At 48.1% G+C, this 121,896-nt stretch overlaps 1 protein-coding gene across 2 annotated transcripts; it reads left to right on the top strand.

Moving 5' to 3' along the window:
• Nucleotides 1–810: 810 nt before the first annotated feature.
• Nucleotides 811–76,175, top strand: SMARCE1 (SWI/SNF related BAF chromatin remodeling complex subunit E1). 2 transcript variants are annotated; one of them, XM_075350160.1, is made up of 11 exons: nt 811–912; nt 9,152–9,193; nt 10,843–10,886; nt 14,742–14,840; nt 25,553–25,633; nt 25,799–25,930; nt 57,051–57,222; nt 72,142–72,314; nt 74,495–74,596; nt 74,803–75,043; nt 75,434–76,175. In XM_075350160.1, exons 2-11 carry the CDS (start codon nt 9,187–9,189, stop codon nt 75,658–75,660), a joined length of 1,278 nt encoding a protein of 425 aa, XP_075206275.1. In that variant the 5' UTR covers nt 811–912; nt 9,152–9,186; the 3' UTR covers nt 75,661–76,175. The 2 variants fall into 2 exon arrangements, with proteins under 2 accessions (XP_075206275.1, XP_075206276.1); XM_075350161.1 differs by lacking the exon at nt 14,742–14,840.
• The last annotated feature ends 45,721 nt before the right edge of the window (nt 76,176–121,896 follow it).

Here is a 121,896-nt window from a genome sequence, read left to right as displayed (position 1 = left end):
AACATTTTGGGTGAAGTAGCTGTGGATTCAAAATGCTTAATATACTCCTGAATAAAATCCTTGATGGGTGCAGATTCCAAAATGGGGTCACTTGTGGGGGTTTTCTGACGTATAGGTACCTAAGGGGCTTGGTGCGCGAAGTTTATTTCAACTTTTCCAAAATTCAAATGGTGCTCCTTCCATTCCAAGCCCTCCCATTTATCCAAACAGAATGTGGAGAAGGAAATGACATCACAGGTTTTTTTTTCCAAAGGTCTGTGTTCAACCAACTTTATTATCACTGACAAGTCTTAAAAAACGCACCTAAAAAAACGCATGAAAAACGCATGAAAAACGCATGCGTTTTCGATGCGTTGTTTCTCAAAAAGCATTGTTTACAATTCTCCCCTCTGCCAGAGGGTGCGTTTTTTTCCGCGCGGGAAAAAAAAGCAACGTGTGCACATACCCTAAGACTCTGCACGTGCCACATTACACCCAGACCTCAAACACTCAAGAACTGTGTGAAAAATACCAAAAATGGTGCTCAAATGCTTCTGCTGCATCCATTCCTGACATGTCTGCGACAAGTTTATTGTAAATATTCTCCATTTTAGCAAATATGAAATGAAAAATTAAGCAAAGAAACGTTCGTGTCAGCAGATTCTTTACAGTCGAAAAGAAAGAAAAAAAAATCTCTAATTTTCAGCTTTAACTTTCAATAAAATATGAATGAATTGGTTAATACAAGTTCCCAAGTTCGTTCTGTGTGCACTGTGCAGGCTGTACACTCACATTGACACTGCAGCATCGCGACTGTGGTGAATGTGTGCCGTAATCCGAGATGCTGTGTGGAAAGTGCGACAGCGGAAGCGAAGACTGGCTCTTCCTGAGAGAGGGACAATAGACGGGAGCGGATAGAGCTGAGGCGGCGAGGTGAGTGCGGGGCTTCTGTGCTCCTGGGCACCGGGAGCGGAGGGCTACGGAGCTCAGGAAGATGGAGGACGGCCGGGGCTATGGGCATAGAACCGGGGAGCGAGCGGCGAGAAGCCGTGGCTGTGCGGCCTAGTGGGTGCTGGAAGGGGTGACACAAAGGAAAGTGTACACACGTGTACTGGAGGGGGTGACACAAGGAGAGTGTGTGTGTATATATATATATGTGTATATAATGTACTGGAGGGGGTGACACAAGGAGAGTGTGTATGTATGTATGTGTATGTATATATATATATATATATATATATATATATATATATATATATACACTGGAGGGGGTGACAAAGGAAAGTGTATACACATGTACTGGAGGGGGTGACACAAGGAGAGTGTGTATGTATGTATGTATATATATATATATATATATATATATATATATACTGGAGGGGGTGACAAAGGAAAGTGTATACACATGTACTGGAGGGGGTGACACAAGGAGAGTGTGTATGTATATATATATGTATATATATACTAGAAGGTGGCCCGATTCTACGCATCGGGTATTCTAGAATTTACGTATTGTGTAGTTCATGTATGATTTTTGTTATATATATATATATATATATATATATATATATATATATATATATATATATATATATATATATATATATATATATATATGAGATGTTGTTGTGTGTAGTTACCAAGTGTTTGTGTAGGCGCTGTACATGTTCTGGGTGTTGTCTGGGTGTGACGGGGGGTGAGAGCGGTGTTGTATGTGTGTTGCGTTGTTTGTGGAGCGCTGTGTGTCTGTAGCGTTGTGTGTGTGTGTTGCGCGGTTTGTGTGTGTGTGGTGTGTTTTGGGGGGAGGTATGTTTTGTGCAATGTGTGTGTTGTGCGGTATGTGCGTATATTTGTGTGTGCCGCGGTGTTTGTGTGTTGCGTGTTGTGTGTGTGCAGCGTTGTCTGTGTGTGTGGGTGTCTGTGTAGGGCAGTTGTTTGTGGTTCCCAGTGTGTGGTGTGTTGTGCAGTGCGCGCGCGCGTGTGTGTGTGTGCATCAGCCTCTCTTCTCTCAGCCTACCTCTCCCAGCCTCCCTCCTCCCAGCCTCCCTCAGCATCAGCCTCCCTCTCCCAGCCTCCCCAAGCATCAGCCTCCACCAGCATCAGCCTCTCTCCTTCCAGCCTCCCCCAGCATCAGCCTCCGACAGCATCAGCCTCCCTCTCCCAGCCTTCCCCAGGATCAGCCTCTCTCCTCCCAGCCTCCGTCCTCCCAGCCTTCCCCAGCATCAGCTTTCCCCTCCCAGCCTCCCTCAGCATCAGCCTTCCCCAGCCTCAGCCTCTCTCCTTCCAGCCTCCCCCAGCATCAGCCTCTCTCCTTCCAGCTTCCCTCAGCATCAGCCTCCCCTTCCCAGCCTTCCCCAGGATCAGCCTCTCTCCTCCCAGCCTCCTTCCTCCCAGCCTCCCCCTCCCAGCCTCCACCAGCATCAGCCTTCCGCTCCCAGTTTCCCCCAGCATCAGCCTCCCCATGCATCAGCCTCCACCAGCATCAGCCTCTCTCCTTCCAGCCTCCCCCAGCATCAGCCTCCCCTTCCCAGCCTTCCCCAGGATCAGCCTCTCTCCTCCCAGCCTCCTTCCTCCCAGCCTCCCTCAGCATCAGCCTTCCGCTCCCAGTCTCCCCAAGCATCAGCCTCCACCAGCATCAGCCTCTCTCCTTCCAGCCTCCCCCAGCATCAGCCTCTCTCCTTCCAGCCTCCCTCAGCATCAGCCTCCCGTTCCCAGCCTTCCCCAGGATCAGCCTCTCTCCTCCCAGCCTCCTTCCTCCCAGCCTCCCTCAGCATCAGCCTTCCCCTCCCAGTCTCCCCCAGCATCAGCCTCCCCAAGCATCAGCCTCCACCAGCATTAGCCTCTCTCCTTCCAGCCTCCCCCAGCATCAGCCTCCCCAAGCATCAGCCTCCACCAGCATCAGCCTCCCTCGTCCCAGCCTCCCCCTCCCAGCCTCCCCCAGCATCAGCCTCTCTCCTCCCAGCCTTCCCCATGATCAGCCTCTCTGCTCCCAGCCTCCTCCAGCACGCCGTGCTCCTCTGCCGACACTCACACACCCGATCGCATCCACTCACACACACCCGATCGCATCCACTCACACACACCCGATCGCATCCACTCACACACACCCGATCGCATCCACTCACACACACCCGATCGCATCCACTCACACACACAGACACTGACGATATCGCACATACGCGCTTATACTCACAACATCCGGGGATATCACATGCTTCTGGCCATGTGATCCTCCCGCAGGTCCTGGAAGCTCACAACAGCACAGTACCGCCGCCGAGAAGCAAGCGATATCCCAGGATGTTGTGAGTATGTGGATGCGATGTGATGTGTGAGGTGTGTGTGATCTGATTTGTGTGTGTGTGTATGTGTGTGTGCTGTTATGTGTCTGTATTTTCCGCCGCTGCAGGACCTTGATGTGTGGATGCGATGTGATGTGTGTGTGAGGTGTGTATGAGAGTGAGTGTGAGCCGGTGTACACTGGTAACTATGATACACATCGGGTAACTAAGGGACCTTAGTTACCCGATGTGTATAATGGTTACCAGCTTTCACGGCCTCCGTCAAGATGCCAGCATCGCAAGGTCATGTGTGGCGCTGCTGGGATCGTGACGGAGCCGGTGTAGAAGCAAGCGATATCCCAGCATGTTGTGAGTGTGTGGATGTGATGTGTAAGAGTGAGTGTGAGAGTGAGTGTGAGAGTGAGTGTGATCTGATGTGTGTGTGTGTGTACTCACCTGGGAGTCGCGGCTCCTTGTCAGTTGGGCCAGAGCGAGCGTGCATTGCGTGAGGGGGGCGGGGCCTGCAGAGAGCCGGGGCGAGAGGCCAATCCGTGTGGGGGGGCGGGGCCATGGCGAGCCCAGCGGCCAATCAGCTTTGTGTCACCGTAAGGACACCATTTCGGAGCATGACAGACAGACAGATAGACAGACAGACAGAATAAGGCAATTATATATATAGACTAGAAGGTGGCCCGATTCTACGCATCGGGTATTCTAGAATTTACGTATTGTGTAGTTCATGTATGATTTTTGTTATATATATATATATATATATGTTGTGTGTAGTTACCAAGTGTTTGTGTAGGCGCTGTACATGTTCTGGGTGTTGTCTGGGTGTGACGGGGGTGAGAGCGGTGTTGTATGTGTGTTGCGTTGTTTGTGGAGCGCTGTGTCTGTAGCGTTGTGTGTTGCGCGGTTTGTGTGTGTGTGGTGTGTTTTGGGGGGAGGTATGTTTTGTGCAATGTGTGTGTTGTGCGGTATGTGCGTATATTTGTGTGTGCCGCGGTGTTTGTGTGTTGGGTGTTGTGTGTGTGCAGCGTTGTCTGTGTGTGTGTGCAGCGTTGTCTGTGTGTGTGTAGGTGTCTGTGTAGGGCAGTTGTTTGTGGTTCCCAGTGTGTGTGTGTGTGTGTGTGTGTGGTGTGTTGTGCACTTCCCATTGTGCTCCATCCCCCATGCAGCGCACTCCCCATCGTGCTCCATCCCCCATGCAGCGCACTCCCAAACGTGCACCATCCGCCATGCTGCGCACTCCCAAACGTGCACCATCCGCCATGCTGCGCACTCCCAAACGTGCACCATCCGCCATGCTGCGCACTCCCAAACGTGCACCATCCGCCATGCTGCGCACTCCCAAACGTGCACCATCCGCCATGCTGCGCACTCCCAAACGTGCACCATCCGCCATGCTGCGCACTCCCAAACGTGCACCATCCGCCATGCTGCGCACTCCCAAACGTGCACCATCCGCCATGCTGCGCACTCCCAAACGTGCTCCATCCGCCATGCTGCGCACTCCCAAACGTGCTCCATCCGCCATGCTGCGCACTCCCAAACGTGCTCCATCCGCCATGCTGCGCACTCCCAAACGTGCTCCATCCGCCATGCTGCGCACTCCCAAACGTGCTCCATCCGCCATGCTGCGCACTCCCAAACGTGCTCCATCCGCCATGCTGCGCACTCCCAAACGTGCTCCATCCGCCATGCTGCGCACTCCCAAACGTGCTCCATCCGCCATGCTGCGCACTCCCAAACGTGCTCCATCCGCCATGCTGCGCACTCCCAAACGTGCTCCATCCGCCAAGCTGCGCACTCCCAAACGTGCTCCATCCGCCAAGCTGCGCACTCCCAAACGTGCTCCATCCGCCATGCTGCGCACTCCCAAACGTGCTCCATCCGCCATGCTGCGCACTCCCAAACGTGCTCCATCCGCCATGCTGCGCACTCCCAAACGTGCTCCATCCGCCATGCTGCGCACTCCCAAACGTGCTCCATCCGCCATGCTGCGCACTCCCAAACGTGCTCCATCCGCCATGCTGCGCACTCCCAAACGTGCTCCATCCGCCATGCTGCGCACTCCCAAACGTGCTCCATCCGCCATGCTGCGCACTCCCAAACGTGCTCCATCCGCCATGCTGCGCACTCCCAAACGTGCTCCATCCGCCATGCTGCGCACTCCCAAACGTGCTCCATCCGCCATGCTGCGCACTCCCAAACGTGCTCCATCCGCCATGCTGCGCACTCCCAAACGTGCTCCATCCGCCATGCTGCGCACTCCCAAACGTGCTCCATCCGCCATGCTGCGCACTCCCAAACGTGCTCCATCCGCCATGCTGCGCACTCCCAAACGTGCTCCATCCGCCATGCTGCGCACTCCCAAACGTGCTCCATCCGCCATGCTGCGCACTCCCAAACGTGCTCCATCCGCCATGCTGCGCACTCCCAAACGTGCTCCATCCGCCATGCTGCGCACTCCCAAACGTGCTCCATCCGCCATGCTGCGCACTCCCAAACGTGCTCCATCCGCCATGCTGCGCACTCCCAAACGTGCTCCATCCGCCATGCTGCGCACTCCCAAACGTGCTCCATCCGCCATGCTGCGCACTCCCAAACGTGCTCCATCCGCCATGCTGCGCACTCCCAAACGTGCTCCATCCGCCATGCTGCGCACTCCCAAACGTGCTCCATCCGCCATGCTGCGCACTCCCAAACGTGCTCCATCCGCCATGCTGCGCACTCCCAAACGTGCTCCATCCGCCATGCTGCGCACTCCCAAACGTGCTCCATCCGCCATGCTGCGCACTCCCAAACGTGCTCCATCCGCCATGCTGCGCACTCCCAAACGTGCTCCATCCGCCATGCTGCGCACTCCCAAACGTGCTCCATCCGCCATGCTGCGCACTCCCAAACGTGCTCCATCCGCCATGCTGCGCACTCCCAAACGTGCTCCATCCGCCATGCTGCGCACTCCCAAACGTGCTCCATCCGCCATGCTGCGCACTCCCAAACGTGCTCCATCCGCCATGCTGCGCACTCCCAAACGTGCTCCATCCGCCATGCTGCGCACTCCCAAACGTGCTCCATCCGCCATGCTGCGCACTCCCAAACGTGCTCCATCCGCCATGCTGCGCACTCCCAAACGTGCTCCATCCGCCATGCTGCGCACTCCCAAACGTGCTCCATCCGCCATGCTGCGCACTCCCAAACGTGCTCCATCCGCCATGCTGCGCACTCCCAAACGTGCTCCATCCGCCATGCTGCGCACTCCCAAACGTGCTCCATCCGCCATGCTGCGCACTCCCAAACGTGCTCCATTCCCCATGCTGCGCACTCCCAAACGTGCTCCATCCCCCATGCTGCGCACCCCCCATTGTAATCCATCCCCCATGCTGCACCAGCATCAGCCTCTCTACCCGCAGCATCAGCCTCTCTACCCGCAGCATCAGCCCCTCTCTGTCCCCAGCCTCAGCCCCTCTCTGTCCCCAGCCTCAGCCCCTCTCTGTCCCCAGCCTCAGCCCCTCTCTGTCCCCAGCCTCAGCCCCTCTCTGTCCCCAGCCTCAGCCCCTCTCTGTCCCCAGCCTCAGCCCCTCTCTGTCCCCAGCCTCAGCCCCTCTCTGTCCCCAGCCTCAGCCCCTCTCTGTCCCCAGCCTCAGCCCCTCTCTGTCCCCAGCCTCAGCCCCTCTCTGTCCCCAGCCTCAGCCCCTCTCTGTCCCCAGCCTCAGCCCCTCTCTGTCCCCAGCCTCAGCCCCTCTCTGTCCCCAGCCTCAGCCCCTCTCTGTCCCCAGCCTCAGCCCCTCTCTGTCCCCAGCCTCAGCCCCTCTCTGTCCCCAGCCTCAGCCCCTCTCTGTCCCCAGCCTCAGCCCCTCTCTGTCCCCAGCCTCAGCCCCTCTCTGTCCCCAGCCTCAGCCCCTCTCTGTCCCCAGCCTCAGCCCCTCTCTGTCCCCAGCCTCAGCCCCTCTCTGTCCCCAGCCTCAGCCCCTCTCTGTCCCCAGCCTCAGCCCCTCTCTGTCCCCAGCCTCAGCCCCTCTCTGTCCCCAGCCTCAGCCCCTCTCTGTCCCCAGCCTCAGCCCCTCTCTGTCCCCAGCCTCAGCCCCTCTCTGTCCCCAGCCTCAGCCCCTCTCTGTCCCCAGCCTCAGCCCCTCTCTGTCCCCAGCCTCAGCCCCTCTCTGTCCCCAGCCTCAGCCCCTCTCTGTCCCCAGCCTCAGCCCCTCTCTGTCCCCAGCCTCAGCCCCTCTCTGTCCCCAGCCTCAGCCCCTCTCTGTCCCCAGCCTCAGCCCCTCTCTGTCCCCAGCCTCAGCCCCTCTCTGTCCCCAGCCTCAGCCCCTCTCTGTCCCCAGCCTCAGCCCCTCTCTGTCCCCAGCCTCAGCCCCTCTCTGTCCCCAGCCTCAGCCCCTCTCTGTCCCCAGCCTCAGCCCCTCTCTGTCCCCAGCCTCAGCCCCTCTCTGTCCCCAGCCTCAGCCCCTCTCTGTCCCCAGCCCCTCTCTGTCCCCAGCCCCTCTCTGTCCCCAGCCCCTCTCTGTCCCCAGCCCCTCTCTGTCCCCAGCCCCTCTCTGTCCCCAGCCCCAGCCCCTCCACTCACACACACCCGATCGCATCCACTCACACACACCCGATCGCATCCACTCACACACACCCGATCGCATCCACTCACACACACCCGATCGCATCCACTCACACACACCCGATCGCATCCACTCACACACACTGACGATATCGCACATACGCGCTGATACTCACAACATCCGGACATACCACATGCCTCTGGCCATGTGATCCTCCGTCAGGTCCTGGAAGATCACAACAGCACAGTATCGAGGCCGAGAAGCAAGCGATATCGCCGGATGCTGTGAGTGTGTGGATGCGATGTGTGTGTGAGGTGTGTGTGAGGTATGTGTGAGAGTGAGTGCGATCTGATGTGTGTGTGTATGCGTGTGTGTGTGCTGTTATGTTTGTGCGTGTGGAAGTCCCTCCGCTGCAGGACCTTGATTTACTGGTAACTATGCAAGCATGGTTACCAGCGCAACACGTCCCCCGCTCGCACGGGAGCCCACACCAGCATACGGCGGCGGCGTACGCTGATGTGGGCTCCCGTTGGGGATGGGGGAAAGGGGGGGGGAGTACAGTACTCACCTGGGATTCGTGGCTCCGTGACCGTGTCAGTTCGGGCAATGCGGGGTGGGGGGCGAGAGCTAACGTCTATTGCGTGAGGGGGGCGTGGCGTGGGCGAGTTGCCAATGCCTGCAGGGTGCCGGGGCGAGAGGCCAATCTGTGGGGGGGGGCAGAGCCTGGGCGAGCGGCTGGCCAATCCGTGTGGGGGGGCGGGGCCATGGCGAACCCAGCGGCCAATCAGCTTTGTGTCACCGTAAGGACATGTCACCGTGACACTGTCACCGTGACACAATTTTGGAGCATGACAGACAGACAGACAGACAGAATAAGGCAATTATATATATAGATACTGGAGGGGGTGACAAAGGAAAGTGTATACACATGTACTGGAGGGGGTGACACAAGGAGAGTGTGTGTATACACGTGTACTGGAGGGGGTGACACAAGGAGAGCGTGTGTATACACGTGTACTGGAGGGGGTGACACAAGGAGAGCGTGTGTATACACGTGTACTGGAGGGGGTGACACAAGGAGAGCGTGTGTATACACGTGTACTGGAGGGGGTGACACAAGGAGAGCGTGTGTATACACGTGTACTGGAGGGGGTGACACAAGGAGAGCGCGTGTGTGTGTGTGTGTGTGTGTGTGTGTGTGTGTGTGTGTATTGTGCTTTACTGATGTAGTCTCCAGCTCTGGAAAACGGGGAGGGGGCTATCCTCTCGTCAATGTAAAGTGCTTGTACAGCAAATTTACTGACCTCTTCTATTTTTTTTCTCTTCCCTTCCCAGGATCAATGTTGGGATCGGAGAAGTAATCAGCAAACATGTCAAGTAAGTGATTATAAAGTGTACCTATTTTTTGGCAAAATCTGTGTTTTTTGTTATTGGCTAGTGATAAGCCATGCCCGGGTGCTTGGCACCAGGGATGAGCGAGCACTACCATGCCCGGGTGCTTGGCACTAAGGATGAGCGAGCACTACCATGCCCGGGTGCTTGGCACTAGGGATGAGCGAGCACTACCATGCCCGGGTGCTTGGCACTAAGGATGAGCGAGCACTACCATGCCCGGGTGCTTGGCACTAGGGATGAGCGAGCACTACCATGCCCGGGTGCTTGGCACTAGGGATGAGCGAGCACTACCATGCCCGGGTGCTTGGCACTAGGGATGAGCGAGCACTACCATGCTCGGGTGCTTGGCACTAGGGATGAGCGAGCACTACCGTGCTTGGCGCTAGGGATGAGCGAGCACTACCGTGCTTGGCGCTAGGGATGAGCGAGCACTACCATGCTCGGGTGCTTGGCGCTAGGGATGAGCGAGCACTACCGTGCTTGGCGCTAGGGATGAGCGAGCACAGAGCACCCGAGCATGGTAGTGATCGCTCATCACTATTAGTGGCTTTTTTTATTTCAGGTGTTATTGCCTGTATATATGTTATAGATTAGTGGGAGAGGCCAGGTCCTGATAATGCCACTGATTGCCCAAGACTGTAGAAATGCCCAGGTCCTGCCTGCATATATGCATAGCGCTGTACAGGCCTGTCAAGACTGGTGTTGATGCGGTGGCCTGCTGGCATCCGAGAAGTGGTGCCCAGCTCCATCTGCGCCTCCTCACTAATGTTATTCCAGTCATGCACTGGAGTAAGATTTGTAGCGAACACAGCCTCTCGTCAAATTCTTGATGTTACTTCTCGGCCTATTTTGTTGGAGTTGGGCAAAAATGGCGTGAGGGGTCAGTAAATTTAGCACAGCTTCAAGTTGCACCAAAGTTTTGACTTTCAAAGCTTTTTACACTAAAATTCTGGTGTCAAAGCTTTAATGAATTGGGCCCGGAGTTCCTCTGCACAGTCTTTTGAACTATCGTTGTATGTCTCAGGACCCAGACCCTTACTGATCTACAACAATTATCAGGGCTATTACGGAAAAAATGAAGAGTAGAGCTATGCGTTAAAGGGTGTTTTTTTCCCCAAAATATTAGGTTACCCCCCCTAGCCTATAGATAGGGCATAACTTGCTGCTTGCTTGCAGCCTGCCCCTGTGGACCTGAGATTGGATCTCTGCAGTCCTGTGTTGAATGGAGCAGAGATTCTCTACCGCGCTCCATTCTTTGTCTATGAGCCGCCAGAGACTCCATAAAGCAGTGCTTTCTGACACTCATGGATAATGAATGAAGCAGAGGTAGAGCATGTGCATCTCTGCCTCATTCATCAGTTCCAGTCCCCCATTACCAGAATCTGTGGAGTCCCAAGTGGTCATATCCTCAGAGATCAGTATGTTATCCCCTATCTCGGTGGGTTTGCATGTGACGTGTACCAAATATATTCCAGCCCATCTTATATTCAACTAGTCTGAATTATCTTTTACAGCTGTAGACCGTTAGGGCACGTCTGTGCTGATAGTGGATGGATGGACTGTCACAGTGGCTAACTATTATGTACTTATTTTCACTTGCCTCCTATTTACTATCCTGCTCTTTCCTACAGAGCGGCCATCGTATGCTCCGCCGCCTGCCCCGGCGCCCGCAACAGTAAGTGCCGCTGCTTATTCCAGTACCGCACACATTGCAGATCAGCGCTGTACCGTAAGGCGGCCGCAGGTTTTCGCCTCTCCAGCCTGTAGGAAACCTGCGGCCGCCTCTATTGTGATGTGCTCACACCTCATATTACACTCCTGAGAAGCCATAGAACGAGCAAAGCTGTAAATTTATGGGAACTCAGAAAACCCAGAAAATGGATGTGCACTAATTTTAATCACATTTCTATGTGACTTAAAATTTGTTTTGTTATTTTTCTTTTTTTTTCTTTTTGATGGGCAAACCCATTCCCCTGACTGCTCAGCTCTGTGTATAAAGCGACCCCCATGCCTGCTTTACTCATGTATTTCCATGTTGTTCTGTCTGTCAGGTGCGTGGAGTCATCGTGTGTCTCTGGTACCCGTGCGCTTGCTGTTGTTTTGCTGTGTGATATACTGCATTGCCCATATGGAGAATATTCCCAGATCTCATAAAGCTGAAACTCTCATTCTTTGTCTACATTCATCTAAAAGCTGATATCTTTATCAATGTCATAACCAACAGATTTGGGGTCTTAACCCCTTTTTTGTTCTCATTATAAATGAGTGATAACGACCTGCATCCAGTCCGATTTATATCTGTGTCCGCACAGACGTCGTCACGCTCCACTTTTTTTAATCTCTATAATTCTCTCCGTGCCCAAACGTAAACATTTTGTAGCATCTATAAACCTTTGAAGCAATGGTTTCCACACACCCTGGGATTGCATTTGTGGCAAATCCTCTGGAATTTATGGCAAAATCTACAATTTAATTAGCCAATTAATTTGCTCTAGTCTAAGGCGTACTTTACACGCTGCGACATCGCTAGCATCGGCTAGCAATGCCGAGCACGATAGCACCCGCCCTCGTTGCATATTCCTGGTCGGCGACGTCGCTGTGACTGCCGAACAATCCCTCCTTCAAGGGGGAGGTGCTTTCGGCGTCACCGCAACGTCACTAAGCGGCCAGCCAATAGAAGCGGAGATGAGCGGGACATAACATCCCGCCCACCTTCTCCCTTCCACATTGCCGTCGGGACGCAGGTAAGGAGATGTTTGTCGCTCCTGCGGGTTCACACACAGCGATGTGTGGCGCTGCAGGAACGACAAACAACATCGTACCTGCGGTCGACCCGACATTATGGAAATGAACGACGCTACACAGATCAACGATTTTCGACGCTTTTGCGATCACTTATCGTCGCACCTAGGATTTACACGTTGCGATGTTGCTACCGGCGCCGGATGTGCGTCACTAACGACGTGACCCCGACGATATTTCGGAAGCGATGCCGCACCGTGTAAAGCCCCCCTAACACACAGTCTGCAGACACCGCCCGAAATCAAAGCTGGGGCAATAGAGCAGGAGGAAGGAAGGCCCTCGAATGTTGGCCATACTAGTTACATAGAAGTGGGTTGATGGTTGAGCAACCGATGAACTGTCCGTCTTTAAAATTGTCCATAAGTGTTCGACACTGATTAGTGAACGAAAGCGAAAAAAGCTTTGACTTTACTATGAAAATTACAAACACAGCCGACTTCTTTTTTTTAATCTTTATTTTTTTTTTTATAGCGCTAACATATTCTGCAGCGCTTCACATAGATCAGGAACGCTGTCTCCATTGTGGCTCACAATCTGAATTCCCTATTTGTATGTCTTTGGAGTGTGGGGGGAAACCGGAGTACTTGGAGGAAGCCCACGCAAACACAGGGAGAACATACAAACTCCTTGCAGATGGTGCCCTTGGTGGGATTTGAACCCAGGACCCCAGCGCTGCAAGACTGCAGTGCTAACCACTGAGCAACCGTTGACGATGATGGTCTGCAAGCTAAAACAATTGTCCAATGTTACATTCTACCATGCAAATCGCTGCGATTAAAATCATCATTTTTAAATAAACAGAAAAGGGGAGGAAGTGAGCTGCGCCCGTGGCTTCACCTCTACAGTGGTGTGTCGTCTCTCAATGTGGAAATGAGCGTCAGCGGAAAATCAGTTTACTATGTATAGGCACCATAAGACTTAACCCTATCATGGAAGGAAAAAACATACTATCCCCAACACCAGCTTTCTGGGGAAATCGTGATGGAGCGTCTTCTTTAACATGCCTGATTATTAGTTTACCTGGGAGATAAGTGGCGACAGATGTCTGGTTTCTGCTTGCCCTCTCCTCCCAGTGCAAATAGTGCCCACATTCAGATTTACCCAGACCTACTGTTGGGATTCCTGAAGGGACATTGAGGCTTAAGAAAATAATGAACCTTAGTGAAAGAATTTTTTTTTTTTTTTTTTAACCCTGAAGGGAACCTGTCATCTGAATCATGCTGCCCAAACCGCATGAATCAGAACCTGGCTACACAATAATGGAGATATATATATAATAATATAATTGCTTTCTTTCTTACTCTCTAAGGCTAAATTCACACTTGCGTTGTTTTGCATCAGTCACAATCCGTTGTGTGACTGATGTAACGGATGCATTGCAGATAGGGGCACAACTGATGTGACTGATGCTGCAAAAAAACAATCCGTTACTCTTTTACCGGCGGCCAGCTATTGGTAACAATCAGCTGATCGTTCACAGGAGCCGGGCAATCACTGATCGTTCACAGGAGCCGGGCAATCAGCTGATCGTTCCGGCCGCTGGAACTGAAACTGAATTTACAGTCCATCATGGATTGTTAGGCTATGTGTCCACGGGAGAATGTAGCTGCGGATTTTTCTGCATCAAAATCCGCAGCTATCCCGCAAAATCCGCGGATTTGCCACGGATTTGATGCGGATTCCCCCCCCCCCCCCCCAATTTTAAAGCCAAAATCCGGATGAAAATCCGCAACAATAATTGACATGTTGCAGATTTTTCCGAACCAAAATCCGCACGAAATCCGCTGCAGAAAAATCCGCAGCGTGGGCACAGCATTTCCAAAATGCCATAGAAATGGCTGGGAATTACCTGTGCTGCAGATATTTGGTAAATCCGCGGCTTTTCCGCGAAAAATCCACGCATTTTCCGCAGCGTGGGCACATAGCCTTAGTGTGCGCATGCTCACAGTAAAAAAAATGATCCACCGCACATAAAAAACGTTACATTCAGCGTTGCTCCCTCCTGATTGTTAGTCAGTGAATGACTGATCCGTCACACGGCAAATGCAATGCAAGGCCATCAGTCAAAATCTGTCGCTAATACAAGTCTAGGGGGAAAAAATGGATTCCTGAAAATATTTTGCAGGATACCGTAATTCCTCAAGGCGACGGATTGTGACTGATGCAAAACAACGCAAGTGTGAACTTAGCCTAAAACACAATTCTTAGAAGATTGGGCCAGGTACCATAGCCGGAGACTAGACCTGTCCGGTGTTGGCCCATCCGGTTCTTTCCAGCACTGCTGCCAGTAATTAATAGGTCTGTCCTGCACATGTAAATGGGGAGACCATTCAATCTCATGCAGCGGTGCTGGGAAGAATCTGGCTCCGGCTATGATCCTTGGCCTGTTCTTCTAAATATATTTTTTCTGAAGTGCCGAAGTGGTCCCGAGAAAAATATCCCTTGCTCTTTGGGGGACATGAATGAGATGACAAGTTCCCTTTAAAACTTTCAAAACTAACTTAACAAATTGGATCTGTTAATATTGGAGCGATGGGCTGCTGCCGTCCCACAAGCTTTTCTTGTGTTTCTGCCTATGATGGATATCTCACAGCTTCTTAAACACGCCATATGCAAATCATTTTCATTTTGTGACCTTTTTTCAGTTTCTATAATTTTTTTTTTTATTTTCTTTCCTTTGTTTGAACTCATTTCTCATTCGTGTTTTTGTCTCATTTGTTTCCATCAGCAAATGCCCAGCACACCAGGGTTTGTGGGATACAATCCATACAGTCATCTTGCCTACAACAACTACAGGCTGGGAGGGAACCCAGGCAGCAACAGCAGGGTAACGGTAGGAGATTGTAATTATGTGTGACCCGAGGCCTTGCAGCACAGTCGGAAGCTGGGTTTGTGTTTATGGAGGAGTCCGACCTCTCCCCTAAAGCGGGGTTAACCATGCAGTGTGATAAAGGTACTGACTGGTTAATTGGCGAATGCCGAGAGGCATTAACACTATGTAAGTGGGACTCCAGCTGCCGACCCCCAAAAAACACAGATCGTGTTACTAATCCTCTGCGGTAAGGCTTCTGCTTATAGTGACCCTATTTGCAGTCACATTTTGTAACCTATGGGATGTGTGTCATGAAATCCACAGATATGAAGAGGTTGTGTCTTACTATTTATAACGGGGCATAAGAAGATGTAATCACCCTATATGGGCCGGAACGCAATGCTGCCCACTCAAGGATTGAGAACCACTTGCTTAGAAGGGATGTTCAATGAACAAAGTACATTTTAATCAATACATTTTGAAATAATAAGTTCTGTAATAGGATATTTTTAAAAAAAAAAGTTCCTGTGCTGAGAGGTTTTGTGTCCCTGCTACTGTGTAATGGCTGTGTCTGACCATACAGGGACATGGCTTGATCATGGCCGTGTCTGACCATACAGGGACATGGCTTGATCATGGCCGTGTCTGACCATACAGGGACATGGCTTGATCATGGCCGTGTCTGACCATACAGGGACATGGCTTGATCATATCACATCTCCTGGCCTGGGGAGGAATCAAAAGAGAATATACAAACTGGATGGTATTGGATTGCAGGTATTGCTTTTTATGAGAGAAAACATTTCCCTCCCTGTTTAAAAACAAGCAGAGAAATATTTTACATCACAGAAAGAATCAGCTGCGAGCCCATGCTGCGCTGTATACTTACTCTTTTCTTGCATGTTCTTTTCCTGCCCAGGAGCTGTGGTATGATCAGACCATGCCTCTGTACGGTCAGACACGGCCATTACACAGTACATAGCAGGGGCACATATATAAGATTATTTCAGCACGGGAATATTTATTTTTAACACATCAAATTATGGAAATTGTTGTTATTCCAAGTACTGTTGATTTAAAATGTACTTTGTTCTGGGGGAAAACTCCCTTAATCTGACCTGTCACCGCGACATAAGTGTCCAGATTTTGCTCTTATTTTATTCCTATTTCTCACAAACATGCAGTTTTTTCTCTTTAATCCACCATATGGTTCCTGAGATATACAGTAGGCCTTTTTATTTAGTGATTTATTTTTTCCTGCTATTTACAAGGGTTCTTAGCTCACATGATTCTCAGGGGCGTTTCTTTGGGCTGCTTTGCATTATTACAATGGGAACCATGTCGCGCAGTATGCGTTACGTGTGCCTTTGTTGTGGGGCTTATGATGTGCGGTATATACAGAAGATGCATTCTTACATGGATTAGTGTAATTGGATGTACAACATTTTTGTGTAGTCATAATTTGTTCTTTATTTTCTGTAACTTTTATATGGTTCTCTAGTAGAGGATGTATTGTAGAGATTAGTGCTGATGTGTGTTAGGCTGGGGCCACACGGGGATTACTGCGATCCTCGCATGATACTCGTCTCATGCTGGCAGTACAGCAGAGCTGAGTGTCATGCGAGTGTCACTGCGACTGAGGTCCGATCGTGCAAGGCCCCCCTGCGGGGGGCGGGCCGGCACTGAGGAGGGAGGGGGGATTTATCTCCATCTCTCCTCTGTTGCTGGCTATAGCCATTTTTACACCGGTGTACCGCGAGTGCAGTGCGATTTTAAATTTTTTTTTTTTTTTTTTCTCTCTTGCCCCATAGACTTGAATGGGTGCGAGAGAATCTAGGATGACATTGCACCCACAGCATGCTGCGACTGTTTTCTCGATCCGATTAGGGCTGAGAAAATAATCGCTCATGGGTGCTGGCACATAGGCTAATATTGGTCCTAGTGGAATGCAATATTTTATCACATTACACTCACACCGATTTTCATGCCGTGTGTCTTAGGCCTTAGGGTAAGCATGTTTTCCTAATGTGAGCATCGTCATCAGTACTTGTCTGTGTTTCCTTGTTATTTTTGGACATATTATATTGTTGTTGGACCTCATAATGTGTCCATACTGTCCTACTGTGTTTTTGTTTTTTTTTTAATGGGTGTTTTTAATATTAAAAGGAAGCGGTCACACCAGGTTCTTCCCTTATGAGCTGCGGCCACCACCAGTGAGCCCTTATATACAGCATTCCAGAATACTGTATAGACTATGTTTACACACTGCATCTTTTCCTGTGTTTTTCGTGCGTTTTTGAGGTCACAAAGATGCACCTAAATGCATGCATGTCCTCCTCCCAGCAAAGTCTATGAAATTTCTATTTTGCTGTCCACACTGGGCATCTTTTGTTGGCTGCAGTTTTGAAGATGCAGCATGTCAATTCTTGTGTTTTTACCGTGTTTTTGAGTCCTTCCACTCAATAGATTTGACTTAAAAAACGCATTGGACAAAATGCGGTAAAAATGCAGTGCGTTTTTGGTGTATTTTAAGATGCACTCAAGATGCACTGACAAAAAAGATGCCGCATGTGAACATAGCCATATAAGAGCCCAGGCCACTTTGTATAACATAAAAAAACTGATAATGCTCACCTAGGGGGTGGTCCGATCTGATGGGTGTTGATGGTCTCAGTTTGGCACTTCCCCTCTTCTTGTGATCGCTGTCCTCCTGCCCAGCCCTGTGTGCATGATGCGTCCTGTTTCATTAACAGACTGGCCTCCATTGTGCTCCTGCGCATGTGCACTTTCATCTGCCTGGCTGAGGGCAGATCAAAATACTGTAGTGCGCAGGCGGTCTTCGACCTATTCTCGTGCCTGCACGTTACAGTATTTTGCTCTGCACTCAGCAGGGCAGATCAAAGTGCGCAGGAGCGCAATAGAGGCCTCTGTGTGAATGACGTACAATGTGTCATGCACACGGGGCTGAGCAGGAGGACTGCAATTGTACAAGATAGAGGAGGTGCTGAACCAAGACCAGCAACACCCATTGGACCGCCCCGCCCCCTAGGTGAGTATTATAAAGGTGTTTTCTTTATCGTTCCTATGGGAGACCCAGACATTGGGTGTATAGCTTCTGCCTCCGGAGGACACACAAAGTACTACACTCAAAAGTGTAGCTCCTCCCTCTGAGCTTATACACCCCCTGGAGAACCAGATCTAGCCAGTTTATCGCTTTGTGTTCAGGAGGCATACATCCACACATGCATTCTCATCTGATTTTTTTTCATTTTTGGAAAGAGTTTGAAGAAAAGCGGGTCCAAGCCTGGACCCCCGGCATGCCCCTTCTCACCCCACTGTGTCGGCGGTGCTGTTAAGGTTGATTCCAAGGCTGGAGCCTTACATGCCGTGCTCCTTCACCATCCCTCCTGGGCTCTGGCTTGAAGTGGGAGCCAGCACGGTTCTCCATGCTTGGCAGGAGACCGGTCTCCATCCGCAGCCCTTCAGGATCCTGCTGGACCGGAGCACTCATCCCCAGGGACTTGGAACCCTGCGTCTCAGCAAGCTCCTGAGATGTTTATATATTGGGGGTCCCTGTACTTTATTGTTGTGGGAGAGTGTGCTGAGTGAGTTTTATGACATTTCCGGCGGGTTCTCTGGCTGTCGCCTGAGAACCGCGCCGATGGTGCCTGCGCGCCGGCCGCACCGCTCAAATTTAGGCCCCGGCTTCACCGGAGGCCTACTTTCGGTTTCACTGCCCTCGCATGTCATTCATGCAGAGGGACAGCGCGGCTCCGCCCAGCGGCCGTTCTGCACAGGGGAGGGACACTCCTCACTGGGTACATGTCTCCTCCCCTGTAAGTCTCTTTGGCCCTCCAGATCCCGCTCCCAGAGTGAGTCCAACCCCCTCTCTTCGCTCCGGCGGCCATTTTCTCAGCGTTTTTCCCTGCGATTAGCACTGGTCTGCAGCATCCCTGCTGAGGTGCTTGGGGGTCCGGGCTTCGGGATCTGGAGGGCACACAACACCGCTCCAGCGGTCTGGTAAGCCACAACCTCTGGTTGTGGACCTCTGTATATACTCTCTGGGGGTCATTCTGGCAGAGCCCTTACTCCAGCAGCATGTCTCACACGAGGAGCAAGGCTCCAAAGCTGTATTCAGTATGCACTGCATGTAAGCTCCTACTGCCTGAACCGAGCACCTATCCACATTGTGATGCCTGCTCTAACCTGACGATGCCTCAGCCTAGAATCGCACCCCCAGTGGTCTCTCCGGCTGCTCCGGCTCCTGTGGCTGAACCCCCGGCTTGGGTAGAATCCTTATCTAGGTCTATCTCCCAGTCTTTTGCCGACTCCATGGGACAGCTGTCCAGGACTTTGCTGAACATGCATCAGCCCCCTTCACAGGGTGCCTCTGCTGCTAGGGCTCTCTCAGGACCGGATCTCACAGAGGATTCATCATCTGGTCCCAGACCCCGTCCTAAGAGGAGACGCAGGGCTCCCTCTCCTTTCTCGTCCCGCGGCTCTTTTTCAGAAGCTGACTCGCAGGACGAGGAGGATGCCTTTACAGGGGGCTCGGAGGCTAACTCCATGTGCCCCATTGATCTGTCCGAAAGTGACTCAGATGTTAGTGATTTGATTGCGTCCATTAATTCTGTACTGGATCTCAATCCGCCAGTATCAGAGGAGCAACCCTCTCTGGCAGAAAAGCACCAGTTTACCTCGCCTAAGAGGACAAAGAGTGTGTTCTTTAACCACTCCAGTTTTCAGGCCGCTGTGACCAAGCCTAGGGCCTGTCCTGACAAACGCTTCCCAAAGCGTGGTTCTGATGACCGTTTTCCCTTTCCACCTGAGATGGTCAAGGAGTGGGCTCATTCACCAAAGGTAGACCCCCCCGGTGTCTAGACTCTCAGCCCGGACTGTTGTATCAGTGGCTGATGGCACCTCTCTTAAGGATTCCACTGACCGCCAGGTTGACCTTCTGGCCAAATCTGTATATGAGGCGGCAGGGGCCTCGTTCTCCCCAACTTTTGCAGCAGTGTGGGCTCTCAAAGCCATCTCTGCTTCTCTAGAGGAGATGCATTCCCTCGCCAGGGAATCTATGCCCGAAATGGTTACCTTAACTTCCCAAGCTTCAGCTTTTTCATCCTATGCCATGTCTGCCATGCTGGAGGCTTCTCACCGCACTGCGGTGGCTTCGGCTAATTCCCTCGCTATCCGCAGGATCTTGTGGCTTCGTGAGTGGAAGGCAGATGCTTCTTCAAAGAAGTACCTTGCTGGACTCCCTTTTGCTGGGTCCCGGCTGTTCGGTGAACAGCTGGATGAAATTATTAAGGAAGCTACTGGCGGGAAGAGTACTTCCATGCCACAAACCAAAACCAGGAAACCTGTCCAGGGTAGGAATCAGTCGAGGTTTCGTTCCTTTCGTTCCTCCAACTGGTCGTCCTCTAAGCCCTCGGCCTCGTCCACTAACTCAGCCAAGGACCAAAAATCCAACTGGCGCACAAAAGCGCGTCCACAGAAGACCGCAGGAGCTGCTGCCACTAAGGCAGCCTCCTCTTGACTATCTGTCCGCGCCAGCAACGTCCTTAGTCGGTGGCAGGCTCTCCCACTTTGGCGACGCGTGGTTTCAACACGTCTCCTATCAGTGGGTGCGGGATATCATCTTCCATGGCTACAGGATAGAATTCTCTTCCAACCCGCCAGACAGATTTTTTCTGTCAACTCCCCCCTGCTCCAAGGTCGCCGCCTTCTCTCAGGCCGTGGCATCCTTGCAGGCCAACTGAGTAATTGTACCGGTTCCCGCCCAGGAACGGTCAGAGGTTTCTACTCAAATCTCTTCCTAGTCCCCAAAAAGGACGGTTCCTCCCGGCCCATCCTGGATCTCAAGCTTCTCAACAAGCATGTTCAGGTGCGGCATTTTCGCATGGAGTCTCTGCGGTCAGTCATTGCCTCAATGACCCAAGGGGATTTCCTGGCATCCATCGACATCAGAGATGCCTATCTCCATGTGCCAATTGCAGTTTCACACCAGCGTTGGCTACGTTTTGCAATCGGAGAGGAACATTTCCAATTCGTGGCTCTTCCCTTCGGGTTAGCCACGGCCCCTCGGGTATTCACCAAGGTCATGGCAGCAGTGGTTGCGGTTCTGCACCTCCAGGGGTTGGCAGTGATTCCTTACCTGGACGACCTTCTAGTCAAGGCTTCATCCAGCGCAGACTGTCAGCGGAGTGTCTCGCTCACTCTCGCCACTCTAGCCCAATTCGGGTGGCTTGTCAATCTGCCCAAATCCACTCTGACTCCGACTCAGAGGCTCACGTACCTAGGGATGCAGTTCGAGACTCTGCCGGCACTTGTGAAGTTGCCCTTAATCAAACAGCAGTCCCTCCAACTGGCGGTGCGCTCTCTGCTGAGGCCCCGCTGTTATTCCATCAGGCACCTGATGCAGTTGCTGGGTCAGATGGTGGCGTCAATCGAGGCTGTTCCCTTTGCCCAGTTCCATCTGCGTCCACTGCAGCTGGACATTCTCCGCTGTTGGGACAAGTGGCCTTCCTCCTTGCACAAGTTAGTGGCTCTGTCGCCACAGACCGGGAGCTCTCTTCAGTGGTGGCTTCGGCCCCTCTCTCTGTCTCAGGGACGCTCCTTCCTGGCCCCGTCCTGGGTGATCCTGACCACGGATGCCAGTCTATCCGGCTGGGGAGCGGTATGTCTCCACCGCCGAGCACAGGGCACTTGGACTCCGTCCGAGTCAGCCCTCTCGATCAATGTGCTGGAAACCAGAGCCGTGCTTCTGGCTCTCCTAGCTTTTCACCACCTATTGGTGGGCAAGCACATCCGAGTCCAGTCAGACAACGCGACAGCGGTTGCCTACATCAATCACCAAGGCGGGACACGCAGCCGCCTGGCAATGTTGGAGGTACAACGCATCCTTCAATGGACGGAGGACTCCAAGTCCACCATATCCGCAGTCCCCATCCCAGGCGTGGAAAACTGGGAGGCAGATTATCTCAGCCGTCAAACCGTGGACGGTGGCGAGTGGTCCCTGCACCCGGCAGTGTTTCAGTCAATCTGCCGCAAGTGGGGCACTCCGGAAGTGGACCTAATGGCATCCCGTCACAACAACAAGGTTCCGATTTACGTGGCTCGCTCCCACGATCCTCAGGCATTCGCCGCGGACGCTCTGGATCAAGACTGGTCCCAGTTTCGTCTGTCCTACAGGTTTCCCCCTCTAGCTCTCTTGCCCAGAGTACTGCGCAAGATCAGAATGGAGGGCCGTCGAGTCATCCTCATTGCTCCGGACTGGCCCAGGCGAGCTTGGTATCCAGACCTGCTCCATCTGTCCGTAGAGGTGCCGTGGCATCTTCCTGACCGTCCAGACCTTCTCTCACAAGGTCCGTTTTTCCGCCAGAATTCTGCGGCTCTCAGATTGACGGCGTGGCTCTTGAGTCCTGGATCTTGACGGCTTCTGGTATCCCCCCTGAAATCTCCACTATGACTCGGGCCCATAAGTCTTCCTCTGCCAAGATCTATCACAGGACTTGGAAAATTTTCCTGTCCTGGTGTCGCTCTTCCGGCCATCCTCCTTGGCCTTTTTCCTTGCCGACCCTTCTGTCTTTTCTACAGTCCGGTCTGCAGCTGGGACTGTCCCTCAACTCTCTCAAGGGACAAGTCTCGGCTCTGTCAGTGCTGTTCCAGTGGCGTATCGCCCGGCTGGCTCAGGTCCGCACCTTCATGCAAGGTGCGTCTCACATCATTCCACCTTACCGGCGGCCCTTGGATCCCTGGGACCTCAATTTGGTTCTCACGGTTTTGCAGAAACCCCCCCTTTGAGCCTCTTATGGAGGTTTCTTTGTTTCGTCTTTCACAGAAAGTGGTCTTTCTAGTGGCCATAACTTCCCTCAGGAGTGTCTCTGATTTGGCTGCGCTCTCTTCGGAGTCACCTTTTTTGGTTTTTCATCAAGACAAGGTGGTTTTCCGTCCGCCTCCGGACTTTCTCCCTAAGGTGGTTTCTCCTTTCCACCTTAACCAGGACATTACCCTACCTTCCTTTTGTCCGGCTCCTGTTCATCGCTTTGAAAAAGCGTTGCATACTCTAGATCTAGTGCGTGCTCTCCGGATCTATGTGTCTCGCACCGCTGCTCTTAGGCGGTGCACCTCTCTTTTTGTGCTAACCACAGGTCGGCGTAAGGGCCTCTCTGCTTCTAAGCCGACCTTAGCCCGTTGGATTAGGTCGACCATTTCGGATGCCTATCAGTGTTCTCAGGTGCCTCCCCTGCCGGGGATCAAGGCACACTCGACCAGAGCTGTCGGTGCCTCTTGGGCTTTCAGGCACCAGGCTACGGCTCAGCAAGTCTGTCAGGCTGCCACTTGGACTAGCCTGCATACCTTTTCAAAGCACTACCAAGTGCATGCTCATGCTTCGGCAGATGCGAGCTTGGGCAGACGCATCCTTCAGGCGGCTGTCACCCATTTGTGAAGTTAGGCTCCGCCTACTTCTCAGTTTTTCTGTTTATTCCCATCCATGGACTGCTTTGAGACGTCCCAATGTCTGGGTCTCCCATAGGAACGATAAAGAAAAAGAGAATTTTGTTTACTTACCGTAAATTCTTTTTCTTATAGTTCCGTATTGGGAGACCCACCACCCTCCCTGTTGCCTGTTGGCAGTTTCTTGTTCCGCGTGTTATTACCGGCTGTTGTCGTGGACAGAGTCCCTGGTTGTTCCGGTTCTTGCTCTGTTTTTATTTGTGGGTGGCTATTCTCCTTCAGCTTTTGCACTAAACTGGCTAGATCTGGTTCTCCAGGGGGTGTATAAGCTCAGAGGGAGGAGCTACACTTTTGAGTGTAGTACTTTGTGTGTCCTCCGGAGGCAGAAGCTATACACCCAATGTCTGGGTCTCCCAATACGGAACTATAAGAAAAAGAATTTACGGTAAGTAAACAAAATTCTCTTTTTTTACGTTATACAGAGAGGCTATGGGTCTTATATATAGTATTCTGGAACGCTGTATATATGGGCTTACTAATGGTGGCCATCGCTCATAAGGGAAAAACCTGGTGACAGAATCCGTTTAAATATTTTTTGCCATTTGTTTGTGTATAGTTGTTTTCATAAAGCTTCAAACTTTATTATACAATCATCTAATTATGATCAATGATGGTTCATTAAAATTATATGGCTAATGAGAACTTTGTAGGGTATTGTTCTGCCCTATTACCAGGTGAGCACTGGCCCCTTGTAAAGAGCGGGAAAAGTCCCATATCTCTAGAACCTGTATGGTGGAATTACAAGGAATACTCAGGAGAGAACAGGAATAAAATAAACCTGGCTGCTTTTAACCTGTTGCATTAATGAGACATTCACTCTTATGGCTTTTCCCAGATCAGTCTTCGCTCTAATCACATAGTCTACAAAGGCCAAATTCATGTAGGCATAGTGAGCATTGCTTTGATCGGCTAACGGTCTTACCAGTGCTGTAGACTAGAGGCCTACGTGGTCCATGCAAGAACAGTCTGCTAGGATGCAACCCTAATATTTCATATTATGGACTTACGTTTCATTTTTTCTTGCTAGTTAGTGTCCACCTAAAGATCTTTATAGAGTATTCCCAATTGATAAGACTATACAGTTTATTACAATAAGTTTATCACATCACAACCTCTTCTTCTGTGTTAATCACAGATACTTTAGGGGTTAGTAGAAAAGATTCTATGGCCTCCATCGATGTAAATTCTTCGCTGAAAGGGAGTCTGTCAGCAAGTTCTTGCTATGTAAGCTGAAGCTAGCATGCTGCAAAGGTTAAGGGGTGCTTCACACACAGCGAGCTCACTGCCGAGATCGCTGCTGAGTCACGCTTTTTGTGACGCAGCAGTGACCTCATTAGCGATCTCGCTGTGTGTGACACTGAGCAGCGATCTGGCCCCTGCTGCGAGATCGCTGCTCGTTACACATAGCCCTGGTTCGTTTTCTTCAAATGCGCTCTCCCGCTGTGACACACAGATCGCTGTGTGTGACAGCGAGAGAGCGACAAATGAAGCAGGGAGCAGGAGCTGGCGTCTGACAGCTGAGGTAAGCTGTAACCAAGATAAACATCGGGTAACCAAGGTGGTTACCCGATATTTACCTTAGTTACCAGCCTCTGCAGCTCTCACGCTGCCTGTGCTGCCTGCTCCGGCTCGCTGCACATGTAGCTGCTGTACACATCGGGTTAATTAACCCGATGTGTACAGCAGCTAGGAGAGCAAGGAGCCAGCGCTAAGCAGTGTGCGCGGCTCCCTGCTCTCTGCACATGTAGCTGCTGTACACATCGGGTTAATTAACCCGATGTGTACTGTAGCTAGGAGAGCAAGGAGCCAGCGCTCAGTGTGCGCGGCTCCCTGCTCCCTGCACACACAAGCGATGAATAAGGACCCTTATTACATGACTAGAAACACACACCCCCTGCTGTGCTTGACACTTTACCTTCAATGTACAATCTCTATACAGAGCCTAGTGTGGGCGGGACAGCTCCCTGAGCTCATCTACGTGACTAAACCTAAAAATTCAGATTGTGTGAAAATGACTGCAACAAGTAATCTAAGTGATACATCATTGGATTCAGAATCTCTTTGCCTACATCATTCTGTTTTCAGATGAGGTAGCACAAACCTGCTGACAGATTCCCTTTAGGTGTTTGTGGCACACATGCTATAGTGAGTGACAAGCTAAGCTCTACAAAGACTTTCGCTTGATTTAACATGATCTTCTCTTCCAGGCTTCATCTGGGATCACTATCCCAAAGCCGCCAAAGCCTCCAGATAAGCCGCTGATGCCGTACATGAGATACAGCAGGAAGGTGAGTGATGGATCTGCAGTCCTGGAGGCGCAGCCACTTGTCTCCATATCATTAGCTTCTCCAAAAGCCCAATTTGTTCCTGTAGAACACCAATAAAATCCTGTAGACATCCAGTAAAGTTATAAAAACAAATCTTCTCCGCCACCCTTTAATGTCTCTGAATAGGTCTGGGACCAAGTGAAGGCGTCCAACCCTGACCTTAAGTTGTGGGAGATTGGCAAGATCATTGGTGGGATGTGGCGCGACCTCACCGATGAGGAGAAGCAAGAGTACTTGAACGAATATGAAGCTGAAAAGGTACGAGGAATTAGTGCTTAGATAACTTCCAAATATGCCTCAAAAATCTCATTAAAGCCACTGAAGGCTTCTACTGTTTCCTCTGAGGTGTGAGGGTTGACTCTGCTGTTCACTGGGTCCCAGGCTGCATAATATTGGGTGGGATTAGCTGCTTTCAGAATACGTCCTATGCCAGGAGTAGTTAGTGTCACCCCCTAATATTTTCATTTCTGTGATGCACACATACTCTTCTCTAACCTTCAGCCCCAACCCCACCCCCCCTTTAAAAAAAACAAACAAGTAATGGAGTTTTTTTGGTAACCCAATGCTCTTTCCCAGCCTTCTGAACAGGACAGTAAGTTTTTAATTTAGGTATCGTTTGTAAAAATCCTGTCATGTCTACGATCATCGTACCGACTGAAATATCCATCAGATGCTTACTATGATTTGGGTTTGGTATTTTGTGGAAGTATCTGTGAGGACCACAGTTGGCTAAAAAAAATAGATATACATATAGATAAGAGAGGGTGATATATCTCAGGAACAAAGAAGCACATGAAGAAAAGCAATACCATATTTAGGAGAAGAGCTAAAGATATAGTATATGGGCCTTAATGTGAGGACTGACCGAGGGGGTCTCATACATGTCAGTAATAAGGCTGTAAGTTTAGCCTGGGAGACAGTATCTGCAGTGGGGAAAATAAGTGCCAATTTTGTAAGTTTTCCCATCAGCAAAGAATGGAGAGGTCTGTAATTTTATCATGGGTACACTTCAACTGTGACAGACAGAATTCCCCCCCAAAAATCCAGAAAATCACATTGTATGATTTTTAAATAATTAATTTTCATTTTATTGCATTAAATAATTATTAGATCACCTACCAACCACCAAGAATTCTGGCTGTCACAGACCTGTTATTTTTTCTTTAGGAAGCCCTCCTACTCTGCACTTATTACCTGTATTAATTGTACCTGTCTGAACTTGTTACCTGTCCACACAATCACACTTCAACCTCTCCACCATGACAAAGATCAAAGAGCTGTCTTCCAGCCTGGCCATGACCAAACAGTCAGGGCAACTAAGGAATGGCTCCCTAAGAAGCATTTCAAGGTCCTGTAGTGGTGTAAGCCAGTGTCCAGACCTAAACCCAATAGAAAATCTTTGGAGGCAGCTGAAACTCAATGTTGCCCAGTGACAGCCTCGAAACCTGAAAGATCTGGAGAAGATCTGTATGGAGGAGTGGGCCAAAATCCCTGCTGCAGTGTGTGCAACCTTGGTCAAAAGCTGCAGGAAATGTCTGACCTCTGTTACTATAAAGATTTCTGTACTAAATATTAAGTTTTGTAGTTTTGTTATCCTATTGCATTTTTTTTTATTCTGTCTGTCACAGTTGAAGTTACCTAATATAAAAATTATACACCTCTCTCTTCTTTGTAGGTGAGAAAACTTGCAAAATCATCAGTATATCATATACTTATTTTCCTCACTGTATGATTCACAGTGATGTGAAAGTTTGCCGCCTTCCTGATTTCTTATTCTCTTGCATGTTTATCACACTTAAATGTTTCGGATCACCAAACAAATTTTAAATATTAGACAAAAATAACATAAACACAAAATGCAGTTAATAAATGAAGATCTTATATTAAGGGAAAAAAAATCCAAACCGACAGGGCCCTGTATGAAAACGTTGGCCCTAAACCTAATAACTAGTTGGGCCTCCCTTAGCAGCAGCAGCAACAACAACTACAATCAAGTGTTTTCAATAACTGGCAATGAATCTTTTACAATGCTCTTGTTCAATTTTGGCCCACTCATCCTTGCAAAATTGTTGTAATTCGGCCACTTTGGAAGGTTTCCAAGCATGAACCACCTTTTTAAGGTCATGCCACAGCATCTTAATCGGATTAAGGTAAGAACTTTGACTAGGCCAATCCAAAGTCTTAATGTTGTTTTCTCTAGTCCCTTCCACGACAGCATAGGAGGTTGTCTCTCCACGCCCTAATTGGGACAGGAAGTTCAAGAGGTTTAAAAGGACCCTCCCACCTCCCACAGCCAGTGTCTTTCCTGTCCCCATGGGGCATGGAGAGGTTTTGTTTTTCTCCTATGCTGTGGTGGCCGGCGAACTACAGTATATAATTTTTTTTTTTTCTTTTTCCTTCTTCCCCTGTTACCTTAAGCCGGACAGCATCGGTCGGGCCTTCACCGCTCCTCCCTTGCTGTTCCCTCACGCTGTGGGGGACCGCTGCTCCAGCCTTCCGGATCCTCCTGAGGGGTGATGCAGGCTGTTGAGCTCCCCGGCCGGCGTCCTCCCTGAGCCGCCGGCCGCTTCCCGCATGCACGCTGCCGGAGCGATCCGGAAGTGTTCCCGGGGGCGGGACTTCCGGTCTTGCGGACTTCCGGTCGAGCGCTTCCGGTTTGCGGAGGCAGCGTGGAGGCACGCCGACGGTGACACGGCCTGCCCAGGACCGGATGCGGGAGGCGGGGAACGTGCACCGTCACTGGGGGGGCAGGCCCTTTTGCATAAGGGCTGCCACGAAGACATCAGATCATGGTAAGCAACCGTGCTCCCTGTCATGTCTTCCGCTGCAGCTGCATCTGCAGAACCCAGTGTGCCCCCTGCTACTGTGAGTATGGAGGGGAATGGTCCCTCGGACATAGGTCTCATCAGATGATTTATGGCTCTATGGTCTGTGTTTTCTAGGAGGACAAGGCCACCAAGAAAACTGACAGAAATGAAAAATCAGAGAAGCCTGAGAAGTCAGAAAAAACTGACAAGTCCGATAAGCCTGATAGAGTGGAAAAAATTAAAAAAAAATGTCCTATCTGTATAAAGAAGCTCCCTGCAGTATGGGATAAAAAGCTTTGCCAGCAATGTACGGACCAGATTATTAGGGCCGAACAACCATCTCTGATAGATGAGTTGCGGTCCATGATGAAACAGGAGATTAGGGCCTCTCTGGCCTCCCTTCCTGTTCCTGGCCCTGCTCCTGACCCTGCTCCTGGACCCTCTCCTCCAAAAAAGAGGAGACTCCAGTCGACCCCATCTGATCAGGAGGACGCTGATTCCACCTCTGAGGGTCCTGATGAAGGATTTCCATCTGGGGGGTCTGACCAGTCCTTTCTATTTCACTCAGAAGAGTTGGGGGATCTTATTGGGGCAGTTAGGAGCACTATGGGTTTGGAAGAAGTGCAGTCTCTTCCTTCAATCCAGGACGAAATCTTTACTGGCCTGAAGTCAGTCAAACAGTTGGGATTCCCAGTTCATGCCAATGTTTTGGATATTGTCTCTCAGGAATGGGAATGTCCTGAGAGGCGGGTACGGAGTGACCTTAGACGCCGGTTTCCTCTGGAACCTTCGGGACTGCATTGGGAGGTCCCAAGAGTAGACGTTCAGGTGGCTAGGGTAGCTAAGCAAACGGCTCTTCCCTTTGAGGATACTTCCCAACTGAAGGATCAGATGGATAGGAAGGTAGAGGGCCTGATGAAGCGGTCCTGGGAGGCATAGTCTTCCTCTATTCAAGCCAACATTGCCTCCACCTGCGTATCCAGGTCCCTAATTAGGTGGTTAGACCAGTTGGAGGCTCATATTTCCCAAGGGACCCCTAGGGAGGAATTACTGGAATCCCTTCCCTTGCTTAGGAAGGCTTCCTGTTTTCTGGCAGATACCTCGGTGGAATCTGTCCGCCTGGCAGCCAGGACCTCGGTGCTGTCTAACTCTGCCCGACGTGCCCTCTGGCTTAAGGCCTGGAGCGGAGACTCCACCTCCAAAATGAGGCTTTGTTCACTTCCGTTTAAAGGGGATTTAGTGTTTGGGCCTGCCCTGGATGATATCCTGGACAAGGCGACCGATCGTAAGGCCTTGCCCGATCCTAGACCTAACAGGAAGCTGTCCTTTCGTCCCTCGATGCCTCAGGCCTCCCAGCCCAGAGGGAAAGGGAAGGCTGGCAGGTGGAGCTATCCCAAAGGTAGAGGGAGAAACATCCTCATCCCTCCCAATCAGCAACGTCCTCAGCAGGACAAACAGTGACTCGGCTCGGGTGGGGGGGAAGACTCTCAGCGTTTCTTCCCCAGTGGCAGTCCATAACCACTTGCCAATGGGTTCTGAAGATCATCTCGGACGGTCTTCTCATAGAATTCCTTTCCCCCCCTCTTCCGGGTCTCCGAGTCACTGCGCTGGCGTCGCCGGGTTCACAGGCTCTGTTGTACACAAAGATTATAGAGCTAGTGCACTCGGGGGTCGTTTCCCCAGTCCCGAGTCAGGAAGAAGGGGTAGGACACTACTCCCGTCTCTTCCTGGTCAAGAAGCCATCCGGCGACGTCCGTATAATTATCAATTTAAATCGTCTAAACCGTCAGGTCAGGTACCGGCGGTTCAAGATGGAGTCGGTGAAATCAGCTATTCCCCTGATAGGTCTACACCATCAGATGGCCTCTATAGATCTGAAAGACGCCTACTTCCATGTACCCGTCCATCCGGGACACAGGCAATACCTCAGGTTTGCGGTGCTTCACGGGGAGGAAGTACTTCATTTTCAATTCAATGTACTTCCCTTCGGGATCTCCTCAGCTCCAAGGATCTTTTCCAAGATCATGGCAGAGGTGGTCGCCTTCATAAGATTGCAGGGTATCTGTCTGGTTCCATATTTGGACGACTTTCTTCTCATGGCTCCATCTGCTCCAACCCTCCGGAGCCATGTGGAAAGGTCTTTGGGAATCCTTCGGTCTCTGGGATGGATTCCCAATCTCAAAAAATCACAGTTAACCCCCTCCTCCACTCGGCAGTTTCTCGGAGTGCTGCTGGACTCCGACAGACAGGCATCTTTTCTCCCAGAGGGCCACAGGATAGCTCTGTTAGCCAAAATATCAAAGCTTCGCAGGCAGGCCCGCCCGACGCTTCGAGCGGCTATGTCAGCTCTGGGTTCCATGACATCCTGCATTCCTTCAGTCAGGTGGGCTCAGGCCCATTCTCGGTGTCTCCAGGATCATATCCTGACACATTGGGACAGACTCCCGTCATCCCTAAACAGAAGGTTTCGCCTCTCGGAGTCCGTCTCCTCATCCCTTCTCTGGTGGCTGAGTCCCGCCAACCTGCGGGTGGGGGTTGCCTGGACTCAGAAACCCCTGGTTACACTGACCACAGATGCCAGCCTTCGTGGATGGGGGGCAATGGTGGCAAATTCCCCATTCCAAGGGGTCTGGAGTCCTTAAGTCAGCTCCCAATCCTCCAACTACAGGGAGCTCAGGGCAGTCAGGGAAGCCCTCCTTGCGGCTCAGGACCTCGTCCGGGACTCTCACGTCCTGGTATATTCAGACAATGTCACGACAGTGGCACATCTCCGCCATCAGGGCAGTACATGCTCAGGCGCCCTGAAGTCAGTATCCTCCCGAATCTTTCAATGGGCAGAACAATCTCTGCTCTCCCTTTCTGCGGTTCATCTGAAGGGCTCCCTCAATCTTCAGGCGGATTTCCTGAGTCGTCGGGATGTTCATCCAGGGGAATGGAGCCTGGATCAGGCGGTGTTCTGCTCTCTAGTGGCAAGGTGGGGTGCACCAGAGGTGGACCTCTTTGCCTCGGCAGGGAATCGCAAGGTCGCAACATATTTCTCCCTGAACCCAAGGGACGAGGCGTTAGGGGTAGACGGTTTCTGCCACAGTTGGTCCTTTCGCCTCGCTTACGCGTTCCCCCCTCTTCCTCTTCTCGCACGGGCCCTGAGGAAGATCAGAGACGAGGGGGTCCCAACTATACTGGTAGCCCCTCTGTGGCCCCGGAGGAGTTGGTACAGCCTGGTCATGACGCTAGGAATCGACGGCCCAGTCCTCTTAGGTTCGGACCCCAGCTTACTGTCACAGGGTCCGATTTTCCATCCGGCTCCCCAGAAACTCAACTTGGCTGCCTGGCTTCTGAGGCCCGGGCACTGAAGGCCCAAGGACTTTCTGACAAAGTTGTGGCTACGCTACAGAAGAACCGTAAACCTGTGACTAATAGTATATACACAACAAAATCTGGAAGAGATTTTCCTCCTGGTGTGGTTCTCGGCCTCCTGACCCTCTTCGGCCTAATATTGCGCAGATTCTGGACTTTCTCCAGAGTGGTTTAGACTTAGGTCTTAGGCCTAGCACCCTGAAAGTTCAGGTGTCAGCACTCAGTGCAGTCTTTGACACGGCTCTGGCAGATCATCGTTGGATCCGTCGGTTCTTTGTGTCCGCTAGTAGACTCTGTCCACGTCAGAGGGTCCTGACGCCTCGCTGGGATCTCAATGTGGTCCTTACAGGACTATCTCTGTCTCCGTTTGAACCTCTGTGCTCTTGTAACATTCGTTCCCTTTCTCACAAGACTGCTTTTCTTGTGGCTATTACATCTGCTCGCAGAGTCGGCGAACTTCAGGCTTTGTCTGTTAGGGAACCTTACCTGACCATCAGAGATGACAGCATTGTTTTTCAGCTGGACCCTTCCTTCCTTCCCAAGGTGGTTTCGGATTTTCACCGTTCGCAGTCCATCGTCCTGCCTTCATTCTGTCAGAATCCTCGGACTCCGGGTGAGGAAGTGTTTCATTCTTTGGATGTCCGTCGGATAGTGTTGCACTACCTAGAGGTTACTGCTTCTTGGCGCCTTGATTCTAACCTGTTCATCCAGCCCTTTGGCCGCAATAAGGGCAAGAAGGTGGCTAAGAGTACCGTCGCCAACTGGATTGTGCGGGCAATTAGAGATGCATACCTCGCTCAGCATCTCTCTCCACCTACTGGATTCACGGCGCACTCCACCAGGGCTACCTCTGCTTCCTGGGCCGAACGGGCAGGGGCCTCCCCTGAGCAGATCTGCAAGGCGGCTACGTGGTCTTCGCTCCATACCTTCACGAAGCATTATCGTCTGGATCTGGATTCCAACAGGGATTTGGCCTTTGGCAGGAAAGTCCTGCAGGCTGTGGTCCCCCCCTAGGTATCAATTCTTTGGTATTCCTCCTATGCTGTCGTGGAAGGGACTAGAGAAATAAGAATTATTCTTACCGATAATTCGGTTTCTAGGACCTTCCACGACAGCAGGTAATTCCCTCCCCTATGTATTCATATATTCCTGAATGTGTAGTACTTCTCATATGCTATGGATTCTTTGTAAGACACTGGCTGTGGGAGGTGGGAGGGTCCTTTTAAACCTCTTGAACTTCCTGTCCCAATTAGGGCGTGGAGAGACAACCTCCTATGCTGTCGTGGAAGGTCCTAGAAACCGAATTATCGGTAAGAATAATTCTTATTTCCTTATGCCATTCAGAGGTGGACTTGCTGGGGTGTTTTGGATCAGTGTCCCACTGCATAACCCAAGTGTGCTTCAGCTTGAGGTCGTGAACAGATGACCGGCATTCTCCTTCAGGATTTTTTTTTTTCTAGACCGCAGAATTTATGGTTCCATTTACCACAGCAGGTCTTCCAGGTCCTGAAGTGCACACTACTACCATCATATATTACTGAAATGCTGTGTAACTTCTATGCCAGATGTAATGGGACAAACACCTTCCACAAAGTTCTATTTTTGTCTTGTCACTCCACATAGTATTCTCTCAGTCTTGGGGATCGTCAAGATGTTTTCTTGCAGAACTGAGACAAGCATTTGTTCTTTTTGCTCAGAAGTGGTTTTCGTCTTGGAAATCTGCCATCGAGGCCATTTTTGCCCAGTCTCTTTCTTAGGCTGGACTCACACGTATGGCATCCGATGCGATATGCTAATGATCCCTGGCTCAGGCTCTGCTGCGTGCGTGAGCCGAGTGTCATGCGACCGTGACCCTATCTTGCAATCAGGTCACAGCTGTGAAGCTGAGGACGGGCACTGCGAAGGAGAGGGAGGGGTTAATCTCGCTATCTCCTCCATTGTCAACCTGGGCGTATATCGCACTGCACTGGGATAATATCACGTGAATGGGTGCGAGTGATACGGCTCTCGTGGAAAATCTCAGCATGTTGTGACTTTTCTCGCATCCAGAATCTGGATGAGAAAAGCTGACCAATTCCTCTCCCTCATTCACTAACATTGGTCAGAGTGCAATGCGAGATTTTCTCACATTGCACTCGTCTGTTTTTCACGCTCGTGTGAGCGTGCCCTTATGGTGGGAGTCATGAACACTGACTTCACTTGAGGCAAGTGAGGCCTGCAGTTCTTTGAATGTTGTTGTGGGGTCTTTGTGATCTCTGAGTCGTTGCTGCGCTCTAGGGGTAATTTTGGTCAGCTGGCCACTCCTGGGAAGGTTCACCACTATTCGATGTTTTTGGCAATTGTAGATTATGGTTCTCACGGTGATTCGCTGGAGTCCCAAAGCTTTAGAAATGGCTTTATAACTTTTTTTTCCAGACTGATCGATCTCAGTTACTTTGTTTTTCATTTGTTCCTGAATTTCTTATGAATCATGGCAAGATGTCTGGCTACTGAGGATCTTTTGGTCTACTTCACTTTGTCAGGCAGGTCCTGTCTAAGTGATTTCTTGATTGAGAACAGGTGTGGCAGTAATCAGGCCTGGGTGTGGCTAGGGAAATTGAACTCCGCTTTCCAAAGATGTGATAAACCAGTTAATTTATATTTTTGGGTGGGGGTGTAATCACTTTTTCACACAGGGCTCTGTAGGTTTGGATCTCTTTTTCCCTCAATAATAAAGACTTTCATTTATAAACTGCATTTTGGGTTTACTTGTGTTATTTGTTTAATATTTAAATTAAAGTGTGACAAACATGCAAAAGAATAAGAAATGGGGAAGGGGCAAACACTTTAACGTGTGTGTACAAATGCAGCCACGCCTGCCCAGACCCTGACTTCCACCTTTCGCCCTTCCACTTGTCTCTTTATAATTTCACAAAACCAATACATTGCTTTTTTTTATTTTACAAATGTAACTTTTATTGACATTATCAATAACACAGGAAACACCGTATTGTACAGAATAATACACAATGTCAGAACACAAGCAGTGTATTGAGGAATTGTTAGCAGATCAAATCCTAAAATATGGGGAGATATTCCCCAAAACTCAAGACTGTATAAACAACGATGAGAACTGTAACCGACCTACTGTCGGAGGAGCAACATAATACTTTTTATACTATAACGAGGCCACCTTAGAGGAGTGAACAAAACCGGGGCCGCAACTCAAGTGAGTTGGCAGAATAGAAGATACTGAGTAAAACATGAACAAGAAAGAAAAAGAGAGAAAAGAAAGTCAGAGAAGAAAAAGGTGGGAGGGTTGGGGTCAAAAAGGGTAGGTGAATTTGTCAGGATGGAGGGGGAGGTGGGGGGGGAGGTTCCAGACACTGACAGTGCAAATTCAACCTGTCTCCAACAATGAAGTGTAATCATCAGATCCCTTAAACTCTGTCCAGTTATACCAAGTTCTAACAAACCGGTCTTGAGAGTTGTGAATTATGGAAGTGAGGTCTTCGAGCAACATCGTCTCGTTTATCCTGGCGAATCACATTGCCATCGTAGGAGGGTTATCTTTTTTCCACAAGCGAGGTATGCAAGCTCTAGCTGCCGTGATTAAGTGTCATAGTAAGGAATTCTTGTACTTTTTCGTTGAGATGTCACAATGATGTAAAAGGACAAGTGCCGGATCCAGAGCGGTGGTCAAGCTAGTAACTTTATGTATAACTGTTTGTACATTCTCCCAAAACGGGGCAAGGTGCCTACATGACCAGAAAATATGCATCAGACTGCCCTCCTCCTCATCACATCTCCAACAGAGTCTTGGGAATCTTCTGGGAAGATTGAGTGCAGTCTAGTAGGAACTCTGTACCATCTGGTGAGCGACTTAAAACTCTCTTCCTGATCCCGGGACGAGATAGAGGATCGATGGGTCAGAAAACAAATCTTTTCCCATTGGGCCTTAGAAAACTGGATTTGAAGATTGTCCTCCCATTGTGATTGAAATTTGGTTTTAGTGTTCCCAGTGGGTGTGTTAATAAGATTATATGCCATAGAAAGGGTATGTTTAATGGGACCCGTGCTTATACATTCCTTTTCAAAAGGTGTCGTAGAGTTAGAAAAATGGGATCTAGGAGGAAGGGATTTCAAGAAATGTGGCAATTGGTTGGCTCTCCATACATCAAGGGCACGGGTAGTTTGGGAGCTCATAAGTTGCTCCTTTGTTGGCCAGGCGTTTCCACTACCAAAGTGCAGCACTCTGTGATAGCCCTCTTTCATAATTGACCGGAAAATCCAGTCTTCCACCCCGGCGGAAAAAGCAGATTTCCCAGAACCGGAAACAATGAGGACGATTGGGGGAGTATGTGTGATCTAATGAATGAATTATCGCAACATGCCAAAGTAGCCCCGATTTGTGGGGTGATCTCTCAGATGTTTTACTCTGCTGGAACCCACCCAGCAGATCCCTGCATGTAAATAAACTGAAAACAACCACAGCAAATGACAAACTCAGATAAGAGTAAAAGAACCAAACAACAAATAAAGAGCAAGGCACTTATCTGGGGTAGATGTGGTGGGGAGCAGAATGAAGCAGGCTGGTGAACAAAGAACAACTGACATCCGGCATAGCCAGCTATCAGACCAGGATTTAAATAAGCAGAGAGTTAGCAAAGGAAACGCCCATTGCTCAACACACCTGGTCTATGTCGAAACCATTCCTGGCCACCAGAGGGAGCCTCCCAGCAGCCAAAGCATAACTGACATTCGCAACAGAGGACCTGTGTATGCAGTAACCGTGTTCTAAGCCACACTATACTGCAGTGTGTATACTGAACTCTATTAAATGACAGTCAGATAAGGAAATAATATTATACTAAATAAACAGAACTCTGTTAACTCAGTCTATATGGCGCATTACACTTCTGTTCCTTCACAGAAGGTAATATATATGTAGCATACACGGTATGTATAGGAGTGGACAAGCAGAACACTAGCCGTATCCTGCTAGCAGGGCTCAGGGTATATGCAGTGGTGAGTGTACAGGGTACTGCTCCTATATCTGCTTGCTATATGGTACAGCCGGTTAGCCACCAGTCCCAAAGCCGCCCAAGCCCGGAATGCCCGGTAAATATACATCTGTGAAGTCCTGTTCCACTACTACCCAGGCCTTCATCTCACTGTTCCTGCACCAGTCCAGAATTCTGGAAAGATGAGTAAGTAATATGATTTGAAATTAGGAAGTGCGGTCCCTCCAGCCGGCTTGGAGCGGTGCAGGATCTTTCTGCTAATTCGTGGTGGTTTGTCTCCCCAGATGAATTTAGTTTGGATTGATGTGAGGCTTTTAAAGAATGATGAAGGGACCATAATTGGGAGGGCTTGAAGTGTATATAATATCCTGGGAAGGATGTTCATTTTAAAAATTGCAATCCTCCCAAACCATGTGAAAGTGTTCTTCCTCCACCTCGAGCAATCATTTTGGACTTGCTGTAATATCTTAGGAAAATTTAGGGAGAAAGTCTGACGGGTGTCCCTTGGGAGCACAGTGCCTAGGTACTTGATCGAAGAGTTCGCCCAGTGAAATTTGTAAGACCTCTTCAATGGTGCCAAGGCAGTGTGAGCTGAAATAATGTTTAATGCCTCCGATTTCACTAGCTTAATTTTAAAATTGGATAGCTTCCCGTACAATTCAAATTCAGTCATGAGAGCTGGTAGAGTAGATAAGGGGTTGCTGATAAAAACAAAACAATAAATCATCTGCATAAGCTGCAATTTTGTATGGTGCACCTTTAATCATGGGGCCTTGTATGTTAGAACCATTCCTCCGGAAGATCAGGAATAACACTATCAATAGTATGAAAATCAAAGGGGAGAGTGGGCACCCCTGCCTTTTTCTGGTAAATATAGAAAAATCAGAGGAGAGGAATCCATTCACTTTCACCTTGGCCGACGGTTTTGAATATAAAGCTGAGATCCAGGCGAGCATGTTAGGTCTGAGGCCAATTCGACAGAGTGACTCGAACATAAATGTCCAATTCACCTTGTCAAACGCCTTTTCTGCGTCAGTAGCAAGCAGCATCAGGGGTAGAGATTTCAGCTTTGCTCTGTAAATAAGGTTTAGAGCCTTAAGGCCACGTCTCACTAAGCAACATCGCTAGCAACATCGCTGCTGAGGCACAACATTTGTGACGCAACAACGATGTTTCTTCAGCGCTCTATTGGGAGACCCAGACGATTGGGGTATAGCTACTGCCCTCCGGAGGCCACACAAAGCACTACACTAAAAAGTGCAAGGCCCCTCCCCCTCTGGCTATACCCCCCCGTGGTATCACGGGTTCTCCAGTTTTAGCTTTGTGTGCGAAGGAGGTCAGACATCCACGCATAGCTCCACAGATTTTAGTCAGCAGTAGCTGCTGACTATTTCGGATGGAAGAAAAGAGGACACATATAGTGTCCCCAGCATGCTCCCTTCTCACCCCTGGATGGTGTTGTAAGGTTGAGGTACCTATTGCTGGTACGGAGGCTGGAGCCCACATGCTGCTTTCCTTCCACATCCCCCTGAGGGGCTCTGAGGAAGTGGGATCCTGCCGGCCTCAAAGCTCTGACGCCGGGCTCCATCCACAGACCCATTTGAACCTGCTGGATACGGAGCTGGAGTACCGTTCAGGGACATGGCCCTGCACCATTACAGGTACTCTGTGTCCCCGTACACACAGGCACAGCACACTCCAGACTTGCTGGGTGTGCTAGTGCGCCGGGGACAGTAAAGGGTTACAGTCACTGCAGCTTTGCTGAGTGACTTTGTGTTTTGGGAACTACCGCGCCGGACGCTCCGGGAGCGGCGGCGCGGCTGGGACTTGTAGTTCGCCGGGGACTGGGCGCCGACCGCGCTTTTACGGCGGCGGCGCTTATAACTCCAGTCCCCGGCTTCTGCGGCCTAGTGCCGCTTCGTTCCCGCCCCCTCCCTGTCACTCAGGGAAGGGGACAGGCGCTGAGCAATCAGCAGCGCCGAGGGCTGGAGCCTTTTTACATGCTCCAGCCCTCTCACTGCACTCTGTCGGACGCCGGATTCCCGCTCTGCCTTGGGGGCACGCCCACGGCCCGCCCCTACTCACACGAGCTGGGGAAGAAGCCGGCAGCCATTACTGCAGAGCTCGGGGCACCAAGGCAGGACAGTGGCGATCATGCACCCGCTTATAGGCGGGCGGTAAGAGGCACACATAGTGCTGACCACGATATAACTGCAGTGTATACATGTGTTGTTTTTAACTACATAGGTCGCTATATGCCCGCTTGGGGAGCGACACATCAGCAGCAGGAAAGCAGGTGTGCCAAGGCACAGGCTTTCTAGGCTGCTTGTTTTGCACGACTGAGGTGTTCATTTGTGTTTATGCTGATATGCTATACATTGCACTGTACAGTCGCTAGTCTTAGCTATATTCTTCTGGAATGGCTAGACTACAGCAGCAGAAAACCAAGGGTGCTGGGGCACAGGTTTTTTTTTTTTTTCTATGCTGCTTGTATTGCATGGGCTGCAGTGTGCATTTGTACTTGTGCTTGTATGCTATACATTGCACTGTATGGTCACTCTTCTGGGCTATATTCCCCTAGATGACCAGTCTACAGCAGCAGAAGAGCAGAGGTGCCAGGGCACAGGCTTCTATGCTGCTTGGATTGCATGTGCTGCAGTGTTCATTTGTACTTGTGCTTGTATGCTATACATTGCACTGTAGGGTCACTCTTCTGGGCTATATTCCCCTAGATGACTAGTATACAGCAGCAGAAGAGCAGGGGTGCCAGGGCACAGGCTTCTATGCTGCTTGTATTGCTTATGCTGCAGTGGTCATTTGTACTTTATGCCTGTATGCTATACATTGCAATGTACGGTCACCAATCTTGGCTATATACTTCTAGATAGCTAGTCGGCAGCGGCAAAAAAGCAACACAGTTTTCAGTGCTGTTTTTACTACATGGGATGCTGTTCATGACACCGTCCCATTGTGTGCATGCTCCCCTGTAGCACTTCGTCTGCCGGGGCTCTACTAGTTGTGGCCAAAGAAACCTCCTGTCAACCCTGTCCATGGACAGGGACGGAGTAGTCATAATATAGAGACTTGCACCCATGGGCAATCTACTTGAACAAAAGGCAGCTCTTCAGGGCTTTGATACTGACATCGCTCTCAATCCGGATACACCGGGTGGTAACGCCATACGGAATGATCCTATACCGTCCACCAATGGAAGGTTGGATCTTTCTCCCTCAGCTCCCCCAGTGGAGATAGGAGACGAACAGGAGAAGTTCCTTTTCAGTGTCTCACGCAGATATTGAGTATTTTTCTGGCCACGCTGACTTCAGAGAAGCAGTCCAGGAACACCACGCTTACCAGATAAGCGTCTTCTCCAAACGTTTTTAGGATACACGTTATCCCTTTTTTCCCCTGACGTGGTCAGCGCTGGACCCAGGGTCCAAAGGTGGATTCTCCAATCTCCAGGCTTGCATATAGAGCCATAGTTGCACTGGAGATGGGGCTTCACTTCAAGATGCCATTCACAGACAGATGGACTCTGGTTGAAATCTGTCTAGGAGGCTATCGGCGTGTCGGTTGCTCCGGCATCCACAGCCGTATTGGCAACCTAACCTTTTCTGCTGTTCTTGCGCAGCTGACCTTGAGCAGGGACATCTGTACCGCAGAGGCGTCCGTAACCCCGCAATGTCTGCACTGCGACTTACCCTGTTAATGCGGTCCTAAAAGTACAGTCGAGGTTTCGGTCCTTCCCAAGCTCCGGCAGGTCCCAATTGTCCTCGTGCAAAAGGGCTACAAAACCTCAGACGGGCTCAGATTCCGGCCGGGCTCAATCTCGCCCAAGGAAGGCGGTCGGAGGAACCGCTACCAAGGCGGTCTCCTCAGGACTCTCAGCTCTCTCTCTCTCTCTCCGCATCCGCGGTTGATGGCAGACTCCCCCGCCTTTGGCGACATTTAGCTGCCACAGGTCACAGACCGGTGGGTGACGGACATTGTGCTCACGTGCACAGGACAGTGTTCTGTTCTCGTCCTCCGACTCCATTCTTCAGAACGGCCCCACCTCTCCACCGAGCAGATGCCCTGCTGCAGGCGGTGGACGCTCTAAGAGCAGAAGGAGTGGTGATCCCTGTCCCCCCTCAGGAACGAGGGCGAGGGTTTGTACTCCAATCTCTTTGTGGCTCCAAAAATGGACGGTTCCTTCCGTCCTGTTCTGGTTCTGAAACTGCTCAACGAGCATGCGAACGCCAGGCGGTTCCGGATGGGATCCCTCCGATCCGTCATTGCCTCAATGTCTCGAGGAGACTTCCTCCAACAGACATCAAAGATGCCTATCTCCACGTGCCAATTGCTACGGAGCACCAACGTTTTCTACGTTTTGTGATAGGAGACGAACATCTTCTGTTCGTAGCTCTGCCATTCAGTCTGGCGACAGCCCCACGGGTGGGCACCAAGGTCATGGCAGCAGTGGTAGCAGTCTTGCACTCTCACGGACACCCGGTGATTCCGTACTTGGACGATCTACTCGTCAAAGCAACCTCCCTCGAGGCATGCCAACGCAGCCTGAATGTTACGCTGGAGACTCTCCAGACTTTCGGGTGGATCATCAATTTGGCAAGGTCAAATCTGTCTCCGACTCAATCACTAACGTATCTCGGCATGGAGTTTCATACCCTATCAGCCATAGTGAAGCTTCCGCTGAACCAGCAGCGTTCACTGCGGACAGAGGTGCAGTCTCTCCTTCAAGGCCAGTCGCACCCCTTAAGGCGCCTCATGCACTTCCTAAGGAAGATGGTGGCAGCCATCGAGGCAGTTCTCTTTGCGCAGTTTCATCTGCGCCAACGGCAATGGGACATTCTCCGCCAATGGGATGGGCAGTCAACCTCCCTGGACGGGAAGTCTCCCTTTCCCTGACGGCCGAGGACTCTCTGCAATAGTGGCTTATTCCCACCTCATTGCCATAGCCCCCATCCTGGGCAGTGGTCACGACAGATACGAGTCTGTCAGGGTGGGGAGCAGTTTGTCTCCGCCACATGGCTCAGGGGACGTGGACTCAGCAGGAGTCCACCCTTCAGTTCGATGTGCTGGAAATCGGGGCAGGGTATCTTACCCTATTAGCTTTCCAAAAGTGGCTAGAAGGGAGCAGATCCGAATCCAGTCGGACATCTCCACAGCGGTGGCATACATCAACCACCAAGGAGGGACACGCAGTCAGCAGCCTTCCAGGAAGTCCGGCGAATCCTCATGTGGGTGGAGGACACAGCATCCACCATATCCGCAGTTCACATCCCGGGCGTAGAAAACTGGGAAGCAGGCTTCCTCAGTCGCCAGGGCATGGACGCGGGGGAATGGTCCCTTCACCCGGACGTGTTTCAGGAAATCTGTTGCCGCTGGGGGGGGGGCCGGACGTCGACCTAATGGCGTCTCGGCACACCAACAAGGTCCCGGCATTTATGGCACGATCGCGCGATCACAGAGCTCTGGCGGCAGACGCCTTAGTGCAAGATTGGTCGCAGTTCCGGCTCACATATGTGTTTCCACCTCTGGCACTCTTGCCCAGAGTACTGCGCAAAAATCAGATCCGATTGCAGCCGCGTCATACTCGTCGCACCAGACTGGCCGAGGAGATCGTGGTACCCGGATCTGTGGCATCTCACGGTCGGCCGACCGGGGTCACTACCAGACCGACCAGACTTACTGTCTCAAGGGCCGTTTTCTCCATCGGAATTCTGCGGCCCTGAACCTGACTGTGTGGCTTGTGTGTCCTGGATCCTAGCGTCTTCAGGATTATCCCAAGGGGTCGTTGCCACCATGAGACAGGCTAGGAAGCCCACGTCTGCTAAGATCTACCACAGAACGTGGAAGGTTTTCTTAATCTGGTGCTCTACTCAGGGAGTGTCTCCCTGGCCATTTGCATTGCCTATCTTTCTTTCCTTCCTACAATAGGAGTTAGAAAAGGGCTTGTCGCTAGACTCCCTCAAAGGGCAAGTCTCAGCACTATCCGTGTTTTTTCAGAAGCGTCTAGCACGTCTTTCTAAGGTGCGCACGTTCCCGCAGGGGGTTTGTCATATCGTACCCCCGTACAAGCGGCCGTTGGATCCATGGGATCTGAACAGGGTTCTAGTTGCTCTCCAGAAGCCGCCTTTCGAGCCTCTGAAGGAAGTTTCCTTTTCTCGCCTGTCACAGAAGGTGGCGTTTCTCGTTGCGATCACATCGCTTCGGCGAGTGTCTGAGCTGGCAGCTCTGTCATCCAAGGCTCCCTTCCTGGTGTTTCACCAGGACAAGGTAGTGCTGCGCATCATTCCGGAGTTTCTCCCTAAGGTAGTATCCTCGTTTCATCTTAATCAGGATATCTCCTTACCGTCCTTTTGCACTCATCCGGTTCACCGGTATGAGAATGATTTACGTTTGCTAGATCTGGTGAGAGCACTCAGAATCTACATTTCACGCACGGCGCCCGTACGCCGTTCCGATGCTCTTGTCGCTGGTACGCGCAAGAGGTTGCAGGCTTCTAAAGCCACCCTGGCTCGATGGATCAAAGAACCAATTCTGGAAGCCTACCGTTTTGCAGGGCTTCCGGTTCTTTCAGGGCTGAAAGCCCATTCAACCAGAGCCGTGAGTGCGTCCTGGGCGCTACGACACCAGGCTTCGGCTCAACAGGTGTGCCAGGCAGCTACCTGGTCGAGTCTGCACACTTTCACCAAACATTATCAGGTGCATACCTATGCTTCGGCGGAGGCCAGCTTAGGTAGAAGAGTCCTGCAGGCGGCAGTGACATCCCCGTAGGGGAGGGCTGTTTTGCAGCTCTAACATGAGGTATCTCTTTACCCACCCAGGGACAGCTTTTGGACGTCCCAATCGTCTGGGTCTCCCAATAGAGCGCTGAAGAAGGGAATTTTGTTACTTACCGTAAATTCCTTTTCTTCTAGCTCTTATTGGGAGACCCAGCACCCGCCCTGTTGTCCTTCGGGATTTCTTGGTTGTTTGCGGGTACACATGTTGTTCATGTTGAACGGTTTTTCAGTTCTCCGACGTTATTCGGAGTTAATTTGTTTAAACCAGTTATTGGCTTCCTCCTTCTTGCTTTGGCACTAAAACTGGAGAACCCGTGATACCACGGGGGGGTATAGCCAGAGGGGGAGGGGCCTTGCACTTTTTAGTGTAGTGCTTTGTGTGGCCTCCGGAGGGCAGTAGCTATACCCCAATCGTCTGGGTCTCCCAATAAGAGCTAGAAGAAAAGGAATTTACGGTAAGTAACAAAATTCCCTTCTTCTAGCGATGTCGCTGTGTGACATCCAGCAACAACCTGGCCCCTGCTGTGAGGTTGTTGGTTGTTGCTGAATGTCCTGGGCCATTTTTTAGTTGTTGCTCTCCCGCTGTGAAGCACACATCGCTGTGTGTGACAGCGAGAGAGCAACAACTGAATGTGCAGGAAGCCGGCTTCTGCGGACGCTGGTAACCACGGTAAACATCGGGTAACCAAGAAGCCCTTACCTTGGTTACCCGATATTTACCTTCGTTACCAGCGTCCGCTGCCAGTGCCGGCTCCCTGCACACGTAGCCGGACGACACATCGGGTAATTAACCCGATGTGTACTCTGGCTAGGAGTGCAGGGAGCCAGCGCTAAGCGGTGTGCGCTGGTAACCAAGGTAAATATCGGGTTGGTTACCCGATATTTACCTTAGTTACCAAGCGCAGCATCGCTTCCACACGTCGCTGCTGGCTGGGGTCTGGTCACTGGTTGCTGGTTGCTGGTGAGATCTGCCTGTTTGACGGCTCACCAGCAACCCGTGTAGCGACACTCCAGCGATCCCTGCCAGGTCAGGTTGCTGGTGGGATCGCTGGAGCGTCGCTGAGGGTATGTGCGCACGTTGCTTTTTACCTGCTTTTTACCTGCTTTTTTGCTGCTTTTTCTTCTGCGCTGTTTAATGCCAAAATGGATGTGTTCTTCTATTCAAGCAAAGTCTATGGGAATTTGGGTTTCTTGTTCACACTATGTTGTTCAAAATGCTACCTCCCAGCAATCAGCCTCTCTACCCCCAGCATCAGCTTCTCTCCCCCCATCATCAGCCTCCGCCTCCCAGCCTCCCCCAGCATCAGCCTCTCTCCTCCCAGCCTCCCCCAGCATCAGCCTCTCTCCTCCCAGCCTCCCCCAGCATCAGCCTCTCTCCTCCCAGCCTCCCCCAGCATCAGCCTCTCTCCTCCCAGCCTCCCCCACAATCAGCCTCTCTCCTCCCAGCCTCCTCCACAATCAGCCTCTCTCCTCCCAGCCTCCCCTAGCATCATCCTCCCCCAGCATCAGCCTCTCTCCTTCCAGCCTCCCCCAGCATCAGCCTCTCTCCTCCCAGCCTCCCACAGCATCAGCCTCCCCTAGCATCAGCCTACACCCTCCCAGCCTCCCCCAACATCCGCCTCCCCCAGCATCAGCCTCCCCCTCCCAGCCTTCCCCAGGATCAGCCTCTCTCCTCCCAGCCTCCTCCAGCACGCCGTGCTCCTCTGCCGACACTCACAGATCTGATCGCATACACACACACACACCCACCCGATCGCATACACACACACACACACACACACCCACCCGATCGCATATACACACACACACCCACCCGATCGCATACACACACACACACCCACCCGATCGCATACACACACACACACCCACCCGATCGCATACACACACACCCACCCGATCGCATACACACACACACACCCACCCGATCGCATACACACACACACCCACCCGATCGCATACACTCACACCCACCCGATCGCATACACTCACACCCACCCGATCGCATACACTCACACCCACCCGATCGCATACACTCACACCCACCCGATCGCATACACTCACACGCACACCCGATCGCATACACGCACACCCGATCGCATACACGCACACCCGATCGCATACACTCACGCACACACACATTGACGATATTGCACATACGCGCTCATACTCACAACATCCGGAGATACCACATGCTTCTGGCCATGTGATCCTCCGGCAGGTCCTGGAAGCTCACAGCACAGTATCGCGGCCGAGAAGCAAGCGATATCTCCGGATGCTGTGAGTGTGTGGATGCGATGTGAGGTGTGTGAGAGTGAGTGTGATCTGATGTGTGTGTGTGTGTGTGCGTGTGTGTATTTTCCGCTGCTGCAGGACCTTAGTACGCTGGTAACTATGCTACCATGGTTACCAGCGCATCACGTCCCCCACTCGCACGGGAGCCCACACCAGCATACGGCGGCAAACCCCAGCAATGCGAGGGTTTGTGTCGGCTAGGATTGCGGAGTATGCTGGTGTGGGCTCCCGGGGGTACAGTACTCACCTGGTAGTCGTGTCTCCGTGTCAGTTCGGGGGATGCGTGCGGGGGGCGGGGCCAGAGCGAGCGTGCATTGCGTGAGGGGGCGGGGCATGGCAGTTGCCAATACGTGCAGGGTGCCGGGGCGAGAGGCCAATCAGTGTGTGGGGGGGGAGCCAGGGCGAGCGACCAATCCGTGTGGGGGGGCGGGGCCATGGCGAGGCCAGTGGCCAATCCGCTTTGTGTCACCGTAAGGACACAATTTTGGAGCAAGACAGACAGACAGAATAAGGCAATTATATATATAGATTATGCCTGGAATAGTACTAGGTATTCTGCACGTATAATCCAAATCTGAACGTTTTTACCATTCACTCAGCACTAAATATTATATAATGCCTCATGTTCCAAATTGGTATGCAAATTGTAGCTAAAGGTCATAAATTTTTATATATACAGTGGAACCTTGGATTACGAGCATAATTGGTTCCGGGAGTGAGCTCTTAAATAAAGTTACTTTTATCTTAAAGCGAATTTTCCCATAGGAAATAATTTGAAATGCAGATAATTTGTTCCACAACCCAAAAATATTTACTGTATTTATACAAACTTATTACAGTAATCCAAAATTCATAAAATTATTACAGTACACTAATACAAAATACTGTACAGTAAAAAAAAATAAAACAAATTAAACTGCACATTTGCTTACAATAGAATCGTTGCAGTGCGAGAGATACAGTACCAGTACCTGCTGCACTGGTTATCGATAAGTACAATACTATATCCACAAATGCAAATTGATAGACATGGTATATAATATATACTGGTATACTGTATACAGTACATATGTACAGAAAGTTACCTCCAGAGCGGGTCAGAGCGTGGTGAAAGGACGGAACCGGAAGTGTGCACAGTGAGTATTTTCTCTTTTTGCAAATCATAAACCAAGTTACAGATTTGTAAAAAGCTTTGCTTGTCTTGCAAAGCGTTCTCAAACAAGTTACTCTTAATCCAAGGTTCCACTAATAAATATATATATTTTAGTACAGACCAAAAGTTTGGACACCGCTTCTCATTCAAAGAGTTTTCTTTATTTTCCTGACTGAAAATTGTAGATTCACATTGAAGGCATCAAAACTATGAATTGACACATGTGGAATGAAATACTTAACAAAAAAATGTGAAACAACTGAAAATATGTCTTTATATTCTAGGTTCTTCAAAGTAGCCACCTTTTGCTTTGATTACTGCTTTGCACACTCTTGGCATTCTCTTTATGAGCTTCAAGAGGTAGTCACTGGAAATGGTCTTCCAACAGTCTTGAAGGAATTCCCAGAGATACATAGCACTTGTTGGCCCTTCTGCCTTCACTCTGCAGTCCAGCTTACCCCAAACCATCTCGATTGGGTTCAGGTCTGGTGACTGTGGAGGCCAGGTCATCTGGCGTAGCACCCAATCACTCTCCTTCTTAGTCAAATAGCCCTTACACAGCCTGGAGATGAGTTTGGGGTCATTGTCCTGTTGCAAAATAAATGATGGTTCAACTAAATGCAAACCGGAGGGAATAGCATGCCTCTGCAAGATGCTGTGGTAGCCATGCTGGTTCAGTATGCCTTCAATTTTGAATAAATCCCCAACAGTGTCACCAACAAAGCACCCCCACACCATCACATCTCCTCCTCCATGCTTCACGGTGGGAACAAGGCATGTAGAGTCCATCCGTTCACCTTTTCTGTGTCGCACAAAGACACGGTGGTTGAATCCAAAGATCTCAAATTTGAACTCATCAGACCAAAGCACAGATTTCCACTGGTCTAATGTCCATTCCTTGTGTTCTTTAGCCCAAACAAGTCTCTTCTGCTTGTTGCCTGTCCTTAGTAGTGGTTTCTTAGCAGCTATTTTACCATGAAGGCCTGTTACACAAAGTGTCCTCTTAACAGTTGTTCTAGAGATGTGTCTGCTGCTAGAACTCTGTGTGGCATTGACCTGGTCTCTAATCAGAGCTGCTGTTAACCTGTGATTTCTGAGGCTGGTGACTTGGATAAACTTATCCTCCGCAGCAGAGGTGACTCTTGGTCTTCCTTTCCTGGGGTGGTCATCATGTGAGCCAGTTTCTTTGTAGCGTTTGGTTTTTGCCACTGCACTTGGGGACACTTTCAAAGTTTTCCCAATTTTTCAGACTGACTGACCTTAATTTCTTAAAGTAATGATGGCCACTCGTTTTTCTTTACTTAGCTGCTTTTTTTTTCTTGCCATAATACAAATTCTAACAGTCTATTCAGTAGGACTATCAGCTGTGTATCCACCAGACTTCTGCACAACACAACTGATGGTCCCAACCCCATTTATAAGGCAAGAAATCTCACTTATTGAACTTGACAGGGCACACCTGTGAAGTGAAAACCATTTCCGGTGACTACCTCTTGAAGCTCATCAAGAGAATGCCAAGAGTGTGCAAAGCAGTAATCAAAGCAAAAGGTGGCTACTTAGAAGAACCTAGAATATAAGACATAACAAAAAATTGTGAAACAACTGATAAGTATTTCATTCCACATGTGTTAATTCATAGTTTTGATTCCTTCAATGTGAATCTACAATTTTCAGAGTCATGAAAATAAAGAAGACTCTTTGAATGAGAAGGTGTGTCCAAACTTTTGGTCGGTACTATGTTGTTTCAGGGCTCTTCTTGTCACTGAAATCAATCTCAAATACATTTTAATAATTAGTTTGCCATGTGATGAAAATGAAAAATTACGGAAGAACAACAATCCACATTATTAAGCAGTCCCCAGGTTTCTTGCATTATGGTAAAGACAAAGGATCTCTTCTGCTGAAAAGTGTCAAATAGTGCAATGCCTTGTACAGGGTATAAAAACATAAGATATTTCTCAAAAATCTAAGCGTGCTCATCATACTGTAAATACATTTTTGGCTGATACACATCACAGACAGATTTGTGCAGATAAAGGTATAATGAGGAAGGTTTCTGCCAGACAAACTTGTTAGATTTATAAAGCAGCTTCTAAAATACCATTACAGGCAGCAAAAAGTATTTGAAGCTGCGGGTTCCTCTGGAGTCTCCCGAACCTAAAGATGTAGGATCCGCCAGAGACTTGCAGTTGTGCATAAACCTACTGTTGGCCACCCTTATACTGTGCTCAGAATCAGAAACTGGTGTAGTGGACATAGGCATACATGGAGACAAATTTTAAAACAGTCGTCTTTATTGATGAGGGACGTGCAATCCAGAATTGTCCAGATGGATGGATTGGTGGATGGCTACTATGTCCCAACAAGGGTGCATCGTCAGCAAGGAGGTGGCAGTCACGTTTTTTTGGGTTTTTTTGCGTGAAATGGTGGAGAGTCGGTACGCCCCTTAGGGTTCCTGACTGTGTGAAAATGACCTCAGAAAAGTATTTAGAGCTTCTAACTTAACAACATTTTTTTATCCATGATATAAAAATAACAACTGTGCTGTCTGTAGCAAAATAATCTTCAAGTATGACCATGCACCATCTTATTCTGCAAAAAATACATCTGAGTTAGGCTGTTTTCACACCTCTGGTTTTAGCAGAGCCGGCCAATCCGGCTCTAAAACCTATGCAACGGATGCGGCAACAAAACCGCATCCTTTGCATACGTTTTTTACATGCGGCCTGTCCATTTTTTGCCGCTTGCAGCAGGCTACTGAGCATGCGCAGTGGAAAAAAACGCATGCGGCGGCCGGATGCGTTTTTTGCCACAGGACGCTGCATGTGGCGTCCATATTCATGCATTGCAAATCGCGCCGGATGCGGCGCGATGTGGTTTTTTTTGCCGGACAAAAAAAAAACGTGCCAGGCAACGTTCCATCCGGCCGCCGCATCGACTAAATCTGCCGCATGCGGCAAAAACTGGATGGAACACAAGCCCATGCGACACAATACGGCACTAATGTAAGTCTATGCAAAAAAAACTGCAACCGGCGGCAAAAAAAAAAGGTTGCGTTTTTTCTGCAAAGCGCCGGGTTGTGCCGCACAGGAAAAACCGGATGTGTGAAAGCAGCCTTATTGGCTGCTATGGGCATAAAAGGAGGGCAGCTCATGGTGTGGCCATTAGCCTCCCTTGACCTCAACCGTATTGAGATCGTTTGGAGTATCATCACGCAAAGAATCTATGAGGATAAAAGACAGTTCACATCAAAATTGCAGGTCTGGGAGGCTATTCTGACATCCTGCAAAGAAACTATCCAGAAGCTAACAAGTTCAATGGATTCAAGAATTGTGAAGGCGATATCAAAGAAAGGTCCAGTGTTAACATGTAACTTGGCCTGCTAATCTGTTTTTGATTTGAAAAGCTTTTACTTTCAGTAAATGTGACCTTTTAATGCTACTTATTAAACAAATGACTATTTTCAGTTCTTTACAGCCTATATAATGTTTGTAAACTCTGCTGTGCATAATAATTTGGAGCTGTGCACTTTCAGATTTTTTTTTTTTTTTTTTTTTAAAGAAATACTTCTCATTGGGAGGTTTGTACAATATAATTTATACTCTGTTGATGATTTGAACATTGTACCCACTTCTTTGCATTGACTACTTAGGAAAATCAGAGAAAACTAGCATTTGCATAATAATTTGGAATGCTGCGTAATCTTCTGATTGAGAGACATGGAGAACATTAGTAGAACCAGCGACTCATGCAGAGATCATGTGCTAGCATTACCTCGCTTACAGGACTATGATACTCCCGTCCCGTTACATGGCATGTAAACTAGGCTGAAGAATTATTATTATTATAGCGCCATTTCTTTCATAGCGCCTTACATGTGAAAAGGGCTACTCATAGTAGGGACCAGTACAATAATCATAAACAAAACAAGGCTAATTCATACCAATTCAGTAGAAAATACAAGTCTGTGTCAGTAAACAGCAGTCTATTTGGGGAGATGCGCTCGTGTGCACTTATAAATGTGGTCAGTGGTGCTCTCGTGTGCATTTGTGGTCAATGACGCTCGTATATGCTTGTGACTGTGCTTAGTGACGCTCTCATATAAGTTTGTGAATGTGATCAGTGGTGCTCTTGTGTACTCCTGTGAATGTGCTCAGTGGTGCTCTTGTGTTCTCCTGTGAATGTGATCAGTGGTGCTCTTGGGTTCTCCTGTGAATGTGATCAGTGGTGCTCTTGGGTTCTCCTGTGAATGTGATCAGTGGTGCTCTTGGGTTCTCCTGTGAAAGTGCTTAGTAACACTCTCGTATATGCTTGTGAATGTGCTCTGTGGCTCTCTTGTGTACACTTATAATGTGCTCAGTGGTGTACTTTTGTGAATGTGCTCGGTGGCGCTCTGGTGTCTGCCTGTGAATGTGCTCGGCGGCGCTCTGGTGTCTGCCTGTGAATGTGCTCGGTAGCTGTCTGCCTGTGAATGTGCTCGGCGGCGCTCTGGTGTCTGCCTGTGAATGTGCTCGGTAGCTGTCTGCCTGTGAATGTGCTCGGTGGCTCTCTGGTGTCTGCCTGTGAATATGCTCGGCGGTGCACTGGTGTCTGCCTGTGAATATGCTCGGCGGCGCACTGGTGTCTGCCTGTGAATGTGCTCGGCGGCGCTCTGGTGTCTGCCTGTGAATGTGCTCGGTAGCTGTCTGCCTGTGAATGTGCTCGGTTGCTCTCTTGTGTCTGCCTTTGAATATGCTCGGCGGCGCTCTGGTGTCTGCCTGTGAATGTGCTCGGCGGCGCTCTGGTTTCTGCCTGTGAATGTGCTCGGCGGCGCTCTGGTGTCTGCCTGTGAATGTGCTCGGCGGCGCTCTGGTGTCTGCCTGTGAATGTGCTCGGCGGCGCTCTGGTTTCTGCCTGTGAATGTGCTCGGCGGCGCTCTGGTGTCTGCCTGTGAATGTGCTCGGCGGCGCTCTGGTGTCTGCCTGTGAATGTGCTCGGCGGCGCTCTGGTGTCTCCCTGTGAATGTGCTTGCCGGCGCTCTGGTGTACACTTGTTTCTAATTTATTCTGCCGCTGTACAGATGTGTTGTGCATTTTGCAGTTTTGTGCATGACACTTGTGCTGACGTGTGATGTGTTTTGCCATGTGCAGCTAATACATGCTCTAAAATTATGTGAACATAAATTGGAGTTTGGTGGGGTATACAAACTATGATAAAAGTGTTATTGGTTAATTATAGGGGCGGGATAGATTGCCCATTTCAGAATAACATTGCATATTCTAGTAATATGTCATGCATTAACATACTGCCGATCCTGAGAGGCTGCTGAGATCTCCTTTATTTAAATGTGTATTAAGACATTATGACTGGACGTTCTTTTTCTGCACCAATTTGTAAAGATTTAATTTCTTTGATTAGACCGAGACCTTGTGATACAGATGACAGTAGAATGTAGTTTGTAGATTTTAGGTTAAGAACTTGTACTTTTAGATCTATTTCTAGTCTGGAGGCTGCAGTGGGTATAGGACGCAGCCTCCCGAAACCTGCCATCTTTAAAGGGACTGCTGTGTTCTCCAGCCTTTATATGACAATGGTGTTAGGGTAAATTCACCCCTGCAAAAAAACTGCTTGACTACTGTGGACTAATTTTGTGTCCTGAATTTTCAGCACTACCACTTTTGTCTCCAGTTGTATGAAATTAGGAATGAGATAGGTGTAGAGTTTTCCCACAAAAAATCAAAACTTTTAATTAAAAAAAAAAAAAAAAAAAAAAAAAGGGTGGGGGGTTAGAGCGGGAAAGTTGTACTTACCGAGTTTCCACATGGCTGTCACACTGCTTCCGGGTACGATCATTAACTCTCACTCATATTCACTATTTCCCCCACCGACCCTATATGACAGTGTCTGTGATTGGTTGCAGTCAAACTGCCGGTGTCTGTTATTGGTTGGGAAGTGTACAAATAAATAATTGAAAAAATTTCGGGTTAATGGATTAGGCACGGTCTGGACATTGAATATTCGTTTGCAGACATTTCTGCACCAAATCTGCATCTCCTGTCTGAAAAAAACGCACCAAATAATGCTTTGTGGTTTTGATGCATTTTTCTGCCAAGAGATACAGATTTGTTACAGACATTTCTGCATCAAATCTGCATATCCTGGCAGGAAAATGCATCAAAACCGCATTATGAATTTGGTGCGGGGATTTTTTTGCCAGAAGATGCAGATTTGGTGCAGAAATGTCTGCAAGCGAATACTCAATATGTACACATTGTCTAATCTGGCATTGACTTCGTCTGAGGTGAGATGAATGAGTTCACCTGAGGTCACAGCTGGGGTACCATTGGAACCTCAGGTGTGACCTCAGGTGAATTCCATGCCGGATTACCAATGTGTGCATGTTGAGTATTTGAGTACAAGCATTTCTGCACCAAATTTGCATCTTAAGACAAAATGCACCAAAACTGCTTGGTTTCTTTTTTTCATGCAGTTTCTGTGCATTTTTCTGCCACGATATGCAGATTTGGTGTAGAAATGTCTGTAACCAAATGCTCAATGTGCGCGTATTGCCTAATTCGGCATTGAGTTTAATGACTCCACTTGCTGTCAGGTCACTGAGTACAGTGAGGTCAGGTCAGTTCACCTGATGTCACAGCTGGGGGTACTGTGGGAGCCACCATCTGTGATGTCAGGTGAACGTACTAACTTCTATGAACTCACAGCTGCGATTCAGTCAGTGTGTCACTGATACTGCAGTGAGAGGATACGTTTTCTAATGTGACCATGCACTGGAACCTCAGATGTAGCAGAGCCGGGATCGTCTTGAAACCTCGTGTGAACTACATCGTCCCTGCAGGGATGTTTTGTTGGCTAATAAATTAGAGAAAGGGTGTGGTTTTTTTTTGTTATTTTTAAATAAAAGGATTTGTCTCTGTGTTGTGTTTGTTTCCTTTTAGGCCCCACTCACACTTGCGCTATTTTGACGCAAACGGAATCCGTCACTACTGTATTACAGTTCATTTATTTACAGTGGAAGCGTGACATCGTGTGGACACATGCGGGTAGTGCATGAGTCATGCTGTCGCTCTTCCACTGTAAATAAATGAACTGTAAACATTAGTGACGGAGTCCGTTTGCGTTGAAACAACGCAGATGTGAAACCAGCCTTACTTACTAACCTCAGGCTTGATGATAGCTGTGGTTTTTTTTGTTTTTTTTTTTTATATAAATCACAGCTGTCTTAAACCCCTTATCTCAATTGCCAGGGCAAATGCAATATGCCAGGTAAAGCGCCAGAATTGGCACACCTAATGGATGCAGCAGATCCGTTCCAGCTGCGGGCAGCTATTGTTAGGCTGGGGAGAGGGAGCAATAACCATGGGCCTCCCCAGCCTTAGAATACCAGTCCCCAGCTGTCTGCTTAATCTTGGCTGGGTATCAAAATCGGGGATTGCACACCAATTTTTCTAATTACTTAAAAAAAAAACATAAACGCGGCACGGTGGCTCAGTGGTTAGCACTGCAGCCTTGCAGCGCTGGGGTCCTGGGTTCAAATCCCACCAAGGACACCATCTGCAAGGAGTTTGTATGTTCTCCCCGTGTTTGTGTGGGTTTCCTCCCACACTCCAAAGACATACAAATAGGGACTCCTAGATTGTGAGCCCCAATGGAGACAGTGTTGCCAATGTATGTAAAGCGCTGTGGAATTAATAGCGCTATATAAATGAATAAAATTATTATTATTATAAAATAAAATTCTCATTTTAACACACAACCAAGATAATGCACACAGCTGGGGGCTGCAGCCTGTAGCTATCTGCTTTATCTGTGCTGGGTATCAGAATGTGTAGGACCCTGCACCAATTTTTTTTATGATTTATTTTTACACTCCACAACCAGCGCTGTCACAGAGGTTCGCCAGGGGAAGCAGTGAATATGCATGAGAGCTAATGAGCAGGCCCAGTAGTAGTTTGACAGCCACACAGAGACTCTGTGAGGGCTCATGTCCACTTGCGTACCGCTTCCGATGCGAGAGCATTGGAAACGGTATGCTAATGACCCTCTGCTGCGGTGTCAGACGAGGGTCATGCGACTGTGATGTGATCTTGCTGCATCACAGATGCGGAGAAGATGGCGGGAGCACTTGCACCTCCGCTGTCTCTGTGTGCACCGCACTGCAGTCGCATAACATGCGAGTGCAGTGTGATGTTTCACACGCTCCCATAGGCTTGTATGGGGTGTGCGCGAGCAGAGACTCGCTGCCAAGCACAGCATGCTGCGATTGCACCGAGCGCACAATTCGTGGCGTAGAAAAATAAGCAAGAGGATACTGCCCCATAGATTAACACTGGTGCGAGTGCAATCCGTTTTTTTTTTTTTTTTTTATCGGATCGCACTCGCACATGAAAATTGCAAGTGGACATAAGCCCTAGGTAGAATTCTCCTGCTCTAATCCCCATTTTGCTTCCTGCTTCAGCCCCCTGCCATTACTAGCACCATTTTAGAGCACATAATTTCGATTTTATATACGGTTTGGCGTCAGGACTCATGCTCATTTCAAGTCTGGTCCTGAATTGGACTTTTTATTTTTTGCCTTTTTCTAAAGTCCGGTCGAATATCTGTGGGTTTGCCTATCTCTGTTTGTGTCTTTCTTTCGTCTGATCACTAGAGCTGAGGGCTACGGTGCGTCTTTGCGCCTCACTACTAGTCATGTAATCTTTGGATCTTAGAGTTAAGCTGGTGTCACACTAAACGACAGCGACAACGACGTCGCTGTTACGTCACCATTTTCGGTGACGTAACAGCGACCTTGTAAGTCGCTGTTATGATCGCTGCTTAGCTGTCAAACACAGCAGAAGCAGCGATCATAACGTCGCTGTGCTACATGTTCAGAGAGCAGGGAGCCGCGCTTAGCGCTGGCTCCTTGCTCTCCTGCAGCACACATCGGGTTAATTAACTCGATGTGTGCTGCAGCTACATGTCACAGTTCAGAGAGCAGGGAGCCGCGCTTAGCGCTGGCTCCTTGCTCTCCTGCAGCACACATCGGGTTAATTAACCCGATGTGTGCTGCAGCTACATGTCACAGTTCAGAGAGCAGGGAGCCGCGCGCACTGCTTAGCGCTGGCTCCTTGCTCTCCTTGCTACAGTATTCATCGGGTTAATTACCCGATGCATACTGCAGCCACATGTCACAGTGCAGGAGCCGGCACTGGCAGCAAGAGCGGAGGCTGGTAACCAGCGTAAACATCGGGTAACCAGGGAAAGGTCTTCCCTTGGTTACCCGATGTTTACGCTGGTTACAGCTTACCGCAGCTGCCAGTGCCGGCTCCTGCTCGCTTCATTTCGTCGCTCTCTCGCTGTCACACACAGCGATGTGTGTGTCACAGCGGGAGAGTGACGACCAAAAAATGAAGCTGGACATTCAGCAACGACCGGCGACCTCACAGCAGGGGCCAGGTCGTTGCTGGATGTCACACACAGCGACAGCGACGGGACGTCGCTGCAACGTCACAGAAAATGGTGACGTAGCAGCGACGTCGTTGTCGTCGTCGTTATGTGTGACACCAGCTTTAGGGTTGTCTCCGCTGTACACTTTGGATTAGATTGCATTTCTGATGAGCAGTCACACTAAAGGGGTAAAACTAAAATACCAGCACAGTCCATAGAGTAGAAAACAAAACTACATATTTTCTATCTAATTCCATAAAACCCATTAAAACGAGAGAGCTTTACGGCCAAACAATGGCTTGTGATTAGCGGAAATATTGTGACTGGTTTAAATATAGAAGACATGGCGGGCAAGACAACATAAAAAATGGACTGCTAATGTTTTTCCAATCTGTACAGAAGTCTTGTCCTAGAACGATCCAATTAAGTGTCCGAAGTTATAGAAGAGCGGAGTTGTACAGCGGAGGTCATTCTGAGTATTATTCTGTAGCATACCTAATGGCTGTATTGGTGCATGTGATTGTAATTGTGGTTTCTGCTGTGTTTTTCCTGCAGATTGAGTACAATGAATCCATGAAGACGTACCACAACTCGCCTGCTTATCTTGCGTACATCAATGCCAAAAGCAGAGCTGAAGCAGCCCTGGAAGAAGAAAGTCGTCAGCGCCAGTCTCGCATTGATAAGGGCGAGCCATACATGAGCATCCAGCCAGCAGAGGACCCTGACGGTAAGCTATACAACCCAGTGCATATGACCTACCCTACCTACAGTAGCATATGTCCACATGTGTCTGAATGGGGTTCATATAGATCAGTGCACAATGGCTGCATGACATTAGATGGAAAACATTTCCTTTTTCGAGCACGCCCCTCCGAACAGCACCACAGGAGGTAATCGCCCTTGACCTATACAGGGAAAGGATCACAAAGAGGTTAAAAGGCCCCTCCCCACCTCCACCTTTCAGTGGTTTTCCTGTCCCTACAGAGACAGTCTGAGAGGTGCTGCTAGAGTGCAGACATTTTATCCTTTAAATTTTATCATATGGACTCTGGGAAGAGTACGGGATCGGGGGCTTTACGTCTTCCTTTCTCCCTGGCAAGTGGACAGGTGCTGACACCTCATAAAGAGAGGCCTCTCAGCCATCCCTCGCCGTATCCGTATGGGATCAGGGGGATCTGGGGGTCTCTGCCTCTTATCCCTGTCAAGTGCCCTGGGGCCGAGACCTCTCAGAGAGTGGTTCATCAACCATCAGTGTACCATCTGCAAGGAAGCAGCATTTCAGTCTGTGGCGCCACTTCTCTCCGTGGAAGACTCTTGGCATCACCAGCTACCCCTGTTCCTGTAAAGTATTCAGAGGCAAAACTTGTGAGGAAGGAAGTGGTGAAGCTACGGCAAGGGGGAGGCTCCACAGGTAAGTGCACTGTGTGATTGTCACAATATGCTAGGCCTCTGGGCGGATACAAGCTGCTTGCCTTTGTGCAGAACCTGGGCCTCACGTTCTAAAGTTTGGCTTCAAGTTCGGAAGCTAGGCTTTACAACTTTTGAGATAAGATTAGGCCACATGGCCAAGTTTGTTGCCTCATGTGGTGTCTGGGGCCAGCAGGGACTCCTATTTGAGCTTCAGAGTTTAACCTTTGCTGTGACCTCATGTTGGTCTTCATTTTGTGGGTGAATAAGGTGATTTCAAACAGAACATACTTGCTGCGTTTTGTTTTGTTTTTTTACATTTTTTTTTTTTTTTTCCTTTTGGTTTTATGCATATCCATGCTAGCTGCTTTTACAGTCCCAGCAAAGCCTATGAGATTCCAGAAATCTCATGCGCGCGCACCCAGAAACACTTGTTTTTTTGGGTTTTTTTTCTCCTAATTGAAATGTTAACCTGCTTGTTTTTGCTGTGTTTTTGAAAGAAGCAGCATGTCCATTCTTAAAGTAGTTTCGCCATGATTTTTTTCACCCAAACAATGCAATAAGGAAGTGCATAAGCAGCACCAAAACCATTAGGTTATTTCCTGCCAAGAGACGAGTTTTTACTGCAGGAAAAAAAAAACAACAAATGCCCTGTGTGAACATAGCCTTACACTCAGATGTTTCCACTATTCTCTCACCACATCAGGTTCTGTCTTACTAATCCTTCTTTAGGAGGGTGTATAATGTGGATCTTGCACATTCTCGTACATAGAAAGGACCCTCCAGCTGAGCCTCAGAGTGAATTAATTGGTTCAGGTGGGACTAGTCTGACATTTGAGCTATACCACTCAAAAAGGTTTATCCTGAATCCACAAATGGATTACACTCAAGTGTAAGTCTGATTCTGGTCTCTTGCCTTGCGCCTCTGGACTTCTGGACTTGCGCCTCTTGTTTTGCACCACTGGCTTTGTGTGGGTTTGTGCCTTGAGCCTCTGGCCCCACGTGTTGTGCCTCTAGCTTTGTGCCTGTGAACTTCCGCCACTGACTTCCCGCCTCTGCCATTGCACCTTGCGCCTCTGGCTTTGTGCCTTACACCTCTGGTCTCAAGCCTTTTATGCCTCTGTTCTTGCACCTTTGGCTTTGAGCTGCTGGCCTTGCACCGCTGGACTCGCAGCTTCTCAGCTTTGAAGTTCCCAGCTCACACCTTGGCTCTCTGCCTCATGGATCTGTGCCGCTTGGCCTGTGACCTCTGGGTTAATGCATTGTGCCTCCAGGCTTGTGTTTCATGCCTCTGGCTTCACGACTTGCGCCCCGGCTCTCTGCATCATGGGCCTATGCTCTTTGAGTTAGTGCCTCCGGGCTAATGCCTCTGGCTTGTGTCTTACATCTTGTGTCACTAGCCTCAACTCCGGTTAGAGGGGCCTTGTACCTCTGGACCTGGAGTTAGCTTAGCCTAATAAGCAGCCATACTCAGATTGATCTAGTAATTTTTCTCACTAATGCTTCAAAACCAGAGTCTAAATTCAGTTACGGTCCATGTTCTGTCTAGTCGGGATCTTTCAACCTCTGTGCTTATTTTCTTATGTCCGGTCTCTAGTTTATAACGTGATATTCTATCAATCTAGAGAGGGGACCAATAATGAAATGAAATGGATAATATTAATTGTTGCTATTAGGGGGAAGGGTTCCTTTTTTACTCCACATATGGTAATAAAACTAGTTCACTGAACCAATGCCCCATTAACGTATTAAAGTAGTAATGTATAGATAACCTGTAGAGTTTTGTCATAAATCAAATACTGCAACATCTTGTGGCAGAGAGCTCTGTAATCTTACTCATAGGCTCACTGCTATCACAGTAAAAAACATTCATGTCTCACTGCTCTCAAGTGAAGAATCGCTCTCTAAGATTGGAAGAGACCCTCTTTCCTCTACAGGATGTCCCCTTGTCACCACCATTGCAGACTGGGTGGTATGTCTGCATTAGTGCCATGTATAGAAGCAATTTCACACTATTGCCTTGGGCAGTTTAATCCATTCCTAGTTATGCAGTCTGTCCCCAGTGGTAAGTGGATCTTTCCATCAGCTCTGGCTTGGTTTAGGTCCTGTATTAGAAGACTCGGATATAACAAGTCAGTTCTTTCTTCCTGTATCTATAATGTATGGCCACCTGTGTTTATCCAGGACACTTTATCAAATCCAGAGTCCAAAACCCCTCTGATGATGAACTCTGCTTAGTAATGCCAGGAGACCTACTGGTAATTCTGGTTCCAGTAGCCCCTCAGGACAGCACCCTTATTTCCCTCCCCTTAGTATAGACTATATTGTATAGACCATTTGCACCAATCCTTCTGTGGTACTTTAAAAACACTACAGGGACCTTTTTAACCTCTCCTTGATACTGTCCCTATATATAAGTCAAGATGATTACCTCTCTGTGATGCTGTCCTGAGGAACTACTGGAAAGCGAATTACCATTAGGTCTAATTCCTATTTTCTGTACTGTGGACTGTGCTGGTTTTAGTTTTACCCCTTTTAGTGTGACTGCTTATCAGCACTACGGTCTAATCTGTAACATACAGAAACCTCATTCAGAGGTGGTGATTTGTAGTCCCAGAAATGTGTGGTATTGATCTCTCCTTTTTCTTTAAAAAAAAATTATTATACATGCAAAATATTATTGTGAAGTAGAAAGTCTGAATGTTTGGTGTTCTTCAGACTCTGCACTGCTAATTCAAGAATTTCTATAATCACAGCTGGAGGCCATATTGAGAAATGTCCTTAATAATAAGGCACAAACCCTAAAATACTACAACGGTTCCCAGGGATTCTGAGGTGTTTTTTTTTTCTTGACACATTGTACTTTATGTTGGTTCTTTATTTAGATAGTTTTTGCATTTATTTGTGAAAAATATCGATTTAATATTTTCAGACTTACAATTCTTATAGTCATGGCCGACATTTGTTCCAAGCACGTGATGCTCTTTCAAACTCTTGTGTGGCAAGTAACAGGTGTGGGCAATATGAAAATCTGACTTGAAATTGGATAAAAAGGGGGAAATGTTGACTCAATTTTTGCATTGTGTATCTAAGAGAACTGTCTGAGGACTTGAGAACCAAAATTGATGAAAAATATCACCAATTTCAAGGTTACAAGTCAATCTCCAGAGATCATCATGTTCCTTAGTTTGCGGTGTGCAACATATCAAGAACTTTACAACCCATGCCACTGTAGCTAATCTCCCTGAGCATGGATGGCATAGAAAAATTGATGGAAGGTTGCATCACAGGATAGTCTAGATCAGGGGTCTCAAACTCTGCTGAGTATAAGGGTATAGGGAAAAAAAATTTGGAGACCGAATTCTTTGCTGGATCCAGTGACATTTTTAGCGATCGCATATTTTTTCTATACACCTTTTGACTCACATTTTTCGCTTGTGCATTATAATAAATGTGCACTTTTTTTATTTTAACTTGTATATTAAAAATACTTATTTATGGGGGGGAAAAACTTTTTTTTTTTTTTTTTTTCCTTCTTGTAGGTAATATTGTTTTACAATTACCACCATATAGTAATTTTGGCTAACATTTTGTAATTATATTTCCATCTTGGTCCTCATTTTTTAGTATTGTCCCCATTCTGTAGTAATGTGCCCATATTGTCCCCCATCTTGTAGTAATGTGCCCATATTGTCCCCCTGTGGTAATGTGCCAATATTGTGCCGTATTGTAGTAATGTGCCCATATTGTCCCCATCAGTAGTAATGTCCCATCCTGTAATATCCCGTTATGACGTTCACATAAAAAAAAAAAAAAATCTCACCTTTCCTCTGTTCCCTCGGTGTCTTCCTTACCTGCTTCTTACAGCCTGCTGGAACCTTGGAACCTAGACCCCATGAGGGCCGTGAGAATTGCTGTCTGGTACATACACATACATGCAGCCATCATTGCTTTCCTTCTGTGGAGCGATTTGCGGCACTGCTGCTCTCCCCACATCTTTACCAATGGCAGCCGCGACGGCCAATCAGAATACACCCACGTTAGCTGCTGGCTTCTGGCCAGTGGCAGCTGCCATTAGTAAAGCTGTGTAGAGGAGTGCTTCTCTGCGTGGTGCCGCAAGTTATACTCGCCGGAAGTAAAGTGCTGACGGTGGCGGCACCGTGTACGTATCGGGCTGCAATCGTTATGGGGTCTAGGTATTTGCTGGCCACAAGAAGCCGCCTCAGGGGCCGCGTGTTTGATACCTCTGGGGCTGCTTATCCACCATCTAGACCAATCAAGTTCCAAAGAAATTCGAGCTGTCCTGCAGGCTCAGGGTGCATCAGGGTCGGTGTGAACTATCCATCGGCATTTGCAAATTAAACATTATGGCATGAGGACCGCACTGTTTGCACAGTATGCCAAAATCCTTCTAGGAAAGCGTCTTGTGGACAGATAAGATAAACATAGAGCTTTATGGTAAAGTACATCATTCTATTCTATTTACCAAAAATGGAATGAGGCCTACATAGAAAAGGACACAGTACTTCCAGTCAAATATGGTGGAGGTTCATTGACGTTTTGGGGTTGTTTGCTGCCTCTGGGTGCCTTAACCATGGATTTTGGGTCGCAATGTACCCAAAGTTGGGTTTGCATCCTAGGTCAAGGGTCTTCCAGCTGGAACATACTTCAAGAACCAGCAGAAATGGATGGAAACAAAGCGCTGGAGAGTTCTGAAGTTGCCAGCGATCTAAATCCCATTGAACATCTGTGGAGAGATCTTAAAATTACAGTTGTGAGAAGGCGCCTTCAAATATGAGTAGTTGGCAAAAGAGTGATCCAAAATTCCAGTTGAGAGATGTAGGAAGCTTGTTAATGGTTATAGGAAGCGAATGATTGCAGTTATTTATTCCAACGGGTGTGCAACCAAAGTTGAGGGTGCCAACAATTATGTCCTGCCTATTTTGGGGGGTTTTGTGTCAAATTTAAAAATATTATTATTATTATTATTATTATTATTATTATTATTATTATTATTCTGATCAGGACACATCATATCCCTCGTGGTATTCCAAAGTTTCTGGTGGTTAACATAGTCAAAGGCTTTGCTGTAGTCTATGAAACAAAAATAGAGCTCCGTGTTATATTCTTTGGCCTTTTCCATTATCCACCTAATGTTAGCAATTACATCTATTGTTCCTCTGCCTTTTCTGAATCCTACTTGTTCTTCTGGCAGCTCTTTTTCAAAGTAAGACTTTAGTGTCCGTATAGGAACTTAAGTAGAATTTTGCTGACATGAGGTATAAGGGCAATAGTAAAATAGTTTCCACAGTTGGTAGCATATAAAAAAAAAAAAAAGACAGCTGCACGCTTCAAAGAAATGGCACCTGAGACATGACAAGCAGAGATCTCATCTGAGCACGAGCTGCCTCCAGCCCTTTGATATCCCAGCAGAGAACTTAAAGAAAATGGAATGTGTGCATATGAGATCTTGCATCCTCATTGACTAGCGGTCCCTATGCACACGCACTGACTCCAGGCCCCATTTTTTTTTCTTAAACAATCACTAGGGATGGCTACTGCCTCGCAATGCTCGTTGCTTCGCAAGGATAGCTCCTGTTTTGCTAGGACACGCGCTGCGCTGCCCACTCCTGCCTCGCAATGCCCGCTGTTTCACCCTAGTCCTGCCACTGCCATGCAGCGGGGGCAGTGCCTCCTGTGACCCTGCTGTACTGCATGCCCACACCCCTGGTAAGCTACTACCAGGTTATAACAAGCACCCCCGTATTTTCCTCCAACATTTTGGGAAGGAAAAGTGTGACTTATAATCCGAAAAATACGGTATGTGAAAAAAGCAATGTTTTCACCGATCTGATGGTTCAGGGTTCAACAGTGAATGCGCCAATACAAAAAGCATGGTAAAAACATGGAGTCATCACTGCAAACCTATCCAGTGCGGATTCCTTACACTACAGGTGAAGAGGAAGCCAGATTTAGGCTATGTGCGCATACTGTGGATTTACCGCAGATTTTACCTTGGAATTTCCACAGAAAATGTGTTTAACATTTCTGCAGTCATTCCCCAGCAAATCTTGTGGGTATAAAAAATTGCCCCCCGAAGAAGCAACGCAGGCGAAACGCGTTGGGGCTTCTCCCACTGGTATTGGACTCCTGCCCTGGCACTGACCTAGCACTTGCACTTTCTAATGGGTAAGCAGCTTTGCTCAATAGACACTTTATTGGATCTGTGGTAAGAGGATTACCTCTGCCACATTCTTAGGGTGCTGCTTACCCATTTATGTATATACCTTTACCATATTGGGCTGATGTCCTCCTGTTTTTGGGAATGATTTTCTGGGATTGACCTCCTATTTACTACGTCTTTTTCTATTATCATGATTCTACCATTGTCTGAAAATATGTCTAATAAACTTTAGATTTTATACTTTATTGACAATGGTCTTGATATTTGTTGACTATATGGTTGGCCATCTAGTACTCCTTTTCTCCTTCCTTCTATTGATGTTATTGTGGAGTGGCCGTAATTTATTATTATTATACTTTCCATCTATCACTCAGAGATTTTTGATAAAAAAATCCTGTGTGCACACTTTTTTATACCTGCGGATTTATCTGCGGAGTTTCCGCTGTGGCATTAATGGGCATGTCGCTACTTTTCTGCAGGTACCTGCATTTTTTGCCATAAATTATGGTAAAAACCGCAGGGACCAACCTGCGGAAAATCCGCACCAAACCGCATTTTGGTGCAGTTTTTTACCGCAGGTGCGGGATTCTTTCAGAGGGTCTAGTTTTTCCTTTAAAGGAGTTGTCCGACATAAACTCAAACATTTTTGTTAAGCTAATCTGTGCTGTATTGTCATATAAAACACCCCTACATTGTTATTTTTTTGTTTTCTAAGGCTGGTTTCACACTACGTCTTTTTAACATCCGTTGAAAACGTTTTTTTAACGGAAGTACGGATCCTGTGCAAATCCGTTTTCATGTCAATGCATTTTCAATGGACTCGCGTCCACCTGCGTTTGCATGCGTTTGCGTCCGTTAGACGCAGGATCCGTCCTTTTGCGTTATTTTAACATGTTTCAAAAACGCAACATGTAGCGTTTTTGAGCTCCGTCCAAATACTGCAAATTGCTTGATCCTGACTATAACGCACGCAAACGCAGGTGAACGCTGCATGCTGATAGACAGGATCCTGCTTTTGGACTGAGCATGGCCAGAACCAGAGTGTCTGTCTCTCTCTCTCTCTCTCTCTCTCTGTCTCTCTGTCTCTCTGTCTCTCTCTCTGTCTCTCTGTCTCTCTGTCTCTCTGTCTCTCTGTCTCTCTGTCTCTCTGTCTCTCTGTCTCTCTGTCTCTCTCTCTGTCTCTCTGTCTCTCTGTCTCTCTGTCTCTCTGTCTCTCTGTCTCTCTGTCTCTCTGTCTCTCTGTCTCTCTGTCTGTCTCTCTCCTCTCCCCTCCCCTCCCCTCCCCTCCCCTCCCCTCCCCCCGCGTGCAGGCAGCCCAGCTCCGAGCAGCTGACTCGTAACCAAGATAAATATCGGGTATCCAAGGCCGATGTTTACCTTGGTTACCAGCGTCTGCAGCTGTCAGAAGCCTCCTCCCAGTCTAGTTACCCTCACTCCCGATCACATGACTCCAATACCCGACCCTAAACATCCAGTGCAGGATCCTGCAAAATAACATATGCGTTTGCATACGTTATTTGCTATAAAAGCAGGATCCGTACTTCCGTTAAAAAAACGTTTTCAACGGATGTTAAAAAGACGTAGTGTGAAACCAGCCTAACTTTTGTTCTTCTTGAATTATCCCTTTTATTCTCTGCAGCTCTTTGTTTACATTCAGCAAATTGACCACTTCCTGTGCAAAACCTCAGTCACAGCTGGCACCACCCGCCCTCACTGTCCAGCCTCGCCCCCTGCACACACATTCCATGTCAGTATTCTGCCCAGCACTGACCTGTTATCACTACAGCATTGGTAATATCAGCCCCACATCGGGCTCTGCACCGCCCACCACATCGGGCTCTGCACCGCCCACCACATCGGGCTCTGCACCGCCCACCACATCGGGCTCTGCACCGCCCACCACATCGGGCTCTGCACCGCCCACCACATCGGGCTGCACACACACACGCACACACACACCGGGCTCTGCACACTGCACACACATTGGGCTTTGCCCACACACACACACATCGGGCTCTGCACACCGCACACACACACACACATCGGGCTCTGCACACCGCACGCACACACACACACATCTGGCTCTGCACACCGCGCACACACACACACACATCTGGCTCTGCACACACACACACACACATCTGGCTCTGCACACACACACATCTGGCTCTGCAAACACACACACACACAATCGGGCTCTGCACACACACACATCGGGCTCTGCACACCGCGCACACACACACACACCGGACTCTGCACACACACACACATCTGGCTCTGCACACCGCGCACACACACACACACATCTGGCTCTGCACACACACACACACACACACACACACACACACATCTGGCTCTGCACACACACACACACACACACACAATCGGGCTCTGCACACACACACACACATCTGGCTCTGCACACACACACACACACAATCGGGCTCTGCACACACACACACACATCTGGCTCTGCACACCACACACACACACACACACACACATCTGGCTCTGCACACACACACACACACACAATCGGGCTCTGCACACACACACACATCGGGCTCTGCACACCGCGCACACACACACACATATCGGACTCTGCACACCGCGCGCACACACACACACATCTGGCTCTGCACGCACACACACACACACATCTGGCTCTGCACGCACACACACACACACATCTGGCTCTGCACGCACACACACACACACACACATCTGGCTCTGCACGCACACACACACATCTGGCTCTGCACGCACGCACACATCTGGCTCTGCACACACACACACATCTGGCTCTGCACACACACACACACACACACACACACACACACACACACACACACACACACACACACACACATATATCGGGCTCTGTATACCACACACACACACACACACACACACATCGGGCTCTGCACACACACACACACACATCGGGCTCTGCACACCGCGCGCACACACATCGGGCTCTGCGCACCGCACACACACACACACACACATCGGGCTCTGCACACACAGACACATCGGGCTCTGCGCACACACACACACACACACACATCGGGCTCTGCGCACACACACACACACACATCGGGCTCTGCGCACACACACACACACACACATCTGGCTCTGCACGCACGCACACATCTGGCTCTGCACACACACACACATCTGGCTCTGCACACACACACACACACACACACACACACACATATATCGGGCTCTGTATACCACACACACACACACACACACACACACACACACACACACATCGGGCTCTGCACACACACACACACACACATCGGGCTCTGCACACCGCGCGCACACACATCGGGCTCTGCGCACCGCACACACACACACACACATCGGGCTCTGCACACACACACACATCGGGCTCTGCGCACACACACACACACACACATCGGGCTCTGCGCACACACACACACACACACACACATCGGGCTCTGCGCACACACACACACACACATCGGGCTCTGCGCACACACACACACACACACATCGGGCTCTGCACACCGCACACACACACACACACACACACACACATCGGGCTCTGCGCGCACACACACACGCGCGCGCGCGCGCGCACACACACACACACATCGGGCTCTGCACACCGCGCGCGCACACATCGGGCTCTGCACACCGCGCGCGCACACATCGGGCTCTGCACACCGCGCGCGCACACATCGGGCTCTGCACACCGCGCGCGCACACATCGGGCTCTGCACACCGCGCGCGCACACATCGGGCTCTGCACACCGCGCGCGCACACATCGGGCTCTGCACACCGCGCGCGCACACATCGGGCTCTGCACACCGCGCGCGCACACATCGGGCTCTGCACACCGCGCGCGCACACATCGGGCTCTGCACACCGCGCGCGCACACATCGGGCTCTGCACACCGCGCGCGCACACATCGGGCTCTGCACACCGCGCGCGCACACATCGGGCTCTGCACACCGCGCGCGCACACATCGGGCTCTGCACACCGCGCGCGCACACATCGGGCTCTGCACACCGCACGCGCACACATCGGGCTCTGCACACCGCACGCGCACACATCGGGCTCTGCACACCGCACACACACACACATCGGGCTCTGCGCGCACACACACACATCGGGCTCTGCACACCGCACACACACACATCGGGCTCTGCACACCGCACACACACACATCGGGCTCTGCACACCGCACACACACACACACATCGGGCTCTGCGCGCACACACACACACATCGGGCTCTGCACACCGCACACACACACATCGGGCTCTGCACACCGCACACACACACACACATCGGGCTCTGCGCGCACACACACACACATCGGGCTCTGCACACCGCACACACACACACACACACTGGGCTCTGCACACTACACACACACACACACACACTGGGCTCTGCACACTACACACACACACACACACACACTGGGCTCTGCACACTACACACACACACACACACACACACACTAGGCTCTGCACACTACACACACACACACACACACACACTGGGCTCTGCACACTACACACACACACACACACACACTGGGCTCTGCACACTACACACACACACACACACACTGGGCTCTGCACACTACACACACACACACACACACACACACTGGGCTCTGCACACTACACACACACACACACACACACACACACTGGGCTCTGCACACTACACACACACACACACACACACACTGGGCTCTGCACACTACACACACACACACACACACACACACTGGGCTCTGCACACTACACACACACACACACACACACTGGGCTCTGCACACTACACACACACACACACACACTGGGCTCTGCACACTACACACACACACACACACACACTGGGCTCTGCACACTACACACACACACACACACACACACACTGGGCTCTGCACACTACACACACACACACACACACACACTGGGCTCTGCACACTACACACACACACACACACACACACACACTGGGCTCTGCACACTACACACACACACACACACACACACACACACACACTGGGCTCTGCACACTACACACACACACACACACACACACACACACTGGGCTCTGCACACTACACACACACACACACACACACACACACACTGGGCTCTGGCTCTGCACACTACACACACACACACACACACTGGGCTCTGCACACTACACACACACACACACACACACACACACTGGGCTCTGCACACTACACACACACACACACACACACACACACTGGGCTCTGCACACTACACACACACACACACACACACACACACTGGGCTCTGCACACTACACACACACACACACACACACACTGGGCTCTGCACACTACACACACACACACACACACTGGGCTCTGCACACTACACACACACACACACACACACACACACACACACACACACACTGGGCTCTGCACACTACACACACACACACACACACACACACACTGGGCTCTGCACACTACACACACACACACACTGGGTTCTGCACACTACACACACACACACACACACACACACACTGGGCTCTGCACACTACACACACACACACACACACACACACTGGGCTCTGCACACTACACACACACACACACACACACACACACACTGGGCTCTGCACACTACACACACACACACACACACACACACACACACACACTGGGCTCTGCACACTACACACACACACACACACACACACACACACACACTGGGCTCTGCACACTACACACACACACACACACACTGGGCTCTGCACACTACACACACACACACACACACTGGGCTCTGCACACTACACACACACACACACACACTGGGCTCTGCACACTACACACACACACACACACACACTGGGCTCTGCACACTACACACACACACACACACACACACTGGGCTCTGCACACTACACACACACACACACACACTGGGCTCTGCACACTACACACACACACACACACACACACACACACTGGGCTCTGCACACTACACACACACACACACACACACACACACACACACTGGGCTCTGCACACTACACACACACACACACACACACACACACACACACTGGGCTCTGCACACTACACACACACACACACACACTGGGCTCTGCACACTACACACACACACACACACACTGGGCTCTGCACACTACACACACACACACACACACACTGGGCTCTGCACACTACACACACACACACACACACACACTGGGCTCTACACACACACACACACACACACACATCGGGCTCTGTACCGACCACCACCACCACCATCGTTCTGCACCAACCCCTCTACCCCCATAGGGAACACATGTAGGGAATACATACTTACCCCTCCTCGGTTCCCGCCGCTCCTGCATGTTTGTCCGCTGTCTGGTCTGGACATATCAGCACAATAGTGACGTCACAGCTGTCCTGAACTGTCAGACACAGACAGCGGGACAGTGATGAGAAGCAGCGCTCCCTCTCATCAGCGCTTTCAAATGTATCGGCATCACAGATGCTGCTGATGCATTTGAATGTGCGATCCTGAGCAGGGGGCCCGGTGCTGGCGGTGACACCGTGGGCAGCCGCCGCCAGGCCCCTCCCCTCAGCTCACGGGTCCCACAGCAGTGCCAGGGGAGGTTGCAGGGAGAGTACGGGTGCGGAGAAGGGGGGCGGGGACTCACACACTGTACCTGCCCAGCAGGGCGGTGACATGCTGTTCCCAGATTTGCATGTCAACATGGTCCTGCCCATGTTGACATGAAATGACCGGAAGCAGCAAAATCGCGGCAGGAGCGGTCACATGACCACTCTGAGCCGGGGAGAGGGGCTGACAGCAGGGCAGGTAAGTGCTCACTATCTACTTACCTGCCCCAATGTAGCCCAATAGGGGAAAAAAAGTCAAAATAAGCCGGATAACCCCTTTAAGAAAAAGTAAATTTCTAGTGCGCACATGGCCTATTATAGTTTTTATTTTTATTTTTGCTACTATCACACAGTAAAATGCTCTGAGAGCTGTAACTACTTTGTTTTGGCAAGCAGAGCTGTATTTGTTCTTATTTTTTGTGCGACGTACAATTTTTTTTGTTCTATTTTTTGATCATTTAATTCAGATGTTTCAGATGCAGAATGAACAGTAATTCACTTATTGATAGAGATCAAATTTTTAACAATGTATTTTTGTTTTTGCACCACCATATTCTGAGAGGTGTAACTTTATTTTTTTCCCCAAACTACAAAGTTTGTTTTTGTTTTTTTTCTTGCAGGATGGTTTGAGGTTTTAATTTATATCATATTTTTTACATTTCACTTTTTGATCGGTTTTTATTAAAAAAAAAAAGCCACATTTTTAGCGTGTTTTTATCTTTTCCCGGTATTTGGTCTTTTCAGATTTTTTTTTTTTTATTTGCATACAGCTGACCCCCACATGATTTTTAGCTGTGGGGGGCGCTATGCATTTATTACCAGCCACCATCATTAAGGAATAAGGGGCCTTAATGGGGCCACTGTTTTAGTGGTTAAGGATGGTTTCCTAACAGGTAATCTGGCTCCCCCTAGTGCCTCAAATTAATTCCGCAAGTAATACTGCTTCATACAACGCTGCAACAGTAAAATTACTTGCAATTGATTTGTCTTTATAAATATTCTGATTTTAGCTTTATTCAACAATATCCTGAGTCATGATTCATGCCCATTCATGATTTTGGGAAGCATTTTAATAGATACTTGCTGTTGGTTGTTAGCCTGTATTCACATCACTGTGACCAGAAATTTTGCTGCTATGCAAATGTGATCATTTTACTGTGTAACTGCACTAAATAATTAGTGAAAGTGTTTTTGTTTTGTTTTTTTGGTTGCTAGCTGCAGTCTTTTTTTCCAAATTGAGCCAAAGCTACATGTTGGTGCAATTTTGGAGCAACTTGACACACTTCTGGAACAACATGCGTGCGCAGTCTTAGAGCACCTCATACCTAAATAACTTTGACCTAACCTGTTCACATTTCATTTGTATCTTTAAGACTATGATGACGGTTTTTCCATGAAGCATACGGCAGCTGCACGTTTCCAGAGGAATCATCGCCTAATTAGTGAAATCTTGAGCGAGAGCGTAGTGCCTGATGTGAGATCTGTTGTCACCACAGCCAGGATGCAGGTCCTTAAAAGACAAGTCCAGTCTCTTATGGTTCATCAGGTTAGTACTGGGGTAAAACCTATTAGAGCAGAAGGTTGTAGTTTGTCTTTCTAGAGAATTGTGCCATTTATGTAAATGACACTCTGATCAGAGCATAGTGCGCTCCGATTCTCTCTGATAAGAATATTGAGAAAAAAAGATTCTCTTGTCTTCTCTATTCTGGGAGTCTGGAAATTGGACTGCACTCAGATGTCATCTGAATACAGTGTGATGTTTCCCTCACAAGACTTGACTTGAATGGCCGAATTCAATCCAAATATTGGATCTAACTTTAACATGCAGTAATTTTTATTTTTCTCGAACAGACATTTTCTGAGGAAAGGAATTTGACACGTGTGCGGCCCCATAGACTAACATTGATCCGAGTGCGATCTGATGTTTTGTTGGATCGCACTCGGACCGAAAATACAGCCATGTGCACCTGCTATTAGGATGATGGAGAGATATCACAAGTGCGTCATCTCTGCAGTTATGTGACCACTGCAGGCCTGTATGCAGAATGAGAAGTCCATACTTTATTTCTTCCCTAGATTTATTTCTTACCATATGTCTCTTCATATGACCGCACAATATGCATGCTTGTTCCCCTCTCTAAAAACAGGGAGGAATGTTATAAACTCAAAGATGACCATATTGCTGTGGTTTGTTCTATTGTTTATGAAGGGACATCGACTGATGTGCACTTACACTGTAACACAGAAGACTGACAGCCTAATACTATCTGATATAGGCTGGATTCACATTAAGCATTAAAGGGAACCAATCACCAGGATTTTCGTATATAACCTAAAGCCAGTGCTATACTGGCACTATCAGGCTGATTCTATACATATATGTAGTGGTCAGCTAGGATGTTTAGGTTTTGAAATCCAAGAAAGGGAAGTTTATAAAATCAGCAGCTTCTTGAGTGACAGCTTCTGAGGATCAGATAATATTGGGGGTATGCATAGTTATCCCCGCCCCCTGTTAGAATTAGCATAAGCATTATACAACTGATTTACTTTGTCTCTTGCAGGACCTGTGTGGGGTCATACCCATGTGAACTGGTATCAGCTTTGTTGGCAGAGGCTCTGCCCCTTGTGGTCACATGGGAAATGTCTGCACAAAGATTGCAGACATTTCTCAAGAAATTTCCGCGGCAAATCCGCGGGTAAAACGCACTAGTGCGCACAGAGCCTTACACATGAACTGATATAGTACATGAGTAAAAAAAAAACCAGACTCACTAGTCTGATCCATTTTTCAGCTCCTACTACCTCATTAAACTCAATGGGTGCTTTAATAGAATGATGCCGTAGTTACATCATCCATATGTTCATTCTTATTTTCAGATTCATGGCACCTACATATACATAAGAAACTGTATTTGGCCCTTTATAATTTTTAAGTTGTCAGTGTATACACGTGGATGTCCTAGAATTAAAATACAGACATAGGGATGACATCAGGATTAAAAATGAACTATTTACAAAAAAAAGCCTAATTTCATTGATGTTTATCACTTTCATTCTCCATTGCTGACAAGTGTATGAAACGTTTTCAGTTGTTAGACATCGTGAGCGGGGCTGGACACTGCTGCATAGACATATATAACACGCAACATTAATATTCATACGGATTAAAAGCTGCTGCTAAAAAGATTTATCCTTATAAGTTGCAGCTTCCTTTGTGGCTTAAAGTTGTATCCCTTTTGTTTCTGAATGTAAGCGTGAATAAACACGCTGGGTAGAAACTAACCTCACCCCAGTCTGCAGGTGTGGTGAGTGGGTGTGTAATGATGCCTGATTCCCACTAATGGCTCTACAGAGCCGTGCACATCAGTACAAAGACCCTGCGCGCATTGTCAAGGCTATGCACGCCTTTTTAGGGTGTTTTTTTCAGCTTGGATGTTAGAGAAATAGAAAAACAATGTTGAAATTGCTCTTTTTTAAAGCAGTACTATAAAAAAACAACTCGACTTCCAAGAAAAGGCAAACGCCTTGTAGAGAGGGAAAAAAATGTCCCTTTTATAATGAAAAAAATACTAAAATGGCAGAGTGGCTGCAAAAATAGCTCACCGCTTGGGCCAATCATGTTTCCAATCTGTGGTATTCCTGGAAAGGGTCGAGTAATATCTTCTGGGTCTTAAAGTTATGCCGAGGGTGATCAGTGTCCTCACTTTTCTTTGTTTTTCACATCAGCGCAAATTGGAGGCAGAGCTGTTACAAATTGAAGATCGTCACCAGGAAAAGAAGAGAAAGTTCTTGGAAAGTACCGATGCCTTCAACAATGAGCTTAAACGGGTAAGTTTCAATATTCTGATCCCTGGCTGAGGACTACACTGGTTCTCTATTCTCTTGCTAGGACTAGTATGTGCCCGGTGTCAGAATCACTGGAAGTGGTCACCTTTTATATCATGTGACGTGCCTGGAGTCCCGGGCATCTTTTCCTTTGCATATAATGATTATAGTATGCGGCTTTTGTCTTGACTCTTGTTTCATATTTACAGCTATGCAGCCTGAAAGTGGAGGTGGATATGGATAAAATTGCAGCAGAAATAGCCCAAGCAGAAGAACAGGCTCGCAAGCGTCAGGAGGAACGAGAGAAAGAAGCGGCAGAACAAGCTGAACGCAATCAAGTCGCTGCAGCAGCTGCTGCTGCCGCGGCAGCCGCAGCAGCTGAGGAGGAGCAGGAGGCGGTGAAGACCGAAGAGAAGAATGGAGAGGAGGAGGTGGCAGCGATGGAGACAGGTATTTAGGGTTCTTATCAGTGATTTGCTTCATATGCAGATCTTTGTGTGCACCACCAGCTGCTTTGCCTTGCAAAATGCATGTTGTAGCACCAATGTTCTCCTTTTAGGTTCCAAAAGTAGGAGCCAATCCACTAATTGTAATATCATGGGATATATTAATTTTGATATATCCGTTTCATACTTTGCCAGCTCCTAGCAGTGTGATGGCCCTGTGGTTATATATGCAGGCCTCATGCATTCTTCAAGCTCCAGATACAAACGCAAGATGAAGGTAGTTGGTTACTCCCGTGTAAAGTTTACTTGCCACCTAAGAAAAGAAAACAGCCAGTAATTTGGCAATTATTACTTTGTGATATGAGCAGTGTACATGTAACACTCTCTCTTCCAGAGGACACTCCTTCTTTGCCACCACCACCAGAGGAGACCAACGAGAGCCAGCAGAATGGTGAGGAGGGAACATCTACCCCTGAAGACAAGGAAAGTGGACAAGAAGCAGTAGATAGCACCCTGGATGAGGGAACAAGTGACAGCAACACTGGGTCTGAGAGCAACAGTGGGACGGTGGAGGAAACCCCTGTAGATCAAACAGCGGAGGAAGCAGACCGGAAGGATTGATCTCAGTGTGCTAGAGATGGCTTATTTTGTCACGCATAGGTCGGTGAGGGAAGACCTCTGAAATCATTCCTAAATTATAAACCCACCATATTGCTGCTTCTTGACAGCTATCTCTGTGGAGCTCTTGTCAGCACTGCCTAGTATTGTATGATGGTGGATAGGCAATAGCACCATAAGAATGGCGTCATGTGGCATTTTAGCTGACTCGCACGCATTGGCCTCAATGTACTGTAACCTGACAATGGAATTAAAATTTGTGTCCTCCCGATGGGTGCAGACCAGCTTCATACCAAGTCAGTGCTGCAAGAATGTTCAAGTCCTGCGTTGTTTTAATTCTTCACTCAAAACTAAATTTTAATGCCCACCCCCCCGCCATACTGCATCTTTGTAACTAATGTGGCCTAAACACAATTCTCATTGCAGTTGTGTAAGAAACTAGTTATCAACTGATATTTTTTATTACTTTTCTTTTTTTTTTATCAAATGCAAAGAAAATAAAGAAGAATGAAACCTTTTGTGTGCATGATTTTGTTTTCGGCTTCTTTCCAGATCCTAAGATTATATGGGACACTGCTAGCCTAGACTAGATACAGGACCCATAGTGCTCTGCTTGCGCTGATTCTCCAGGTATTGTGCTACTACATCCATCAGGGCATGCCTGGAGTTGGACAGCTGAAACTTGCAGGCTACTTAGTGCCTTAGGGTGGTGTCACACATGGTGACGCAGCAGCGATCTGACCTTATCAGGATCGCTGCTGTGTCGTTACATGGTCGCTGGTGAGCTGTCAAACGGGCAGATCTCACCAGCGAACAGCCCCCAGCCAGCAGTGACGCGTGGAAGCGTAACTAAGGTAAATATCGGGTAACCAAGGAAAGCACTTCTCTTGGTTACCCGATATTTACCTTAGTTACTAGTGTCCGCCGCTCTCACGCTGCCAGTGCCGGCTCCCTGTTCCCTGCACTCCTAGCCAGAGTACACATCGGGTTAATTACCCGATGTGTACTCCAGCTACGTGTGCAGGGAGCAGGGACTGGCAGCGTGAGAGCGGCGGACACTAGTAACTAAGGTAAATATCGGGTAACCAAGGAAAGGGCTTCTTGGTTACCCGATGTTTACCGTGGTTACAGCTTACCGCAGGCTGCCAGACTCCGGCTTCCTGCTCTCTTCAGTTCGTCACTGTCACACACAGCGATGTGTGCTTCACAGCAGGAGAGCAACGTCCAAAAAATGAAGCAGGACATTCAGCAACGAGCGGCGACCTCACAGCAGGGGCCAGGTCAATGCTGGATGCCACACACAGCGACGTCGCTGCTACGTCACAGAAAATGGTGACTTAGCAGCGACCTCGTTCGCAGGTTTTATCAAGTACAGACACTCCCCATGTTATCCTATGGGATTTGGGGAGTGCTGTATCAATGGTGTGGTATAGTATGTGCAGCTGCGGATGTCCCGCAGCTGTATGTAACTACATGTCAATTATTCATGCAGAAATATCTTCGGAATTCCCGCTGCTCCACTATGGGGATACAGGGTGGGAATTCTGCAGATATTTCTGTACTTGTCCCGCAGGTTTAACGCAATAAAAATGCTCGAATCCCGCAGCAATGGATAGCTGCGGATTCTAGGCAGCAGCTGCTGTAAACCTGTGAAAATATCCGTGGGTATTGTCCCGTGGGCACATAGCCTTAGATCCTGGTCAGTTGCTTAGGGTGAAGATTCTCTGACCCAAAATGTAACTTTTCCAAAAAGTGAAGGCAATTCATATTACCATTCAGTATTTCTTGGATGTCATCGCTGTAAAAATGACATTATCTGCACATCTAAAACTTATACATATGATCTTTTGCTGCTTAGCAAAAATTTGCAAACTTGAACATGTGGTTGTTGGTTTAACATTCAAATCAGACTTCCATGTAACTTTGAAAACTCCTGGTGGGTTTCTGACCTTAAGGGGTGCAGCAGCAACCATTGCCAAAGTGATGGTGCATCATCATGGCGAGTGACCTGGTGCCCCACAGTACCTGTACTGCAAGGCTGAGCCCCCAAAGAACCAACAAAGAGTGGAAGAAAATAAACCTCACATTCCACATGTTCTCAGACTGAGCTGAGAGCAAAAATAGGCGGGACCCCTCTGAAAAATACCAGGACCAAGAAAAACAAGAGTGTATAGATCATGTTATATACCATAGCTGTAGAAAAAGACATGGACCTCATACTCAAAACATATACATTGCTCTATTGCAACAAAGCAAAAAGTTACAAAACTTAACGTGTGGTTCTGCTCAGACTGAATAAAGCCCACTACTGCGTCACTATCACCTCTCCATGGATTCGATATAATAATTCGGTATTTATTATAATTTTTGTCTATTTGCCAAACTAATCATGCTGGTAACTATTTTTTATGATCAGATCACACCATAAGAAATAATAAAGATGTTTTATCTGGCTGCTGATAAAGGAGAATTTATGACTAAGTAGCGTTTAATAACTTTAGCTGTGTGCATTATCGGAGTGTTTTAGCCTCAGCGTTTTGGCATTCTATCATACAACAATAAGCCTTTAACAAGAGCTGTCCCTGTATTTTGCTTTTTATTTCCCAACACAAAATGTAATACATATTGTCTGGTCTCCTTATATGAAGTGGCCTATATAGAGTATATCAGAAAAAGTGAGTACACCCCTCACGATTTTTGTAGGTATTTTAATGTCTTTTCATGGGACAACTCTGAAGATCTGACCCTAAGATACAATGTAAAGTAGTCAGTGTACAGCTTGTATAACAGTGTAAATTTGGTGTGCCTTCTAAATAACTCAACACCGCCATTAATGTCTAAACCGCTGGCATCAAAAGTGAGTACACTCCTTAGTGAAAATGGCCAAATTGTGCCCAATTAGCCTGTTACTCTCCCTGGTGTCATGTGCCTCAGTTTACAAGGTCTCAAGTGTGAATGGGGAGCAAGTGTTAAATTTGGTGTTCTTGCTCACACACTCTCTCATGCTGGGCACTGGAAGTTAAACGTGGCACTTCATAGCAAAGAATTCTCTTAGGATCTGAAAAAAAGTAATTGTTGCTCTACATAAAGATGGCCTAAGCCAGTATTCCCCCCCCCAACTCCAGTCCTCTAGAGCCACCAACAGTGCTTATTTCCAGGATGGCCTCAGTATTGCACAGATGATAAATTAATCACTTGCACAGAAAAGAGTTCTGGCACCTTGTGCAATACTAAGGAAATCCTGAGAACATGCACTGGAGGTGGCTCTTGAGGACTGGAGTTAGGGAACACTGTCCTGTCCTAGGCTATAAGAAGATTGCCAACACCCTGAAACGGAGTTGTAGCACGGTGACAAAGACCATACAGCGGTTTAACAAGACAGGCTCCACTCAGAATAGGCATCGCCATGGTTGACCAAAGATGTTGTATGCACGTGCTCAGCGCCATATCCAGAGATTGTCTTTTCAAAATAAGTGTATAAGTGGTGCCAGCATTGTTGCAGAGGTTAAAGAGGTGGGAGTCAGACCTTACAGCACCACTGCATCAAATTGGTCTGCATAGCTGTTGACCCAGAAGGAAGTCTCTTCTAAAGCTGAAGCACAAGAAAACCCCCCTTAACAGTTTGCTGAAGACAAGCAGACTAAAGCTGGGTTTACACACTGCAACATCGCAAAGGACATCGCTGTAACGTCACCGGTTTGGTGACGCAATAGCGACCTCCCTAAGTCTCTGCTAAGTCGCTGGTGAGCTGTCAAACAGGCAAACCTGGCCAACAACTCAACAGCGATCCGGACCTGCAGAGCGACCTAGCTGGTTGTTGGGGACGTTGATAAGCAGCCTTTTGAAAGGGAAGTTGCTAACAAAGTCTCTGCAAAGTCTTCACTGAAACTTCATGCTGCACAGCGGGAAACAAAGGACCTAGGAATGGTCCTGAACGATTTGTAACGATTACAACTTCACAGCAGGGGCCGGGTCGCTGATAGGTTTCACACACTGCAACATCGCAAACAACATCGCTATTGCGTCACAAAACCGGTGACGTTACAGCGATGTCGTTTGAGATGTTGCAGTGTGTAAACCCAGCTTTAGGACATGGATTACTGAAATCATGTCCTGTGATCTGATGAGACTAAGATAAACTTATTTGGTTCAAATAGTGTCAAGTGTGTCTTGTCTACATTCATGCATGGTGGTGGGAATGTTATGATTTGGGGCTGCATGAGTGCTGCTGGCTGTGTAGAGCTACAGTTCATAGAGGGAACTATGAATGCCAACATGGGAACTGGGACATTCTGAAGCATCTGAACATGATCCCTTCCCTTTTAAACTGGGCCGCAGGGCAGAATTCCAACATCACATCCCAAAACACACCACTAAGATGACCAGTGCCTTGCTAAAGAAACCGTGTTATAGAACCGGCACATAGACTACTCTACATTGTATCAAAGTGTCATAACTTCAGTTTAATAAAATGCTTACAAAAATTTGAGACGTGTACTCACTTTTGTGAGATACTGTATATACCAATGAGCCTGCACCATACCAGGCAGATACCAGCTGTAATACCTAGCAGGCATCTACCTGTAACTACAGCAACCCAAGCACTTATGCATCATGGTGGGGCGAACCATTTAAATTCCCCTTTCCTCCTGCTTGCTCTCCCTTTATCTCCACCTTCCCCCCTTCTGTGATTGACAGCTCTGGCTTCAAAGAGGCAGAGAAGGGAGAAGATAGAAAAGCAGCAGCTGGGAGGGTGGATTTAAATGACTAGCCCCGCCATGATGCACTGAGCGCCAGTACTTGGTGTGAACAGTCATTCTTTAAATGGCACGATTGCCGATGCACACGGTCACCAGCTGACTGCAATGCGAATGCGAATTGATAGATTCCCGTAAGGAATCTAAAACAATGAAATAAAAAAATAAATATGAAAATTTGAATCAATAAAAGATGACAACAATTTGTTATTCTCACCACATACGTAAAAGTCCGATATATCGAAGTATAGTTAGTCGGTGAACTTTGTAAAGAAAAGTTGAAATGCTGCAATTGTGGGGGGGGGGGGTTAAATTTTGTCAAAACACCACAAGAGGTGATCAAATCATATATACCACAAAGTGATATCAATAAAAACGTTAGCAGTCCATACAAAAGACAAGCTCTAGCAGCACTGCAGCAACGTAAAAATGGAAATGTTACCATAAGCAAATACTTATTGTTTTTATTAATTGTCTAAAAATAAAATTTTACTACCTCAATAAAAAATCAATATAAATTGGGTTTTGCTGTAATCATACTTACCTGATCAGTCCTAATGCCAGGTCTTTTCTCCCATTTCCCAGTATTTTGAATAGTAAAATTGATGGTGTTATACACAACTACAATTTGTATCGCAAAAAAATGACCCGTCATGTCTATGTGGACAGAACATTAAGACTGCGCCCATGCTGCGTTTTTGCTAATTTTTTTCATGTGTGTTTTCTTGTAGATTTTGATCAATACTGCAAGGAAAAACGCATCCCAGTTAGGTCTATGAGAATCCTGACTTGCTGTGCACGTTGCAGATTTTTTCCTTGCAGATTTTGGCGCAGAAAAAATCTGCAGCATGTCAATTCTTTCTGCATTTTTTCCTGAGGATTTAACCCGCTGCAGTGCTTGATCACTGCAGTAGATTATATCTATCAGTGCTGCACTCGCAGCACTGACACTTCACCTCACACACCATGCAGAAAAGTAATTAAAATACGCAAGTAAACTAAGGTGCAGAGATGGTGCAGAAATTCTGCAGCGTCAAAAACTCAACTGATCCTGATCGTGGGAACATGTGACCGTTCAGCTTCATGGGTGACTGTTTCCCACTCCCCTCTGGCAGCAGAGCCGCATTGCACAGTGAGCAGGTCCGCCGCACTGAATGTCAGAGATTCCTGTGATTTACAGGCATCAGCACTGCACCCCAGTGATATGCTTGTAGGTTACTCCCTCTCTATAGTACGGCTGTTAATAAATGTATAATGAAGGGGGTGATCGGGGAGGGAGAAAGCTCCAGATCCGAGATCAGCACTCTTAATTCATTGCCCACACACCTGGGCTCTAGGTGAGAAGAGTGGATTCTCATCTATATTTATAGCCAGGAGAAGAACATACATTTTATGCTCGATGTCGAAGATGCACAGATTGTTCTTTGGCTGTGTATCCAAAGTTGCCTTGTAGCCCCAGCCCAATAAGGCCCTGTGCCCACGGGATAAATTAACTGCGGATTTTGCTGCAGAAAACCTGCGGATTTTCTAGATTTTCCAGATAAATCCACGGGTTTGCGCAAGTACAGACACTCCCTATGTTATCCTATGGGATTTGGGGAGTGCTTTATCAATGCTGCGGTATTTGCGGCTGCGGAAAAAGCTGCGGATTTCCCGCAGCCGCATGTAACTGCATGTCCATTATTCATGCGTAATTATCTGCGGAATTCCCGCACCTCCCCTATGGAGATACAGGCCGGGAATTCCGCATGAAATCTGCACTGTTTCCGCAGGTTTACCGCAACAACTCCACAGAAATACCGCAGCAGCATTGGATAGCTGCGGATTCCAGGGAGCTGCTGCGTAAGCCTGTGGAAGTACCTGCAGAAAAGTCTGCAGGTCCGATCTCCCGTAGGCACATGGCCTTAAGGTTGCAATAGTTATAATATGCAGGGAGGGATGGAGATACCGAAATAGAAGAAATTGGATGGGGGATAATTTGTCAGCATGCACAGGTGGGGTGAAAATATACCAGAAGACGCAAGTGATCAGTAATAATGAACTAGATACAGGTTGTATAGGGGTGGTATTAATTGGAGATCATCATAATACCCCTGAGTATTATTAGCGATTATGTCAGGACCAGCAATAAAGCTTCTTACTTCCCCAGAGGCCATGTATGATAATCAATGTCAGAAGAACACAGCGCTCACATGAGAGTAGTGCCAGTCTGTGAGTTATGGATGCATTTTTGACATTCATATGGGGGATGTCCCGTAGTAGACAACTTTTTTAAATGTGTTGAACTTGGGCCACTAATAACATATCCCAGAACAGGTGACAATGTCTGATTGCTTGCAGTCTGTCACATCTAGAGATGGGTGAGCACTAAAATGCTCGGGTGCTCGACCCTCAATTCGAACAGGTCAGATGCTCTGAAGGGCTCAACTTGAGTAACAAGTATAATGGAAGTCAATGACTGGGCAGTTTGGCTCTCCGTCCACATACAGCCAGCCATAAAGAGCATCTCCGGGGAAGGGAGGAAGCACTGCTTTAACCCCAGTGAAAGCCATTCAGAGACTGTGAATGTCTCTCCCTGTGGTGCCTGCACATATTCACTGAAGCAAGCCTGTACATTGTGGTCATTGTTTCACAGCCTACACATCCGAGAACCCGCGATACTTAGCAAGCTCTGCTAGAACCCTAGAACCCTGATGATCGATCGAGTATCGAGCAGTGGCAAGCACGCTCGTTCATTACTAGTCACATCAGACAGACCCCCATCCATAAGATATGTATCCTGTGAAGTGTTTAATGTATTATCTGAATGACTCTAACTATATCTATTATATTCCAAAATGTGACTTACTGCACTTGAGATACTCCCCCTTTGACAAAAAATACTCCACAAAAATGCTAAAAGGATTATTTATACTCTTCTGTAAAAAAATATAGTGCAACCCCCGAGGTACAGTGGGACAGTTCTCAGAATCGTACAGAAGTTTCCTAATTTGTGGCTTTTTCAGCTACTGGAACTCTAGAATACTAACTGATAGTAATTAGTCACAGGGGCAAAGTCCCCTATACAGTGTGTCCACTCATATCCTGTCCACCGCCATTAAATTGAGAACGGCGGCAGCTATAGGCATAGAAGTGGTGTCTAGGTAAAGTAGCCATGCGCTACGCAATGAAACCACCTATAGTGCCACTTGGTGGAAAACAACGGAATTAGCATATTTATCTTGAAACGGAATGAAAAAAAGTGGATTACAAAGTTGTAGGGCATCATCAATTCAATACGAATCGACACCTTGCATACAGAAATGCTATGATTAGAAGGTGTAAAACTCACAAGGCTGCGGACGTGAAGCGATACCTCATGGAGATCTTCCTACAAGTCATTAGGTATGGTGGCTGCGTGGAGTGGCCTCCACGCTCACCTGACCTGACCCCATTGGACTTCTTTCTGTGAGGTCACATTAAACAGCAGGTGTATGTGACCCCTCCACGAACATTGCAGGACCTACGACGACATATCACAGATGTTTGTGCAAACGTGTCACCTACCATATTGCACAACGTGCAGCAAGATACAATATGCTGTCCAGAGTACAGATGTGCATTGCAGGTGACGGTGGCCACTTTTAGCATCAAAGTTAAATGAGCGCCATATGCGTGACCAGCATTCAATGTTTTGGGGGGGTCATGGGTTTCATATCATAGCATTTCTGTATGCAAGGTGTTGATTCATATTGAATTGATGATGCCCTATAACTTTGTAATTCACTTTTTTTCTCTATCTTGTTCCGTTTTCGAGATAAAAATGCAAACTCCGTTGTTTTCCACCAGGTGGCGCTATAGGTGGTTTAGGTGGTATAGGTGTGCCGCATGGCTAATTTACTATACCTAGACACCACTTCTATGCCTGTAGCTGCCGCCATTCTCAAGTTAATGGTGGTGGACAGGGTATGGATGGACACACTGTATAACTGTTTAATATGAGTTTTGTAGTGATAGACTTCTTTTCTGGCTAAATTCACAAGTGATGAAAATGGTCTGTTTTTCAGACAGAAAATCTGCAGAACATTAGAGTATCAGCAACATTCACCAGATGTGGTCAAAGCTGATCCTCACACCACCAAAATGTTTATGTGCAGAAATTGCCCTGTTCTGCTGGTGCACACTTCCACATTGGGAGCTGCACTATAAATGTCCTACTGACATGTGTCTGCCATAACGTGTGCATGGATCTCAGCAAACACCTGTGACCTTCTGAGGCGGAAGAGACCGGCTTAGGCGCAACGCAAATCTAATCTGTTGATTGTGGTGGATTCTTAACATTCAGTTCAATGGAGAAATCAAAGTCCACAGGAAACCAGAATTGTTGAAGATTTTGATGTGCATTACCTGCAGATCCAAAAATAACCTTGTCCTCCCTCTCCTCACTATGTGATGGGGGAAAAACAGCAGTGGTTACAACATGAGGCAAACTCCCAACCCAAACTGTAATCCTTCCGGTCTTAAAACCTTAAGTACATGGAGGTAAGATGTGTCCAGGTGATGATTAGGTGGCGGGACATGGTGACAGACTATTCTGAAGAAGACTAAGCGCCATAATTAGGTCACGCCATCATTAATCTCCCAGGTTGGCAGTTTTATGAGTGTTAACTAAGAACGAATGTGTGAGATATGAGTGTGTGCTTACAACCATGATCATGCCAGCTCATTAAAAGCACGGCAAGTGACGACATACAGTAATTACTGAAGAGATGTCCATTTCTGAATGTGTCATCAGGTGGATCTCTCCCTACTGTCTTGGCGCTTCAAGAATTCTGAGAATTTTTTGCTTTCTGGTAAGTAATTGCAGGGGAGATTTAAAGATGTCCTAGAACTGAGAAGTCACGCACTCTTGATAGTGATTTGTATGTGCTATTCCACTTAGACCCATTTCAGTGAACATCTACAATACCAGACAGGGACACGAGTGCTGATGTTTCTGGGGAATAACGGGAATGGCTCATTCTATATAGCTCACTATCAGCGTGGTCGAGTCATAGGACGTCACCGATATAACAAGTCAGTTCATTATTTTTCTTCCCTCATAAATATTCCATCATCAACTATGTGTGATATTATTGAAAAGTGGAAGTGTTTAGGAACCGCAGCTGCTGAGCCACAAAGTTCCAAAGCGGGTCACCAGTTGCTGAGGAGCATAGTACAAAAAATGTCACCAATGATCTGATGATGCCATAACTGCGGAGTTCAAACCTCCTCTAGTATTAATATTATCACAAGAAAAAAGTGCGCCAGGAGCTTCATGTCATGTGTTTCCATAGCTAAACAGCTGTATGAAAACGTACATCACCAAGCATAATGCAAATCTTTTGATGGAGTAGTGTAAGCCGCTGTTGAGGAGGACCTTTCCATCAAATACTTAATTAACCTCTTGACAAGGGATTGTGGGAAATATGTCGATTTGCCTTACATAATTCAGGATTCAGATCATACACATGACACAGATTTAAAGATGGCTGCCATTTCCTGTTTTCCACACCTTGCCTGGAATACAAGGAATGTCCAGATGTAAGAAGACCACCATATAAGGAAAGACCCACTGGCCAAGCTAGAGGACCAACCAACATATCAGATGACACCATGGATTCCTCCACTGAAGTCAGACCCGCCCATCAACAGCAACACGGATCTCCCCATTGGCTAGCCCATAAATTGTCCCACTAAATGGGCATATCCGAACTTGTGTATGCCCCTAGCCTATATCAGAAGACACATGCTCTGTACTCATCTTTTTGAGTGGCATTTTACTGTGATCAAGAAGAGATTTCATATCCGACTGTGTCTGGTGTGAATTCTTTACGCATGCACTTGGTCCACACCGATTGGGCCAGGCAGTAGGCAACTAGTGATCTCTGGTTAAGAGTTCACCCTAATACCGCCATTACTGGAGTCAGCATTAGTGGAAACATCTTCTGTGCAGTGATGGATCACACTTCTCTATCTGGCTTCTGATGGACCATTATGGGTTTAAAGAATACCAGGAGAATGTTACCTGCCTGACTGCAGTGTGCCAATTGTAAAGATTGGCCCCTTAATTCCAGTGATGGTAAAACTTAATATTTCAGCATGGCAAGACATATTAAATAATACAATTCCAACATTCATGACTGGGTGAGTCTGGTTTGGAAGTTTGTGACTCTGTACAAAGACCTGACTTCAACCCTGTCCAACTTCATTGAGATGAAATATATCAGAGATCTGTTCCAACATCAGTGACTGACCTCATAAATGTTCTTCTGGATGATTCTGCAACAATTCCCACAGACAAACTCCAAAGTCTTGTAGAAAGGTTTACTAGAAGAGTGTGGGACCATGCTATATTAATAACTATGGATATAGAATGGCAGATCATCAAAGCTCCTGTAGGGGTAACGTGGAGGTGCTCCAATGCTTTTATCTATGTACTGTTCTTTATCCTGGACTGAGATTGAGATATGTGGATTACGTTTGTCCTGATTTTCTTGAAAAGTTTACCTTTAGAGGCCAATATTTTTTGTTATCCATTTGTTAGTCCTGTAGAGGTCCTATTACTCGGTAAAAGTAAAATTTTGACCATATTGGTTATTACCCTTCTTTTCTAGAATCACCTCAATCATCCACCCCACATAAGACCTTCTTTATAGGCTATAGTTACCGTAAGTCATCCTGAGTAGTGACTTGAAGCTTGAGGGCTCTACAATAAATTTACCTACAGGGCCCTCAAATTTCACAATCCTTTAATAGTAATTGTCTTATCATATGGGCAAAGGGGTCTTTTGGACAAACCAGTGGAGTAAGTGGCTACTAGAACTTGAAGACCTGCCGAACCATTACTGCATATATGAATAAGGGCGAAATGATCTAAGCGAATCATGAGGAGTACATGTGAGGCTTATCTAGTGCAGATCATAGCTGGACACTATACAGAAGATAAGGATCCTTTGTCTAATTTTCTTGAAGAAACTGATAGTAAAAAAACACTTTTCTGTTGTAGATGGAGCAGACTCCATTTAGTATATATATTGAACCTTATCGCCATCTAGTGGTGAACACATATACTACAGGCAGCATGTACATTAGAACGCTTTACCTTGGTATGTCCTTTTTGTTAAAGGTCTTGTCTGGTGGAGCGGTCCATCCTCCTTTCACTTGAATATACCAGACAGAGCTCATTGAGAAAAGTGGTCCTATTTTATAAGAAAAAAACTCCACTTTTTTATATTGGAACCCCTTAAGAATAGAATGTTAAAGTTCAGATGAAGTAGAAGGTATGAAGTTTTGATTTTAAACTGCTTGCTACTGATTGAATTGTACATTTTCATGAAATACCCATGCACAATATACAAATGCCATTGTGACACCCATCCTGTGGTCCATGGGCCATTAATTACCAACAAATATAGAGATACTGATCAGAACATGTATGGGGGTGAAAATGGGGAAAAGCTGAAATCTAAAGTATACAGAAAAATTAAATCTTCAGAGTCTGAAGAAACTGTGGTACATCTATGCATCACACAGATTTAGCTGCTGAGAAATCAAACACTGTAAAACATCAGTGGGGGGAGGCTCCTTCTGCAGCTAGTGTCCTTACAGCCAAATGTAGGCTTGTGATTGTATTTACACTAGAGAGCAAAAGGGTAACAACGTTTTAAATGTTTGGCTTTCAGGCTCCATATCTCACCATCCACTACAGCTTTGAGCGTGATACTATGTCTATCATTTTATAGACAATCATCTCATGGTTATCTCATACAGAAATTTGACTTGCAGTTATTTAGCATCTGATTAGTACAGGTAAAATATCAGAGTCAACAAGTTGACTCATCACAAAGTCTAACATTTGTGGCTAGACAAACATGGCAGTGGAGGTGGCTTGTATGCTTCGTATTAGTGAGTACCGTGCGACACGTTACACAAGCCTAGAATGGTGGGCAAAAAAGGGGAACAAGCCTCAACATCATCATAAGAAGTGTCAGCTCGAGTTTGCAAAAAAAGTACAAAAAGTGGACAAGAAAATTGGAAACGGGTGATTTGGAGCGATGGAATGAAAGTCAATAGACTAGGCTCTGGTGGGTGCAAATGGGTTGAGAGCAAACATGGAGAAAAGGGTCTATCGGACTTAGAAATTGGTTGTTTCACAGCCAAAAATGTTGCATACGTGACCACAATTGATGGGGTCTCAAAGCTGAGCTACTGTAAATGTGAGTATTCTACAAGAGGAGTTACTTTGTACACTCGAGTACTATGGGTAAAGAAAATGATGACAGTGTTCCAGCGCGACAACAATCAGAAACACGTCGAGATTAGTTAAGAAATGGTTCACAGACAATGAAGTAGAGGTCCACGAAGTCTTTTTTTTTATTGAAAATAAGTACATTACATATAATCAAAACCATTCAAACATAGCCATAAAATCAAAACAGAATTCAAACAATATACCACAAAGTTAAGTAAAACAAAAAACAACATAGGAAGACAAAACAACATGCAGTTTTAAATACAAGAAAGTAGGTAGAAAAAATACAACAAACTGAAAAGTAAATACCAATAAATCAAAAATTGCACACAAAAAGATATTTGTGAGCCTGCTCAAGGAGAAAAACAAGAAAAAATAGAATGTAATAAAATAAAACGAATAAATATTTGTTTTTTTCCTTTATTACTAGATCTCTATTCTGCAGAGCTGACAGAGAGCGGTCGTGGTCTGTGGCCGCTCACTGTCAGCTTCATGTAGCAGAGCTTAAAGCGTTGTGGGACCTCATGTGGATTACGTCGGAACTGGAGGGGTATTTGGGGATTAATAAAGTGGTGTTTTTTTGTCTTTCATTCCAAATAAAGGATTTTTTGGATGTGTGTGTTTATTTTCTGTAACTTACAGGTTAATCATGGAAGGTATCTCAGGGAGACGCCTGCCATGATTAACCTAGGACTTAGTGGCAGCTGTGGGCTATAACTTACACGCTGCGGAATAGAACGCAACATGCGCTCACAGCATTACACTTTAAACTCCAGTATGGTGAAGACCAAAGAGCTGTCGAAGGACAACAGAAACAAAATTGTAGCCCTGCACCAGGCTAAGAAGACGGAATCTGCAATAGGCAAGAAGCTTGATGTGATGAAATCAACTATGGGAGCAATAATAAGAAAATACAAGACATACAAGACCACTGATAATCTCCATCGATCTGGGGCTCCACGCAAAGATCTCACCCTGTGGGGTCAAAATAATCACAATAATGGTGAGCAAAAATCCCAGGACCACACAGGGCAACCTAATGAATGACCTGCATAGAGCTGGGACCATCGTAACAAAGGCTGCCATCAGTAACACACTACGCCGCCAGGGACTTAGATCCTGCATTGCCAGACGTGTTCCCGTGCTTAATCCAGTACATGTCCGGGCCCATCTGAAGTTTTCTAGACAGTATTTGGATTATCCAGAAGAGTATTGGGAGAATGTCATATGGTCTGATGAAAAAAAGTAGAATTGTTTTGTAGAAATACAGCTCGTAATGTATCGTGAGATTTTGAGTGCAAACCTCTTTCCATCAGCTGACCTCTGTCATTGCCAACAAAGGATACTGTAAATAACAAAATATTGAGATGAACTTTTGATATTGACCAAATACTTATTTTCCACCATAATTTGCAAAACAAATCTTGCCAAATCAAATAAGGTGATTTTCTTGATTTGTTTTCTCATTTTGTCTCTCATAGTTGTGGTCTACCTATGATATCAATTACAGGCCTCTCTCATCTTTTTAAGTGGGAGAACCTGCACAATTGGTGGCTGACAATACTTTTTCCCCCACTGTATATGCCCAGCTTATTGTTCCGGCTATATATAGTTTGGGATGTGTTTCTGTAATAATAAATAAAAAATCTATGAAAATGAATAAATGAAAGTCAGACATTGCTGCTTTTCTGCTTCCACAGAATTTTTGAAAAAATAAAACTCATGAAACAGACCTGGACAGAAATGATGGTACCCCTGAAAATAATGTGACAAAAGGGACATGTTAAATCAAGGTGTGTCCACTAATTAGCATCACAGGTGTCTACAATCTTGTAATCAGTTAGTGGGCCTGTATATAGGGCTACAGATACTCATTGTGCTGTTCAGTGACATGGTGTGTACCACACTCAACATGGACCAGAGGAAGCAAAGGAAAGAGTTGTCTCAGGAGAGTAGAAAGAAAATTTATAGACAAGCATGTTAAAGGTAATAATTAATGTTATAAGACCATCTCCAAGCAGATTGATGTTCTTTTGATTACAGTTGCACATATTATTCAGAAATTTAAAATCTAGGAGGAAAATTGATGACAAATCAAAAAGACGGATAATACAAATGGTAACAACAGAGGCCAGAAAAACTTCTAAAGAGATTAAAAGTGAACTTCAAGCTCATTCAAAATCAGTGTCAGATCGCACCATCCGTCGTTGTTTGAGCCAAAGTGGACTTCATGGGAGACGACCAAGGCGAACACCATTGTTGAAAAAAAACCATAAAAAAGCCAGACTGGAATTTGCAAAACTATATGTTGACAAGCCACAAAGCTTCTGGGAAAATTTCCTATGGACAGATTAGACAAAAATGGAACTTTTTAGCAAGGCACATCAGCTATATGTTCACAGACAGAAAAATTAAGCATATCAAAACAAGCACACTGTCCCTACTGTGAAACATGGAGGAGGCTCAGTAATGTTCTGGGGCTGCTTTGTTGCATCTGGAACAGGGTGTCTTGAATCTGTACAGGGTACAATGAAATCTCAAGACTATCAAGGGATTCTAGAGGGAAATGTGCTGCCCAGTGTCAGAAAGCTTAGTCTCGGTCACAGGTCATGGGTCTTGCAACAGGATAGTGACCCAAAACACACAGCTAAAAACACCCAAGAATTGCTAAGAGGAAGAGAATGGACTATTTTAAAGTGGCTTTCTATAAGCCCTGACCTAAATCCTATTGAGCATCTTTGGAAAGAGCTGAAGTATGCTGTCTGGAAAAGGTAACCTTCAAACACAAGACAAGTAGAGCAGTTTGCTCTTGAGGAGTGGCCAAAATACCTGTGGTGAGGTGCAGAAGTCTCATTGACAGTTACAGGAATTTTTTGATTGCAGTGATTGCCTCAAAAGGTTGTGCAACCAAATAATAGGTTAAGAGTGCCATCATTTTTTCCAGGCCTATTTCATGAGTTTTATTTTTTTTTTAGATTCTGTGGAAGCAGAAAAGCAGCAATGTCTGACTTTCATTTGTTTCATAGATTTTTAATTTATTATCACTTTTGTTAGATTCAAGTTATTTCTGTGACCATTGTGTTTTTTTCTTTCATTAAACGAGGGGTACCAACAATTTTGACCACGTATGTATATATATATATATATATATATATACATATATATATACTGTATACAGTACAGACCAAAAGTTTGGACACACCTCATCTCTAGAACAACTATTAAGAGAAGACCTTGTGCAGCGGGCCTTCATGGTAAAATAGCTGCTAGGAAACCACTGCTAAGGACAGGCAACAAGCAGAAGAGACTTGTTTGGGCTAAACAACACAAGGAAAGGACATTAGACTAGTGGAAATCTCTGCTTTGGTCTGATGAGTCCAAATTTGAGATATTTAGATCCAACCACTGTGTCTTTGTAGAAAAGGTGAACGGATGGACTCTACATGCCTGGTTCCCACTGTGAAACATGGAGGAGGAGGTGTGATGGTGTGGGGGTGCTTTGCTGGTGACACTGTTGGGGATTTATTCAAAATTGAAGGCATACTAAACCAGCATGGCTACCACAGCATCTTGCATCGGCATGCTATTCCATCCGGTTTGCGTTTAGTTGGACCATCATTTATTTTTCAACAGGACAATGACCCCAAACACACCTCCAGGCTGTGTAAGGGCTATTTTGACCTAGAACGAGAGTGATGGGGTGCTACGCCAGATGCCCTGACCTCCACAGTCACCAGACCTGAACTTAATAGAGATGGTTTGGGGTAAGTTGGACCGCAGAGTGAAGCCAAAAGGGCCAAAAAGTTCTAAGCATTTCTGGGAACTCCTTCAAGACTGTTAGAAAACCATTTCCGGTGACTACCTCTTGAAGCTCATCAAAAGAATGTCATGAGTGTGCAAAACGGTAATCAAAGCAAAAGGTGGCTACTTTGAAGAACCTAGAATATAAGACATATTTTCAGTTGTTTTACAATTTTTTGTTAAGTATTTCATTCCACATGGGTTAATTCATAGTTTTGATGCCTTCAATGTGAATCTACAATTTTCAGAGTTATGAAAATAAAGAAAACTCTTTGAATGAGAAGGTGTGTCCAAACGTTTGGCCTGTACTGTATATAATGTCCCACTCCCCAGCATTTTGTAATCTTGCACCCTTTAGTGCCTTTCATGTGGCACTAAAGGGTGCTTAGCCTTGTATTTAGCCAAAACATAAAGCAGGGTACTACTATTCTTAGGCTGGGGAGGGTCCAAGAACCGTGGACCTCCCTAGTCTGAGAATACCAGACCACAGCTGGCAGCTTCACTTTGGCTGGTAATCCAAAACTGAGGGCACCCCACGCTGTTATTTTAAATTAAATAAATAATTTAAAGCACAAAAGTGGGGTCCCCCCCAAATTTGACCACCAGCCACGGTAAAGCTGTGGTCTGGTATTCTCAGACTAGGGAGGTAAGCAGTTCTTGGACCCTCCCCAGCCTAAGAATAGTAGGCTGCAGCCACCCCAGAAGTGGCGCATCCATTAGATGTGCCAATTCTGTTGCTTTCACCCAGCTCATCCCAATGCCCTGGTGCAGTGGCAAACGGGGTAATATATTGGGTTGATACCAGATGTGTAATGTCACGTGGCATCAAGCCCAGACTTTTGGTCTGATGAGTCCAAATTTGAGATCTTTGGATCCAACCACCGTGTCTTTGTAGAAAAGGTGAACGGATGGACTCTACATGCCTGGTTCCCACTGTGAAACATGGAGGAGGAGGTGTGATGGTGTGGGGGTGCTTTGCTGGTGACACTGTTGGGGATTTATTCAAAATTGAAGGCATACTAAACCAGCATGGCTACCACAGCATCTTGCATCGGCATGCTATTCCATCCGGTTTGCGTTTAGTTGGACCATCATTTATTTTTCAACAGGACAATGACCCCAAACACACCTCCAGGCTGTGTAAGGGCTATTTTGACCTAGAACGAGAGTGATGGGGTGCTACGCCAGATGCCCTGACCTCCACAGTCACCAGACCTGAACTTAATAGAGATGGTTTGGGGTAAGTTGGACCGCAGAGTGAAGGCAAAAGGGCCAAAAAGTTCTAAGCATTTCTGGGAACTCCTTCAAGACTGTTAGAAAACCATTTCCGGTGACTACCTCTTGAAGCTCATCAAGAGAATGCCATGAGTGTGCAAAACGGTAATCAAAGCAAAAGGTGGCTACTTTGAAGAACCTAGAATATAAGACATATTTTCAGTTGTTCCACAATTTTTTGTTAAGTATTTCATTCCACATGGGTTAATTCATAGTTTTGATGCCTTCAATGTGAATCTACAATTTTCAGAGTTATGAATATAAAGAAAACTCTTTGAATGAGAAGGTGTGTCCAAACGTTTGGCCTGTACTGTATATAATGTCCCACTCCCCAGCATTTTGTAATCTTGCACCCTTTAGTGCCTTTCATGTGGCACTAAAGGGTGCTTAGCCTTGTATTTAGCCAAAACATAAAGCAGGGTACTACTATTCTTAGGCTGGGGAGGGTCCAAGAACCGTGGACCTCCCTAGTCTGAGAATACCAGACCACAGCTGGCAGCTTCACTTTGGCTGGTAATCCAAAACTGAGGGCACCCCACGCTGTTATTTTAAATTAAATAAATAATTTAAAGCACAAAAGTGGGGTCCCCCCCAAATTTGATCACCAGCCACGGTAAAGCTGTGGTCTGGTATTCTCAGACTAGGGAGGTAAGCAGTTCTTGGACCCTCCCCAGCCTAAGAATAGTAGGCTGCAGCCACCCCAGAAGTGGCGCATCCATTAGATGTGCCAATTCTGTTGCTTTCACCCAGCTCATCCCGATGCCCTGGTGCAGTGGCAAACGGGGTAATATATTGGGTTGATACCAGATGTGTAATGTCACGTGGCATCAAGCCCAGACTTTTGGTCCGATGAGTCCAAATTTGAGATCTTTGGATCCAACCGCCGTGTCTTTGTAGAAAAGGTGAACAGATGGACTCTACATGCCTGGTTCACACTGTGAAGCATGGAGGAGGAGGTGTGGGGGTGCTTTGCTGGTGACACTGTTGGGGATTTATTCAAAATTGAAGGCATACTAAACCAGCATGGCTACCACAGTATCTTGCAGCTGCATGCTATTCCATCCGGTTTGCGTTTAGTTGGACCATCATTTATTTTTCAACAGGACAATGACCCCAAACACAACTCCAGGCTGTGTAAGGGCTATTTGACTAAGAATGAGAGGAATGGGATGCTAAGCTAGATGACCTGGCTTCCACAGTCACCAGACCTGAACCCAATCGAGATGGTTTGGGGTGAGCTGGACCGCAAAGTGAAGGCAAAAGGGCCAAAAAGTGCTAAGCATTTCTGGGAACTCCTTCAAGACTGTTGGAAAACCATTTCCGGTGACAACCTCTTGAAGCTCATCAAGAGAATGCCAAGAGTGTGCAAAGCAGTAATCAAAGCAAATGGTGGCTACTTTGAAGAACCTAGAATATAAGACATATTTTCAGTTGTTTCACACTTTTTTAAATATTTCATTCCACATGTTTTCATTAATAGTTTGGATGTCTTCAATGTGAATCTACAATTTTTAGAGTCATGAAAATAAAGAAAACTCTTTGAATGAGAAGGTGTGTCCTAATTTTTATCGTTTGTGATTGCTGGATTTTTCTTGGATTTTTTTAAATAGTAACAATACCTATTGAGATGGTTTACTGGCAAATTTTTAGCAGGCACTAAAAAGTAGGAATACCTAGTTACATGGTTCACTGTCAAATGTTAGCTGGCACTAAAAAGTAGCAACACCCATTGAAATGGTTCACTAGCAACTTTTAGCAGACACTCTTAAGTACCAATATCTAGTTACATGGCTCACTGGCATATTTTTCGCAGGCACTAACAAGTAACAATCCTTACTTATGTAATGAAATGCCGATTTGTGGCACACACCTTCACCTAGACTGCACGTCCGTATTCTACACTATCGCTCTCCTATGTCAACTACCTATAATGAAACCCCTAGCTAAGCTGTCTAGCAGCAGTGGCGTCAGCACCTTCCCTAAGCTTTAACAATCACAAAATGTCGCTGATGCCACATGTCCGCATTTTATATGCATAGGGACATGTGACTTAGGCAGCCAATGACACAAGCCCTTGTGCCTGAACTTTGTGAATGTTTTCTGGGCTGTGATTGGCTGCAGGAACATCCTCAAATAAAGTTAACAAAAAGAAAAAAAAAGTGTACCGCTCCTCTGGTCTCTCCCCACCACCTCCTGTCATTAAAACATCCTCCCATTCATCATACAGCACCACAATTCTATCTAAAAGCATCATATGTTATTAGAAAAGCATTTTGGAAAACAATCATAGCTGATCATTACCGGTTTTCACAAAAATGCTCAGGTACATAAGCTCAAACTAGATAGGGAAATGCTTGTACTGATTTTGAAATTGGCGAATGCGAATTGAAGAAGTTCACTTATCTCTACTCCTGACCCCTCAAACAGAAAACCAACATAATATGCACTCCCAAATCCATTCTGAGCCCCACAATGTACCTGAATCACAGTTCAAGTTCACATGATTTGCATTATTAAAAATGAAGTAAACCAATTCTGTAGTGGCCGCGCTCCCCGTAGTAATGATTTTAAAAACTCTTGTCCTCAAATGGAATTTATTACTCAAACATACGGAAATAAAAAACGGATACAACGCGTTTCGGCGGGAACAACCGCTTTCCTCAGGTATCTCAGAGATACCTGAGGAAAGCGGTTGTTCCCGCCGAAACGCGTTGTATCCGTTTTTTATTTCCGTATGTTTGAGTAATAAATTCCATTTGAGGACAAGAGTTTTTAAAATCATTACTACGGGGAGCGCGGCCACTACAGAATTGGTTTACTTCATTTTTAACTTTTTCACCTGTGGGAATCCGAGGCAGGACTAAACACAGGATCAATTCAAGGCAAGCAGCAGACCCGGATAAGGAGACTTTGGAAAAGTCATATATGCCTGAAGTTTTGTGGCAAAAGGTGAGTGCATAAAACTTCAGTAAAAAAAAAGGGCACCAGAGAGCCGCTTTGATAACGCGCTGAGATTGGCGCCGCTTGTTTGTTTTTTATTATATACCCTGCAGGGAATCACCTTACTTCATGATTTGCATTATTGTAGTGAGGAAAGCTCGATTAAATTACCGTTTGTGTGTTTACAGAAGCATGAGCTAGCACAATGTACGGGCACTACAATGTACTGGGCTTGACAAGGGCTTATTTGCAATATTTAATTCTGCAACATTCACTGCTTTTGACTACATGGGTGTTTTCCAGATACTAAGCCAACTAGGAGGGAACTCACCAACTACAAACAAGGGTGCATGGAACTAAAACTCACCAGTTCACTACACCAGAACTGGAACAAAGGGAATACCGAATTGGTAAAGACCAGCATAAACTCGGTAGCACAAGTTAAACCGCAGCCCCTGTGTTGTCTGAATTCTTCTGCACCAATATACTACAACCACCATAATACTCCCCTGGGGCCTAGCTCTACTTGCGGAGAACCATCACATCTAAGCTGCCCAATACCACCATCCCCAGCAGTGAGAGATTTTGCAGCGGCGGCTTTCCCCATGTAGCCACATACCGCAAGTGGCATCACGAAAAATATTTTATTTTTATTATTCCCTTGTACAAATCCCCTTTTAAGCGACCCCCAGGGTCACGGAACCGGGCAACGGCCACCCAGTAAACTATCCCAGTAATATGTATAAGTATAACACTGCAAACTCTTAAAGATACAAAGAGAATTTTTTTTTCAAATGCAAATTAAGGTGAAATTTATTTAGGATAGAATAGGGACATTTGGAATTGACGTTTTGGTCTTCCTGGACCTTGGTCACAATAAATCGCGAGAAAAAATAGAATAACAACAACAATAAGCGATAGTGTTGGCCCCCTTAAAAATAGTCGTGGTGAAATGGTGGAAGGGGATGAGGGTAAAGCCAACCTGCTGAATGACTTTTTTTCTACGGTTTTTATACAAGAAAATGCCATGGCAGATGACATGACCAGTGATACCATAAATTCACCCTTGAATATTACCTGCTTAACCCAGCAGGAAGTACGCCGCCGCCTCGAAATCACTAAGGTTGACAAATCTCCGGGCCCGGATGGCATACACCCTAGAGTACTACAGGAATTGAGTTCTGTGATAGATAGACCATTATTTTTAATCTTCTCAGATTCCTTAATAACAGGGTCGGTACCGCAGGACTGGTGCATAGCAAATGTGGTGCCAATATTCAAAAAGGGGACAAAAACTGAGCCGGGAAATTATAGGCCGGTAAGTTTAACCTCTACGGTTGGTAAAATCCTTGAGGGTTTCTTGAGAGATGCTATACTGGAGTATCTCAAGAAAAATAACCTTATGACAGAGTATCAATATGGGTTTATGAGGGATCGATCCTGTCAAACTAATTTGATCAGCTTCTATTAAGAGGTAAGTTCAAGCCTGGACCAGGGAAATGCAGTGGATGTTGTGTATATGGACTTTTCAAAAGCTTTTGATACGGTGCCACACAAAAGGTTGGTACATAAAATGAGAATAATGGGGATAGGGGAAAATATGTGTAACTGGGTTAAAAACTGGCTCAGTGATAGGAAACAAAGGGTGGTTATTAATGGTACGTACTCGGACTGGGTCTCAGTTCATAGTGGGGTACCACAGGGGTCAGTATTGGGCCCGCTTCTCTTCAACATATTTATAAATGACCTTGTTGGGGGCATGCGGAGTAGAATTTCAATATTTGCAGATGATACTAAACTCTGCAGGATAATCAATACAGAGGAGGATAATTTTATATTACAGGGAGATTTATGTAAATTGGAGGATTGGGCTGAGAAGTGGCAATTGAAGTTTAATGTAGATAAATGTAAGGTCATGCACTTGGGTAGAGGAAATAACATTTATGATTATGTACTTAATTGTAGAACACTGGGTAAAACATACACAGAAAAAGACTTGGGCGTATGGGTGGATGGTAAACTTCACTTTAGTGGATAGTGTCAGGCAACTGCTGCCAGGGCTAATAAAATAATGGGATGTATTAAAGGGAACCTGTCATCAGAAATGTAGCTATAAAGCTAAAAGTTCCCCCCTCTGCAGCTCCTGGGCTGCATTCTAGGAAGCTTCCTATAGTTTTTTTGGCACCTTTTATACCAAAATAAACACTTTGTAAACTGGTACCTTTTCGTATGCAAATTTCTAAAATCTTCCATGGGGGCGGGCTGCCTGGGGTCCGTTGCTGTCCTCCTGCAGATTTACGCCGCCCCCGAACGCTGAATTTCAAAAGCTCAGGACCCGCCCCTGGGTGCCCGTGGTCCCGCGCATGCGCTGTTCCACTGTAGCGGTGCCGTGCACTGCGTGCACATGTGACCGCTAGTGACGCTTTGCGTGGGCACGAGGTTATGGGCGGCGCTGTGAGTGTCATCAGTAAGTGCTGCCCATAACCTCGTGACCGCACTTTCCCCTATGACTCCAGCGTTATGCGCAAGCGCTTGCTGGCTTGATGCCCGGACGTCCCCTCCTTCCCATCCTGCTCAGCAGCAGGAAATAGATGGGAAGGAGTGCGACCGCACTTAGAATACTGTGTACAATTCTTGTCACCGATATATAAGAAGGACATAGCTGAACTGCAGAGGGTGCAGAGAAGAGCCACCAAGATTATTAGAGGAATGGGTGGGCTGCAATACCAAGACAGGTTATTAAACTTGGGGTTATTTAGTTTGGAAAAACGAAGGCTTAGGGGGGATCTAATCACAATGTATAAATATATGAGGGGACAGTACAGAGACCTTTCCAAAGATCTTTTTACACCTAGGCCTGCGACTGGAACACGGGGGCATCCGCTACGTCTTTAGGAAAGAAGGTTTAATCATAATCACAGATGAGGATTCTTTACTGTACGAGCAGTGAGACTATGGAGCTCTCTGCCGCATGATGTTGTAATGAGTGATTCACTACTAACATTTAAGCAGAGCCTGGACGCCTTTCTTGAAAAATGTAATATTACCAGTTATGTATATTAGATTTTATGACAGGGTATTGATCCAGGGAACTAGTCTGATTGCCGGATGTGGAGTCAGGAAGGAAATTTTTTCCCCATTGGAACTTGTTTGCCACATTGGGTTTTTTTTTGCCTTCCTCTGGATCAACATGTTAGGCTACAGGTTGAACAAGATGGACTTAGGCGGGCTTTGCACGCTGCGACATCGGTAACAATGTATTACCGATGCTGCAGCGATAGTCCCGCCCACGTCACACGTGCGATATCTAGTGAAAGCTGCCGTAGCGATTATTATCGCTACGGCAGCTTCACACGTACATACCTGCCGTGCGACGTCCCTCTGGCCGGCGACCCGCCTCCTTCCTAAGAGGGCGGGTCGTGTGGCGTCACAGCGACGTCACACGGCAGGCGGCCAATTGAAGTGGAGGGGCGGAGATGAGCAGGATGTAAACATCCCGCCCACCTCCGTCCTTCTCATTTCAGCCGGTGGCAGGTAAGGTGAAGTTCCTCGCTCCTGCGGCTTCACACACAGCGATGTGTGCTGCCGCAGGAGCGAGGAACAACATCACACCTGTCGCTGCACCGGCATTATGGAAATGTCGGAGGCTGCAGCGATGATACGATAACGACGCTTTTGCGCTCGTTCATCATATCAAAAAGGTTTTACACGTTGCGATATCGACTGCGACGCCGGATGTGCGTCACTTTCGATTTGACCCCATCGACATCGCACGTGCGATGTCGCAACGTGCAAAGCCGCCCTTAGAGTCTCCCTTCAACCTTAAAAACTATGATTTGATATATGCTTGTATCTGATGGTCCTGAGGAAGGGAGCAGGGCACCTGAAACGCGTAGACCGATGCAACAATAAAGCTTCATTGATCTGATCCTTTGGCTGGTGATCATTGGCGCAGCTTTGAAGAATCCGGTTTCTACCTCTCTCTGTTATCTGCCGCTTTGGGTTGCTGCTGCCGTGGTCAAATTTTACGTGTGACTACAGTGGTTGTGACTCTCACAACCACATTTGGTGAGTAGTATTGCTCCCCCATCCTATACCCCTACATACAAGGGTAAGACCCTATTGCGCTTTATTTTTCCACAGCTTCTTCTATTACAGGAAAAAAAAAGGGGCATTCAAAGAAAAGAACACGGTCCCTAAAGTCAAACATGGCGGAGGTTCCCTGATGTTTTGGAGTTGCTTTGCTGCCTCTGGAACTGGACTGCTTGACCGTGTGCATGGCATTATGAAGTCTGAAGACTACCAACACATTTTGCAGCATAATGTAGGGCCCAGTGTGAGAAAGCTGGGTCTCCCTCAGAGGTCATGGGTCTTCCAGCAGGACAATGACCCAAAACACACTTCAAAAAGCACTAGAAAATGGTTTTCTATAAAGCACTGGAGACTACTAAAGTGGCCAGCAATGAGTCCAGACCTGAACCCCATAGAACACCTGTGGAGAGATCTCAAAATGGCAGTTTGGAGAAGGCACCCTTCAAATCTCAGGGACCTGGAGCAGATTGCCAAAGAAGAATGGTCTAAAATTTCTGCAGAGCATTGTAAGAAACTCATTGATGGCTACCGGAAGCGGTTGTTCGCAGTTATTTTGGCTAAAGGTTGTGCAACTAATTAGGCTAAGGGTGCCAATACTTTTGTCTGGCCCAGTTTTGGAGTTTTGTGTGAAATGATCAATGATTTGATTTTTGTTTCATTCTCTTTTTTGTTTTTTCATTGCAAGCAAAATAAATGAAGATAATAATGCCAAAGAATTTGTGATTGCAATCATTTTCAAGAAGAAACTGAGTATTATCTGACAGAATTGCAGGGGGGCCAATACTTTTGGCCAGCACTGTAGAGTATATACAAAAAATAGAAATCCTCCAAATAACGTAGCGCTCTGCAGTATTTTTCATTCTCAGTGCAGATAAAGCGGACAGCTATGGGCTGCCACCCCATCTGCCTGGCTTTACCTTGGCTGGCAATCAAAATACAGGGTAGCCCATTAATTTTTTTTTAATTACTCAAAAAAATAATAAAAAAAATACGTGGGCTCCCACTGTATTTTGATCACCAGTCAGGTAAAACCAGGCAGCTGGGGGCTGGGATTCTCAGCATGGTAAGGGTCAAGCGTTCTTGGCCCCCACGCTAAAAAATGTTAGCCCCATTTCCAGGCACTTTACCCGACTTGTCCAGCGGTTCTGATTAGAGATGAGCGAACCGGTCGCGGTTCGGCTCGAGTTCGGTTCGCCGAACGGAGGCCGCATTCGAGTTCGGTTCGGCGAACCGTTCGACAAGCCACTTGAACCCCATAGGAAACAATGGGAGGCAATCACAAACACATAAAAACACCTAGAAAACACCCTCAAAGGTGTCCAAAAGGTGACAAACAACTCACAAGACAACACAAACACATGGGAAAGTGACAAGAACAAATTCTCATGCGAGAACAAAACAGCTTGACGAGGAAAAAGAGGACGAGACACAGATATATGAGTATATGCAAGGGAACATCGATGCCATTACTGTGCAACTTGAGCCTTGCTCATTTTAGGCTTCCAATCTGGATAAATTGCCTGAGCTCGCCACGTACGCCTTGGGGATCTTGTCATGTCCCGCAGCCAGCGTTCTCTTGGAATGTGTCTTCAGTGCTGCTGGGGGTTTCGTGACAGATAAGCACACGCGTCTGTCCACTGACAAGGTGGACATACTAACGTTCACCAAGATGAACAAGTCATGCCTCACAGAGGACTTTTCTTCCCCTGGGTCATCCAGGGGAGGCGAAAGGCATGTGTATTTTTGATAGTGCTTCATGCAAAGCATCTTTTTCATTTTGAAAATGGGAGTCAACTGATGCCAGTCAAGTGGGATGTGTGTGGCCCAATTAGTGGAAACGAGGGAGACTGTGGTTGGAGTCCCCTCGCTGTGTTTAAAAGAACCAAGATGAACAAGTCATGCCTCACAAAGGACTTTTCTTCCCCTGGGTCATCCAGGGGAAACGAAAGGCACGTGTATTTTTGATAGTGCTTCCTGCAAAGCATCTTTTTCATTTTGAAATTGGGGGTCAACTGATGCCAGTCAAGTGGGATGTGTGTGGCCCAATTAGTGGAAACGAGGAAGACTGTGGTTGGAGTCCCCTCGCTGTGTTTAAAAGAACCAAGATGAACAAGTCATGCCTCACAGAGGACTTTTCTTCCCCTGGGTCATCCATTGGAGGCGAAAGGCACGTGTATTTTTGAGAGTGCTTCATGCAAAGCATCTTTTTCATTTTGAAAATGGGGGTCAACTGATGCCAGTCAAGTGGGATGTGTGTGGCCCAATTAGTTGAAACGAGGGAGACTGTGGTTGGAGTCCCCTCGCTGTGCTTAAAAGAACCAAGATGAACAAGTCATGCCTCAGAGAGGACTTTTTTTCCCCTGGGTCATCCAGGGGAGGCGAAAGGCACGTGTATTTTTGAGAGTGCTTCATGCAAAGCATCTTTTTCATTTTGAAAATGGGGGTCAACTGATGCCAGTCAAGTGGGATGTGTGTGGCCCAATTAGTGGAAACGAGGGAGACTGTGGTTGGAGTCCCCTCGCTGTGTTTTACATGATTTTCGAAGGGCATGACATGCCTAAGAGGTTGAGTTTCAGCATCTGCAACTTGTTGGCTACAGAAAGGCTGCCTTTACACCCTTTTGAGACCGAGGATTTTCGAGACCTTATGCCCATCGCAGTGCCCCAAGAGCCGATGCCCAGTCGTCACTCCTTCTCCAAGAAAGGCGTGCCCGCACTACCACAGCAGGTCGCACACAACATCACCACTTCCTTGAGAAACTCTGTGTGTGACAGGGTACATTTCACCACAGATTCTTGGACCAGTAAGCATGGACAGGGGAGTTACATGTCGCTGACTGGGCACTGGGTAACTATGGTGAGAGATGGAGAAGGGTCTGCTGTACAAGTCTTGCCGTCCCCATGAGTTGTGTGTCAATCCTTCCTCTGTATGTAGAAGTTCCTCCACTGTTTCTGCCTCCTCAACCTCGTGTGGGTCCTCCACCTCGGCCCAAACCCTGTGTGGTCAGGCCACCCGCATTGTAACTGCGCACAAGGAATCCCACATACCTCCTTACTATGCTGGTAGCAAAGCTCAACAGCATGAAGCGGTCGACTCTTTTCTTTGAAATGTCGGTGAATTGTAAGTCAAACCGCTGAGGAGTTGTGGACGGTAAGCTCTTGAGAGTGAGACCGAGTTTCATCAATGGTTGTCTGCACTCAACCAGCAGCCAAGGAAGGCTGGGTGCGACAATGATGCAAACCAGGTTGCGGCCCTTCTTCAGGGCAATGTGACACACGTGCCTTGTATGGCTCACGTGTTGAACCTGGTTGATCAGCAATTTTTAAACCACTATCCCGGCCTAGATGGCCTTCTGCATAGGGCACGGTGTAACGCCTGCCTGGATCGACACACTCAGACGGGCTGTAAAGGATAGGATAGAGGGAAGCCACTCACCAAGCAGGACCCCCAGAAACCTTAAACCCTTTACCCCAATACAAGGATTTGGAATTACCCAGGGCCCAAGGTGATCATTACCTGTGGAATGCTGCAGTCCGAGAGAGTAGTAGTCAGTTAGGGTCAAAACATTAATTGAGGAACAGGAACAGAATGGGACGGCCAGGACTTAATCAGAAAACAAGCAGAGGTGAAATGCGGATTGGCCAACGAGGTACATAAACAGCAGGCAGGAAAAGTATTCAGGAAACAAGCACACAAAATCACAAAACAGAACTGGGGGTAACATTAACCAGAGGTTCATAGCTATGTGTGGCAGTGGTCAGCAGACAGGATGGGCCTAAAAAAGGGTGTGGTGTCGTCCCATTGATTGTAGCTGAATGATGGTACTTCATCTTTGAGACACCCACCACCTACATTCAGCCACTGGTTATGCATATCTGAAGGTAACGCAGCACAGTGGGTGAGCATAACCTGAGTCCACCTGCGCTGCTGGCATCGACTCCTCTCCCATCATCAGCACTATGCACGAAAGGAACACGGTGTCACCTGGCGACCGGAGTACAAATTGATGGAGCGGACTCCAGTGGTGACTTAACAGCCGTGTGCGGCAATGAGGCAAACCTGGCTGCGGGCCTTCGTCAGGGCAATGTGACACACATGCCTTTTATGGCTCATATGTGGAATCAGATTCTCCAGCAATTTTTAAACCACCATCCCGGCCTACATGGCTTTGTGCAGCGGGTACGATCACTATGTGCTCACTTCCATCGTTCGCATCCAGCAGCTCAACAACTTTCAGCGCTCCAGAAGTCTTTTGGTCTGGCGGTTCAACACCTGAAATACGATGTGCCGACACGCAGGAATTTGAAACAGCACATGTTGCAGCGTCTGTGGCAGCACCGCCGAGCCCTGCTGCAATACATTATGACGTATACCCTGGTCTAACTTGATCCAGAGGTGATGCAGATCACGCTGCTGGAGTGGTGTCAGATCAAGGACCTATGCACCCTTCTACACAGTTTACAAATGTCGACGAAGATGTTTAGCACTGGTGATGCCATTCTCAGCGTGACAATTCTGGTCATCTACATGATGGAGCACACTGTAAGCATTATTCGGAGTCAGGTGTTGGGACAAGAGGAAGGGGAGGAAGTACAGGAGGAGTCATATGCGGAAGGGATAACAAGATCTCCAAGGTCCAGACGGTCAGCGGCACCTAGGCGGCAGTCATGGGACGGTGGGAGAGAGGGATTAACAAGGGCGCATAGTGTCAGCAAAACTGTTAAGGCTACTTTCACACATCCGGCTTGAGCTCTGCGGCTCAATCCGGCTGTGCAAACTATGCAACGGATGCGGTGAAAACACCGCATCCTTTGCATAAGTTTTTCCTTTGTGGCCAGTCCGGTTTTTGCCGTTTGCGGCATGCTACTGAGCATGCGCAGTGGCAAAAACCGCATGCGGCGGCCGGATGCGGTTATTGCCGCATCGCGCCGCATCCGGCCGCCATAGGCATGCATTGAAAAATGCGCCGCATCGGCCGAATGCGGCGCGATGCGTTTTTTTTTTGCCGCACGAAAAAATGTGCCAGGCAACGTTCCATCCGGCCGCCGCATCGGCTAAATCTGCCGCATGCGGCAAAAACCGGACAGAACGCAAGGCCATGCGGCACAATGCGGCACTAATTAAAGTCTATGCAGGAAAATCGCAACCGGCAGCAAAAAAAACCAGTTGCGATTTTCTTGCAAAGTGCCGGATTGTGCCGCATAGCAAAAACCGGAGGTGTGAAAGCAGCCTAAGGAAAGTGCAGGAGCCCATGAAGAAATGGAAGACGAACTGGCGATGGGCATGGAAGACTCAGCAGTTGAGTGAGAGCTTGGTCACATTTCGGTTGTGCGAGGTTGGGGGGAGAGGGCAGAGGAAGAAGGCACGATTCTCACCTCTCCGCCACCAACACACCAAGGACTTGGTCCTCCTGGAGGCACAAGACACATGAGCACCTTCTTGCTGCACTACCTACAACATGACCCTCGGATTGTACGAATTCCAAGTAATGCTGACTACTGGGTTGCCACACAGTTAGATCCCCGGTACAAGACAAAATTTGGCGAAATAATTCCTGCCATAGAAAGGGACGCACGTATGCAGGAGTATCAGCAGAAGATGGTACGCAATCTTAGATCGGCTTTTCCACTAAACACCAGTGCTGCACAGAGTGAATCTCAACGCTTTGTCATGGATAGGAGGAAATGGTCTTTTACTTGTCCACATCTGAGGGACCGAGGGCTGGCTGCTGTGCTGAGACAGAGTTGAGTACGGTGTCCCTGCAGAGTTGCACTTTTGGTTATATACAAACTGAGTTGAAAAAGGACAGATGCTGGTGGAAAGGGGAACTGGTGTGTTGGAAAGGGGAAAAAAGTTTTTGTCAGTGGGTTTGGTGGTTAAGCAACAGTAACATTTGCTGAAGAAACAACATCTGTTATGGTGGGAATGGCAGATTTGGATAAGGTGGTATATACTATGTTACCGCTATGTAAAAAAATTAAGACGAAAAGAAAGAGAAAGGTATACATCCCCATCGCCAGTCGGTGTCCACCATGCTCCCAGATGGAAAACGAGAGGTTGGTAACTGGAAGGTTAGGTGGAGAATACAGAGCTGGGTGGCTCTGAAATTAATAGTAACCTGAACCGAGTTAGACGACACTCGGATCTGGAGACTGGGAGCCCTGTTAGCGTCACAGGGTCCACACTCCCACCCAGCCCAGGATTTCCCTGTTAACAACACAGGGGCAATTGGGTACGCTGTCCTTGTGCGTAGGGGCCACACCTGTGGACAGCAGGCGCATCAGCAGCAGCAGGCCTGATAATGCCACTGGGCTGCACTAGCAGGACTGGTAGGACAGGAGCTGGTCTTAACCGTTCTGCGTTACCAACTGTGGTGGCGGCCTGCATCGACGCCCTATCCCTGCCTACCTCTGGCCTAAAGCTGCAATGGGTTCAACACATGGAGGTGTGCTCTTTCGGAGCATAATAGAAGACTGCGCACCTCCTTGTTGGCTCCAGCCCCTTTTATAACCTGGGTCCGCCCCAAACCAGGGTGGACCACAATGCACCTCCTGGAGACAAAAGCAGAGGGACACGTCATGAGTGGCATAACTAGCATCCTATTCGGAACCGCCACTTCAATGATGACCTCATGGCTGCCACGATACAAACACCTCACCAGTCATCGTCTGACCAACAATAATGAGGTGACAAGTCATAGGGGCGGGCCTCTGCAAGCCAGTTGGGAGTGTCCTGGCCACATCGTCAGGACACCTGATGCCCTGTGCTCTATATGAGCCACCCACATCAGGGGCAGGGCCAAAGAGTTCATTACCGGACCTAGCCTCTGATGCAGTAAGTGCCTGAGCATGCTCAGTAGCATGAAATACAGTCTCCGAAAAAAGACTATCAGCTTCAGCATGCTGTCTAAGCACAACACAGGACTTAGACCCGGCCAGAAGTCCAAGTACCTGTGCAAAGAGGCTTTTCGCAATTAGTGTGGGAGCATGTGTGACGCCCTGGACTAGCCAGGTAGTCACAGACATAACATCACACACACCCCCTCCCCTGGATAGTCAACACCAGTCAAACAAAATCCTTGTTGCCTCCCTCCAGGGTCTGATGTCCACACCAGGTGGGGCGGAGCCAGGCGGTTGGCCCCACCCACGAGGAGTTCACAGGCCTGGAGGCGGGAAAAGCAGTTCAGTTCAGTTTGGAGTTCAGTCGAAGTGGAGTGAGGAGTTGAGTTTGGAGTGAAGAGGCTGCTGGGGTCTGGGTGGGAGCCCAGGCACTGTCGGCGGGGTCGGTGGATGGTGGTGGCCGTCTGCAGGAGGTGGTGCGGGCGGCGGAGCCGTGGGACCGGGGACGGGCGGTGGCCCGCTGGTGCCGAGCCGGGGAGCGGATTTGTACCAAGCACAGAGGCAGGGCCATTGGACCCCGACCAGGCTAGGAGCCGCCGACAACGGTCAAATCTGAGAGTGACCGGAACCCCAGGGGTTCCCTAACACCCAGGACCCGACAGAAGACAACAGTCCACACAATGAGGATAAAGGGCCGCCGCCGTAGGCTAGGAGTCCGGGGGGCGGCGCCTGCGGGCGAGGCGGGCTCTTTCGGTAAGTGCACGCCGGGGAGCGGACTACCGTTGGGAGACCATCGGAGTCAAGACATTCTACAAAGGTACAGGGAAAAACAGCCACCATCAACCTGTCCGGGGAGATCAAAGACACTGCAGCCGGCTGCAGGACCCATCAATCCAGCCGTTTGGTTTACCAGAGACTCTGTGAATCTGTGCCTGAGTGAGTGCAACAGTGCCGTCCGGCACCGCGCCGCGCTGCCTCCGCAGCCCTGCACCCCAGCTACCCTGCCTCCCCGTATCACCATCGGGCCCCGGGATCACCAACCCCTACCCACGGAGGGGGAACCAACATCCTAGCTGCTCCCTGCCATCGCTCCCGGGATCCCCGTCACCACCAGCGGTGGTGCCCATTATCACCACGACCCGTGGGTGGCGTCACGGACTATATCCCCAAACAAACCACTCCCTTTTCACTCGTGGGCGAGGAGCGCTGCTCGAGTCCCCGGGTCCGGCCCACTGCTCGAGCCACCGAGCAGCAGCAGAAGCCCCGGACTCGAGCGTAGCGAGCGCGGCCCCTCCGCCCGCGACACATGCACTGTAGCCCGAAATGAAGACTTAAGGCCCTGTCACACACAGAGATAAATCTGCGGCAGATCTGTGGTTGCAGTGAAATTGTGGACAATCAGTGCCAGGTTTGTGGCTGTGTATAAATGGAACAATATGTCCATGATTTCACTGCAACCACAGATCTGCCAAAGATTTATCTCTGTGTGTGACGGGGCCTTTAGCCTCAGGTATGGCACAGTCAGGCTGAGCATACTCACTAGGCGAAACACTAGAGTTAGGCTTCGGCTGGAGTAAATCGGCACACGCATGCGCACTAGCCGCCCAGGGTATTCAGGGGGGGGGGGGGGTGTAATGTGTTTTGCCTATGTTTAGGTAGATAACTTTGAAGCTCTTGTGATGCGCCACTGGTAAGTCGTGTTCGCACGCACACACACACACACACACACATGCACAAACACACAATTACTGCTGCTACGCAGAGGGATTAGCAGGTAGTAGGCAACTGAATAGATTGTTCTATTATTTCAATTTTATGCATGGTTCTTATTGTTTGTTTTGGGAAACTTAAACAATCATTTATGAACCCAACTGCCTAGAGTCCTTTTCCTGTTGCGTGGTTTTGCTGCATACTGGGGAGCCCACCAAGTTCAAGACTTAAAATGATGCATAAGTCACAATGGTAATTTCACTGTGCTACAATGCGGCCTAGCGGGGCTGTGCAACCACCGCCGGCCCCATCAAATGCATCTGCATGCTCTTCATCCTCTGTGACTGTGGGGACAGCAGTCTGACATGCTTTTTTACGCTGAACTTCCACCCCTTTACACGTAAGCGGGAGTGTGATTGGCAGGTCGTCACTTGTTTTGGAAGTGGAAACAGATGGTATTGTTGAGCTGTCAGACATCGAGAGAACCACCATTGGATGAAGGCAACATTATATCCACGCCTGCACCTTCATCACAGATTGGCTGGACTACCTGCAGTTAATAATTGCTTTCCAGAAATGGAAAGGAGTGTAGAACGCACATGTGTTGTACCTTGCTTGGCAGCAAAGGAACACTAACTTAGTATTCCAGACAATTTTATGATGGCAGAAAAAGTGTCAGCTCTTTGGGCAAATTAAATAGCGTGGCAAAAGTGGGCAGGTGGGTACAGTGGCCGTGTTCTGTGTGTACCAGGACAGTAAAGGAAGCTTCACTTTCTATCCCTCTTAATGATGAAATGCAGCAAGGAATTACCAGAGTTTGCTATAAAAATAGCGTAGCAAAATGTGCATGAGGGTTTAATGCAGAGGTGCTGGAAGATGCTTGGCACCAGTAGGACAACAATGGAGTACAGCAGCTGTGGCGCCCCTGACCTGGTCAGGCACCACTGAGTACTGCACCCATGCTGGGGACAGTACAACACAGGTAATCCAGAAGGCTGACCGGGGTGTGGAACACAGGCGCATAGTGATCAGGTCTCACACATGTACCCATGAGAGGACCCCTGGGGATCCCAGGAGGGGGAAAAGCCTTCACCTTCACTGGAATAGTGGAGGGGGCCAAAAGCCTCCATCTCCTCTCAAGGGGTGTGGTAAGAGAATCTGGTTGCTAGGTGGCGTAGGCAGGCACAAAAGGGAAAAGAGAAGGAGGAGTAAACAGTCTAGAGTCTGCAGCAGAGTGTGGAGGAGTGAGGAGCAGGAAAGTGAAGCTCAGACAGGAGCAGCAGTGAAGGTCCCAGATGTGAGCCGGTTCAGAGCAGAGTCCAGGGAGCTCCGAGGAGAGCTGACCCCTTCCCCTGGGCTGCTGTAGTCTGACAGCGTCCGCGCAGTGGCTACCGACGGGGGAGAACGGTCAACTAGGAGTGCTACCCGAAACCCATCTCAGCTAGAGAGAGAGCACAGAGTGGGAAGTAAGGAGACTGCTGGAGAGTACCAGGCCCAAACGAGCGGCAGATCCCGAAGCGGAGATAGATCCAGCTTTCTTTTGCTAAACCTGCCGGTGTGGGGCTCTCAAAGCCCACACCACAACACCACAAAAGCCGCAGCCACGTAGCCACAGTTAGGGCCCATAGCTCACAGGAGGCAAGAAGCTGGAGTGATCTGGCCCAGGCAACAAGCACACGGCAAACGAAGGGGAGAGAGGCTGCAGCATCTTCCCTGGGTGACCCCCATAGGGACTCAAAGTCGGGGTTACCCCAAACCACCAAGGGCTAAGGAAGGCGAGTTAGTAGTCACCCTCACAAGTCAGCCTGAAGGACACCTGGTTCCCACTTGGTTCATCCCAGCTACGCCCGGGTCACTCACCCTGCCATCAACTGTGAGTAAAAACCCTGAAAGACATCCTGCCTGTGTTGAGTCATTCTGCGCCTTGTAGTTCTACGCATCTACACAGGGCCCTGGGGCTTGCCTCACTCTCAGGAGGCTATTCCAACTAACTGCACTCACCATCAGCCCCAGGCGTCCCTCAACCTGCAGTGGCGGTCCCTACTGGCCGCAATACTGAGAGTGGCGTCACGACAAGAAGAAGATCTCCTACCTGTGACAAGATCCAGCTGAGTGGAGTCCCTGAAGGTAATGCACCGACACAACACCTGTGGGGCACCACATCTGGCGTCACGAACAGGATAAGGACTAGACCTGTCTAGACAGGTGACCATGTGCCTGGGCGGTCCGCTTGAAAAATTGGAAGCGCCGCCATATTGCCACCATGAAAAGCGCGCTGAAAAACAACAGCAGCCCGCGCTGGGAGAAGTTACCGCCCACGAAGAGGTGTGGCTACCCAGAGATCCCCTGCAGAGTCCTGACCTCGCTTGTGAAGAGAGCGGAAGCGTCCAGAGACGGCGGGAAGGAAAGGGAGCCACAAGCCTGCTGCTGCAGAGAAAAGAGATGGAGTCCGGACGTGGATACCCAGAACCAGGCTCTGCTGCCTGGTGGTGCCGGGAGCTTGCTATCTTCTGCGATCAGCTGGAGGCCAGGATCATGCGACAGCTCAGTGAGGGACGCACGGAGCTTCTGGAGATGGCTGCGGCGGTTCGGACCTACGAGGAGGGAGCCGCGCGACGCCTGCCAGATCGAGCGGCGACGACTCAGATCCCGATGGTGCCACCGATGGGTGAGTCCAGAGTTGCCCCGGCCAGCGCAAGTGCTCCGACCCCTGCTGCTACGACCGCGGTCCCAGAAGAGGCGCCCGGCGCGGCGACGCTGAGCCAGGCCGCAGCCATGCCAGGTGCGGCCCGCCAAGCCCAGGCCGCCGCAGCGATGCCCTGCTCGGCCCGCCAAGCCCAGGCCGCCGCAGCGATGCCCTGCTCGGCCCGCCAAGCCCCGGCCGCCGCAGCGATGCCCTGCTCGGCCCGCCAAGCCCCGGCCGCCGCAGCGATGCCCTGCTCGGCCCACCAAGACCCGGTCCCTGCAGCGACGCCCAGCCCAGCCTGCACAGATCCCATCGCAGCTGCGACGCCGATCCAGGCCGCCGCCATACAGGGCGTGGCCCGCCAAGACCAGGCCGCCGCCATACAGGGCGCGGCCCGCCAAGACCAGGCCGCCGCCATACAGGGCGCGGCCCGCCAAGAGATTGCATCACCATTTACCCCGGCCTGCAAGGCCAGAGCAGACACCGCTCCCCAGCCTAAGGAAGTCCCTACTAGGAAATCCCTGATAGGTGAAGACTCCGCATACTGGCAGCTGAAGGCTGACCTGGAGGCTAAGTTTCCACAGGAGATGGTGGACCGATACATGCTCCCTCCGAACACCCCTAAGGCAACCCCTGCAGCAACCACGCTGAAGAGTCCACCGACTGGGCCAGCTGAGGAACACTCATCCCCAGTGCTGCCACGACCAGAGTGCAGCGAAGAACTAAGGGGGAGAGGAGGCCAGGAAACTGAGGAGCTGACTCAGGAGCCAGCAGCAGTGGATCCATGCCCCGAGCCAGAGATGCTGCCGTATTCCCGCTGGGACGAAGAAGACCTGCCCAACCGCCCTACCTGGGAGCTTGTAAGCTGCACTTCGCAGAATCCAGCCCGCAAGACACAGCGCCGCAGCAGAACTCAGTTTTCCCCTGCACCGCCATCCCCAGAGCAGAGAGATGACATCACGGCCAGAGACCTACAAGAAAAAAGGTTCCTGAGAAGAGCCAAAGCACAGGTCCGAGGACCCCTTTGCAGAAGAGTAGTGGAGGACTTCAGCCTCAAGTCAGGATACGGGTTCATCGTAGCACCTGGTATCAAAGAAGGCATTTTTGTCAATAGGAGAGACGTCAGAGCTAATCTGCCCAGAGGACACCCTGGCAGAAACTTAAAGATGGGAGACTCCGTACAGTTCACCATGCACCAAGGAGAAAGAGGGTGGTACGCGCTAGATGTAGTGCCATGTCCCAAAGAAGAAAGGAAAGACAGTAATAAAGAAAGAAAAGACCAAAGACCTAATGATGAGACCACTACAGATGAGGAAAAAGGTCAAGAAAGCAACAGGTGCCGCAGCCCTACAGGCCCAAGCCCTGGTGAAGAGGAATCTGCCTAAGTTTAAGTAAAGTACAGCAAGTTTTGACCAGTTTGGAAAGTTTGTTTTGCAACGTTTTAAAGTTCAAGAATGTGCCCACAAAAACTATTGTGAGAAATAAACCTTAAGGCTATGAACTGGCTATAGCCACAAACTCTCGCAGTGTAAATAGTTACACCAAAAGGGCACCACCACCACCAGAGTCAGCCTGTTTAGGGGCTTGGCTCGTCTGCAACCAGGAGGAGCCCGTCCGTATATAGGGCCTTGGCTCACCTGCGACCAGAGAGCATGCCTGTTTATGGGGCCTGGCTCTCCACCACAAAGAGGGTACCTGGTCAGCACCAACTGTGGAGGCCGCCTCTGCATCCTGCCAGAAGAGGCTGAAGGCGCGGATCCACCAGGCCAGGTATACCCTGAAACCACCAGCCCATGTAAGCCGCCTCTACATCCTGCCAGAAGTGGCTGAAGTCGCGGCCAACGTGAAAGGGTTTTGGGTGGGTTAACGGACTTGTGGGTGGAGGGTGGTGATGTATGGTACCTGGTGCTTTTAAATGTTTTACATGTTTTAATGTTTTATGCATTTTTAAAATGTTGTCTTGCAGCCCGAGGACGTGCTGGTGATAACTAAGGGGGAATGTGGCGCCCCTGACCTGGTCAGGCACCACTGAGTACTGCACCCATGCTGGGGACAGTACAACACAGGTAATCCAGAAGGCTGACCGGGGTGTGGAACACAGGCGCATAGTGATCAGGTCTCACACATGTACCCATGAGAGGACCCCTGGGGATCCCAGGAGGGGGAAAAGCCTTCACCTTCACTGGAATAGTGGAGGGGGCCAAAAGCCTCCATCTCCTCTCAAGGGGTGTGGTAAGAGAATCTGGTTGCTAGGTGGCGTAGGCAGGCACAAAAGGGAAAAGAGAAGGAGGAGTAAACAGTCTAGAGTCTGCAGCAGAGTGTGGAGGAGTGAGGAGCAGGAAAGTGAAGCTCAGACAGGAGCAGCAGTGAAGGTCCCAGATGTGAGCCGGTTCAGAGCAGAGTCCAGGGAGCTCCGAGGAGAGCTGACCCCTTCCCCTGGGCTGCTGTAGTCTGACAGCGTCCACGCAGTGGCTACCGACGGGGGAGAACGGTCAACTAGGAGTGCTACCCGAAACCCATCTCAGCTAGAGAGAGAGCACAGAGTGGGAAGTAAGGAGACTGCTGGAGAGTACCAGGCCCAAACGGGCGGCAGATCCCGAAGCGGAGATAGATCCAGCTTTCTTTTGCTAAACCTGCCGGTGTGGGGCTCTCAAAGCCCACACCACAACACCACAAAAGCCGCAGCCACGTAGCCACAGTTAGGGCCCATAGCTCACAGGAGGCAAGAAGCTGGAGTGATCTGGCCCAGGCAACAAGCACACGGCAAACGAAGGGGAGAGAGGCTGCAGCATCTTCCCTGGGTGACCCCCATAGGGACTCAAAGTCGGGGTTACCCCAAACCACCAAGGGCTAAGGAAGGCGAGTTAGTAGTCACCCTCACAAGTCAGCCTGAAGGACACCTGGTTCCCACTTGGTTCATCCCAGCTACGCCCGGGTCACTCACCCTGCCATCAACTGTGAGTAAAAACCCTGAAAGACATCCTGCCTGTGTTGAGTCATTCTGCGCCTTGTAGTTCTACGCATCTACACAGGGCCCTGGGGCTTGCCTCACTCTCAGGAGGCTATTCCAACTAACTGCACTCACCATCAGCCCCAGGCGTCCCTCAACCTGCAGTGGCGGTCCCTACTGGCCGCAATACTGAGAGTGGCGTCACGACAAGAAGAAGATCTCCTACCTGTGACAAGATCCAGCTGAGTGGAGTCCCTGAAGGTAATGCACCGACACAACACCTGTGGGGCACCACACAGCCACTTTTTGGTTGCCACTAACTGGCAGCACTCTTTGCTATTAAAATAGCTTTGCAAAAAAGGGCAGCAGGGTACAATGCAGAGGTGTTGGGACTTGCTTGGCATAAGTGGGACACTAATGGAGTATAGCAGCTACTTTTTGGATGGCACTAACTGGCAGCACTCTTTGCTATTAAGATAGCTTTGCAAAAATGGGCAGGAGGGTACAGTGGCAGGGTTGTGGGTCAGTGTAGAGGAAAGGAAGCCTCCTTTCCCTCCTAATGGTGAAATGCAGCAAGCAGACTGCACAGACAAAAACAAAGAACCATTGCATCCAAATAAAGGCCCGTCCTAATGAAATAAAGACAGACACCATTTTGTTGGCAGATATCGGTCACAGCTTTACTGATATATTATTATTTTACAAACTTTTACAAACTCATTAAAACTTGTAAAACATATTTTATAAACTTTTTCCAAACTCTTTAGAACTTGTAAAACATAACTTGACTCCAGGTGAGAAGGGACACTCTACCACAGGACCAAGGACTTCCGCTCTCTCACCAGAATGCTGTTGACACATGCTGCTGTGACTTCACTGTACAAACATTTAGAAACTGTTACCAAAAAAGAAAAACAAGTAAAAAACAAGCATTAACAATAGGGAGGGAGGGAGGGAGAGCTGCTCCGGATCCTGGGATACCAGGGGAAGAGGCCGGACACCGGCCCAGACCCCAATATATAGGTAGAAATTACACCCTATAAGTGGGATTGGGAATTCGGGAGGGGCCAGGACGGAGTCCCCTCCCAAACACAGGAAGAGCAGGGCCTGGACAGGAGAGGGGGCTGGACAAAAACAGCATTGGGGTTAACCCCTTGCTGCACAATCTGGGGCAGTTTCATTATGCACTACACTGCCCACCAGACTGCACAGACAAAAACAAAGAACCATTGCATCCAAATAAAGGCCCGTCCTAATGAAATAAAGACAGACACCATTTTGTTGGCAGATATCGGTCACAGCTTTACTGATATATTATTATTTTACAAACTTTTACAAACTCATTAAAACTTGTAAAACATATTTTATAAACTTTTTCCAAACTCTTTAGAACTTGTAAAACATAACTTGACTCCAGGTGAGAAGGGACACTCTACAACAGGACCAAGGACTTCCGCTCTCTCACCAGAATGCTGTTGACACATGCTGCTGTGACTTCACTGTACAAACATTTAGAAACTGTTACCAAAAAAGAAAAACAAGTAAAAAACAAGCATTAACAATAGGGAGGGAGGGAGGGAGAGCTGCTCCGGATCCTGGGATACCAGGGGAAGAGGCCGGACACCGGCCCAGACCCCAATATATAGGTAGAAATTACACCCTATAGGTGGGATTGGGAATTCGGGAGGGGCCAGGACGGAGTCCCCTCCCAAACACAGGAAGAGCAGGGCCTGGACAGGAGAGGGGGCTGGACAAAAACAGCATTGGGGTTAACCCCTTGCTGCACAATCTGGGGCAGTTTCATTATGCACTACACTGCCCACCAGACTGCACAGACAAAAACAAAGAACCATTGCATCCAAATAAAGGCCCGTCCTAATGAAATAAAGACAGACACCATTTTGTTGGCAGATATCGGTCACAGCTTTACTGATATATTATTATTTTACAAACTTTTCCAAACTCATTAAAACTTGTAATACATATTTTATAAACTTTTTCCAAACTCTTTAGAACTTGTAAAACATAACTTGACTCCAGGTGAGAAGGGACACTCTACCACAGGACCAAGGACTTCCGCTCTCTCACCAGAATGCTGTTGACAAATGCCAAGGAGGAGACCAGTCTCAAACTGAACTCCGACCCCCACCATTTGGAAAAAAGGCTTGCTCCAGGCCGCCCTGGATCATAGATAAAATTGTGTCCAGACCGATATCTGCCAAGAGCACACCATCTTGAAGCATTAACCTTCGGTTGTCACCTTCCAACTAAAATCATCGGAGCAGACAACTGCCTGCTGATGGCAACCACCTCCAACAAGACCTGAGCCATCTCAGGCCTCGAACCCAACCACTAAGCAGTTCGACAGAGTAGAATCCAAGATTGCGACTGTTACCAGCTCTCTGAACAGCCCAAAACACGTAGAAATTGCCAACAATCCAAAAACCTTTTTTTTTTTTTTTTTTTTTTTTATAGCAATGCCGAACCTTTAAAGAAATTAAAGTAAATGTGCTATAAAATTGGTTACTTCCTGCAATAAATCGTGCGATGCATATCTGACAAAAAAAGCAGAGCGCAATTTACCAATATGCACTGTATATCAGAGTCTGATAAGACCCGCCCTGACAGCCTCAGTGGCTGCCACAATGAAAAGGAATGAGTCCCAAAGTGATCAGGGGGTGAAAAAACGGCAAGCGGTGAGGCAGCACCGAAAAAAGGAGCGGTAAACTGGTACCTAGTAAGGGGGGAACCATCCTAATAAACTAACAGTGAGGTACCAGTAGACCGACAAACAAAAATTCCATCAAACGCAAAGGGCAGGTAGGGCCAGGGGAAGGAACAGTCTAATCCCAGAATCTCTGGCCACTTGGTCAGTTTGGGCTCCTGAATGCGGATACGCATGAAGGGTCAATAAGTAGTATGGCACACAATTGAAGACAACAAAACTATTCTTGGACGGTGGGGCGAGTTCGCTGACTCTGAGGGCCCAGAAAAGGCCAAGTTAAAGGTTGTGGACAACAGGGATATCTCCCGTGGGATTGAACAAACAGCCTGCATAGTCGATTAACTGAAGAAGCATCAGGTAAAAAAATTGGGATGCCTCTTATCTATGGATTGGTGGGACTTAAACCAGCCATTAAAGGGATTTGCAAATAACAAGATTTAGTAACGTAGAACATCCCATCAAAAAATGAAACAAAATACAAATAAATGCTTCTGGGCTACAGAGGCGAAAGAACCAAAGTTATAAAGGTGCATCAAATATTAGAGGGTAACCTCCGAACAGGTAAAGTTATCAGAACCGAGGGACCAGCTACCAGCATCCCTATACCTAACCACTGTTTCACGCCTATCCTTAAAGTTGCCACTTTGAAGGGGGATCTGAAGTCCTAATCTCTGTCAGGAGTTGGTCCCGACAAGATCTCGCAGCGGTGTGGCAATGGCAACCCACCGAGCTGGCATTGGGTACCAGCTGAAAAATCCTGCAAACAGAATCGAGACAATCAATATGGAGCATTACTCTGAGAACCCGTAGCCCATGCTCGGATCCAAATGTGTATTGTATGCAGCGTAACATCAAACAAAATATTACAGTTGGCTAGTGACTTGTGCCATAACTCTACAGCAACAGCAATGACAATAGGGAACGATTTTGAAAGGGAAAATTAGCAGTCAAACAAAAAGTTAACAAGGTGAGGGCCAGGTGCCCCCGGCACCACTGATTGCCCAAAACAGCGCTAAAACCATCAGAAAAAAGACGCATTGGTGAGCAAAAATAAAACCTGGTTAGACACCACAGAACACATGTTGAACATGCACTCATTAAAGGTGAAAAGGAATTGAGACCAAATCAGTAAGTCAGAAGTAATACGTAATCCTGTGGTCAGGGTGAAGCGCCCCTCTGGTGGATTTATGAATCCTGTGGTCAGGGTGAAGCGCCCCTAGTGGACAATGAGAGGCGGTGAACTGCATTTGGCGCAATGTAACTTTCCTGTAAAGACACAAATACCTATAACTATACTATGCCTGTAATTCTAATTAGCTCGGGCTGTAATTCTGACCTCTCTAATGCTGCGGTTCAGTAATATAACATCACATAAGCAACAAAATTGTCCAACAGAATTACCAATTAGACAAAGTGAATGTATTTTCATGGTATGTAGAAAATCCCTTTAAGACTGCACCATGCAAAAACAAAACCCACACTCAATTGAAACAGGGTCTGAATCTTTCGTGCCCTACGTTTGTTTGGGGGCAAAGGGACAACAAACTCAATGTCAACTGAAAAAATGTCAAAAATTGTTTGCGTTCATCGAAGTCACTAGAGCAATTAAAGAAAATCATCAAGTAGTGAGTGACAAATTTTTAGACCGTCTCACACCACCGCACCCATTGAAGAAATGAACTGAAGAGTACAAAATAATGGAATGACATAAAGCATCCCATGGGAAGTAAAGAATCGTAATAAAATTGCCATACATGCAACAACCCAAAATATGGAACAGTACGGATGAACAGGTAACGGACAAAACACAGATTCGATATCAGATTAAGCAAAAGTGCACTGCGTCCGAACTCCCGTATAAGAGAAATTACACTGTAAAAAGACACAGAAATCAAAGCTTACTCAGGAGGGATACCCTGATTAACAGACCCGCCATGTGGGTGAAATACAGTAGGTGGTGTATCAATTGAAATTTACCCGGTTCCGTTCCTTTTAGCGACAATAAGGGAGCAATTAGGAAAATTAAATGGAATAAATAAAGTGAAAGAAAAATACAAAACTGATATGACCAGCCACATCCTTATTGGGATATTTGTCAAGCCACAAGGGGCATCTCTGATACCTTTACCGGGGTCGTCTGTGACATTTGTACCATTTTTACTGAGGACCTTGGAAGGAGGGTGAGGGAATCTAACAGCCAAATGGCTCCGCAGCAAGCAGAACACTCGTGCTAGGATTGCATAACCCAAAGAACTAGAAGTGTCAATCATTAAACAACCAACACGCTCCTGGGCGGCGCACGGCCACCGTGGCTGGACCTTGTGAAGCTCCCGGCACAGTGGCCGTGGATTGAAAAGTGGTATACTGGCTTCTGTACGGTCATTAACCTAAGCCAGAAATCCATGGCTTGGACACCCAAACCAATGCCAGGGTGTAGGGGCAAGCCGACGCTGAAAATCCTCATAATACCAACTACACCCATAACCACCGTGAGTTTATAGGAACTATAAATTAGGTATTGATAAATGAACATTTCAGGACCACGGTCGGGATGTTTCTGACCCAGGACTGAAAAACCTGTAGCCAATTACTAATCGTTCTCGTGACCCTGGGTTTCTTATCATAAGTACTGGGACAAATATAAACGTGACTTAGTCGACATGATGCTATCACAGGGGGAGTATCCATCAAAACACCACCGCTGACGTGACAGCACAAGACCGCCAGGCATCCTCGAAGCGCCCGATCTCTCAAACAATGAAGATGGAGAATGCCACCTTAAGGAGCTGTAATGCCTTAATCCCCCAAGCCTCCGTGAACACACCGGATGTTGATGTGGATGCCATCTCTGGGGAATTCACCGTAGATACACCACCGCTGACGTGGGAAGGGGCATACCTCACATCCCCGGGCTGTTCAGTAGCAGACCAATTCCTCTGTGTCCTCGTAGGCTGCACCATAGATGTTCGTGCACACTCATCAGTCACCCTCGAAACGCTTGAGCCCTCAAAAGGAATTCGAAAGGCGACTTCTACCAGATGAGTGTGAACGCCGGCTTCTGTGTGTATGGGAGAAGTTCTGTGAAGAATGCCTCAAGCGCCTCCTGCACCGATCCGGCGAGCGACGCTGATCGTGCAGATCCGACCGATGCAAGGCTATGTGCCCACGCTGCGTTCTATCCCTACAGAAATTTCCGCAGCGATCTAAACAGCACACGTGCGCCCCAAACCGCCGCAGAAACAGTCCGTACTGAAAAGCCGATTTCATGCGCTCCGCACGCAGCCCCCCCCATAGACAGAGCAGGGGCTGCATGCAGAGCGCACCAAAGAAGCGACATATCACTTCTTAGAACGCAGTGCCCTGGCAGTAGCCGAAGCACCGCGTTCCAATACACCATGTGTGCATGAATTATGCACAATCTTCATAGCTTGTGCTGGGGACGCAGGACGCATGCAGCCACGCTGCGGTGCAGAACGCAGCGTAACTGCATGAAAACACGCCACGTGGGCACATAGCCCAACGCAGAGGGGGAGCGGGACCGATCACTGGTAGGACATAAGCAGGACCCCTGTAGTCTGCAAGGATTTAGACATTGTGAAAGTAGCTGTGGATGTGAAGAAGGGGACAGCTTGGGCATCAAGGGTTAATTGAGAACGTGGCAGACCATCACAGGTATGCAGCACAGGAGGGGAGTTAGGGGTGGGGAGGTGGGGGTGTGTTCACTATTTGGAGGCTCTGAGCCAGGGATACAGGCTGGTGAGCAGACACACTGCCCAAAACCTGCAGAAGAGGAAGTGGTGTCATTGTCCATGGCAGTATATGAGGGGTGTGAGGTAAATCCGGAGATATGACGATAAATCATGATATTCAAGTTATGTCAGGAAGCCCTCTCCTGGTGTCACCCCCCCTTTCCTTCACACAACTTGTTTAGCAACCCATCCCATGGCCATCTCCTGTGATATGGAAATTAGGTGATGTGGGAACAAAGGACACAGGATGACTCCCTGCCGTCACCCTGTAACAAGAGTTGTATCTCATTATAAGGCTCTGGAACTAGCCAGACAGAACGACTCCAGTAAAAAATGGTTCATATCTCGCAAGCCATATTTCCGATAAATACGGCAACCATAAAAATGGTGTTTTCGCATGCGGACGATGCTGGCACACCTTTTTTATGGGAGCGGGAGCTTGG

This window comes from Anomaloglossus baeobatrachus, chromosome 5 (genome assembly GCF_048569485.1).
Source record: "Anomaloglossus baeobatrachus isolate aAnoBae1 chromosome 5, aAnoBae1.hap1, whole genome shotgun sequence".
NCBI classification, from domain to species: domain Eukaryota; kingdom Metazoa; phylum Chordata; class Amphibia; order Anura; family Aromobatidae; genus Anomaloglossus; species Anomaloglossus baeobatrachus.
This window is presented reverse-complemented; position numbering and strand designations above follow the sequence as displayed.

Coding starts and splice junctions, on each gene's coding strand:
- SMARCE1 (XM_075350160.1), top strand. Junction 14,841..25,552: donor ACCCAGGCAGCAACAGCAGG/GTAACGGTAGGA, acceptor CTTCTCTTCCAG/GCTTCATCTGGGATCACTAT. Junction 72,315..74,494: donor AGTCTCTTATGGTTCATCAG/GTTAGTACTGGG, acceptor TTTTCACATCAG/CGCAAATTGGAGGCAGAGCT.